Source organism: Triturus cristatus, chromosome 2_1 (genome assembly GCF_964204655.1).
Source record: "Triturus cristatus chromosome 2_1, aTriCri1.1, whole genome shotgun sequence".
NCBI lineage: Eukaryota > Metazoa > Chordata > Amphibia > Caudata > Salamandridae > Triturus > Triturus cristatus.
Window position 1 is genome coordinate 445,549,174 of NC_140581.1, and position 144,179 is coordinate 445,693,352.

Consider the following 144,179-nt stretch of genomic DNA (forward strand, 5'->3'; position numbering starts at 1 on the left):
AGATGGCAACCAGACATAAAAGGGATCCGATGGTCGCCAGACCACGAGGACCGCATTTCTTTGTATGCAGACGACATTTTGTTATACTTGACCTCACCTAGGAAATCCCTCATAGTAGTCTGTGACGTCTTGAATTCTTTTGGTAGAAACTCGGGTCTCGCCATTAATTGGGGAAAGTCGCATCTATATGTTCTCAGTGGAGACACCCCTATCGTCCCGCGGAATTGCTCCATCCAGATCACCCAGCAGGGCTTTCTGTACTTGGGGATATATATTTCCACCGATCCCTCTGTCCGATACGAGAAGAACCTACTCCCTCCGCTGTCACGTTTGAGACGGGACGTTGCGGGTTGGAGGCGGCTGCCGCTCTCCCTCCTAGGCTGCGCCGCATTGTTTAAAATGATGTCTCTTCCCCGATTTCTCTATGCCCTACAGAACACCCTAGAGTTAGTTCCGGCCTGTTATTTTCGTGAGGTGGAGAGCCTCCAGCGCTCGCTGTTATGGGACGGTCGACCGCGTATAGCTATTGCAAAGTTGACCCTTCCATGGTATGACGGGGGGATTGCACTCCCTGACATCAGAAGATATTATTGGGCTACCCAATTGGGAGCGATTAACCACGGTGTTTATGGTCCGGCGTTGAACCCTGGGTTTGCTATGGATCGGTGGTTGTTGCGCGGGGGTAATTATCTTAGGGCGCTGTATTCCAAATCACTGGATGGGTCCCTCACGGGACCAACCAAGACGGCAGTGCATGTGTGGAAGGCGGTTACAAACTCGTTGGGCTGGAAGGACAAACGTACCCAGGCTACTCCGCTTTTCGAATCCGATATATTGGGGAAATTATGGCACACGAAAGGGTTTGAGAAGTGGGACCTAATTGGGATTTCTAGAGTTGGGGATTTGCTGACTAAGGGTAAGGTGAAATCATTTGAGACGCTGCAGACGGAGTACGAATTAGGGGGTACTGAATACTTTCGATATGCCCAGGTGCGTCACGCTCTGCTATCTGTCTGTGCCGAGTGGGAGGTCGTGCCTGAGTCTTCTCCTTTGGAGGATCGGATTCTGGATGGTCATATGCCGGAGAGTACAATCTCCTTGATTTACAAGAAGCTTGTAAATGTTTGGACCGACCTCCTCCTTGATGTGCGAGAACAATGGACTAGGGATGGTCTCGAGCTGGACAATGAGGACTGGCAATATGCCATCTCCTCTCCGAAGGAGGTTGCGATCCCGTCTAGACTGCGGCTGGTGCAGCTTAAGATACTTCACAGGGTTTATGTCACGGGGCCCCGCCTGATTCATATGGGTTTCTCTGATGATGGCTTATGCAAGAGAGGCTGTGGGATGTTGGGCACCTTTCTACACATTATTTGGGAGTGTGGGGAGATCGTAGAGTTCTGGAAACAAATTCATGACGTGATGGAAGAGGTCACGGGTATCGCACTCTTCCCGGAGGCAAGACGATGCCTATTGAATGTCTGGGGTCACAGCGACTATGATGCCGCTCAGACCCAATGGGTGACCCTGGGGAATATGGTGGCGAAGCGAGATATTGCGCAGCTGTGGGGATCCCAGAGACCTCCCACCTTGGTAACATGGATGGAAAATATGGACTGGGGCATGTTCCGGGAGAAAACGGTGTACAGTGCCCGAGGTCGCCCTAAGAAATGGCATAAGATATGGGGGCAATGGAACCATTATAGGGGAGATATTTGTGTGCCCCCGGTTACTGAGATGCTCGATGTGCAACTTTCCCCCTAGCTCTACTTCCAACTTTGGACGTAAAACTGTTCATAACCTGGAGTCCGTACCTCTGCTTTCCCCTCACTTCTTTGGCGTGGTGTACTGCTCCGCTGATGGGAGTGGGACCTCGCCCCAGCCGGGAACTAGCGCATGCTTATTATATGCTCTGCCTTGCTTGTGTTTTTATTTTTTGGTTTACATTAAAACTAAACCTTTGTTACTCCTGATGTATAGCTATGGACCTTCCTACGTATTGTTCTCATCGTGCTGCCGGACCTCCGGGATGTCGGCTGAATAGCTGTGTACCATGTTGACGTAAATAAAGGTTTTATAAAAAAAAAAAAAAAGACAATTTAGTTAATTTAGTTGTTCTTTCACCCCTTCGTAGAGCCCCTGCATCTTCACTCTGCCGATTGCTTGAAGAATTAGCCCCCCCGAAATGTTTTCTTAGCCCCCCCCTCCGAAATTTGGCTCTAGTTGCGCCTCTACCTCAGCTGACGTATCTTGTTTAAGAGTACGAGTTTCTTGGTGCACTCGATCTGTCTGTCTACGGCCTTTCGTGGATGTATGGGTCAATTCACTCAGTTTGTCCTGTTTGGCTTTTGAAATTAAAATGCACAAAAACACTGGAAGATGGCCTTACAGAGCCAGGAAGTGTGGACCACTCTAATGCTTAATAACAAGGCTGCTCTGCTGCTTAAAATTAAAACAAACACGAAGAAATACATGTAATTAATTTCTACGCTTTGGAAAAGTGCCGGGTAAGCTGTGTAGGCGGGGACTGGAGGACGCACTTGGATCTGGCCGCCCCTTGTAAGCAGGAGTGCTGACATGGGTTGCTCTGTGCCGCAGTGATGGTTTCTGGCACCCCAGTATGTCAGGGAACCCCTCTAGCAGGCACTGTACGGGGCTCAAGCGCCTGCTGGGCATCCTACGGTAGCTTCTTGGTTTTTCATGGTTAAATGGAGGGAGAGCCTCAGCAAGTTCTTCTAACTCAAGGCATGCCCAGGAGTAACAAATCAGTGCCAGATTTTCTGTACTGTACTGACCATGTTAAGGATTTCCAGTTATACTTGGTATGTGAAGTTTTCCTACATAGCTATCGTGAAAATCTGGCATGTATTACTATTACATTTTTAGGGGGGGGGGTGGTGTTTTATATAGCGCCAACAAGAGCCGGAGGTATCACAGCGCTTTACATGAGCACCAGTTGCGTTACAACCTCTTCTGACCCTGCATCTTCACTCTGCAGAATGCTGCAAGAATTACCAACCCCAACCCCCCGAAATTTTTATTAGCCCACAACCTCCTCATAATTTGGCTCTAGTTGCGCCTCTGCCCATCTCAAAAGAAATGGTGATATTTTTCTGGTTATAGATGGCGCTAACCCATGCGCGTAAGAATTGAAAGGCACCGCTTTTTTTGTAATTAAAGCAGCATTTGGTGTATTTCAGTGTGAACTGCTTCCACGATGCTTATAAAACGATTGCTTCATCGTAGTGCACACACAATGATTTCATGACATAGCCTCTGCCACTAGTCACTATGAGCTGGTTACTCAGTTGAACTCCATCATCATTGTCTGACAAACAAAAAGCACAAAATCTGAAAAAATCTTGCTATGGCTGTAGCAATAATGTTAAATGAAAAGAAACAGTAAGTTCCCACCACTTCTGAATTATGATGTGAGTTAACGATAATAATGTAAAGCCCGTCTGCAAACATTTGTATGCCTAGTGAATGTGGAGACAAAATCCTTCATCTTCCAAATTCCTTCGGTCTGTTGGCGTCACTCACTTTGCACATTCATTGAAAGTTGAAGATGAATGTTACACCCCATTACTTTCAAACATCACTAGCCACCACTGAGTGACAGAGACGGGATTTTAGTTCACTAAGAAAACTCTACTGAAATCCTGGTATCGTTGGCATAAGCATGAAGCTACTGTCCAGAGAAACATGTGATACGTTCTAGCAGTACCCAAAAACATTAAAGTTAAGAACACATTGCAAGATACTTCCAGAACCAATTTGTTTTAAAAAGTATAAAATGGATTCTTATGCTATGACGCAAATATGTGTTCTTCAATTTCACCAATTGGTTGGCAGCCTGTATAGTGGCTTCATTATTTTCTCAATAGAACGCAACCGGTTTCTAAGTGTTTTTTTTTAATTGATCTAGTTTGCGCAGAACAACATGCCCCACAGAATAAAGACGGCTGAAGATTATATGCTGGAAAACAAAGATTTCATGGTTGAAGAAGTGCGTGGGCAAAAGATGTTAATTTGCAGGTTTTGCAGAGTTTAACAAAGATGGAAGTGATATTGTTTGTATTTGCAGCGATTCAGCTACGTATATGAAAAAGTTATGTGATGACCTGTCAAAAGCAATGCCTGAGCTGAAGTGTTTCCCTGTAAGAGATCCTTGCCACTTGCAAGATGGTATGCTGAAAGCATCTTTACAATCTTCTGATTTAATTAAGAATGCTATTGATTTTGTAGTCCTTTCAGGCGTACTGTTTCGTTATGCATTGGAACTCAAACGCAAATATTTCTCATTTTGTGCTTTGTGTGGCAGCAAAGAAAGAGTCATCCCAACTGTGTCATTTAGTCAGTGGTTCTCAGTCCTAGAGGCCGTGAATGCAATATTATCTATGTGGCTACCGTTTACTGAATTTTTGCTTAGTGATGATGCAAAAGGCAAGCAATGTGAGGATCTTCGGGTGCATTTTGATAGTGATGTCAAAAAAAAGTACACTGTACTGCATTCTTAGATTTTTACAGGAAAACATGACTGCTGTAGTGGACCTAATCAAAAAACTTGAGTCAGAAACCACCCTTGTCTACCAAGTGTTCGGCATAATTGGTGTAGACGTCAAACATCTCCTCGAGAGTAGGCTAGGCGACACTTTTAGTGACTTTGGCACTGCAACATGTTCCCTGTTAGAATGCTTGCCACTTGGTAAGCAAAGAAGTGTTGAGGACCAATTTAGGAAATTTTATGTCACAATGCATGAGAAATGGCTAGCTATGATGCATAGAAATGTCCCTTCACCAACCATGGCGTTTGAAGTCAATGAAGCCTCACTTTGGTACTCTGCAAAAGAGTTAGATCCCTTCCGTAAAGGGGAATTTTCTCCGGACTTTGAAAAGTATAGCTTCATTTTTTACCACTTTAATACCTCTGAGGCCATATGCACCCAGTTCAACGCATATGTTGCAAAACCTAGCCCAGAGAATGTCAACCTTGAGGTGCACCAGTACTGGCATGGAAAGCTACGTCAGTGGCCAGAGTTGGCAAATTGTGTACTGGCTGTTTTGGTGTTGCCAGTCTCAAGTGCCAATGTCGAGAGGGCCTTTTCACAAATAAAGGTGTACATGGGAAGGAAAGAGAGAGCGCGAATGACCAAAGAATCACTGAAGAAATATTGTACGGTGTACTACAATAAATTTGACTTGTAAAAATGTATTTGGCCCTGATATACACTGTAAGTACACTGTCTACATACCGTGCATCAATGAAGAAAGCGAGCAATAATAAAAGCAAAGCGTTCCATAAACACCGGTAAAACACAGTTTCCGTTGTTTTTTATGGCGCGAAAATGAGTAACCACTGAAAAGCACTGTTTTTTTTAGGTATTGAAATCACTTGAAAACACTGACAAAACACCACACGAATTTACCAAAAATAGAAACTGAAAACAGGAAAGCCTAAGAATACAGTTAGAACAAACTGAAGCAATAATCACATGCTTGGATATACACATATGGGGAAGAGAAAATTACACATTACAAAGTCTAATCGTTCAGACAATTATTTACCTGCAGAACACTCATGAAACTTCTTAACACTCCTTCACAGAATGAAGAAAGGCACTAATGTAGTGTCGTCACATATGGTTCCTGAGCGCGGCAGAAAGGGAAAAGGGGAGAAACGAGGAGGACGGGGAGCTGGGGCGGAGTTGACAAATAAAGAGGTTAAGCAAGCCATGCTGCATCCGTCCATTTACTTGGGACACAACAAACTGGCGACCAAGGCTGGTGTTCTGGGATACGCCACCACCTTAACCCCAGCAGCTGCAACACGCCTTACCGCACTCACCGCAGCCTCAAGTCAGCAGCCAGGAGCCACAACCCTACGCTCCTGTACACCACACGCAACCCACGGGACACCACTTACTGCTCTCGCCGGCTGCCACGTCCTGTCCGCACTGACTCCTGCATTGGCTGAGGCGGAGCACCACAAGCGCTGGCCTTCCGATTCGCTTACTGAAGCGCGTGAATGCCCTGCCGCTCTACAGACTGCCTGCTGCTTTGGACTCTCGTCCGCCTGCCTGTCACAACCAAATTACTGCATCCAAGTGAGCCTGCATCCGCCTCTGAGCTCCGGTGTGCCAGACATGACCGCACCACAGCTCCTAGGGTGAGTCCTGCTTCTCACCACTCGTCTGCAGCCTCATACAATTTGTCCTCCCGGGCAGCCATTTTGAAGTCAGGCCACCTGGGCAGGACCCCTATTACTGACCCTGGCAGTCATCTTTGATCCAGGCATCACTGCAGACTGCCTATACATTTCTCCTGGAGACACTTACAGCATACGTTATACCTCCATACCTCCTGACGCCTTTCCCATAGCACCCTACTGACCCCTGGAGGGAGCAAGCCATCTCCATTCTTACGCTACATCTCAGTGGCGCACCGCAGATGTCCCCAGCACTGCCACTTACTGCTGGACCTGCAAACATACCACCATGTCGTTATCCCCAGACACCTCACAAAATGCGCAGCCATGACCAGTGATGCTAGGCCCCAACCACAACTCATCACCCTGCGCAACCTGATTGGCAAAGACATAGGTCAAGTCATTAAAGAACTGCCGACTGCTATGTCTACTTCATATCAAGATGTGAGAGATGCACTAAACAGGAAATTCCTCCATAAACGTAACTTAGACTATGAATGCTACACCTTTAATTTGGCTTCACAATAAAAGGATGAACCAATGGGCGACTTCATCACACGGCTCAAACGCCTAGCCCATTACTGCAAATTTGATAACTTCACCACAGAAGATGCCCTTTGTCTGCAAATCATAGAGGGATGCCAGTCAGAATCACTAATCACTTGATGACTTTGAACAGCTGACACGAATAGATGATCAAGCTGAAGAACATGCCAGGAAGATGGAAGCGGGTAAAATAGAAAAACGTGAACAAACATTCCAACTTCAATCTCAGGTAAATCCACGACGCCAGTCAGATCCCAAAAGGACCTCCAAACTTACGAGCCAGACCTGCAGCTTGAACAGGAGCAGCAGTAGCCGGAAACAACAATTACAATGCTATTGTTGTGGTCAAGATTACCCTCACACTGGCCCCTGCCTTACCATGGGGCAACACTGTCGTCATGTGGGAAAGAAAACCATTTTGAACTAGTCTGCCGAGCATCCCGCAAGAAACTAGCATACACACAAAACAACTCTGGACCTCGTCACCATGCAAGAGCAGTTCGAGATAGGCAAGACCGATCAACCAGCTCACACACCGTTCTTGATGCTCGTCATTAAGGGAGTCCTCAGCCCTCACCCCCATCCCTCAAGACAGTGATGAATACGTGCGCAGGGTAGCAATCCCTGACAAAATAAAGAAATACCCAAGGCTGCACATTCAAATGGGGAACCACCCAGCACAATTCGTCGTAGTCACAGTAGCATCACTCAACTACATATGTGCTACAGAACACAGGAAAATTAACCCAAACCCCAAACTGCAGAAGGCCGCTATGTGCGTCAACACATGGATGTCCAAAAGAACCCCTACAGTGTCTAGAACAATTTTGCACATCCTTAATATATGAGGACAGAACGGTTTACACACAGATTCATGTCATAGAAGGACCCAAAGCAGCTGACTGCCTTCTTAGCCTGCCCACCGCTGAATGCCCAAAACTAGTGGAGATACTATACAAAGTACATGACACACCAGACATCATCAGCAAGTTTCCAAAGCTGTTTCCCGGACTTGGAAAACTAGCGCACTTCAAAGTCAGACTACACATCAACGAACAAGTAACACTCGTGGCTCAACATCACCGGAAAGTGCCATTTCACCTCCAACAAACTGTAGACGAAGAGTTCCAAGACCTACTGGGAGTTGACATCATGGCGAGGTCGACTGGAACAACCCTGTGGGTATCCCCAGTGGTGATAGTACCAAACGGGGGTCAGATAACAAAGTGCGCCTCTGCGTGGACATGAGAGCCCCAAACACCGCCAAAGAACGAGAACGGCATCCGGGACCCACATCAGCGACATGGTCACTCGTCTAAATGGGGCAAAAGTCTTTTCTGAATTGGATTTAAACAAAGGCTACCACCAACCTGAGCTTCACGAGAAATCCCGCTACATCACCACCTTCTCAACTCATCAAGGCCTCTTCAGATACAAACGCCTCAGTTTCAGAATATCATCAGCCACAGATATATTCCAAGAAGCAGTAAGGCGAGTCATTCATTACATTCCTAACTCATTTAACTACAGTGACGACATCCCGGTGTTCGGTGACACCCACAAGGAACATGACAAAGCTCTCAATCGAATGTGCCACACTCTTCTAGACTCCAACCTCACACTCAATCGAGAAAAGTGTGAGTTCCACAAATCCACTCTGAAATTCTACAGCCATATTTTTTCCAGTGAAGGAATGTGACCTGACCCTGAAAAAGTGATGGGGCTAGCTGACACCCCTTGCCCACGAGACGTCAGTGACATACGATCTTTCCTGGGCATGGCCAGTTATTGCGACCGATACATATAGGATTACCTCACCATCAGCTGTTCTTTGCGTTAACTCACAAAACAAGGTCAAGACTTCCAATGGTCAGCAAAATGCGAGCAAGCGTTCAACAAAATCAAGTCAGCCGTGGGTTCTGCCATCAACCCAGCACACTTTAATCCTCGCAAAAAAAAGCAGAGATCACTGTGGATGCTAGCCCAGTAGGACTTAGAGCCATCCTAGCTCAGTACGAAGACGAAGGCGACCAACAACACATCGTAGCGTACGCCAGCCGACACTGAGAAAGCATACTCACAGCTGGAGAAAGAAAGCCTGGCAGCTGTCTCGGTGTGCGAGCACCTCCACATTTTCATCTATGGGAAGCAGTTCAATCTAATCACAGACCATCAAGCTCTCATAATAATATTTGGAAATCCCTGAGTGAAAATGCCACCTTGGATCGAGCGCTGGGGCATTCGCCTTCAACAATACACATACACCATTATCTATAAGCCAGGAAGGCAGAAAATCTAGCTGACTACATGTCAAGACATCCCAGGGCCATAACACAAACTAGACACTCGCTGGCTGAAGAATACATTCACTTTGTCATCGATCAAGCAATACCACCAGCTGTCCCATTGGAAGCGATCACATAAGCCACAGCCAAGGATGCCATGCTTCAAAACGTAATGCATAGCATTCAAACAAAATCCTGGAGACATCTTGATGAAACATCAAATGACAAAAATGTCAACTCAAAAGAACTAGTGTATTTCCAACACATCAAAGATGACCTCACAATCAGCGATTGTTACTACGAGACAGACAGATTGTCATTTCACAACAGTTACGACAAGGGGTTGTTGACTTGGCCCATGAAGGACACAGAAACGTAGTGGCAACCAGAAAAGCGCTACATGAGCGAGTCTGGTTCCCTTCACTCGATCAAATGGTCGAAACCACGCTTCAAGACTGTCCTCAATGTCAACTGGTCGGGTGAAAAGAACCACGTCCCCCACTTCAGATGTCCGACCTCCCAGACAGCGTGTGGCAACAGGTAGCGATTGACTTCTTCGGCCTTTTAAAATCCGGGAAGTACATCATCGTCATAATGGATGAGTACTCAAGAATCCCTACTGCGCAGCAAGTATCGTCAACAAGAGCAACTACCATCATACCAGTTCTGGACGAAACATTTGCCGCGTGGAGAATCCCCATAGTAGTGAAGACGGATAATGGCCCTCCATTCAATGAACATGAATTTGCAGAATTTGCAAGTCACCTCAACTTTAGACACCGGAAGATCACCCCCATGTGGCCACAAGTCAATGGGATGGTAGAGCAGTTTATGGCCACACTTAAGAAAAAAATAGAGCAAGCAGAACTGGCCTGGCGAGATGTTCAACTTGCACTGAACAAGGTGCTACGAGCATATCGGACCACACCCTACAGCACCACCCACAAATTTCCAGCTACTCTGATGCTGGGAAGGACACCACATACCAGAATACCCATCATGGACACCATTGTACATTCAAGCCCTCACTATCATGATCACGCCGCACTAGCGGAACTAGACAAGACCAAGAAAGCAAAAATGAAAGAGCAGTAGTGGCCTGTGGAGGGAGTGTCGTGGGGTGGTGGGGTGGGGCAGGGTGGTGGGTAGTAAACTCCGCCTCACGGCTGACCGGAGTAATGTAAAGAAATAAATTAAACGAATTTCATTGCGCGCGCTGAAACGCATTTGACGTTTCAGCGCGCGCAATGAACTTCGTTTTATTTATTTATTTATTTACATTACTCCGGTCGGCCGTGAGCTGGAGTTTACTACCCCTGCCCTGCCCCACCACCCCCCCGGAACTCCCTCCACGGGCCGCTGCTGTGGAAGAGTATGCCGATGGCCGCTGAAACGTCAGAACCTCCGACATCCAGAAAGGAGACAGGGTGCTAGCCAGACAAGAACAAAAGACAAAACTGACAGTAGAAATCGGGACCGACCACTACAGATGATGAGTCGCAAAGGAACCATGGTCACAGCTTAATCTAAGGACAAAAGAATCGCACAAAATGTATCACATTTCAAGAAATACAGTTAATCAAGTGGAGGGAGAGGGAAGGGGCTGCGATCCATTCAGCTTCCTTGCAGTAATACTTAATATCAATAGGGAATGGATCACTTGACCTGAGTAACCAGGGTTTGCAATGTTTTAATTAAAAACCCTCATTCACGTCTGTAGGTCAAAGGCGGTATATCTTGGTTCTCCGCCAAGTTGAAAACGTGACAGCATCATCATAGGGCTTCTTTTTAATATGCTTACCTCCATCCGGAGGAAAACCACTGGTTATTGCAGTAGTGATCAAAGAGAGGTGAGTTCCAAGTGCTCTAGTGAAGTGGATTAAAAAGTCTTGTATATCCTAGACAGAATTTTTTAATAAGTCCGGAATTTAGATGGATAAAAACAGTGTGGTGTGTGAAAAGACGGATTATTGGTCTAACGCACTATAGGTGTCCAAAAAAGGTCGACATGTTTCAGCCCTTTGCAAACGCCCCGGCCGGTCGGTGGGGGCTTTCTTCATGACCTCAGAAACAGGTTGCTGTGAAACATACACAGCCACCATCACTAAGTGAACAAATTGTAGTTCACTTTGTTATGAAGAAGGTCCTATAGTACCTTCAAGTCCGTAGTAACGGGCTTCAGCAGGATACCGGTGGGCACAATTGAATTGCTTACGTCCTCGGGAGCGACTTGGGCTCGCTCTACCTATGGCGCCCATACACAGCCACCATCACTTTTTCTGAGGTCCTGAAGAAAGCCCCCACCGACCCGCCTGGGCGTTTGCAAAGGGCTGAAACATGGCGAACATTTTTGGACACCTATAGAGTGTTAGACCAATAATCCGTCTTTTCACGCACCACACTGTTTTTATCCATCTCGATTCCGGACTTATTAAAAAATGATGTCTAGGATATACAAGACTTTTTAATCCACTTCACTAGAGCACTTGGAGCTCACCCCTCTTTGATCACTACTGCAATAACCAGTGGTTTTCCTCCGGATGGATGTAAGCATATGAAAAAGAAGCCCTATGATGATGCTGTCACGTTTTTAACTTGGCGGAGAACCAAGATATACCGCCTTTGACCTACATACGTGATTGAGGGCTTTTAATTAACACATTGCAAACCCTGGTTACTCAGGTCAAGTGATCCATTTCCTATTGATATTAAGCATTTCAAGAAATGCAATCCAGCAGCCTGCATACAGATAGAAGAGTCAAAACACAACAGAGATGACTCAGGTCGACAAGCCGAAAACCGTGAAAGACCTGAAGCCTTGGCAAGCCCAAAAGAATCAAGAGAACTGCACCTTCCACTCCGGCCGCAGAGAAAAATTCGGCAACCTACTTGGCTCATTAAAGAACTGTGAACAAGTGAGCATTTAAAGTAGGGGGGAGATGTAGTGTCATCACGTATGGTTCCTGAGTGCGGCGCTAGGGCCATGCAGGGCGAGATGTGGGCGGAAGGAAAGGGGAACGGAAAAGGAAAGAGGAGGGGGCACAAAGGGAAAAGGGGAGAAACGAGGAGGACGGGGAGCTGGGGCAGAGCTGACAAAAAAATTGGTTAAGCAAGCCATACTGCGTCCGTCCTTTTACTTGGGACACAACAGCTGGGTGAGCCAGAGAGGAGTGAGATGGGGGACTGAGGGAGGAGTGTGGTGAATTTGAGGAGCTTAGGGCTCAAAGGACATGCAGACTAGAGTAGAGAGACCATTGAAGGGAGAACTGGGAATAATAAAGGAAAAAGGAAGAAAAAGCACAGAGTCGTTAACCTTAAAGTCGGAGTGCTGATTTTTACTGGTGGCTGATTTCCGTAGTACGGGAGAAGCTGCAGTAGGGAAGGTGGGCAGTGCAGCAGGGACCTAATAATGGTAGCTTTGTTGAGACAGTGAATCAGTTGTTTGCGCTGTTGTGGCAATTATCATTCAGGTGCAAATCAAACCAAAATATGGCACTAGCTGCACAGACCACCTTTCTGATCAAAGTCCATCATAATCTTCAGCCTGGCAACAGGGTTCATGTGAAGGTTCATCACGGAGAGTCGGTGCTGACACCCCATTGGCAAGGTCCCTACCAGATCATGCTCACCATGAAGACCACTGAAGGGCCCAGGGCTGTCTGCCTATACTTTACTTTGGAAAGGTATAGGAGAAATAAATTAAAAAGTGTGAAAAAAGAGAACAGCCAAAAGTAGTGAGATTACTCAAAAGTGTAAATTATTCAAAAACTGTAAATTATCTTTCTGAATTAAGCCCATGGATTGGAAACCTGATCATGGTCCTTTAGAACGATTTGACCCCGATATGGAATTGGAAGGGAAATTATTGTTTGCACAAATAAATAGTACAATAAGGCAGACCTGGTAAGAGTAGTTTATTGTCTTAGCATAACTGTAACCACTGCAGCTATGTTTTCCTGACCGTGCTTAAAGCAAGTGCCATCTATAACATTTCAAGCCTCTGTCAGAGGAGGAGAAAATATTGATTAGCTTGCCAACCGAATAAAGTTTATATTCTTCTAACAACCGAAGGTCGCCTTCTTTCCTTTTCACAATCTCAGACTCTGGCATCTATGTACTCTGTTTAGTTTATGACGTCACGTGATTCCCAGTGAAAACCTGTGTGTGAACTCTTATACATTTGTGACTGGACTTTGCTTACAGAGTTTGCTTATTTTACAGTTGCTGGGGGACCCCCTGGCCAGCCAAATATGTGATTCACAGGTGATATATTTGAATTTTGGTGATAAACCCTTTCAGACTTCCATTGGTGTATGTTTACGACAAGAGCAAAACATTCATGGATGTTTCAGATAGAGACTGTTATCACTTTTTTGAAGGTTTGATACTTTAGAAATTGCTTTTTGTAGCCAGTGCTGAAACTCTTTGTTCGCAGCTAATAGATGTGCATGCCTCTTGGGCCTGCTCTGGCTTGCAAGAAAGATTCCCATTGAGTGGTAAACTAGGAGGCAGGCACCATGGATCTGTACATGGTATCTGCATTTTGGAGACAAAGGGCCTCATGTAGGTAGCCAAATACCGGTCGGTAACGGCCGATTTTCGGTAATTATACCGTTACCGACCGGCATTTTGGCCATTGGTATGTAGGGGGACATATTTTGCTTTCGGAATTTACCGAATCGGTAAAATTACCGATTCGGTAATAATACCGAATCGGTAATGTTACCGAATCGGTAACTTTTCCGAATTGGTAATTTTACCGATTCGGTAAATTCCGAAAGCAAAATCGAGATGTAGGGGGAGTGTGTGTGTGTGTTTATGAGTCGGTATTCACCACCAACTTATAGTTGGTGGTAAATAATGAATGTATGTGTAAATGCATTTTTACGCGCGTAGCAGTGTGCAATGTGGCATACATACATGCCCTTAGGGCATGTATGTGTGCCACATGTGCACACATGGCCGAATCAGGGGTGCAACAGGGTGTCAATGTGACACCCTGCCACCCTTGTATGTGTTCCCCCCATTACCGAATCGGTATTTACCGATTCGGTAATGAGGCATACCTTCCCATCAATGGGAAGGTATGCCTCAGTACCGAATCGGTAAATACCGATTCGGTAATTACCGACTAGTAACGAATCGGTAAAAATTACCGATTCATTACCTACATACGAGTTACCACTTCTTAAATACCGAGTCGGTACGGCTCGGTATTTAAGAAGTGGTAACTGGTACGCTACCTACATGAGGCCCAAAGTGCGATATAGTATAATAAACAGTTGAGAGCGAAAAAGGTGGAAATAATCAGCAAACTTAAAATAATTATCACATGGTGCCAGAAAGGGCAACAGCACTCAGTATCCATTGGGTACCAATGAATTTGGACAGTGTATGTTGAAAGTATATACATTCAATCACTGTTCCCAGCAAATTCTGTTAAGGCAATTATATAAAAGACCTACTGTCAGTTGCAGATTATGGAATTTACATTTCACTGGGATATCTGGGCTGCATTAATGCCATTCCTCCTATTGTACAGAATATAAATATGATTTTAATCATGGGGAAGTGTACCTATTACCAAATTACTCCCACCTCAGGCCCTCAATTTGCTCTGAAATAATTGCAAAGCCACGTGCATAGTTTTTTTGGGCAGTCAACCAGGGAACCACTTTGTAAGGTGGATGTCTCCCCATTGTAACTGGGGTGCTACGGGGTCCTGGGATAGACTGGTGGGCATTCTTTTTGCCTAAATCACTCTCTAGAAATCCTAATTTGTATTATTGTAATTCCACATTTTTACTTGCATTTGGAGGACTGCAAAGTTTACCTTGTGGTTTCAGTAACCAATTGATTTGGCTCACTAACATTTGGATCACATTCTGCCCCTAGATTCTAATGCATAGGTAAGCAGTCAAACCAATTTCTGATAGCCCCTTAATTTTGTTCCCAAAGGGCTGCTACCTGCTAATTTTACTGTCCTGATGAAGACATCTTTCGAATGCAATCCGTGTCAAATAGTCAACAAACCCCTCAGGTTTGCCTTGAAAACACAATAATCATATGAAAGGGTAAGCCTGTGTCTGATGGACAATAATAACATGCTCCAAGTCTCTATGGTCTACAAAAAAACTAGTGGTCACCACACATGCAATTCTACAACATTTGAAAATCAACTTGTTTATTCTCACGCACCCTACATTTTCTGTGATACCATTACACTACAGCGGTCACCCTAGCATTCACTGGCCCCTCTAGCCAAAATACTAGTACACACATTAAAAATTCACTCTTACTGAAGTAATCTACAGCTTATGTACCCCCATTACGTTTCTTACATAGTTCATTGATTAATGTATTAGAGTGCACATTTTTAATTTCTAAATGTATGCTGCATTTAGTGTTGTATGCACATGTACACTGTGTAACTTTTGTTTTAAATATAGCTTGATATTGCAATCATTCATAGATGTATTCACATAATTTAAATTTATAATGTTTTATAGAATTATGTGCAGGTGCAACAAGATTAATGTTAATTCTCACATTTAACATCTTTTGATGGGATTCATGTGCTTTTCAAAATAGCCAGAAAAGTATGTTTAAGTTAGGCGTGGGGACTGACAAGTGTATTGCAGAGGGGATATTGTTTGCTTCCTGGGACACTCAGTTTGAGCAAAGATCACAGTAACCATCCTTTGTGAAGGCGACAGGCGGCCATCTTGGAGCCAGCCTGGCCTTATTTGCTTGCTGGGTATGCTATCATAACAAAGCTTACACAAGCGCAGTGGTGGCTCCTCCGCTAAGGGAGAGGAGCGTCCTCCACTGCTTTTCAGAAGTGTAAATAAAGGAAAAATAAAATGGTAATAACTCAATGAATTATCATTTAATATTTTCCTGGTGCGGCAGCTTTGCTGGATGGGGCTGCTCTGCTCACAGAGCCGGGAGAGTAGTGATGGGCACTCTGTAAGTGCGCATGAATGTTTGGCTGACCGTTCTTGGGCTGGCCAAATTGTTATGCACACTTTGCATGTTCTCCACCCAGGGTGCATTACAGCCTTGGTGGAATACATATCCAGGCATCCAGTCCCCATCTGAGCGCGGAACCACGGTGCTCAGACAAATCGCAATGCTGCATTGCAGCATTGTGATTGGCTTAGGGGAGCCTGGGTGCTTCCTGTTCGGTCCCAACGCGGCGGAGAGACGCAGAGATAAGGTGAGATTCTTTTTTTCTTTTTTGTACACCCCCTTCTCTCTCCGTCCCCGGCCCGCCACCCCTGATCCGTGCCAGCTGCCGTTGCACAAGTGTTCACATGGAACTCATATATGCAGTTTACAGTAAGACAGCAATACAACTTAGTATTTCTGTATTTTCAGAGAGAAATATTGTATCTATATGGCTGTTTGATGAAACCAATATACCTGAACCACAAACAATGTTTTCACAACTTTTTTAGTTATTGTATGTCACTTGGGATAATGCGCACTATACACTGATTCCTTAATTCTGTTTATTTAGTTGCATTTTCCATGCACAATGAATTTGACTTAAATGTTTGAAAATAACTGCACAATACTTATTCTCTCTTGATTTAATCTTGACATTTATTTTGCTGTCTTACTGTAAACTGCATATATGAGTTCCATGTGAGCGCTCGTATAAAGTTTGTTTCAATACCCAAGTTTGCATGGACATATGGGCTGCTCTTGTCTTGTATATATGGGTATGCCATAATGTCCTCAGAACAGATACAGAGAATGGCCTTCTCAATACAGAGCAAACACACTGGTTGTTGTACTAAGTTATGCGGGTGAGAGGCCACCTTAAACACTTGTACAGGCCGTTTTGGTGCAAAATGCAGCTTAGCAAGGAGGTAACAAGGTTGAAGGTGAAGAACAGAGACTGGTTCTGTCTTTCCATGCAAGGAAATCTCAAATACCATACAAATGTTTCAATTCTTCTTAACATTTTGTCAATCAAGTGCATTGCAACTATTTTGCTAATCTTTACAGTTACAGCTATACACTTTATTTGCAATAGGACAATTATTTTGAAATAAAAATACACAGTAGGAACATATATTATTATTAAGTGTGTCTATTTATGGTGAAAAGAGGCTTGGAACGCACTAACAGCAAATACTGCTGCGAGTCTCACAGGACTGACCGTTGCCTATAACTCACAATCCACATTTTATTGCACAGGTGGTTTGTGGGTTACAGTCCAACAAGTTTACTGTCACACATTGGTAAGTTGGCATCGAGCCTGCAATTTCACTAGGGAATTTAGAAAACCTACTCTTTGGCTGTATTTTGTACGAAACCTACAAAACACTGTCCCTACCATCATGACTAACAATATGGCATGAGAAAACGGCCATCTGAAAATGTGTCGGCATGAAAAGGAAGTTTTATTGAGTTTAACTATAGTCAGTTTGTTACTGTAAAATGATAATTGTAAGTGTTTTAATATTGTATGAAGATCTGTATCATGGTATTTTAGTATGTCACGTGCTATATATTGTGCTTTTATGGTTGGACGTCCCAACCGAATAAAGCTTATTTTGAATTGAATTGAGTCAGGGAAAATGCTGAAGATGAAAAATCACAGGAATGCTAGAGTTGCAAACCTGATAAGTTGGCATAAAATCAAATCCTACAAGAAAAAATGTTATTTTAGACAAACTATAAAGATATCTAAAAAATGGACACATTTAAATAAATGGATGCAGACAACAGTGCCTGTAAGGAGGAGTTTGAAAGTATACAGCATGATGGCAAGCAAATGAGTATTACTTTCACGAGGCCGAATCTCCACTAGCGAATGGACCGCAAATTCTCCACATATAGTAAAGCAATACATTCACCAGATGGCAATTCAGAAGAACTAGTGGCGGATCTGCATTTTCAGCAGTATTTTGGCAGAATTACCTAAATTTGATATAAACAAGGCGCATGTCCTGCCTGGTGTATGAAACACATCCACTGATGTCTTGGTTTCCTCAGCCATGTCGAGTACAATGGAGTGACAGCAGCAGAATGGAGAAAGATTGACAATACCCCCCATTGCCCACTCTGGCCCTCTCCCTTCGTGGGATATCACAGAGCAGCCTCCGTGTACATACAGACGTCAAGGATGGTGTCACCTCTGCAGAATCTGTCCATCAGACATGGGAAGAGGACCCTCTGTGCTACATGCATAGTGTGTATCTGCACTTTGTATCTGTGCTTCAGCGAAGGGGCCCTTACAAGATGGTGCAGAGTGCAACCAACTCCCTCTTCCTCATTACACAAGCCTGTTTGCGTTGTATACTGATCAGTCACTTCCGTGGGCATCAGCTCATCTAACTGATGTCACATTAAAGATCTCTCTTAGAAACAAGCTTTGCACAAGTCATTTATCACTTGTTTTGGGTATCCCCTAAGTGACAGTGTGTGGTCAGTCCGTGCTGGATGTGGTAGAGGGTAGGTCAAGGATCCCATGATATGCATGCGGTTAAAGGTACATGGCGCAAGCGGCACAGCACAGCCTGATGCAGTAGACATGACCAAGATGTACATAGACATCTTTTGTAGGGTTTAAGGTGCGGAATAATCAGTCAATGACCAGGTGGTATATTCGTTGTAATGTGGACAATGCAGCAATGTGAGTGTACTATGCATGGGGCAAGATACTGTGTGGCACTGACTGTGCAGTTTGCAGGCCACCGAGCCTGGAAGTATGTTCTTGTTCTCTGCCATGCAAATATTGGGCGCAGCCATGCACACTGACAACTTCTGCACCTTTTGACTGAAGTGTCGGGTGTTATGTGGGACTAATTCATGCCCCATGGTACCTGGCTGGCCGTTCAATGCAACATGAGGGAGCACGGCGCTTTTGTCAGCGACAGTGATGTTCATCCAATGATGATTGAGTTTAACAGCAAAAGAGGAAAAGCAGGTGGGAACTTTCTTATAGATATTGATAACAGTGACTTTTCCCACAAATATAATAAGCCAAGCAGAGGCATCTGGTATTCCTATGCATCACTTCCTAATGTAGTGCAGGTTTTTTACGTGATTATATAATGCACCCTGCTCCCCCACACGTCTTGTAAAGTGCCAGTGTGCACAGAGTTTGCGCATGCATAGAGTGTCCACGTGCGCCCAAAGCGTTCTGAGAATAGTCAATGGAGAGCTCTTCACCCCAGCGCACCCCTGATTACAAATGAACTCGGTACAGAGAGAATTCCGCACCTCCGAGGTGGCGAACAGGGGCAAACGAAAATGTCACCAGGAAAACTCTGAATCATGCCTCTTATGGTCAACATTTATTTAAATACAAAAACAGTATGGGCAGCAGAGTGCAGTTCTTTATGTGCTCATCTTTTTGTTTGCTTAACCACACTATGAGTGAACATTCAGTTTTTCAAAAAAGTCCTCTGGGAAAGAGCCACGTATGCAGCTGCTGGAATAGATATTCCTTAAGCACTGAATGCAGTAAGTAGTTGATTGGCGCCCTCTAGTGGAATTTGCTAGTATCCCTTGGTTACATTCCTATCTATTAAGAAGGCAGTCTTTGGCGATCGTTATTTATTTATTTATGCTTTTTTATATAGTGCGCACTTTACCCAGAGGTGTCAGAGCATTTTAAAATAGAGGGAAGTAAAGGAGTTCAGCGTAACATGGTAGTAGGTGACACTACAGATATCTACTACAGTTACTCGTGGTGAGAGTCACAGATTAAGAAGTTACAAATTCACCCAAGGCTACAAATTAAGAACAGGTAGAGCAAAGCGAGTTGCAGAAATACATATTTCTTATTTACAAATATGAGATGGAGGGTCGTAGTAAGTCTCGCGAGTGTCATCTAACAATCAGGGTCACAACCAGGGATGGGCGGCCGTGTGCCTGGTGGGGAGCTTGGCAAGGAGGATTATTGATAGAAGTGTCTTTGGAAAAGAAGAGTTTTAAGGACTATTTTAAATATCCAGAAACAAGTGGTAGTGCGAAGGTTTGGAGGTAGCGAATTCCAAATTCTAGTCACATTACCTGAGAAGGATTGCACCATAAGTTTTTCCCTTTTATAAATTGGAGGTTTGAGCAGTAAATTTTCAGAATCGCGAAACGCGCTGCTAAAAGGAGGATGGGTTTTAGAGGAGATGGGTGTGTTTTGGGGAGGCCTGCAAGGAGAGAATTGTGGTACTCCAGTCTGGAGAGTACCAAAGATTGAAACAGAGTTTTCAGGTCTCGCTCGGGAATAAAACGCCAAATCCCCCAGAGAAGCAACTGTGTGGCTAGACACTTTTCTGACCGTGGCGGTCCCTGCCTTTGCTGCCCCGCGATGGTCGCGCTAAAGAGCGGGGGGGGGGGGGGCTGGTGATGAATACTGCGTATTGCTGCACCATAGTAAACTCATGTAAGAGCGAGGGAGGCCGCCACCCCCAAAATATGTGCAGCCCTGGGCAGATCACCCCCCCCCTTGCTACGCCACTGCAGAGAAGGCGCAGGCAGCTGGAAGCATGCTTTATTGCCATGGTGTTGATTTGGGATAGGAGGTTGAGTCTCTTGTACAGGATGACAGCTTGGGATTTGGAACGGTTAACAATGGTAGGTTTGTGGTTAAGAATGTTCAGATTATCCATCCATGACTGAACAAGAGTTTGAGGTTGAGATAGGAAGGAATTAGGTTTTAGAGGGATTCAGATTTAGATGATGAAACATCATCCATTCTTGCATGGAGTTGAGGGTGGGGGGTGAAGATTGAAATGTTGTGTGCGAAGGACACCTTTAGGTAGAGTTGGGTGTCATCAGCATAGAGGTGGTTTTCAATTTTAATCATCTGAGATATGCCCACAAGGTATGATTAAAACCATTTGAACACTGTGCCTTCAAACCCCATTCTTTGTTTGAGTGTATTCAGAAGGGTGTTATGGTTTATAATGTTGAAGGCTGCAGAAAGGTCCAGAAGGATCAGGAGACTGAAGTTGCCTGAGTAAAGTACTCACAGGGCATTGTCGATAACTTGCATCAGTAGTTGTAGTGCTGGTGCTCCAGCGTGGAGTGCAAAATGCCTCCCTCTATCACAGACCAAAGATCTCACATACACACATTATCCATACATTCAAGGTGGGGCCCATAACACCAACATTCACTCACCATTAGTCCATGTGGGAGGCGATTATCTTCCAAACGCTGGTATGAGAAGGAAATACCACTTTTACCCTAATGAGTGACAAATCTACACCACCTTCTGTTGCTCATTAGGCCCTATATTCCATCTTTGGTACTCCTCTCATAATCTTGGCGGTGGATCTGCTAGTTGCTGTTTAAATGATTATCTAATTCTCTTTTTCTCTTTGCATTAATACATTTTCATAAATAAACAAACCAACTCATTTCTGTAATGAATCAAATAAATTCTTTATCTAATTAATGCAAATAAATTCGTTGGTTGTTCAAGAAGCTGACCATCATATTTACCTATTCTGGCTAATTATTGTCTTCGAAGTCAAATTCAGTAATCTCATCAATCTATGCCCGTCAAATTTGAAAGTTCAGTTCATCAGGAAATTGGGCATTCGAACAGTCTGTCAAAGATTCAGGGAAACAGCTGTCCTACAGTGTCACCGTCCTCTCCATCAGCATAACATCAGGAAATTGGAAAAACGACCGCCTTAATTACCTCTCTATTCTACCATAATTTATAGTAAAATTGATGTTAAAAAGTATCAAAGTTTGGGTATCCGAGTTCACTGATTGGATAATCAGGGATCATCCTTTTGGGTTCTCACGAAAGTGTCTTTTGGGTTATGACCCTTGTCAGTTCCGGTTCACACAACAGTCTTTGTTCAAAATATTTGGCTGATGTCCCAGGCTGTCCTTGGAAGGTACATGTTCATCTGGGGTCAGGTCCAAGCCACAGTTGCTAGCGGTGACACATGCGCACTTCACCCAGAACCTTGATCAATGGAGCCAGTTTCATCGGATACAGTAGTCAGCCATTTTGTGGCCACTCGAAATGGTCAACTTAAGCAAAGAAACACAAAAACGTAATTAATACATAGAAATGGCTAATTAAATGTTATTCCCTCGCTAATACCCATGTGTGTGTGTATTTATCTAGCAAAAGCAACACTCAGTGCGATTTATACTTACTAAATAAAGCACAAATCACAATTACATCACAAAAGCGACTTATATCATGCACTATTCTACTTATCTATCATTAATATGCGTACAGAATTCAGTTCACGTATTAATTAGGCCATGCAGTTGCAAATCCCACGTGTAATTCATATATTAGTAAGGGTGGTAAGTATTTTCCACATCACTCCAATCCATTAGTTCGATTATAATTAATTAACCTAATTAGTACAACAACATGCAAAATGGGGTGGGTATACAAAAATTTGCATTACCCACTCCTGCACTGGAACCTTGATTGAAGCTGTATTGAAATTCATCAAGAAGGTTGTTGTCCCTGATATGTAGGCAGAGTTGCTCCGCTAAACATCTTTCAGGGATTTTAGCAAAGAAACGGAGATTGGTGATAGGGTGGAAATTGTTCAGGTCATTCACATCAGCGGAGGGTTTCTTTAGGAGTGGGGTCACCTGAACTGGTTTGAGGGCATTGGGTAGGGAGCCTTGGCTGAGAAAGAGGTTAACCAGACTAGTCCAGTAGGGGAGCGTGTAAGTGTAGAAGTCTATTGCAATGGAAATTAAATTGGAGTGGGGGGCATAAAAGGGGGGGGGGGGGGAGAAGGCTCTCGCTACACACCGGGTCAGGACTATTGAGCACATTCCACGTAAACAGCATCCACTGGTTTTTGGACTCCGACGCGCTCACCTTCCTTGAGGTAAGCGGCCGTATTCTGTGTGCCGTATTCTGTGTGCTGCCCCGTTTCCCCCCCCCTTTTACTCCCCCTCCAATTTAATTTCATCCAGTCCCTTATATCCGTAAAAACCTCTCACTTTCAGGTCTGGTTCCCCTTATTTGGCGAGAACCTCCATTGCCTGAATCAACTGTTCCAGTTAACACGGGACCTTACTACACACCTGCCGCCTCAATCATGGTTTGAGGGCATTATCTAAAGTAGGCATCCTTGATGCACACGCGGTTTTGGCCATCACCTTCCAACCCTAGTCCCTCACATCCATGCTACCTCTCCCTTACAGGCTCCGCCCCTCACTCGGCAATCGTCAACTGATGCTGAGGTTCCTGTAACTACAAGAACCTGCTCATCCTTCCCCCAAGGATTAAGTACGGGAAAAAGGTATGAGATTATGTTTACTGCACGATTTTGGCCACCCCCTCCCATCCTTTAGCCACCTCACGTAGCTTCTACTTTAATTTTAGGTATTTGACGTTGGCCATTGATTCCAACAGCCTCATATTGCATTCTACAATCATTATTGAAAATTCCATCCATACCTACTAGGTAAGGCCAACTTAATTAATGCTTGCTCCCTAGTTCAAATCTTAGTCTCTTAAGTGCCGGTCATCTCATACCACCTTCCAGGCTACTATTCTTGTAGCGTTATTTATTCTGGCTTCTTAGCCAAGATCGCTTTGTGCCACTTGTTTTAAGCGTTTTTGTTATGCTGAACAATCCCCAACTCAAAAATGTTTTCTCTCTTCCTTCTCTCTTTCACAAGGTCACAATTTTTTGTTCATTACATGTAAACTGTTTAGGCAATTATTGTTTGTCCGGATGATGATCCCTCTATTCTTGTAAACGGGATCGAAACGTCGACCTTTGTAAACATGTACACTTACTAATTTTGCTCATACTAGTGCCACGTTTGTGCTTACTATCACGCTTGTTTTATTCTTTATAATCATAACAAGCCCTTTTGTTTTGTTTTGTCTAAAATGTTTTTGTTTCTTGTGTCCCAATGTCACAAACTACCTCACCCTTATGTTTCTCGGTACAGGACTGTATGTACCCCATATTGTATAAATTGTGCTTTGTTCATTTAGAATAGATTGGATTAATTCCCTATCCGGCTGGATAGTTGAAATATAGATTGGATTCCATTCTATATTTATTTAACTTGATTTACTAATTACAAGGACAGTTGCCAGTAAAGATTAAAGTCACCTAGAAAGATAAATACATCGTTTTATGAATAATGGTAATTTGCAAAGTCAGTGAATTCCTCAGTGAAGACAGAGCTGTAACCTGGTGGGTGGTAAATTGCATAAAACCTAAAAGGGGAGCTGTGCTGCACATGAAATTCCAGAGAAAGACATTTGAATGTGGACAAAGCGCTAATGGAAAGTTCCCTGAATTGAAGAGAGTTTAAGATAAGTGCAACGCCTCGCCCGACTTTACCCACCCTATCATTCCTGATAATGAAATAGTCAGGGGGAGCAGAAGACCGGGAATAATGAGAGGTCTCAATGAACCAGGTCTCAGTGAGGAAAAGTAGATCAAGCTTGTAGTGAGTGATGGTATCTGAGATTTCCAGCTTGTGTTTTATTGCACATCTGCAGTTATGAAGCATACAATGCAGCTCTGAGGTGATTGTTTTGGTGAAGGGGGTGTCAGGGCTTTTGGTAATGATAGGAGTAATGTTCCTGTAGGTCAGTACCTTGGTTGTGAACAGCTGGCATTTGGTACGGACCAGGAAAATGGTTGGTATAAAGCATTGATTTGTGTTGTCTGGAAAAGAGAAGGTGGGGGAGTTCTAGGTATTGTAGCTAGAAAGTAAATTGCACATTTCTGTTTGGGAGAGATTGTGCGCAGGTCTTTTGGGGCTTGGGAGAAGAGTACTCCTCGGGATTAGGAGTTTGTGGCATTGTGTACTCACCAAGGGGAGTAGGTAGTCGAGTACAGTAGACATTTTAGAGCTTAAGTGGGAGATGGTTGCTTCAAGCTGGGAGATTGTGGAGTTGAGGTAGCCTGGTTTATTTGCAAGGGTGAGTAGAGCTGCGAACGGAATGTTACATTGCTCTGAGAGGAGTTCATCTTGAGAGGTAGAGTGAGGAAGGAGGGGGGGCATGATGATCAGGAGGGTACTGGATTATGCTGTGGAGGGTGCGAAGTCATAAGGTGTTGGTTGGAAATAAGTGTGGGTGCTGCTGTGGTGCAAATAAAATTCTCTGGACATTCATTGAGAGATAAACTTATTGTATATGATTTGAGATGAAGAAGGGTGATAGCTGTGGTAGAATGAAGGCATGTGGGGGAGTGGAGAGATGGGAGTTGAAGAAAGGCAGGTGTTCAGTGTAGTAGGAAGTGAAAGGGGGGGGGGGGGGGGGGGGGAGGGTGGTGACACATGAGCTAATTAGTGCGAGTGTGGGGGGTCCGGAGACAGTTGATGTGGAAACTTGTCCAGGAGGGTAGATGTAGAATGTGGATAGTTCTTGTTGGTTAGAGAAAGGGGAGGGTAAAGGTAGAGGTTGCCATAGGGGAATAACAGGTCATGCAGGTGTACAGGAATGAGGGTGGGGTGTGGGAAAGACTCTGGGTAAGAGGAGAGGAAGCCGGGCAAATAAAGGCAGTTAGGATAAGGAGGAATAACGTATGGTGGAGAGGTCACTGTGAGCTGGGTAGTCTGGCTGTTGGAAATATGGTCTGGTTAACGGGGTGGGTAACCCAGTTGGAGGGGTTCTTCGAAGTCCTGGGATGGTGCGTGGGGGAAAATGAGAATAGGAAGGAGTGCTAAGGGTGAAGTCCCAGCTAGAGACATGGGAAGGAGGGGAGGCTAGGGAAATAAAAGGGAGCAGGTGGGCCAGAAGATAATCTACTCCTCTTGGGGGCTCGCCTTCTGGTGTCCAGGTGGATTGGGAAAGGAGAGTGTGTAGTGAGGGAGGAGTCTATTGGAGACTCAGAAGGGATCGGAGCATCAGGGGTGCTGAGCGGGGATGGAAATAGGTGGTCAAAAAGAAAGGTACGTGTTCATGTTCAGTGCCTTGAATAATGAGTTTACCGTTGTTGTATAGGGAGATAGTGAGTGAACCATTGAAGCAAGCTGAGGGGGAAAGTTTTAGTTGGCAACCGTGAGGAATTTTGGAGGAGGCTGTAACATTGGATGCGCTGTTCAATATCATGGTCCAAGATAAAATGTTGCGGGTGAAGAAAATTAGGTCAGTTTGGAGCCTCCCATTTCGGCAGCAGTGGTATTGGTTGATGAAAACGAAGTCAAGAAATTGTTCAAGGGCGTTATGTTTGAACCTTTTTTCTGAGGCTTTGGAAAGGTTGGGAGGGTAAATGATCTTGTAGTAGTTGGCTCCAGCTTTCACTTGCTTGGAGACGTAAAGTAGAAAGGATGTGCATGGGGTGAGGGTTGGGGGGATGGGGAAAGAGTGGAGTTTCCACCAATCCGTAGGACCTGAGCATTTGCAGGCAAGATAAACTTTGGGTGAGGTGCCTAGACTGATTTCAAGCACCCCACAGGATATGTTGGCCTAGTGACCAGACAGCTCACAGGGTCTCCATCAGCCCCCCTAATCCGAACAGGGAGCAAATGGTTTCTGGCAACCACTGATCAGGACAATCCTGACTCCTCAGGGATTATGGTAACAGATCAGGACCCTTCCACTCAGACAATCGTGCTCTTTAGTTCTCAGAGAAATATACACAGTGAGACTTTTCTCAAATATATTTATTGAATCAACGTTATTCTTGTATAAAATAAATGTGCTGCGATAATCAATAGAAGCAGATGAAAGTGATTACAAGCACCAAAAGAGTAAATAGAAGATATAGTTCCACCATGGTGCTAAGACAGGTATATAAAACAAGGTAGTAATCAGGCTTACTCCTACTAGGCAAACCCTACTCTGAGTGTGTAGGTGTAGAGCCAAGAATCCACCCAAGGGATGATCCAACCACACTACCTGGCGGGAGAGAATGTAGGACCTTGTCACGAACAGGACACCCCTCACATAGATGTGAAACTGCCGCGTGGTGAAGTCTCAGCATACAGGGACACTGTGTCAGCTGAAGTGCCTCCTATGAGATGCTTATTATTTGTGATAGAAAGCATCCTTGCGATGTAGGTTATAGATTAGCAAGGTTATGGATATGTAGATAGCCCTGTCGCCCCATGGATGAAGATAGAACGACATTTGTACATCATGCATAAAGTCCTTTTTGCTTGGTGTTGAAGACATTATGATAAGGTTATTTGAAGCCAGAGGTAAAAACAGAAGTAGTTTCAGAGATACTAATCCAAAATTGCCAAGCACGAGAATATGCGCAAAAGGTCACAGCAGCAATGTTATTGTGCAAGAAGAGGACAATGTACGTAAATGTGTATCTAAGTTAAAGGCCTAACCCGGTCAAGTGCCGGGCTAATCTTCTGACAAGTTGCTGCTTATTCTTTTATCGTGAGGATTGGCGTTTACTTTACATGAGCACCAGTTACCTTACAAAAGGACTGTTAGACCTGGCATCATTGACATGGGCTTCCCCTGTATTTTTGCCTCCTATTGTTTTGCTGTGTGTTGGACTTAGTTTTTGCTGGTCTAGATGCTTTGGGCACGTTGCCACTGCTGTTCTGTACCAAAGTGCAAGTGCTCCCTCTATAAATTGTTGTTATGGATTGGAGATTCCATGATTGGCATATTTGATTTGCTAGTCAGTCTCTAGTACAGTGCAGTGCGTGTGCCCAGGGCCTGTAAATCAAATGCTGCTAGTAGGTCTGCAGCACTGATTGTGCCACCCACAATAAATAAAATAGATGTAAATGTAACTCAGACCTGCCACTTCAGTGTCTAGGCGCAGTTTGGTACTATCATGTCGACCTGGCAAGTGCACCCACTTGCCAGGCCTAAACCTTCCCTTACATGGGTCACCCCAAAGGTAGACCCAAGGTACCCCTGTGGGCAGGGTGCAGTGTATGTGAAAGGTAAGACATGTCCTGATGTGTGTGGCATGTACTGATAGTGAAATACTGCCAATTTCATTCTTCACTATTGAAAGGCTATCTGTCCCATAGAATACAATGGAAGTTCATTTAAAACATCTTATAGATACAACCTCCCATTGGGACAAGATAGGAAGATAACGTTTACTATGCCTGAACTCAGAATATAAAGATGCATCTTTTAGTTAGGATGGTTTTTACATTCTGGGTTTGAAAATACCACTTTTAGTAAGTAGGTATTTTCTTGCTTAGCCATCCTATGTGCCTCTGCTAGGTTTGTGTATTAACTGTCTGGCTTTGGAGTAACGGGCTGGGATGTGCATTCTGTTCAAACAGATACGGGGTGGTCCTGCCTTCCCAGGATGAGCCAGGGCTGGGTTGAATAGACCTGGGCTGCATTCAGAGTAGGGGGGGAAGGGAGGGGGGGGGGGGGAGGGGGAGATTCTTTTTTTCACACCTGAATGGGCCTGGTCTGCCTGTGACACTGCTGTCTCCGCCTCCTGCCAGGCAGTTGCACCAGAGATAGGACAGAACTGGTTTTGGCTTGGCAAAGAGCTTCTCTACGACCAGAGAACAAGGAAATTGGTGCTATAAAAAGTGGGGCATCACCGACGCATCACCTTCCCTGCAACAGTTTTTGTTTGTTTGCGCGACGTATCCAAGGTACTTTGTGTGAAAAGTGTCCCATCTGCAATTTGCTTTGAACAGAACTGCTTCTACCTTTAAAATAAAATAAAAACATTTTGATTACTGTATTGTGGATTTATGTCATCTTGGTCTTGTTTGGTTTAGATAAATATTATTTCTTTTTCTAAACTGGTGTGGTGTCCATTTGTAGCGTTTTCACTGTATTACTGTATGTGTGCACAAATGCTTGACACAGCCTCCGAGATAAGCCTATCTGCTCATGCCAAGCTACCAAGGAGGGGGGGGGGGGGGTGAGAATGGGTTATTTTAGAAGTGTATCCCCCTTACCCTGACTAGGAAGAAGGGTCCCTACTTGGACAACAGTGCAAACCAATGCCAGCTAGAGACCACCATTTCTAACAAGGACACCTTTGTTTGTAGGCACGTTAAGATTGTGGCCCTCATTTATGGAATTTTGGCGCATGGCAGCACAGCAAGGCACCTTGCGGCGCGGTCCTATGCCAAGGTGAAAGGGCATTATTTATGCAATACATTGCATTCCTGTCCTTTCTCCCTGCGCTGGCGCCCTTTCAGCATCCTAGTACCATGCTGCAAGGGTGCCTCTGTTGCATGCAGGATTGTTATTGTGTAGAAAGGGACCTTCCTGCACAAAAACAATCCAGAGGCATTTTCCTCTTTCTATGTGTACAGCAGAATATGGCACACATAGAAAGAGAAAAAAAACAAGGGAAATAAACATTTCTCCTCGTTGCGCCTCACCTTGTTAGGTGTACGGATTTAGCACTTCCCCAGATTTACATGATTTTGTAAATTTGGGGTAGTGTCAAAATCTATGGGTGCTGCATGGAAAAACCCACAGCAACACCCATGGAATGCCTAAAACTGAACATGTGTGCAAGTTGTGGCCATTTTGTTGAAAGATTTGCGGTCTGTAAATGGCAGTTAACTGCCACACCATGTTTAGTGATACATTTGTGACAGTGGGCTCCAAAATGCAACACCCGCTACATATATTACACACTTAGCATTCGCTTTCTGAATGGATGTAGCTCATTTGTGACACTTGATCCATGAGTGAATCTTGGATTTTCAGAATCACTATGAGCATAGTGATGTCCCATTGATGGCAGCCCGCTCCCCTCCTCTGAAAATCTTTCCTCCTCCACTACCGTTTGGCGGTTGTGTATTGCTTAAAGTATTTTGCCAGCTACCTTGAAAGCAATTCTGTCTCCAGAGGGAACCAGTGGAGTGGTCTCAGAACATGTGTAATATGATCGGACTTTCTAGCTTCCACAACTGAGTGTTTGGTAGTCGCAGCCGGCATGACTTGCGGGGGGTGGGAGGTCGTTAAATAAAAAGTTAAATTTCCCGCCCAGTACAGAGTCTTCTCTGCTGCTGTCCTGAACAGGAAGAAGGCAGCCTCCCTCTCCTAAGCCAATGGCAGCATTGTGATTGGTCAGGAAGCCAACCAGCAAGGCACGTATGGGGAGGCCATTTTCTTCATGTAGGCTGCATGCAGCCTACATGGAGAAAAGGCAGAGTGCACATGACTGGTTTGCCGTCAGCGCCCTCAGAAGTCCAGCGATGTGGGAGCATGAGAACAAAACAGACCAATATCTGGAAGGAGCAGTATTTGAGACCACTGTTCAGATGAGGGTGCAATATTAGCAGGACAGTTAATGGTCCTTCTGGGCATGATGGAACATAAGGGATCCTCCATAAGGGTGTCTCAATGAGTTTTTGCTAGCCTGGGCAGAAGACCCAAGTGAGCATGAGGTACCTGGAGCAGATCTATGTAGGACATTGCTCTTTTTGGATGGTTATACCCTCCCAGCCCCCACTTTTTGCTCCAATGCGGATGGTTAGCACTCCGAAACAGCACTTCCCCATGGGTCTGGGCAACAGGCTCCAGTGCAAGCTCCCTAAAACTGTTGTGTAAATTGGCATCCCAAATTGACATAGGCTTTACTCCATTCCACCCCCCTTTATAAGACCATAGCATATGGTACCAGTGGTACCCAAGGCATGGGTCAGCAATAGGCTCCCAAGGACTTGCAGCACTGTTTGTGCCACCTTGAGTGCCCCGAGTAAACTGACAGCAGGCCTGCATTTGCAGACTGCAAGAACAGTGCAAATTGCTCCAACTAGACTCTGCCCTCACCATGTGTGGCAAAGTCAATACACTCTAGTATAGATCAGTCACCCCTACGCAAGGCCTCCAAAAGACCAATAGGCAGGGTGCATTATATTAAAGGTGTGAACATGCAAGCACAAGCTTATGTCGCTATAGTGCCAAATGCCATTAAAGGACACTATGTGATAGATGGTCCACAGGATAACAAGGCTGGCACCCAGGCAAACCAGCAGTAGCCAGCTTCATTAAGGTGCTGCCTAAAGGGGTCATATGTTTGGTATCAAACATGCTTTCCCACCCCTGACAAATTTCATGCCAGGAGCAGTGTGTCATGCACCCAGGTGGCTACCTTAAAGGTTCCCCACCTGGTTGCCTCAGCTTTCCTGTGCTCTGGCTGACAGCCAGGATTCTGATTAGTCAGGCAGTGCAATCACTGCCAGGAGTCAGGAACAAAGGATTGGGCAAGAAGGACACCTCCTCCCTCCCAGGCTGGCTAGTGAAGTTGCACATCAAGGAAGTGAGCTTCGAAGAGTCCACTACCTGATAGACACCCAGGATGTATCCCCACAGAAGTTACAGCCATACCCCCTACCCCCCAGGCACATTTGCACTGACAGTTGGGAAAATTAAATAGTGGAGGCAGATTAACTGCTGGGGGTAGTAGCACCCAGACCCCCAAACGCTCAAAGTCTAGGATTTAAGGGCTATCTCATAAGAATCAGTGTTATGAACAACCTGCATCAAAGAGGACACAATAAGGGAACCATGTCTGTGACAACAGGACTTGCACAAAGCAATAGGGGAATACTGTCCCTGAGGCAACACTCCTGGACTGCCTGATCGAAACTCTCCCTAGGCTCTCAGCTCCCCAGAGGGACCCATGTAAGCCTGACGCACCCTCAGACTACACTGGAATAGTGGCACTAGTACCCTGCAAAATGCAGGTAAAAACACTCTGGATTTGGGCGATTCCCTCAGAGGGCTTAGCAGACAGTGATTCTTCGGATCCAGATTATCTAGTGCATTGTGGGAACTTTAGTCCTACCTTCCACAAAGGCACTGGCAGCTACAACGTTCCCTGGAACCACTGTACAAAGTTACTCTGCTACACTCACCACTACCAAAACATATTGGTCCACAGCAGACCACTGCAGTCAACGCTGCAGCAGGAACTCCAGACAGCAGCAGTGGCTCAGTTGTGGTTTTGCATATTTTCCCCTGCAGCACTATTACAGCAATAAAAGTAGCTTTCCTGCGCTACTGTTTACCACCAGAGAGCCTCCCCCAGCCAGGTCAAATTTAAATGACTTGTGGATTGGTCCAGGGGCCTGCATCACAATTACCATGCAACTCTAACTGCAAGTGATTGTTCCCCATGGACAATGATAAAGCTTCACTGTATTTTACACAAATTAAGTGGTTACTAAAATCTATTACTCCAACTATTTGCAGACTATTCAGTTCGTTTTGGGTCTAAATTAAGATTCAAATCTGCGTTATTTTTCCAAATTTTGCAGATTCCTTTCGAGTTTTAAATTACTTATAGATGTTGGTAATCGGAAATGCTTAACATGTTTAATAAAGCCAGATTGTTCTTTGCCACACTTACCAGGACTGTGCTAAGGATTTTTTAGTATAAATCCAAGAACCATCTTTGGGTTTTGTGAAAGAATTACATTGTGAAGATTGACCAGAGGTGTGGTGCAGCGGCCAGGGCAGCCGACTTCAGAGCACAGGGTTCACAGTTCAATCCCCGGCAGCAGCTCCGCACCATGTGACTCTGGGCAATAGCTCACTTAATTTCCACGACGGCCCCCAGCAACTGGAGTCCCGTAAGGGTGAGTATTTCAGGCTTGACAAATACGGATTTACCAGCATCACCACGATACTCCACCATTCTACAGCAATTACTATCCTGGGTGGTTCAGAGGGGAAAACAGTTGGGAGGGAGACTATGGTCTGAACCACACATGTTCCTACTAAACAAGCTAGCCGCGCTTGCTGTAACCACACAATACAAAGAGAACTATTGATGGACAGAATGCAGAACAATGTCATACATTCACCCCAGTACAGAGATCTGGGCCCAAATCCATCTTTTTTTTTGATCACCATGCCATTCCAGTTTGGCTTGGCAGTTCGGGCTGGACTGTACCCATGAGGCACAGGATCAGACTCATTTGCATATGGCCATGTCTGAACTGGGGTGGTGGAGCGAGCTAAAGAATGGTGGATTAAACCCAGATCAGTTGACTGGTGTGAGTGTTTGATTTGCTCAAACGCTCCGTCCATCATCCCCTTTGGCATCGCTTTGTTCGCCCGAAGTTGGCAGGGTATGCCCAGACGTGGGTCCCTTGCTCACTTTGCCACTGGACTCCAGATAGCCTGGCTGATGAGGGTTAAGAACCCGAACCGGTCCCAGGATGCTTGTTTCCGGTCCAGTGAAGACATGGCTTGGCAGTTCGGGCTGTTCCCATGAGGCACAGGATCAGACTCATTTGCATATGGTCATGTCTGAACTGGGGTGGTGGAGTGAGCTAAAGAATGGTGGATTAAACCCCGATCAGTTGACTGGGGGGGGGGGGTGAGTGTTTGATTTGCTCAAACGCTCAGTCCATCATCCCCTTTGGTAACCACACATATGCAAGGTTAAGGCAGTGCGCGGTCTAGCTGCTGAAAGACGCCACGGTGGGCTAAGCGGGGCTGGGGTAGTTTTTAAGGCTGGTTGGGGGGTTGGGTGGGGGTGGGGGGGGGGAAGTGTTGTCAGCATAGGTTTTAAGGCAGTGGGAGAGGCAGGAGTAGTTGGGTTAGTTTTTGGACAGGAGGTTGGGTAGGTTTAAGAAACCGCGGGGGGGTTGTCGGCGGGGTAGTGTACATAAAGGGGCAGGGTTTTAGGCCATAGGGCAGTAGGAGGGGAAAGGGTAGATGGGGTAGTTTTAAGAGAGGGGGTCTGGGTAGGGTCTAGGGAAGGGGTAGTTTAAAGGACAGCACAGGGGAGGCCACACATGCTCCTTTACTATTCATGCCTATACCAAGAAATTGTGGTAAAGGAATGAATGGCTAAGACCCATTCGTGGTTGGGGCTGCATGGTAGAGAACATGTGGTTTAACCATGCATGCTTCCTTTATACAACCGGTTAAGACCAAAGAAAGAAATAGAAGGGGGGGGGGGGGGCAATTAGTTAAACAGAAGTCCATCTTGGCGTCTCAAGGTTGAATGCTTAGAGGTCATGGTCTTTACATCTAGTGGGCAGAGGAAGTGTGCTTAAACATTGGATGGCTTGGACACCAGGAATACTTTTCCTGGATGTTTCCTTAAGGTGTTCAAGTCATACCTGCAGCAACACTGGTCCAGCATATTTGTCGAGCTATGCACCCATTCTGTAGTACTTTCCTGGAGAATGCATTAGCTAGCCGGTTTGTTTCCTCATGTCTCCCCAGACATCTTTAGCTTCCCTCATCCAAATCCCCTCCAAAGTACTTTAAACTTCTTGGTCACCTTCTGACAAGATTTGCTCTCCTTGACCAAATGTAAGATTAATCAGACCACAGTATGTCATAAGCAGCTTTCTTCCTTCCACAGGAGTGACTTAGGAAAACAAAGGCATGAGGAAATCCTCCCCTCATAGGGAACGAAGAGGGCAAGCACATGTTGAAGACACAAAGTATATTAAAATTCAATACAGAGAATTGAACCTCAAAATAGGGGTACAAACTGAGTGGTTTGAGAACCACTCAGCACAAGTCAAAGTGAATCATTTGTGAAGCAAACAGACTGTACAGTGCATGAGATAGAACACACCCAACTGGCATAAAATGGCTAAATAGTAAATGCTATTTAGCACACTGTCTCCACCTGAAAGTGACAAAATGGTTAAGATACCGAAATCGATGCTTTTAAAGCAACGATGCTGGTCTGTCATGGAATCAGTCTACTTGAAGTCTATGCTAGGAACGGAATGTTAAATGGACTAAGGGCTTCCTATTTTCACCTACTTGGTTTGCAGGTTAGAATTTTCCATTGATGGTTGCTCAGAGCAGTAGCTGGTGAAACCTAGGCCCTCATGTTGTCAGTCATACCACAGACTGCCCGTCAGTTGCAGTCTGAACATCTAGTGCTGTAGTCTGTCCACCTCATTAAGATGCTCAGGAGTTGGAGGCAGCATGTGGAGGGACTGACAATTCTGACAGGCTCAAGGAGCCCTTCCGACTGTCGGAAAGTAATCCCCCTACAATGGGGTGGTGCCTGCTCAGACCATCCGTTGTGATTAGTGCCCCTTTCAGACAGCCTTTCAATAGCAGTGCAACCACCATTGAAAGGCTGTTGGAAACAGACTTTGGGGGCCCCTAGCAGGGCCCCCATTCCTCTGCTGAGGCCTGAGGGGCACCACAGGTGCCCCCCAAACATCCAATCCCCATGTACACAGTGCATGGATGTTTGACCTTTTCAGGCTGTTGCACAAACCGCAGTGGAAAAACAGATGTGCTCCGACCACTAAATGGGCAGCATCCCAATTAGTAGGATGGAATGGCTAACTACTAATCGGTCGGTTTCCATTTCGACATGCCAGTTGGACGCACGTCCAACCGGCATCATAATCTGAGCCTCAGTGGATTAAGCCTTGACTGAGTACTGTCTGAGGAAAACCCAAGTTACAAGTAATCACTGTGGATCATACATCACACCTTGGTAATGATACAGAGAATGGAGTTTGAGGTAGAACGGCAACGAACATTAAAGTGACTATCTTGACCAGGTAAAAACTGAACATCCACAGGTCCATTAAAATCTGATTTTAAATATTCACTCATTCATTCCCCCACCAAGTAAGATTAGAAATATTCACTTTTGGGACCTGGAACGAAAACAAACTGTTCCAAGTATTACACCGCTCACCAAGTGAGGGTGCCAAGTCTTTATTCAAGGAAGCAAGCCGCATCGACCAAGGGCATTCTCAGCAGACGTAAAGGAATCAATATTCTAGGGTATGTGGTGGCAGAGTCCAATGCAACAAAAAAAGGGAAGGAAAGAGCTAGAACTCTTTTAAGGGAGGGGCATGGACGAAATTTAGTACTTTACAACACATCTCCCCTTCAAAAGAGAATAAGAAAATGTATTTAAAACAATACCTCGAGTATATCCTAATGAAATTCTGAAACATAACCACCTCCCGAGGGGAAAGGATCAGAAAGGATTACAGATTACATCCAAAGTGATACAACATCTTAAGACTAATATTGTTTTTCAGCCTCAAAGACAGGCTTGCTCCTGGATTCTTCACTGGTCTTCCCTTCATTTTCATTACCTCCTCCTCCAAATGGGCAATTGCAATTCTGGGTCAAACATGCTCCAAGTTTGTCCATTCTCAAGCCAACTATATTATGGCCAACCCAGAAATCTTCGTAGGGGGAAGTGCACATCACCCACCTATTTTACACTCCCTAAGGCATTGTAGCTGGCTTTAAAAATGCCTTAGTGGACTCAGATTCTCCTCATGGTTTGCTTCCTATAGATTAAGCGTGCTACCAAGTAAGTGCCAATTTGTTACTCAGATGCCTTTTTTGGGAGATTGGAAAGGTGAAACAGACATGTGGGCGTATTTCACACCCCACCATATTCAAACTTACAAGGGATATTGTTAGCAGATGCACCGTCCCATTTATTTTAAGATTCACTGTCTCAACCAATTCATTATCTCTTGGGCAATATAGGGCACTTTTAGGGTGTTGAACTGACAATTCCTGGAGGAATTTCTGCGAGAAAAATGCATTTCACTCCATGATCTGCGGCAAGTAATTCAGGTGTGCCTTCCTCAAGGAAGGCATCCCTTTGGATTTCCACAAGGAAATGTGTCAAAATAGGATTTACAATCTTCAATTACAATTGGAATGTGAACTAAACTGAAATATAAAGGGACCCTCCCTTCAATGCCAAACTATGCAGTCCCTTTATCTAAAGTTTCTCACTAGCTGTGGTGAAAACGGGCAACTAGGCTTAAAGGAATTTGTTGGTGATCTTAATATGAACACTAAATACACCAAAAACACTTCCTTGCTGGTTGACAACCAGTCAAAACCTGCACACCAACAACAATCAAACGCTACCAGGGTTTGTTCCTTCACAACTGGTCCTCGTGGGCTAATCCTACGATATTCTCCGAGTGATGTAGGAAAAGTGAGTATACGAATTTCAACTCGTTAGTTTGCCCTCCTGGACAACTACTTTATTTTGTAGAATGCTTCAAGAGTCTCGCTTAAAACTCTAAATACCTCAGAACAGATACATTTGGGGTGGCCAAGTAAGCAATGTGCCATTCCATTACTGTAGACCATGCTATTTATTCATCTTGTTCAATACCCCCCCCCCCCACCCCCCCCCCACCTGCCCCTGCACGAAAGCTTCCAACACTATTTGTGAGCAATTTTCTTTGCACTACTGCAGGCTATCAGGCAGCTGCTAGTTTGCTTAACACCACGAAGATGTTCCAGGGTGACATTTTACATCCCTAAACCCAGCAACCAGCGATTAATTCTGTGGCATACAAATTGAACCTTTGGTAGTAAATGCAGCATGGAGTAGTGGCTTGAGATCAGTAAGAAAGGTAAATCCCACAGGTAAAACCCAAAATGATTATAGCCCAGCAACCAGACAATGCTTCTCTTTCAACTATAAAACCAGTTCACAGGCCCTTTTAAAGATGGAGTAGCAAAGCAGTAAGGTTTTCCTGGTGGTCAATGGTGTGGGATAAGGTAGCCCCAAGTAATGGCAAGCATATCTAGACTAGCTTTCCTTTTCACATCAAAACACCCAAGGGCAGGAGCTTTGGCAATCTCCTTTATCCTGATAAATGCCTCTACAATCAGTTTGTTATTGGGTAACTTTAAAAAAGTGGACGGTTGTCAAACCCCCTAAAAACCTGAACAGTATTCTGCAGGTCCAATAAAATACCTAAATTCAGCCTTCCACAAAGGAGCAGCTTTACTCAGATGGTCCCAAATCACTTTTTAGAGTCACTCCATCTTTCAACACTACAAGCCCCAGATAGGCAAGACGTCCACTCTAATTTGACACTTCTGTTCTCATAAAGTCAAGCATCTGCCAATCTATGTAAAACAGCACAATTGTTAGGTTCGCTACCATCATTTCCATATATAATCACCTCACCATGAAAGAAGGCTACTACTCAAGTGCCTTTCAGAATGTTGAATCGCTGAAAACCCCGCAGCTGCAGAAGGAAGGTCAAAAGGCATGCAGGAAAATCTAATTGCGTCAAAAGGAGTAAAGGATGTAAGGGATTTAGAGTCAGAATGAAGGTCGACTTGGTGGTAAGCAGCAGACAAATCAATGAAGCTCAAACAAAGCCTCTCCCAAAAAACTGAAGATATTTTCAATATTAGGTAGTGGGTAGCGATCCACACAAATTTGAAGAATTCAGGTTCCATAGGTCAACACAAATGAAAACCAATACCCTACCACAGGCAGCGATTCTCCCTCCAGTACACCGGAGGACTGGTTCCGAACTTTCCCAGCCACCTACAAGCTATATGAACACTAGCCCTCCTGGACATTACCCCTGTACTTTCTCTTGATTTCCCCTCCCCCTTCTGAAACTCAACTGTAGAGGACTGTTCAGCCTCTCACCGCCCGCTCCCATTTTACTTTGATTTTCCACATGATTGATGGGACCCTTCGGATCTGAAGAACCACCCTCATCACTGAACCGGATCTGTGCTAGATCCAAGTTGCAATAGGATAGTTATTTGACACCATTGTATGCATTATGAAGCTCTTGCTTGTAAGGTATGCTGCTGTATTTTTACTTTCATATGAACACACTTTCTTCAAAGTTTATTTTGCAAAACTTCCAGGAAACCAGTGAAATATTCAAAAGGTCTTTCCAGAACTTTGATCCGGTTTCTTATTTTCTGACAGCAGATTTGCAGAGTGGCTCATCCCATCCCTCCACATCTTGGTCAAATGTGATACATTTCCTGTCCCTCTGTGGCTAAATTGTGCAACACAATGCTGTTTCTCGAGTGCATATTGTTCCCCAATACTCAGCATGCAATTCAAGAGGTCTCAACTATTGCTTCCAAGGTAAAGGTGTCTCCACCTAATTAATGAACACATGTGGTCGATTAAATGCCAGCTGCCGTCATGTTAGACTACAGTGGGCAAGGTGTGCAGATACAGTCTCAAAAGAATTAACTGAAAACAAGGTGAAATTAAGGCACCCAACACTGATCACTATTAGATAGCTGCTGTTCTGAGGTATGAAAATTGTGATTAGAAACCGCTGTAGAAGCCTTTAAAAGATCACTCTCCTATAAATAGGCTTGTGCAGATTAGAGGACTCCTTGGACTGTAAATATTAAAGCACAAGAAAAAAAGCATTAAAAGGGGTTAAACTCCATTCTGTGCAGTACAAGAAAACGGAGGCGTTCCGATCATACGAATGCAGTACTCCACAGCACTGAAAATCTGTTTTCCACAACTGAAGATAAATGCAGCACAGGGCAGTGGTCCGAGTGGAAAACACAACCATGTTAAACTGATAAGCATTTGTATGTGCGCACAAATGCGCTTAGGACTCAAGGCGCTAAAAGTTTAGTCCGGCTATAACTCAATACTGCTTCCTGACTGCACAGATGGCACTAAACCTCCCTACAGGGTAAAGTCAGGTCTTTAAGGCCTTCCTGAAGGGAGTATGCATCTTCAGACAAGCAAGATGACGAGGAAGAGTTCCAGAGCCTCGCTGCCCTGACTAAGAAAGCTCTGCCTCCCCATCTTTTTCCGAACACGGGGGACAACAATCCAAGTGTGACGAGCGAAGATTTCTTGTTGGAATGTACCATTAAAACATGGTTTTAATTCCATCAGGGCTTTATGAACGATACGAGGTGTCAAACATAACGCGCCTTTTTCACCAGCAGATAGTGAAGTTAGATTAATCCTTTCGAAACTGACTGACATTTAAGGATATCAAGGGTCAGTCTTGCCACAGCATTCTGCACTATTTGCAGCTTTAAGTCGTCTTGCTGGTCCCAAAGTGTAGTACATTGTAGTCAATTCTAGAGCAAACAAACACTGAGGCTAATGGTTTGCGATTCGGGGTGGGAAATGGATTGTGCGTCAATCAGGTCAAGACAATGGCGCATATCATTAGCATGTCAGGAGAGAGGACAAGAGGGCACAGCAGCCCTTTACCGGTTGTGTTAATCCATGTCAAATATGCTGCTTAAAGGTTGATGCACACAACGAGGCTTTATTTCTGAAGGAGAAACACTAGTCCTTTTGCGTGTTTCCTGGAATTGTGTTTCTCCTCTGAAGAAACTATGAAGAGAACGGTATAGCCTGGGCCTCAAGGTGCTCCAGCTGCCCCTCCAGCTTTTGGAGTATCACAATGCATTCATAGTGAAGGTGCAAAGTCTTTGTCGAGGAAACAAGTACCAGCAACAGCACATTTTCAACTGACAGCAATCAAAGCAACCAAAGTTCTTAAGTGGGAGATTCCACTGCAAGCAAAAAGGGGTGAAGAAAGAACAGATGCAAAATGTCAGCACTATATGGGGAGGGATGGACGACCACAGCAGTACTGTACAAAAGATTGTTTGAGGTGATCTGTACCACTACACATGAACTCGCATCAAGAGAACTTTAACAAGGTAAACATCTTCAGACCGATTTCAGAGGTTTTATTTTTTCATTTGCTAACAAACAGGAAAGTCAATTAGGGAAACATGTGGAACGTGTGAACCTTCGCAGGATAAGTGAGACATTTCACAGTTTCTGTTTCGCGAACAGCTCCTTGAGTTGGTCCTCTGTGGTGGCCTCCTTCTGCTGCATCAGCTCGGCTGCTCCTTTGGTCACTCCCCAGGCATCAGGCCTGGACATTGAAGGACAATATGGTCTGCCAGATGCAGGGGCTATTTTCTCCCAGTAATCCCTTCGTGCCCTGTAAGGAGAAAGAGCGCAAGAGATAATGCAACACCAAATCAAAGTTCCAGGGAAGACTATTCAATTATATGCAAAGCTCCATACCACTGAGACCCTATGCCACCAATGCTAAGAAAAGGGAAGCACGAGTTATTTGTGCCATCAGTGCCAAGTAAAGGAAGTACGAGGTATCTGTGCCTGCAAGACATTTAGGCTAACCTACTGAGGCATAGTAAGGGCGAAAACCAAATCATACTGTACCTTGCTCTAACCCAGGGTTTCGTGTGCATGTCCAGACCACTGCCCCAGCTGCCATGCTTTTCAGATCCTGTTGGCAAAAATCCTCTTTCTGGAGCAAGCTCCTCTGCTATTGCTCGGATGTGGTAAGGTTCAAATCCACAGCAGCCGCCGATGTACCGGATACCAAGATTGTAAGCATCCCTCGCATATTTCTGAATATCCCACCTGGTGACTATTCTTGGCTCCAAAGCTGCAAGAAAATGATACCACAAGTGTCAATGTTTAAGCTACTGAATTATGATCGCAGTGGTTTTAATACGGTTGATCAACAATTTACTGCCAAATCAGAGGATACCCAAGGCAGTGTACAACCAGTATTTTGCAGTTGCCAGGTTCAAGGAAGCGTGCCATTCTCTAGTTTGATGTAGGCATCACTCCCAGCAATTCATCCCAGCAACTAATTCATGTCGAAAATTCTGCATTCAACTTCCACAGCAAGAGCACGAATCCATACTGTTGTCTGCCCATTCCACACGAATAGGGCACTATCCCTCCTATACGGACTAGCACGGAAGGAACACTGTCCGCTTCAGTAAGCATTATACAGCTTTGTAGTGTGTTCAATGCATACAAACACTACATAATCTCTCCCATGCTTTTTAGGTCTGGGTTTTGACAGCAGAGGTGTCAGACTGAATACTTACAATGTACAGTGCCCATTGCGTTTACCCCCTTCAACCACTGGCTTACTTTGGCCAGTCTTTGGTTTGATACGGTCACTCATTGGCTCAGCAAAATGTTCATCTTATTCTACTGGCTATAAGACTGCATCCGTCCACCTTCACTCGAATGCTTGCAGTGAACTGTACATGGGACTATTTTACAATTGTTGCCCCATCCTGATGGATTGGTGTGTTTACATCTCACGGTTAGCACTAAAAACCTACCTTTTCATTGTAGCAGTTGGGAGTCGAGTTTGGACTTCCATGCTCAGAGAGGACAATTGGATTGAGACCCAAGTCAGTGCTCTCAGTGGACTTGCTTTCACAGTCTAATTTAATGGAATGAACTCACTGTAGTGTTTATGCACCAGTCATACAACATCTAAATCGAATAATTTTTTGACTTGGCTCATAACTACATGCAAGCCCCCCCCCCAGCTCTTGCAAGGGTTACCTGCATCTTCACATAACAAATGTAACCCATTAAAGTGGAATAGCTCCTTCCTCTACAGTCTTTTAGGATTCGAATCCGCCAGTCCTAGCCACGTGCACTCGGTCTTGCAGTTTAACTGATCCAGCAGACCCCAATTCAGATATTTTCTGGGTATTCATTACACAAATCCTGGTCATACTGGCAACATGTACCATTTCACCAGCATATCCTCAGAACATAAAATGTATACTGCTGTACCCTTTATGGCAACCTAGTACCTATAAATCACAACCTACTCTTGCTATCATTGCCTACTCTGTCTTAGATGCATCCTGGGGTCCAGCCAAAGTCTGGAGACAAATGTTAGGCAAAATATTCATCCATATCATAGCTACAAAGCAATGCGATTTGCGGCCTATAGTTCTGCTTTCTTTTTGCATAACACCCGGTAGAGCAATAGGTGTAGTTTTAATTAGGAAAAGCTCAACATAATCAGGTAAACAATATGGCATGCAAGCAACCCATTTAGTTTCCACTAAATTGAAGTGTTCCACCTGGCATTTGATTCCAACTTACCAAAAGGAAACTCTGGAAGATCAATGAATCCCTGTTTGCCACAGTCTGGGGTGTGGTAAGCGAGTGGTTGGACCATCAGATGTGCTTTGACGTTTGCTGCTTCCAGGCCCTCCTTCATGAGTTTCATGGTTTTCAGAGAAAACGTTGGGTCAAAATGGCAGTTCACGCCGACAATTTCTGCACCTAAAACCACAAATCCAGACAAGATTTGTAAATCTGAAATCAATGCAACTGGACTGCTTCAAATAGAAAGGTGTTGTGCCCGATTAAGGGGATACACGGAAGTGTAATCTACACCCGTTCATCCAAAACCAACATACAAATCGTTCACTGGGCAAGAGCTAGGTGCAAAAAATGTAAATAAAGAAATAAAAATACACGTCAGTCTCCCCCTCATTTCACCACATTAATTCAAGCAGTTTGCTAGAGTGAGAAAAAGCCGAAATACCAATATCAGATATATATATATATTTTTTTTAAAGGGCATGTGACAAGAGCTGCCTTGATCCCAAGATGTACGGATTATTAGCACACGCTCAATGTGAAAGAACACCCACACTCTAAAGTGATCATCTTCACTTCAATTAAAAGCGGGCATGCTCAGAGCCAGGGCTGGCAAGATCCAGCATAAAGGCAATGGCGAGGCTCACGAGTGCAACTCCAGGCAGACCAAACTCACCGGCCTTGACCAGCCTGACTGCACATTCGCCAGGCGACACCCCGTTCATGTCCCCCTCCGGTCCGATGCACATGGTGGCGGCTACTGGCAGCCCGGACTCCTTCAGCACCTCGACAGCCCAGGCGGCTTCCTCCACGTGTTCAAAGTACTGAGGTAAAAAAGGAACCGCGTGTTAAGCGAACTCCAAGTTTAATGTCGCGGTCTCACTAGTTTGATAATATTTAAAAGTGTTCGTCTACCTCTGCAATTAAGAAATCCACTTTTTTACAAGTGAAGACTCCCAGCTGCTGTCGGAAGATGCCCTTCACCTCCGTCTCGCTCTTGTTGCTGAGGTAAGAGGGGGTCTGGCTGACCCCGCCGGCCACCAAAGCATCGCCCTCCGCGGCCACCTCTCTCGCAATGTCACAGGCCGCTTCGTTCACCTTCCGCCCCTGCAGACAGAACAGAGGTGATCTGGTTACACTTAGTCCTAAGTGGGAGAAAGCCCTTCGCCAAGAGGGTCAAATAGTTGAGAAAAGCAAAGAGGCCGGTTTTATTTCTTCCACATCTTGCACTACTAGGATAGTTATTCTTTCAGTCCATTGGTACAGACAACAGTACATTCATCAATAAATACACCCATTGACTAAATTACGCATCGATTTGCGCAAGGACGTGAACGCTTTAAAACAGATTGCAGCAGGTCAAATTTTCTATAAAGTAACTCATAAGATGGCAATTTGGAGAACACTCAATACAGTGGCCATGTAGGTGTGAGGAAGTGTCCTCAAGGAAGGATTCTACTCCCTCTGTATGCCAAGGGAAAAAAAGACCATGCCACATTACTGTCCAGTGGCCCCATTAGGCAGGCAAAGAACCATTCCAGGTACAATCCTTCAATTCAAACTAACCCGTAAACCACAAGGATTCTGCAATCAATCCTGTACACTTCAAGGGCAGCCACTGTGGTCCAGGCCAACTGCATTGTGGTCTTGGTATGTGGACTTCACCACTGCGTTTAATCATTACTGGGCATGGACTATTCTGCAACACATGCATTTGTTCAAATGTGGTCAGGCAGTATCACTACACTGGTTTGATGCAGGGCTGCCCTTTACTCTCCACTTTAACCTGAATTGGAAGATCTGAGTAGTGTCATCAGTAGCTTCCCCATGAAATGGGCAGACACTACTGCCGGTGACCCAGTTAAATTAAAATGGACCATAGCATGGAGTAAAAGGTCTATGTAATGGATGCCTACAAGGTAGAAAGTCACAGCAGTGCACATCTTCAATCCCAGATGGAAGTCTGCAACACCGCTGCCAAGTACAAGGAGGTGGTCAAATACTTGGAAACTGTTTTGCCATCTGTACCGCCAATTTTACTTTCCCAAATGGTAATTGACTGGACCAAAAGCATGGAAACCATCCATCATCCAGCTTAAGAGGGAAAAGAGCGCTGCTGCCCCCCCCCCTCCCCATAACTCGCGCATCAGAAAAGTACAAAAGACCAATCAAAATGGATAACCTTATTCCTGTAAACTTGCAAATTCCCATCCCCCCCCAAATCCTCGCACATCAGACATTAGACATCGCAGGCAACTGCTCAATTTTAACAAGTCGGGGAATGTGGCAGAGCGACTTTGATACAGTGCTCCAACCACACGCCAACCCTCAACCGTGTCAAAGTCCTGTTCCGAAGGGGTGCATAACACATGCAATCTTAGGCCAAGTATTCTGCATCTTGGAAATCTAGACCAGGAACCAATGACAGACAGACCAGTGGTGGGCCAGCCAATGCAGCACTGTAGCAACAAAATGATAGAAGGAATGCTGACCATTGCCAAACATTCACCCCCAGGAACATATCTGGGTTATATCCCTAGTTTTCCTTTGCCATGCCACCCCAGTTTGGACCTAGACATATGCAAATCAGTTTTGACCCTGATCCATGGGAACAGTCCAGCCCGAACTGCAAGGCCAGGCCCTCCCAGGACCGGAAACAACCATCCTGGGACCGGTTTCGGGGTATCCAACAGCCAGGCTAGCTTGAATCCAGTGGCATAGCGAGTACAGAACCCAACTGCTGCACTGTAGCCTGGAAGCAAATGTAGCCAGACATTAGGTCAAGAACACAGTTGTGGCATGGTAAACCAAGTGGAAGCAAAGCTGCAGCAGCAGACATGCAAATGATCCATCCGTCTGCATGTAGGATCATGACTGGTCTGAAAAAAGTCAGAGGTTTCTGTATTCTGGGAGGCAAAACATGGCACAGCTACTAAAGGAAGCACTGGAAACCGCTGATTGTGCATGGAAGGGCTATTCTGTGATGTGCGCATGAAGGGCACAGAGCAGCTACCCAGAGCCCTGCAGTAATAACACTGAGCGCTTGCTGCTCTAATTCTTTTAAGTGCAGGTACTACTTGACCCAGAATACCCATTTGATGCCGAGAAATGTCAGTAGTTGCCCAGAGCTTTGGGGCACTGCTGAGAAGGGCAGGTACTGAGAACTGTAACTTCCCATTGAACCACAATTTAGAAGCAAACTTGATCAAGTGATGGCAAGACTTCAGGGAGTCAGCCTCCACTGAACTTGCAAAAATACAAGTACACCCAACAGTCACGAGAGGGGTCGTAGCAAATTCAGGAAAACACACGAATCACTTATTCTGTTAATTTGGAACACTTTTTTCTTCTTCCCCCTACAGGAGTTCAGTGCCATGATGCCTGGATGTTGGCAGTCCAAATATTTAGTTTTTTTATGTACAAGTACAGTCAGCACACAAGGAATACATTGAAGATACAAGAAGAGCATGTGGCGTATTAAGGGGCCCAAGGTGATCAACACCGGATCACGGAAAAAAAATATATATCTGGGTATCCACTTAAATGAAACTAGCATGGTGGAGGCGATGCCTGGCTGGAAAAAGTGTAATAGACTTGGACGGGGCCACAATACTTGCTGCCACAGAACAAGGAGGTAACCCACAATTAATCCGAAGGACCTGGCTAATTTATTATACAGACCAACAATGGTCCGATCAGAGAAAGCAACAAGAGGCAAAGGAGAACTGAATACATCAAAAGCTCTCCTACCACTATGCGGATTAAATCTAAGATTGTTCATTGCCATAGTCACAAGGTTAGGGCAGCAGACAAGATTGCAAAAACAGAAGATTAAACTTTTAGAAATGCAACTGTGTATGTGCCTTAGTTAAATCAATTATAAGTCAGTCTCAAACCACATTCTTATTTGTACATTGTACTAAACTCTTAGGTCCACAAATGAATAAAGTGATAAAGGCGAGTACTCTGAGAAGGTGCTTCTGTGGATAAGGAGTTAATACCAAAAAAAAAAAAAAAAAAGCCTTTAGACCTTTCCACAAATTGTACATTGAAGCCTGTCCAGTATACAATTTCTATATAACATTGCATCTAGAAGTGGTCCAGTTACGTTACAACTGCCACTCTGCACAGATATCAAAACGATCTAGATTTAATGAAAGCGCAACGACGTTTCAACCACACTCTGAGGAGGAAGGGGGCCACTGAATGCCTCAAACGCAGGTCTTCATCAGGACCATGAAGGTGAAGGAGACATCAGGACTAGGAAGGTGAAGGAGCGACCTTCCTAGTCCTGATAAAGACCTGTGTTTGAGGCATTCAGTGGCTCCCTTCCCAGGTGTTGTGTCGAAACGGCGACACTTTCAAGTCTGGATCATTTGGACATCTGCAGAATGGTAACTTAACTGGACCACTTCTAGATGAGACCTAGTATACAATTTCTATATAACCTGACAGGCTTACATGTACAATATGATTTGTGAAAGGTCTAAAGGACATCTCTCCTTTTTTCTACTCCTTATCCACACGAGCACAATCACCTTCATCACTTTATCCATTTGTGGAGCTAAGAGTTTGATACAATGTATAAATAAGAATGTTTGTCTTAGAAGTGAGGTGAACAGTCAAATTATAGATTTTTAAATATCGAAGTACATTTATATCGAGTTTTAAATATTGTAGGGACAGAATATAGACATCAAGATTGACAACCAGAATATCGACCTTAAGGTAAGAAATATCGATGTATTCTATATTTTCCGTTAAGTATTGTACTGTATTTTTTTTTAAAATATATGTATTATTTTTTAGAAACTAGTAATGAATTTTAAGTAATTATTCACACCAATAACTAATAATTTATTAATTGGTAATTAAACTACTTGATAATTTTATTTTTTGTATTTTATTATTGGTGTGTTGTGGGTTTATAGGGGAATGGGAAGTAATTTTTGTAATTAATAAAAAATTGGGTATTAATCTTTTGGTTAATTATTTATTGGTATTTATAATTATTTTTTGTTAATTTGGTTATTAATGTTTATTAAATAATATGTATTGGTATTGATATGTTTTAATTATTAACTGGTTATTAATGTTTTATTAAATATTTATTGGTATTGATAAATAATGTATTAATTGCAAATTAAATTGTGGAGTGTGTTTATTGGGGATATTATAGGGTGGGAAGTATTTATTAAAATAATTTTATATTTATAGTTTAATTACAATATTTAATTCATAAGTATGTTATTTTTAACACCTACACTATGCAACGCTTTCCCTACTGTTGCCCTCTCTGGAGTGGGAATAGTAATGTATACCCCTACACCAGTGGTTCCCAAAGTGTGCGCCGCGGCACCCCGGTGCCCCGCGATTAGAAGCCAGGGGCGCCGCGCAGGATGTGGGAGATTGCAGCGCAACACTTGTTGTAAAAGACTCCGATGCAGCACCAAAACTCAGATCCCCAGCAGCATTGGAGAGGCACAGCGGGATGGCAACACTCACACCTTCAGCCCTGTCATGAGCTGTTAAGTCGTGTTTGAAGGTGACTGAGAGGGAGGGGCTGCAGCTTCGGTCGCAGGGGCATCTTTTCAGATGCAAACAACCCTGAATGCGTCGTGTCATGTCTCTGCAATTTAGAGGGGCCTCACACAATAAAATCGTAGAACAGGCCCTGATTAAACCGAGGCAGCACGTGGTTCTCTCCACAGAGTTTAATTCATGTTACTAAATTGTAAGAAAACCTCGGTTCTTCAAACATCAGTCTAAAATGTAATAAAATAAAGACATGGCACAATTGCACCCACACTGATTAACAGTATGGAGGACAATCCGTTAAATCAGTTCTCTTGGAGTATCTCCTTTAAGTACTGTACATCACAGTGGGGGATGGCAAAACTAACATTTTTGACAGAGACCCTGTCTCGTTGTCTTGTCCAGCCTGGAAGAGACAAAGATAATAGAATACTGCATGCCCACCCCTGTGCCCACCCTGGTGGATCCTGTTCCCCCTCATGTGATGGCTCCTGCCCACCCCCCCCCCGTGGTGGCTCCTGTCCCCCTTCCCCCCCAAAACCTGTGATGGCTCCTGTTCCCCCCCCCCCCCCCCCCCCCCTTCATGGTGGATCCTGTCTCCGCCCTGGGTGGTTTCTGTCCCAGTCCTGGAATGGCTCCTGCAGCGTGGGTGAAGTTCTTGATGGGCCTCTTCTCAAAAAGGCTCAGCTCAAAGTTAATATGAAAAGGTGAGCGAGTAAGTGAAGGGATGGGTGGATGGCTGGATGAATTAGTGAAAGGGTGAATGGATGAAAGAAAGATTGAATAGATGGAGAATGAGAGAGGATGGATGGATTGGTGAGTGAGTGGAAGGATGGATGAGAGAAAAGGTAAATAGCTGGATGTATGGGTTGAAGGGTGGATGGATGGGTTGAAGGGTGGATGGATGAGTGAAAGGATGGATGTCTGAAAAGGTGGATGATGAGTGAGTAAGTGGGAGGATGGAGGTGTGAAATTATGGATGGATTGATGAATTGATAAGTGCAAGGGTGAATGGATGGATGAGTGAAAGGGTGGATGTAAGGATGGATGGGTGAGTGAAAGGGAGGGTAGGCGGACAAAAGGATGAATAGATGAGTGAAGGAGTGAAAGGATAAATGGATGAGAAAGGATGGATGAGTGATCGGGTCAATGGATGATTAATGAGTGGATGAGTAGATGGGTGGGTGGATGGAAGGATGGCCAAGTGAAAGGGTCAATGGAGAAAGGGAGGATGGATGGATGACTGAAAGGGTGGATGGGTGGAAGGAGGAGTGACTGGGTGGATGGATGAGTAGAAGGATGGCTGGATGGGTGAAAGGGTAAATGGCTGGATGGATGGGTAGAAGAGTGGATGGATGCGTGTACAGATGGATAGGGTGAAAGGGTGGATGGATGGATAATGGCTGGATGAGTGAAAGGACGGATGAAGGGATGGATAAGTGAAATTATAGATGAAGGATACATGATGGATAGGTTTGCAAATGGTTGAATAGGTTTGGATATGGCTGGGCTTACTTCTATACTACTGCGCGACCTCCTCTGATGTGTCTGTAAAACTTACCTATTGTCTGACACCTGCCTTTTAGAACTGCACCAGCAGGACCCAGCACACTAAACACTGGGTAGAGGGGATCTGGTGAGCCATCTTGGGTTCATCAGAGCCCACCCCATGTAAACTTCTTGTAACGCCACAGAGCTCCTTGAGCCTTTCTCTAGCAATTGAGATGTACTTTATAAGATCTTTGTGATTGCAAATAAAGTTTTATGATGGTGATGGCTACTCTGAATCCTTCATCACGTCTAGGCTTGATTCTTCATGTATACCAGTGGTTCCCAAACTGTGCGCCGCGGCACCCCGGTAAAAAAAATGGTGGGGAGCCTTGGCCAACTGCCAAGTGGGTCAAGGGAGCCATGGGTCAAAAAGTTTGGGAACCACTGCCGTACACTATCCAAAGCTTTCCCTACTGTTGCACTATGTGAAGATTATATATATATAAAATTTTAAAATGTAGTTATTTTTACATAGGTTTTATTTTTAAAAACATATGCATTTACTTAATTTTACATTATTATTAAAAATGTAAATAAAATATTTTCAACATAGATTTTTACAACGATTCGATATTTTGGTACTTACCATTATGTAGATTGGACTTTGATATTTTTGACTTCGATATTGGTGTCGATTTTTGTAGGTCGATTTTCTGTCCGACATTCACAAGTGAGTTAACTAAACTTTCAGAAATACTATTGTGTATGGGTCTTGATCTTCTGTTTTAGAAATCTTGTCTACTGCCCTAACCTTTTAACTGGATTGAATCTACAATATTGTTCTTTTCACAATAGAGGTAGGAGATCTTTTGACATTCAGTTCTCCTATGCCTCGTTTTTCCGATCGGACCACTGTTATCATAAAACTTGCTGCAGTGCGTGCTCTTTGGACAATCACATGATTTTATGGGGCTATTGGGCTTGGGAGCATGGACATAACTAGTCACCCCACGGCTTTATTTTGAATAGTATTAGAACGGTGAGGCATGCCCTCAATCACACTCCTATTCCTTGCAAAAGGATGTTCTGCACACATTCACGCCATTACTCAGATATTGGCGTTGGCCATGTTATTGGGAGCCAGCCCCTGCTTTAAGAAACTTTGCTTAGATGTAGAAGACAGATCCCACCGACAGGCACCAGTCACAACTTCTGCAATGCTAGCACCTTCTATACTCACAGAAATTTTAGACGCTACGTAGTTGCCTCGGTTTTCCAGCTTGTCCTCGCTCGCATAGAAAGTGAATGTCTGCATGACATTGGATCCAGCACGAAGAAACTCTCGATGAAGCTGTCGGACTGAAACAAAGTTTGCAATTATTCAAGTGAGGAGCTACGCTCAGATGAAACAAAACATTAGTATGTGTACCCTCAAAGCAGAGCAGGTTACCAGCAGTTATCAGGCAGTGACAAACTATTCTTCCTCATACCCGAATTCAAACTCCACAGTAAACTGCCTTAGACAAGCCAGTTTCCATAACTGGTAGACCAGCCGTATAACAATTTAGCTTTGAATAAAGTGGAATTGAATATTAAAGCATAGTTTCCAAACCTAAAGAACTAGAAAACACATCTATTTTAAGTTCTGAAATTCGTAGTTTGCATTAGGAGCATACAAACGTGGTGTTGGTAACATTTCTTGGACGGTCACTTATGCTTGATCTGACTTCCGTTCCTACCTTAGCATCTCTAATATCCGTCTCCAATTCCTACAGCTCAGGGATCTGTTACCTGTGGGGGGGGGGGGGGGGGGGTATATCTATCCACAGCTTTTCTTGCTAATCTTAACCGGTGGCTCAATGCCATATTGACTGCTCGAGTTCTGCTCATTTCCAATTTTCTCCTACTCATGGGAGCATTCTCAGAAGATTTGATATCAAACACTTCTTTTTAACCAAGTGCAGGTTGATAATCCAGTGTGATCAGACCACAGACTCTACTCAACAGCCTTCAGAATTGTGTAGAATTTTCTACCCTTGTTCAGTTCTTGACCCATTGACAATTTGTGACCCATGCAAGAGCTCTGAAGTATCCACAAAAGGACAGTCAAGATTATTTTTTTTTTTTTGTCCTCATTTGCCAATACCTCCATCTACCCACGAGAGCCAACCACCAGACGTCTGCCTTAGACTGATTTTGACGGTCTATCCGCCATATCGTATTCCAGGCAGGATTTGTTGAATAAGGCGGGAGACTACCTCATTAGGCAGAAAAACGGAGAAGCACCAGTCAGTAGTAACAAGACCCAGAGCTTACATGTGAGGGGGGCCGCTTCCCAGGATCTTCTGGAGCCTAGTTGACATAATCATCGGACCCGGGGAAAAAAAAAAAAAAAAAAAAAAAAAAAAAACACCCCGGTATCCTAGCTCCAATTTATTAGGAGATCCCAGAAAGACAAATTCTTATTGGAGCATGATCTGGCCAAATCAATCTTGGAAGTTTCATACAATGATGTCAGCCAAGCTGTGTGTGATGGAGCTTTAGCTTCTACCCAAACTTTGCATATTTGTCGTCTTGCGAGAATAATGGAGTAAAAAAGAAAAGACTTTGCCTGTCCATTTATGTTTTCCTCCAGTCCAAAAATTATTAACGGGAGAGTAACTTTCAGTGATATACTTAAAATAGATTCCAGAGTAGCTGTTACTTCTTCCCAAAATAACCTAATAACCGGGCATTCCATAAACATGTGTATATCTGAGGCAGCCGCCAAATTACACTTATTACATTTCTTCCCTGAAAGAAACTTGGACAGCCTTAGAGGTGAAAAATAGGCCCGGTGCAGGGTAAACAGGTGGTTACGTCTTAGCCAGGCTGGTTTCACTATTTTATAAAGAAAAGAAAAGGATCTAATCCATAAATCCTCACACTGAAGGGCAAACTCATTTCCCCATAACTTATCTGGTAAGATGAAATCTCCATCCGCCTCCTCTACCATAGACCAGTACCAGACAGCCACTTCTTTGCCCCCTTCTTGCTTTTCTACAAGTTGTTTTTCAAATTGGCTATATTTCCCCACTTGAAGACCCTTCCTATTCTGTGCACGTACCCAACTGTCCAACTGTAAATATTTAAACCTGGAAAAGGCCATACCCACCTTTTCCCGCAACACCTCCCAATCTTGTACCCTGCCATCCTCCAGTAATTCTCCCCATCTTTGAATCCCAGCGTCCTTTAACGGAATTGCTAACCTGTCCTGCATACAAAGTGGGAGCCCGGGAGAATCCCAGACCGGCGCAAAGTTTGAGTAATAATGTAGCCTGACATTTTTTCTAATCTTTTCCTGTTAACAGAAGTGAAGTCCTTCTTAGATATAAACTTGGGTTCGGCAAATATTAACTTAGTTTGGGATACCATGAAGGCTTTCATTAGGGGCTGCATAACTAATAGAGCTACCTATAGAAGGAAACTTTATCGGCAGAAGATACAAAACATTGAGATGGAGCTAGCTAGAATAGAGCAACAGCTGGGTCCTAACATCGCTTCCTTGGGGGTGGCAGAAAAACAGGCTAATCTGAGATGTCAGCTTGAAACCATATTACAAGAAAGATTAACTAAAAGATGGGAGGCGAGCAAGATTTCCAATTTTGAATTTGGGGAGGCTGCAGGGAAAGTTCTGGCATGGAAGGTTAAGAAAGAACAGGCTAGAAAATATATCAAAGAAATCCAAAAACATGGAGAGACCACTAATAGGACTTCAGATCGGGAAATAGGAACTGCTTTCCAAGAATTTTTTCAAGAAATATACAAGGAAGAGGTCCGGGACGACCCGGAAGCCAGGGAGAGTTGGTTAAATAACATCGATTTACCACTCCTGCAAACATCACAACGGGTTAGCTTAGAAAAGGAGATTTCAGAAGAGGTGGGAGTTGCGATTGGCCATTTAAAAAAGGGGAAAGCGGCAGGTCCGGATGGCCTACCTGGAGAATTATATCGAGTGATGAGCCCCGTAATTACCCCAATATTGACAAGTCTTTTTAATGGGATTCTTTTGCGAGGAGAGAATTCCCCTGAAACATGGAAAGAGGCCACGATTGTTCTCATTCCAAAGCCTGGAAAAAAGCTTTCAGAGTGTGGGTCTTATAGGCCGATTTCCCTCCTAAATAATGATTACAAAATCTTTACATCAATCTTAGCAAAAAGATTGGGGGAGGTAATCGGATCAATAATCCATCAAGATCAAAGGGGCTTTATAAGAGGACGTCAGTTGGCTGACCATACTCGAGACTTAGTGGGGGCAATTGATATTGAAACTACCTTCTCTCTCCCATTGGCCATCCTGACCCTAGATGCCACAAAAGCCTTTGATAGGGTCAACTGGCCCTATCTGGCGGAGGTTATGAGAAGATTCGGGTTGGGGGATCCCTTTTGTCGGGTAGTTGAGATATTGTATAGTGCCCCCACCGCTAGAATATTAGTTAATGGCACTTTAACAGATTCGATAAAAATTACTAGAGGCACTAGACAGGGCTGCCCGTTATCCCCGTTATTATTCAACCTTTATATTGAGCCGTTTGCCTACGCTCTGAGAGAGGAAGTGGACATTCTTCCCTTTGTATTTGGTGAATGGGAGAAGCGGACAGCACTTTACGCGGATGATATCCTGGTGTATACGTCAGACCCGCGGAGAGCTTTCCCAATGGTAATTAAAAAGGCAGGAGAATTTGGGCAAATTTCTGGATATGACATCAACCCCAGTAAAACAGAGATTATGTGTTGGAACGTTCCAAATATACAGTCTACAGTCGTAACATCAATGAGACACTTGGGAATACGTATCACTCAGGATATAGGAAGCTTGGCACAGATCAATTTAGATCGGGTTGCTACAGACTGTAGGAAACTTCTGAGATCATGGACGTTTCTGCCACTCTCGATTTTTGGGAGAATAAATCTAGTTAAAATGTCCATAATACCAAAATTTACTTTCATTTTTAACTCAATTCCCCTGTCCTTCGATCGGAAAAAATTGGAGAAATGCCAGCGAGAAATAAATTCCTTCATCTGGAATTTTAGAACAGCTAGGCTGGCCTGGAAAAAGTTGAGAAGGAGGAGGGAAAAGGGGGGGTTGGCTTTGCCAGACCTGTTATATTATGCATGGGCATTTCAGCTAACCTATTCAAGGATGCTTTTGAAAACCCCCGCAATATCATCTTTGGGGGTTATGTTCAGGGCCATGTTAAGGGGAGTAGACATACTACCGGATGGCTTTCTATTTAAGTTTGGAGACATGAAATACTTCAAGAAAGTTAGACTAAAGATTTTGCAGTCAGCCATATCAGACAGTCAAGATTATACAAAACTCCCAAAATAAAATACACAAATATTCTCCCAGTTAGGATGCTTTGTTAGCCTAGGTCAGGGCTATTAAGACAATCCTTTGAGCAAACTGGATGTGGGGAGGGCTAGGATGCTCTAGTACTCTGCCCAGTTCAACCAAATAATCTTAATTACAAGCACCGACTGCCTCGAGCAGGCTCCTTTAAAGCAGGACTTGCAGTATACTAAGCGGCAAAACTGGAGGTGTTGTGGCTAAACGTCAATGGAGTAGGGCGCAAGCTGCAGCGCTCACAGCCAAACTGCCATCCTGGGACATACCGTCTATATCATGACCAGGGATAAAATTCAAATTGGGGAGGGGGTGGGGAAATGGGAGGAGAGAATTAAATATATATATATTTTTTTTCCAACACTGCTGGCAGCCTCCAGGCTCTTCTCTCCAGATTGTGGGCCAGCAGTCCCTCAGACACCAGTACAGGATCCTCACCCAATCCTGGCAATGTTCTCAATTGCATGAAAGCAGCACCAGGATTGGTCTGAGCAGTTTGGTTTGCCGCTCAGACAGTGCCTGGGAGTCTGCTGTTTCTCCAACCCAGCTGTGCAATACACTTAAGTGCACATGACAGTTTAACAGGCCATCTTAGGCTGGCTAAACTGTCAGTGGTGCAGACACTGATCAGGGCAAGAGCCACGAGGAGAGGGGAGCTACCCGCTCCCACCCAGTCACTCAGAGAAAAATGGCAAAAAAGTATGTAGCCAAGGGGACCTGTAGTCTCCCGATAATGGTGCCTCACTTGTGAGGCTAGGACTAGTGCCAGCAACAGGAAACTGCACAAAACACAACGACACCACATTCTCAGTGAAAACTTACTTTTTTTGCTAAGTGCCTAGCTGTAGATTTTGAACCCTAGCTCTGCCGGCACTTGGGGAAACCTAGCAAACCTAAACATTATTGAAAACTAGACAACCAGGGAAATCCAGGAAGGGGTTGACTTATTTGGCTTCCAGCAGGTTGTTACCCAGAATCCCTTGCAAACCTCAAACTTTGTCAAAAAAAAAACATTTCTCTCATTTCTGTGGTGGCAAGTTCTGGAATCTGCATGGATGCACAAAATTCTTACACCCACCCCGCATTTCCCCCCCCCCCGCCCCCCAAGTCTCCCTAGAAAAAAAGCCACCTCACTCACGTACCTGCGACAGTCAAGGGTCCAAAACATACTGAGGAGACAATTACCCATCACAAAACAACCTGGTTTTGCAAAGAGGGTCACCTGGGTTTTCGGCCCCGGGCTTGGCGGTCAACTTGGGAAACCTACCAAACCCACACATTTCTGTAAACTAGACACCCGGGTGGGGGGGCATGTGTGGATACCCCAATGTTTTTCTACCCAGAATCCCCTGCAAACCTCAAATGTAGCCAGAATAGAAACAAACATTTTCCACATGTGTGGAATCATTGTGCTGGCACAATGTCCTACCACAGTGTTCCCCCTCAGTCTCCAGATTAAAAGGATGCCTCACTTGTGTGGGTGTCCAATACAGAATTGCCTAAAAACGCATTTAAAAAAAAAAAATTGCACATAAAATTCTTGGTGCTATACCCTTAATCCCTAGGTTTTTGGCTCCTCAGTCCCAGGCCCTTGCCCCATCCACCTCTACCTCTACCTCTGTAAATCGCCAAGTCAGAGTTCCAAGAGATTGTTGAGTCACTGGGTCCAAAAACATTCAATTACCCAAGATAAACTAAAGAGCTGGGAGGAGATAGTACACTCCAGGAGGGGAAGCTGCACAAAAGAACAATTGATGGACAGAATGCAGAACAATGTCACATCCATCCCAGTACAGAGAGCGGAGCCTAAATACATTGTTTTTTGCTCCCCATGCCATTCCAGTTTGAATGGAACCATATGCAAATCAGTCTTGAGCCTGTGCCCAATGGGAACAGTCCAGCCTGAACTGCCATGACCGGTCCTCCCTGGACTGGAAACAAGCATCCTAGGACAGTTTTCAGAATGTTTGATTTTCTCTGCATTCCTTCCATCATCTGTGTCTTTTGCAATAAAGAATATGGCATGGGGGAAGGTACATGGTGTAGATGGGCTACCTGTGGAGTCCTTTGCCACATAGGGAAGCAGTGCCTACACAGGGGATCCACTTGAGGCACCAGTGGTTCATCTACTGAAGGTAGCATACAGACTATTTTGTCAATGCTAAACTTAGACTACAAGACTTAGTCTGGTGCCGACTACAGTCCTATTAACCCACATAACCAGGATGACCACGTAGATCAGGCAGTTTAGGTATCGCCTAGCTATTGCGTTTACGCAATCGCTATGCGAGACTCTAGTAAGAGGGGCATTTCAAAGAGCTCCCAAAAGTGGATTGCATGGCGAGCACGCGCACAATCATGTGCATTGTGCCGCCATGCAATCAGTTTGGGGAAGCGCTTCAGCCCACTGGCACGTGTAGCCACAGCATCATACTTCAAAGGGTCCACTCCCCCGCCTGGAATGCGCTCCCCCGCCCCAGCATGCCGAGAGATTGTTTTTTGTGGAGCTGTCTGCAAGTGCTCCTCCTCACAGCTCGGTTTCCTAACTGCAGGATAAAGACTGCCTTGCTTTCTCACACCACTTCATTCCTTCTTTATTTTTTTAAATTAATCAGCTTTTATTTTAGTCACGTTTTTCCATAAATCAAAATTTGCCTCCAGATATGCACCCTCTTTTCTTCTCGGCTTCCCTCATTCCAGGTCCCTACTCTCCTTACGTCTTCACCTCCTTCCGTCATTCCTCACATCCTCCATCACCTCTTCATTACTTATTCCACGCTCCATTCTTCCTTTAATTTTTATTTACTCCACTTCTTTCATCCTGTTTTCTTGCCGATTAATCCTGTTTACTATTTTTTTAAATGTATTTAATGCATTTTTACATAGCGCGGACTTTACCCGAAGGTGTCGCAGCGCTGCACAATAGAACCAGTTACGTTACATGAGAGAAAGGTTACAAAATAGAACTTTATAAAAATAAACAGGAGACTAGGAGAGGTAGAGGGCTTGTGTGACCCTAGAGCACAGTGTCTGATCAGACCGCACTTCTGTATGGACCAGTCTCTCTTTAAAGGTCTGTACCTCAGCCCTGCAGTATTTTCAGCAGAGCGTTTGGCACCATTAAAGAGGGGGCAAAGTCCCCTCCTATAAAGATGCCAGCACTCACTCTGCATCTTCAGACGGAAGGCTATAAACCACGCCCTCAAGATTTGGGGGGGGGGGGGGGAAGGGGGGAGTTGGGGAGGGGAGTGAAGACCCAATCTGCCACACCAACATCTTGTACACAGTTCATTCCCCAAACAGGAATACCTGCAGGGCATGCGCCACCGGCCCATCTTTTCAAGTCTCCTCCTTTCTATGATGACACTGGGCAACAGACCCCGCCTTCTGCACCCCCTGTACACTGCTCTCGATTTCCCACTTCTTGTGCTGTGGCCTACCCGTCATCCCTCCCTGCTTTCAATACCTGGTTCCAGTACTCGCCATCCCTTATTGTGTACCCCATTACTGTGCGCATGCGTGGATTGGAGATAGGTTGACGCCACATAGCAGCCTACAAACCTTGCCTGCCTGAGCCAACCATACCTAGAAACAGTGGACATCGGACACTGCACTCAGGTCATGTGGGGTGATCAGACGGCCATGCGAGAGCAGCACCTGCCATGCATATTTCACCCTCGGCAGAAACATCAGAACTATCAATGTGGCGACTGCAGTGGTACTGGGGTCTCCCAGCAAACATACAGCTGTCTTCAACCAAAAATCCAGGTCAAATTCACAACACACTGAAACAAACAGTCCATGTACAGCAGCAAATTCACAACCTTTGGCAGATGAATGCATGCAAACACCACACACTCTGCTCCCGCTGCTGGGCATTATATTAGATTCAAGACTTTAAAGCATCCTGGTGTAAAATGTGCAGTCTGCACCTCAACTACCACATGTATGCAGCACTTAGAAAGATAACCAGCAGTATGTGCACTGCCCTAAGTCCAATTACAAAGCTAAGCAGCAGTATGTGCACTGCCCTACCTCCAATTACAAGCCAGTAGTTGGCCGCATGTCCCACGCCCTCCTCCCTCAGCACAGGGACAGGACCCCCTGCACCACGCTCTTTGAACCGCTTGGTGTGTTTCCAGCAGTCATCATTTCACCCTGGACAGCCCCCATGGCCAGGCACACAAAGTACTGGTTCCAGCGGGAGGATAAGTCCTGCCTTTCAGCATACCCCATCCAGTGACCCTCACTGACCAATGGAGACCGCAGGTGCTGCTGCACAAAAACAAGCATTTACAATGCAATAGGTATCGCATTTGATAACGTTTGCGCTATTGGCATTTGTAAATGACAACGCCTTTTATTTATGTTTTGTAAAACTGATAAATATAAGGCACTGCCATTTACAATGCCAACAGCTTAAACTCTCGCAAATGCGAGACCTATTGCATTGTGAATGCTTGTTATACTGGAGTGCAATAATGTGCTCAATAGAAGTCTACTTTTAGTGCAAATGGCTAACACGTTTGAGTAAGAGCAGTGGGTCATGGCAATAAATTGAGAATGCATTCGACGGTCTGAGGTAGGAGTTCCTCCATCGCGTGAGGAGAGAACGGATTAGAACTGGATTTGTGCACTAGACTAGGCTTCTTTACTCAAGACCCACGGCGCGAGTAAAGATTGCAAGAGTGATTTCAGAAAAGTATGGGGTGGGGCAAGAGACTAGACCGGGATGCCTGATCTCCATTGCTTTTCACGTTAGCAGGATATGGCAAGAGCAATAGGATTACTGGAGCGCTTTTGGAAAATATCAGGCCTATGCATAAATTGGACTGCTCACCTGTTGCCACTCAATTGAGATATAAGAGTCAAACACCAGACCTGGGAGGACTGCAATAAGAGGCGAGACCTTGAGTTGCTAATTGAAGGTGTGTGGTGTGGCTGGAGGGAGGCAGCAGGGCGGGGCACATGGTCATCGCCACCCTGCATTTGCAAGCCCAAGTTGCAGCACCCAGTGGCAGAGGGAAGACTGGCAGCACCAACCACATTTACATTTTTATTTTGAGGCACAGCTACAATGGTTCACCCAGTGTATACATGCTGAACCTTGGGAGAAGACACATTTGGATCCAGAGACCTGGGAATTGTTCCAAACACACTGGAACCCCCCCTCCCCCCCTCCCCCCCCCCCCCCCCCTTCGAAAGAGGCCCTTGAGAGTTACTTGTCATATGGCATGGTTGGCTGCACTGCCTGCAAAAAGTCTGTACAAGATGCCTGTGCTCCTTAAATTTGATAAAGTCATCTATAATCCGACTCTTGGCATCCGCATGGGAGCGGCTTGTGCTTCGAATGTGGCGAATTTGTACATGGGCGCTTTTGGAAATAAGTTTCTTCAATGAGATTGCCCCATTGTTTGAGAATATTACGCATTATTTCCGGTTTATTGATGACCTCTTTATTTGGAGTGGACCAGAGGAACAACTTCGGTATTCTGTGGATTAATTTGTATCTTAAATGCATTCCTAAAATCAGCAAGGAAAAAATTGGATTTTTAGATATATGGATTGAGACAGTAGATGAACATAGAGGTTTCATTATATACTAAACCCACTGCACTAAACACTTTTACAACACCAAAGTTATCATTCACGTAGCCAAAAGGATAGTATCCCTTTCAGTCAGTTCCTGCATCTTCGCAGGAACTGTACTTATATGATATCTTTTGAAATCAAAGCGGAAAATTTGAAAATCAAACTCTGGAACAGGATACCCGTTCAGAATAATTAAAGAGTCCTATAAAAAGACGAATTACAACTGTGACACTGTTGCAATCCAAATCTAAAGAAACTCGAGAGTTTAGTATGTCACTAGGCATTCTAATTTTAACAACAAATTGAGTCAAGCGATTAACTCCTCCTGGCATATTCTTAACTCCGGTAATCAGACGAAGACTATACCCAAGCCCATTTTTGCCGTTCGCAGAAATAGGAATCGTTGAAATGTATTGGTCAAATCCATGTTACCAGATAAGAATGAAGTGATCCAGCGCTCCATTTTTTGGAACCAACCCTATTTTAGGTACACATAGATGTGGCGGCTGCCATGCCTGTGCCTTTGTTAAAACGACTTCTAGCCTTCAATGGGGTAACAAGACCTTCCTGTTTAAAGAAATGACTAATTGTAAGACTTCTAACCTGATTTATCTTATCCTTTGCCCATGTGGCAAAGGTTATGTAGGGGAACCAGCAGAGAAATGCGGGTCAGATTTAGTGAACATAAATCTGCCATAAGCAATAAACGAATAGGAGCTCGATTAGTGAAACACTGGCTAGAGAACAAACATTCCATTAATGATCTTAAATGGTTGATATTGGAACGAGTACATACACAAAGGATGGCAATTCTGATGCTCTCAGACGCAAAAGGGAAGTTTTCTGGATATATACCCTCCCGACTTGATAGGCCTCAACGAATATCTTCCCAGGGAAAATGCAATTATGTAAAGTCAGGTCTTGCGATCCTTATGGGGATGGTATGCTGTCAGTATCAGTTTTGTTTCCGCCTTTTTCTATTAGTCTTTTGTGATATATGGTCCTCACCATTTGGCTTTTGAGTGATAGTTTTATATTCTATTGATTTCCCTTAAGGTTGAAACCTTTATTTTTAACTATAGTCTTGTGAATCATTCAGGTTTCCCTTTTCTAAGATGGCAGCTATAATTTTTTTTGGCCTCTTTGGTTTTTTAGGCTAGACACTTTGTTGCCCTTGCTTATGTGATTATTTTTGGTGTGATCTTACTAAATATTACATCCATTGTTTTGTCCGGGTGACAGATGAATAATATTAAAATAATTTTATGGGAGATTATTGGGATGCCCTGCGGCTTTATATCTTCCGTACACTTGAGCATGTATACCTTAACCCTATTTGATGGGTTTGAGCACCTTTAGGTACAGATGGCCGCCATTCAAGGTGTATTTGGTCAGCCTATTTATATTCAATAGCCCTTGTGTACTCTACGGACCCGCGGGATTCCAATATGGCGGTGCCCTTGGGTTAAATAAGGATGACTTTCACTGACTAGTCTATTCTTATTCACTCTACGGATCCGTGGAACTCCATTATGGCGGTGCCCTCGGGTCATCGGAGGAGAATTCCCACGGACTAGGTTACTTGTAAAGTTTCAGGTGAACGCATTTTGTTAGGACTATATAATGAGGTTTCCTGTCCAGTATTTGCTATTTCCGGTATCTTTAGAGTAGAAGACGCATGGCGGGACCTTGATTCTAGAGGGATTTCTTCCCCAGACCTAGTAAGCGTTTCTGTATATAGACCGGGTTACTTTGCCGCTCTTAGCTTAAATAACACTACCATTGGCCTTTGTGAAACTCACTAGCCGCATTCTGTGATCTTTTTGGGCGGTCGGAACTATGGGCTACAAGTCATCTTTATGCTTTATACTACACCCGATAACTCCTTTGGTTTTATTTGAAAAACGAGGGTATTTGGTAGTTTGTTTAAATATACTAAGACTAGGGTAGTCATTTTTTTTCCTATTTCCTCTACTTTATTTTCATGTTATTTCCTAGATTTTTCCTATCGCTCTGGGATACAGGAATTACTGCACGACTATAGCACTGCATGCCACAGATGGCACGGACTTGACTGGATCAATTTGCGAGGACTGAAGTTATTTAATATTAAGTAAGTTGCATTTATACTTGGATTTGTTCTTTATGAGATGACCTTAAGGGGTTTAATCTTCCCTGATTATCTATTCTTGTTTTCTGTACACAGTCATCATTGGAGACGGATGTGTCCACTTATACCTTGCTATTTAATTTACGACATTCCTTACCATGGATATATACGAATATCACCTAATTTAGGTTGGTATAATTGTGGTTCTCAGAACATTTTTTTTTTTTTTACAGTCTTTTAGATTGTAACTTGAATATCTACTTTTCTTTCCCAGTTGATGGTTCTTCCTATTTCTATGAGGTAAGAATTCGATCTGGGGGAACATCTGCCGTTTCCTGAGTTCTATATCCACTGATAGAAATATTTCTATTTCGAGCCCAGAATAAATATCTTCTCTGAAGATATGGATAAATACTGAATTGTAGGAAGATAGCTTGAAGGATCGGCGCTCTCTATGATAGTCTGCATCTTCTATAAATAATTCTGGCGTAATAAGTAGAACTTGATTCTCTCATATTTTACTTCTGGGTATACTTGGTTCTTTCTATGTTCATGAGTTCATTCTTTTCACTGGGTGATTTTTTTTATGACTTAAGATTTTTCGGTTTCTATGGGTCATGGTTGCTTTTTTCTATCACTTTATTTGGATGATATCACTGTCTCAGGTTAAGCTCTTATAAAATATTTAGTGTATATAGTAGGATTAATTTAAAGAATCTAATGGTGTTAGAACTGTTCCCACAGATATTCTTGATTAAACCTCAACAATTATTTGAAAAAGTTTTGTCAGATTAAATGAGTGTATTGGCTATTTTGAATACACCATCAGCGCCCTGAGGAAGGATGGTACATGGGATTCCGAAACTCGTGGACGCAATTGTGTTGTATATTGTCTTTGATGTGTATAATTATGTATTGTCAACAATTTTTTTTTTTTTGACAAACTGTATTTTCTTTTTTGTGGAGGTTATGTTATTTATTCTTAGCTGTCGAGTCATGTACCTTGATTAAGTAGACTGCTTGGTCGATGGCCGAGACTCCTCTGTTATAGATGGAGTGGAGTCATATGTATTTGATAAATGATGGCTATTAATTGAAATAGATAAATATTTTTTGATAAGAAAATAATGTTATAAAAACGTGTTATTTCTTGTGTGGGACAGTTTCAATGTGAATATATTTTTGAAGGGGTTTGTTTATCTGATGGTACTCCTCAGACTTTTCTGCAGTGGCAGGGACTAGCGGCACAGGGTGGTGAATTGCAAGGGTTCAGAGTGGGTAACCCGATTTATCCAGTGGGCTTCTCTGAATCTGTGCCAGGAGTTTGGACTCCCGGGAGAACCATTTCTTTTGCACAGGGCAGTGCTAGAGATTAAGCATTGGGGACAGGAATGGCAGAACCCCCTACACTAGAGCAGCCAGCCGTTTGTTCCTCTACAGGAACGCTTAGGGCGGTTAGCGGTCTATCGGGGTCTTAGAGCAGATATCTCCCCACTGGTGGATCTTCAGGGGAAATGGAAGGATGCTTTAGAAATTGAGCCTGGACAAAAATTCCGCAATACACTCCAAAAGGATCTAGAAATATCAGGTTTAAGCTGAATAACTTATTTACACAAAGTCTACCTCACCACAGGCAAAATAAATAGGTTCTACCGGATAGCCGAGGCATAAAGCCCTAGATTTGGTTAACTTGGGGTTAAGATTTATCACATGGTATGAACTGGTCCTTTCCTTTCCGGGTTTTGGGAAGAGGCAATAGATTGTGTTAGTGGAGTTACTCACCGCTCAATTCCTAGCTCCCCGAAGGACTGCTTACTAGGATTGTTCCCGCACCGGACCAAATGTAAAGTCGCCAACAGATTCATGGATCTTGCGAAACCAGTAGTTACAATGCATTGGAAAGCCAACAGGAGCCCCAGAGTGGCTAAACAGAAGAAATGGGTGGGGATTGAGGGTAGTGCACTGCTTCGAGAGGCGAAGAGAAGGCATGGCTCGATTGAACTAGCACACGCTTTGGAGCATCTGGTGGAATGTCTGAAGGACCTAGAGCCAGGCATGGGGGGGGGGGGGGGGAGGCTCCCAGCAACCTGGGGGCATGTTAGAAGGGGGAAGATTATTAGTTCCACACTGGACCCAGGCACCGAAATAGTAAGAGTGAGCACTTCAAGTTTTACAGACTGGACCTTTATGAACGGAAAGTATGAATGTAATTGGACAGCACAGCATTGGTCACTAGAAGAGGGTAGAGGGGGGGTTATTTAACAGAGTGGGGCGGGCCTGACATTTGCAAGAATGTGGGGTGGTTAATGCTAAATCTATTTGCTAATCGATTTTACCGCGCTTTTAACTGGGGTCATATTGTATTGATCTACAGGCCACGTGGTTGAAAATTAATTGTTGGCTCAAAAAAATTCTACGCCACAAAAATTGGTGTACATGAGTCTTCGGAACAGATGCTGGCAACCCTACATGTTGTCTAGTACCCAATGATTGACAACCACGCAATAACATGCAAAAAAGACATTCCATTTAGATCACTGGTTAATCCTATAATTTGTAACAATGTCCTAAATGGTCCAACCGGATCTACACAATAGATGTGCGGACGTACACTGTAGCGACCGATACATTCTGCATAAAACTGAAAGGAATCAGTCCCAAAAGGATCCCAACTAATGGAATGTCTTGTAAACTTACTAGATTCCAAAGATTAATCTCTCATATGTCAACAAGGATCAAAAATGCTGATTCAATTGGTTCTCCATTGTCCGACTTACTCCGTGAATTTGAAACAGGAGGAATTTGAAACAGGAGGAAGTCAAACATAGTTACACTTGGCTGCGAGGAGCCCTTTGGGCCCTGGATGTGAGGCACTTCACTCTACTGGTGGGTTTTAGGTTGCTCTTTTCACTGTGCGGATGAAGACCCCTGCTTAAGGAATGTGTCCTGTTGTCCATTTGGGGCCGAAATGTCGAATTACATACTTCCCTGTACCGAATATACGATCCATGTCAAACTCATAATATAGATTGTTGTGTAGATCGTTGGATGTTAGTATCTCAAGGGTGTTCCGGTCATGCTTTTTATGTATGAATTTGTATATACTGATTGTGTATCGACACTTAAATCTTTGCCGTTTCTTTGGCCCTTTTCACAAACACTTCAACCAAACACGATTTACTATCTGAGCAACCTTATTGTAAATTAAATGCATTATTGTTTAAGTGCAATAAATGACAAATCTTTTTTGCATTTTATGTGGTTGTCAATCATTGGGTACTAGAGAATAAGATATCCCCTTTGGGACCATTGTTGTTTACACTATTATACACCCAGGTCCTTGGGTCACCCCATTGTTTAGTAATGGAACCCTACATGTTGAGCAGATTGTGCCTTCATTATTCTGTTGAAGCCAGTGCTTTCCACAGATCAGATTAAAATATAAAAGCAATCATGTGACGATACTAACCTTTACATCGGGAACCATTACATCACAGTACGTTACTTCGTGAGTGCCTTTACTTTGCAGATGAATATTTCTAGATCCTACATGCAGGTTTTTCAATCTACATTTTTAAAGTAACACTATTTAAAACGTAATTAAATGATTAGGTTAGTCATCCCATCATTTTTTAAACCCCCTGCTACCTGTAAACACTGCCCATTTAAACCCAAATAACCCCTTAAGACAAAAAAAATAAAAAATAAATAAAACATCTTGAATCTCACCCCAACCACCTCTTTGCTAAACCTTAACTATAATTAACTGGGGTTTTTTTCCAAGTCCTAGGTGTAATGAATAATCACATTTTTTTATTTCAATCTACTTTGAAAATTACCTTATATTTATCTACAAAATGTTGTAACTATTTTGAATTAAAATAGGCTAAATTTAGAACACCATCACAAATGCAAGACACTAATCATTTACACACACGTTTATATACAAACACGTAATGTGCATTTAAAAAGCTAAAACTAGGTGACTAAGCTACTAAAATCTAGGATAGTTCAAGAACGCTGGGCCCAAATTTTGCTTAGAAGTTTGTGGCAAGTGCTTGCTCTTTTGCCCACCACAATATAATGCTGCTCCTTTCTCTTGCAAGTTCTCATGTCCTCCATTCGTCACCGTGTCTCAATCTTTATATTCCTCCTTTACCAGTTTTCTTCCTTTCTCCAGTTTGTGGTCAAAGTCTGATGCAACCACCAGCTCAAATTAAGCACTGGCTGGCCGTGTGCTTTCAGTCACTTGGCAGCAGTTGACCTTCAGTAAGTGGCCTGCGCCAGTTCTCCATGTCTGGAAAGCCAATGTCCGCTACTGGGCTAGTTTATGCCCAGCATGACATCACCATGCTCACCTGTGCTATTGCAAGGGATAAGCTATAGGTACCATCACTCAGACCATAAACCAACAAAAAACACTTTACTCACAACTAGGCCACAGCACACTTGAATATTTGCCATGTTTCATTCGGTTTCTCGCGCTGCCCTGGACGGACATTTGACCAGACTTAGGTCGTGACTGGGTCAAAAGGATGATAACTCTAGTCAGCCTGCTATGCTGCAGGCTAGTAAAAACGTAATGTCCCCAGGTTTATAACCAGTGGTGCAAGGACAAAGTCGATCCTTCAGTTTCGTGCTGTGTTCATATAGGGGCCCTTACCGTTGGATACCTTTAATGGTATTAGGGAATGCACTTACGTTTTTGGTGAAGAGGTTGCGAGTGAGAGGAGTTCACACTAATTAGACAACTAGATGTCTAGGGGTTTGGCACATTACCAACCTTTTCTGCTGACCACTGCTAGTTTCAAAAAAGAAAGGTCTTCAAGATGCTTGAATGGTTATGCAGTCTCAGCCATGAGTGATTGGTTGTTGAATCCCACCACAGGACAGAGACTAGCGTCGCCTTTAGGTACAAATTCTGTTCAATGCATCTCAGAACATTGGTGATGAGGCAGGTGCAATGCACAAGGTTTTGAGTAGTCCAGGACCAAACCAGTGTTTGCACGCAGGAGTATCATACAAGTATACCCAAACGCTTGAACACAAGCTAGTAATTAAGTTATGTTCTAGACTTTGCTTCATGCAAGCCACAGACTAATCGTCACAAACGTATTATCTTGCAGGGCGTGGCAAATGACTTATTCCATAAGTCAAAGAAGTAAACCTTATTTCATCCTGGGTATTTTACTGTTTGATAGCATACAATTGTGCTTTCTCCCCAAAACCCTTCTGGTGTTTGAGGTGGGCTACCATGGCAGTTATTTAACAAGGTGGGGTTAGCTCCCACAGACATGCTATGCCAAAAATTCAACTCTAGCTCTGCTGGAATCCCATTTTCTAATCAAACGCACCGCAAGGGTGGTAATATATAGAGTGAATAAAAAATAAGGGGTCCCAAAAAGTGGGGCAACTGTGAGCCAGACAATGTGCAAAGTAGCCCACTTCGTGGCATGGACTAGGAAGAACCAGGAAAAGCATAGAATAACCGGTTAGCGGTGTGGAAAGGGAAAGCAAACACCTAGTTAAGAGCAGCAGGAGGAAAGGGGAGAAAAAGTGCAAAAACTGGATCCTGTGCGGTCAGCCAGCTAGTAAAAGCCTTAAATTAATCAAACACTAAAGGTAAGAAAAAAAAAAGCTGAATAAAGGAGACAATAGTTAATTGACCATGCCTACACTACAGAAAGGCTATCAAAAATTGTCAAAAAAAAAGGGGCCAAAAAGAATTGCTCCCCATTGGCCAGCAACAGCTAAAAAACCCACAGCGCTGCCAGCCTTCACCTGCAGGGTCGAAACGTATCAAATGTCATGCAGCCCGGTTACACCAGAGCTGCATTAAAATGTCTATGCTCATTTTGGAAGAAGTTGTACACAGTCCAGTGATTGCTAGTAAGGGAGCAACGGAAGAACACTCAAAGCAGATGCAGCGCGCGGCACACTAAGGTAAGCTTACTTTAAAAATGACAGCAGCCATTTTAGAAGGGCTTTGCATAAGAATCCCCCTGGATTTGGAGGGAAACCGCTCCGGTAAGATGACCACATGCAAACATTCAGTGCCTATCTTCGATTCCCTCACAGACCAACCTGAGGCAAGGGAGAGCAGTGCTCCAGTTACAGCACAGGATGCCTGCAGAAAAGAGCAGACGTTCTAGACACCATAACTCCTGTCCCCACTGCCAAGAGCTTGCAGCAAAGTTTGCATAACATAATACTTGGTCAGTCACTGAAAACCAAAACTTAATACAGGTGTGGGCTGCTGCAAAACAAGCTAGACAAAGAAGCAATGGTTTAAGGTAGTTGAGCGAATTCCCCCTCCCCCCCCCTTAACATATATATTTTTTTTATGTGGATAGGAGCAGATGCGTGGTAGCTGCACTTAAAACATCCAGGAGTACTAGGAGGTGGTCTGCAAACCCACAGACAAGGATTGGGCTATAGAGCACATTGTGCCTTGCTGTGCTGGATGCACCAGGGCAAAGCCCAGGTCAAGGACAGGCCAGTCGTAGCCTTGAAGAGGCTAGGCCACCCCCCCTTTGGTTTGCGTCCGACACTTTAACACCTGTGAGGAGTCCTCTTATATAGGTTTGTTATTTTCACCTTGTAAAAACGCACATTATGGTCAGAGCAGGATAAAGAGCCTAGTTCTGACCAGCCACAAATTGGCTCTATTCTGGATGCTTTCAACAATGAATCTATTAACGTGGTCTTGAAGGAGATGGGGCTGGTTGAGAGACTGCTCATTGGATTTGAGGAGAAATTTGAGCTGTCATCTCGCAACATAATCCCTTCCATTGTGACCCTATTGGTGCTTCCTCAGCTGTGGGGGCAAATGCCCCTAATCCACAGACTGTTTCTTTTGCTCAGATTCAAGAGAAGGGCATGCCACTCCAGGTCCAAGCACGGTGGTCTGATCTTTCATTGAGTATTAGCAGTGAACCATGCAACAAATTGACCTTAGTGAGGACCAAGAATTCTGCTTGTGGCTCCTCTCGTTAGTGCGGCTATGACTCAAGGACTTAAATTCCCCAATGAATGGGCTCTTCAACCAGATACAATGTTTACTACCACCATAACACCCATTTTGTATAGAATTTGTGCCCTAGAAAAAAGTGATCCTGGATATAGAATGGTGTTAAAATCTAGGCTAGCAATGAATCCATTGCCGCCCTCATCCTTCTGAGATTACATCACACGGTACAGCCTGGAGTAATTAAAAAGGCCACTGCTTTTTCTACTAGAGCTCTAAGAGGACAACTGGTATCCCCTTCGTTCATTGATTCAAACATTCCATACCCATTTGAAAGATCTCAGATAGAAATTTAGAGGAAGCAAGATCGACCCTTTCGGATTCTGAAAGATCAGCAAGTGCCCCAGCTGCAAATGGTTGACTTTCTTATCTTTGAGTACGACATGAACGGCAGATTTAAAAATCTGCCAGCATGCTACCCATGTGACAGCAATAATAGCAAAAAGTACAGAAAATAATTTTATAGATTAAAAAAGCTTGCTATTGGCAGACAAAAACTTAGCATTTTCCATCAAGGAATATGAAGAGATCCTGATGTTGGAGAGTAGGCCCAACGAGAAAGTTAGAGGATTGCATAGTAGTCACTTGCAGAAATCCAGAACTGGCATGTCGATTGATAAAATCTGGCTGTACGCAAGGTCCAAACAATTTGTCTGCTACTCTTTCTATTGTACCATTGGGATTCTTTTAATTCCTTAGTGCCACTAACATCAGGGGGACAGGGCATGGGCCCTCCCTTCTGCTTATGTGGGGGGGATGTACACTCTGGTACTCCTCTTTGAAGTGTAGGTGGTCACAAGTTTGCATGAGACAGTCCATGGCCTACAACTGGTGGGAAAGGTTAGTACAGAAAGAACTTCAGACTGGATGCCGTTTCTGTACCTCAAGTGTGCAAACCCTTATTCTACAGTCCATTACAATTGCTATTCTAATAACTCCTAGGATCCCAACCTGCTTCTGGGTGCTCCACTGCAGCTTCTGGGGTCCATGGTCCAGCTTTCACGTAACCCCTCTTCTCCAATGCAAACACAAAACCGCCATCTCCAATTACGGTTTCGCCAGCATCCAGACGGGCCAGAATACCCTGTGTAAAAAGAGTAACATTGTGAAACTTAAAGCAACCAACACAACAAAATGTTTGCACCAACAATGGCTTAAAATGTACAACCGCAGTACTACACAACCAAGTAGGCATCAATCACTGCATTTGTAAAGCGAGCTACATACCCGTGGGGGTCTCAAGGCGCTGGTGTCATTCCTACAAATAAAAGGCTTTCTGCCAGTGGGATGGAGGCTACAAACATACTGGAGCCAGGTGTAATACTCTGAATGCAAGCAGCTGCAGCGATGGGGCATAAGGGCTCATGACCGAAGGTAAACTAAGACACTCGGTCCACCCTAGACTTGTGCCTTGATCATACAGCGTAGCGCCAGATTCTACTCCAGGCTACCGGGAATAAAGGTCAAGGAACTGCGGCAAATGTGCTTTCAAGACTAAACAGAACACTACTTCTGCATCTAGGAGCCGCTACCATCCCCCCGAGGGGCTACCGACCAGCATCAGCTGTGGGTGAACTGTGAGGAAGGGCACATGAGCCAAAATGGTTGCAGTAACTAGAGACTCAAATAGACTATGGACCGGACGCAATAGGCACATTTACAAGCTTGAAACTGCTTTCACGAGGAAGAGGCTTTTTCTTGAAGGTAAAGCATACCAACAACTGAGATAATGCATAAGGAGAGCAATGTGCATTTACAAGAGGAGTAAGAGGCATTAGGCAGTGCATAATTAGCTTTAAACATCTAGTGATATGAATGCCGGTCTTGGAATTGCTACACTAGAAATAGTTCCACCTGCACTGCCAGGACCCCTCCAGACAGGAGGGCGAGCAACTGAGATCGGTTTCGGTCTTGGAACAAGAGCATGAGGTCCTGGGTGGCAAGAGGAACTTTGCTGGGACAAGTGCTGCCTAGGGAAAGCTTCAGCGTCTATTGTCCACCATATAACGCTGGTTTTGGGAGCTCAGACGGAGTGATATGAAAACTACAGAAAGCAGGAGAAAAGAGTTCTGTAGATTGACACGGGGTGGTTGGAGACACTGGAAAACTAACACTTTTTAGACCGCCAATTATCCAATCATGGAGATTGGATATTAGATGGCTGATGGATAGCCAGTCAGAACAGAAAGACAAGAGCTGGCGAGCATCAGAAGATGAAAGTGGAAACTAAAGTGTTTACTGAATTTGCTTTAATATTAACTATTATGTTCTGTAGTCTTAAATGAAAAATGGTGGTGAAGTGATGAAGTTTAGATACAGCACTAGGCCACAATTACACAAACTGAATATTAGCGTAAAAGATGGCACTCACCAGCACAAATGATTTTTGGGTAATGGAAAGCTTGTGAGCCTGCATTTGCTGGAAACGGATCCCTGACTAGAGGACTGCGAGGTCCAGCAGCCCTCCACCTTCCTCCTGCTGCCTCTTCCTCCAGACTCCGCCCCCTGTGTATCGTATTAACTCAAGTGTGCGTAGTTTCGCAGCGCAGGCGAAGCCCGTGCCAAGGTCGGGCCCGTCAGAGACCGACAGAGGCCGGGACGGGGCACATCTCTTGGCTCTCCAGGTGAGCACTTTGTGAGTGAGGTTATCGTTTGTTCAGTTTTGGACTGACTGCCGAGTCCTAGTGTGTCGGAGGCCTATCAGGCACACATTTATCTGATCACCCCTACAGTATTTCACAAAAGCAGGCAATGGCCACTGCTGGCACGAAGAAGGGCCGGAAGTCTCTCCATGGGCCTGGAGTGGCTGGAACCCTGGACAATTTTATCACGAGGGCTGCGTCAGTCTTACAGAAGGAAATTGAGCTAACTGAGAAAAGACTTTCCCTCGACCAAGTGTTTACTAAACGCTCCTCACTGGGCAATATTGCTCTAGCAAAGTCACCTGTAGTTACAAACTTGCCTACTCCAGCCTTCGACACTAATTCATTGTTTGAGAGAAAACGAGAATGTTGCTGTAATGGCAAATAGCAATGTTTGTAATTTATCTGAACAAGGTGACTTCACTGGTCCCGATTCTCCCACACCTATGAACTCTGTAGGAACAACTAGATCCGGCCTACCCATACGTATTGATGCTATCCATGCCAAATTAACAGAACAGGTCGTGAAACGTAAGCTGGGCAGAACAGTGTTGCCCAATAAAAGATCTAAAATTCAAAAACGGGCAAACACTGGAAAATCTGACCCCGTGGATAACGTAGACCTGACGGTTGGAGGTTCTGAGGGCCTGACGGGACCAGCACCAAATAAAGATTATTGGCTAAGAATGGAACAGCTACTTATTGCGACCTGTCGCCCCATTTGTAATAGACTTGATTCTATGGAAAATAGACTTTCTAATTTAGAATCGTTGGTTGCTGTATTGTCCGGAGGTAAGGGGACATGGGATAGGGGGGGGGGGAAACTAAAGAAAATGTAGCAGAGTCCACTTGCTCTGCTCCTAATCTACTTAATGCATTAACAGATACAACGGAACAACTTACTTTGCAGGGTAAGGGTCTGGCCAACGACATCCAAGCAGTCTCCAATGACCCCATTTCCTCAACCTCTGCAGGGAATTTAAGGAGTGGGGCGAGTCATGCCATTGACAACCCACCGCATGAGTTAAGAGAACCTGACTTTACATAAGCAGTCAGGGTATTTCCTCGATCCCAAACTACCTTGCCTGGATCTTCCACCTGAATCTGTGCCACATGTGGTGGTTCTTGCAGGTGTCCCCACCCTGAATCATGGATTAAGGGAGGCTTTTCCCCGACTTAAAAAACAAATGTATGCACTGGTTAAACTGTAACAAACCCCTCCCGAACCAGTGCAGAAGCGAGATATTATTCGCAAGGAGGATAAACTGGGTAGGTCAAAGAGTCAAGGACGTTCCGGGTGATTGTGTTGTAATCAATTTTAGAGACCCCTAGCACTGTTAGGCACATTTGTACATTCCAGTCTGGTAGCTACACTAGTGCCCATTCAGCTATAAAAGCTCTCCCACTTACCTATTTTTACCCGGGACACCAGAATTTTGGCATTGATATTTCCCGTAGGGGAGGGGTGGATAGTTTGAGAACTGGCAGGGCTGGACCCCTTCTAATGTAAACCAAGTCCACGATCGATTTTGCCCGCCCCCACTTGAAGCTTTCCATCATATCAACAGATATAGTACCCTTGACCAGGTGGATTGACGCCCAAACTATAGTGTCCTGACTGCTCACACTGGGGAAAAGAAAGGGCTATTGGTCACCGATACAGGTTCTTTGGTTTAGAAATTCAACCCTTTCCTTCTGGGGCTTTCAGAAACTTCACACAGCTTGGCTGCGGAAGAGGTTTCATCTCAGAAAAACACTAAGAGTCCCTCTAGTGAGCCATACTCATCTCCAGTGTTGGGGGGGCTGATAGCAATGGAAGGGTCGGCAAGTGGGATTGTGCAGGAAATCCCGGACAGGGCAACTATCTCACCATTTACTATTAGTTCTGCTGTTGACCAGATTCCTGCCACAAGCAAATCAAAGTAGAGTACCAGTCTGCTTTCTTGGAATGTGGCAGGCCTCAAGAGCAAACTGATATGTGAAGACTGGGGCACTTTCATAGATAATTTCGATATCTGTTTAATGCAAGAGACATGGGCTTTAGAAAACTTCCAAAGGGTTGGCTTTGTATCTTTTAACACTAGCAGTAACTAGCGGTAGGGGGAGACCCATCAGGGGGCCTTAGCACCTGGGTGGCTCTTCACCTGGGTGCCTCAGCAAGGCAGCTCCAAACTAATTCAGATGATATTCAATGTATTTTACTTGAGCTGCCTAAAACCATCCACTTGGCTCTCCTGAATGTCTATTCTAGACCCTCTCAGGGTGGCCGGGAATCTAAGGTCATAGAACAGTTAAATAAATTCATCCTGTCCCTGGACCCTGGATATTCCGTGATAGTGGGTGGCGATTTTAATTGCCAATATGAACCACTTAGTGTGTCGGCCTTAGACGATCCAACTGCCGAAAATGAACACCGGAATATTCCTAATCCTATGATCCCTAAGGTCAAAGCCTGGACTCCTTTGGTTCTTCAGATTTTCGCACTCACACTCTATATCCTTGAGGGCATGTAATGGCACATTTGATTCTGTTAGACCAGGACGAGCTACCTTTGATAGAGTTGGACAAACTTCTATCCTAGACTACATTCTTATTGAAACTAGATCGTGGGATAAGGTGCTCAATTTCAGTGTGTCAGAACGGGATAGTGATCATAACGCCCTGGTTATGACACTTACACCAGGTAGTTGGGGTATGAGTAGCTACGACATACCAGTATCTCCCATAGTACAACCTCTTATCCTGCATAACAGACGCAGAGTAAGATGGCCCTGTATTGTTGCCAGCCCAAATAAATTGTCAGAAATTTATAGTCTTGCTTTACCCCATCTCATTGGAATGGCTGAGGCTGGGCCTAACCGTATCCCCATAGAAGGGGGTGACCAGGCCTACAGGCATTCATTTACAGTTAGTAAACAAACTCTCGGAAGTGTTCTGTCCGATTGGGAACACGAGGCCCCATTTGCTCAAAAGGCAATTGTGGTATTCTGCTGAGTGCAGGAAGTCTAAGATCGACCTGCTCATGGCTATTAAGGCCTCGGATAAAGACAGGACTAAAATTGAGGGCACAGTATAAACAAACTTTAGAAAGGGCAAGAAAGGCCTGGGAGGTTGACATGTGGGAGGAGCTAAGACTAACTTTGCAGGCTAAGGACTTTAAGGGTTTCTGGTCCATTGTTAGCAATGGCAGAAAAGAACCAGGAACTACCTCATTCCCTAATATAGCCCCAGCAGTATGGGAAGCTCATTATGGGGGCCTTTATTCAAGCTCAAACGACAACACATTATCTATAGCCACTTCTCCCCTCAGACTTGTATGTCGAGCTGAGGCTGCTATGGCGATAGATGTGGAAATCGCTATACATCTGCCAATACCTAATAAAGCGCCGGGACTGGACAAAATCACTGGCGATCTTTATCGGTTGGAACCAAAGATATCGGCGCCGTATCTGTTATCTATTTAATTCTATTCTGATGGGTGCAGAACTCCCAGAGTCTTGGCTCGGTGCGGAGATCGTGCCGATAATCAAGAAAGGTTGCCCCCTACAACCTTCAAATTATAGGCCCATCAGCCTAATTGATACCACACAGAAGCTGTTTGGATGTATAATATTGGACAGATTACAGACCTGGGAGACAGATAACATCCTAAGTTTCTTGCAAGCGGGCTTTAGAAAGGGAATCTCTACTGTTGACCAGATTTTTCGACTTCAGGTTATACACTGAAAGACCGTGAGTCTAGAGGGTGGCAGCCTCTATCTCATTTTTGTTGACCTGAGGTCGGCATTTGACCTGGTACCGCGAGAAAACCTATGGAGGGTTCTCCGGGCTCTCCATGTCCCTTTATATCTTTTGGATGTTTTGAGTAGACTCCACACGGAAAACTTCGCCCAGGTCAGATGCGGGAAACATTGAGTTGTCTGCCCGCTTCCCTGTTAACCGTGGAGTCCATCAAGGATGCGTGCTAGCACCCACGTTATTCTGTCTATACATCAACGGGCTCATTAAACATCTGGAAGGTATCAGGGACACAGATGAGCCAAGACTTGCTACTGGTACGGTGCCAGCGTTGATGTTCGCTGACGACACCTTGTTGTCGCGAACATCAACTGGTATCCAGCGCATCTTGGATGGCTTTGTGGATTTCTGTGCCGAAAGAGGCCTGGAGATTAAATTTATGATTCTTAAACCCCCCCCCCCCCCCCCCCCCAAGCACACACGGCCAAACCCAGTACTGAATGGTGTCTACCTTGAGCGGGTAACAACGTTCGGATATCTGGGGATCATACTACAAGAAAACTTTGGATGGGGGGACAAATTGCTAAGTCCGTGCTAAAACTTGCCCACACCACTGGGGGAATTTCCCAACTCTTTAGAGGTTCGGTTTCCAAACCAGTGGCACCATCTTCAGGACCCAAGAGCAGCCTCCACTTATGGAGCAGAATTGTGGGGCCATTCTAGAATACATAGCTTGATCGGGACCGAAAATTCCTTTGTGAGGAGTCTGTTGGGTCTGCCCCCTAGCTCCCCATAGGTCCCTATCAGGTTGGATTGTGGGTTGATACCCATGGAAGAGGCGGTAACACTGCGTCCATTGATATACTGGAAGAGACTCTGGTCCAACGCAGAGTTGGGTTCCTATCGGGAGGAATTCAAGGGGGTTTGGCCCCTAATTAAAAGCAAGAATATTCCTTGGTTGAGATTTGTTAGGGATACTTGTACCAAGATTGGCCTACCTGACCTATGGGCCTCTCCGGAGGCTTCATGTTCGGCCTTATCAAAAACAAAATTGGCCGAACAGTTCAGAAATTATCACCTCTTGCGTCTGCATGAGTGTTCGGATATCGGTAGGCTGACTGTCGAGTTCCTTCAAATCAAAGATAATTATAGGAGAGGAATTTTTAGACTTGATTTGCCCCCCGGCTGCTAGGAAGCTTTACTGCCAACTGAGAATGGGCAGTCTTCCGCTCAGGTCTTTCACCTCCAGGTGGGATTTCAACACTACTGCCTGCCCGGCTTGTGGCTATGGACTGGAGGACGAAAAACACGTTTTTTTGGGTCCTATATACCATCTACAAAAAACGTTCGGTCAAGCCTATATGTAACAACCTGGGATTCAGAGAGTGCGAAAAAGCTATGAGAGTTCTGAAGTATGACACCCAACCTCCAATAGTCTTTGCAGTTTCCCGGTTTCTCAATGCTATGTGGATAAAACGTAGGAAATTTTTGTAATTAACTCGAAAGCCTAAATATTTTCCTCTTGTATTGTATGAATGTTTTTATGCAATATCTTACAACTGTGAATTGATTTGGTTATTTTATACTGAATTGTAATATCTTATGTTGCTTTTATGGCCTTTGGGGCCGAAATAAAGTTTAACAATGGCAATGGGGAAAGTCAGTAGACTGCATAGAGTAAGCAGATGGGGCTGGAAAAAAGGGGCTCTGAACCCTTTGGAGCTCAAAGGGCACAACTATAGAAATGCAAATTTCCAAATGTGAAAACAAAGGGGAGATGTTTTTAGAAGTTTTCAATCGTTCTCCAAATCTATGTGGCTGTTCATGAGAAATTCTTCAATAGAAAAGGAAAGGAGGGACCTTTATCCCACTGCACATCATAGCCATATTGTGAGAGACTTCAGGTGGTGCACAGGGTAAAAAAACGTGTTTTAAACTGGAATACTGAGTTCCTAAGATACTCATGTGGTCCCAAATATGCAGAACGTGTATGTGAATGGGGAAACAATGGAGGTGTATGGAGAGCAGAGTTTACGTTACAGGTTGCTGTGCAAATGCAGTTGAAGGAAGCATAAGTGAATTAGATGGCGAGGTGGTAAATAAGCAACGGTAAATATGAAAATAAAATGGAAACGTGCAAGCAGTGACAGAAGCAAAAGCGTCAAAAGAAAGTTGAAACCAAGTTAACAGATGGAGTTCGCACCATCTTGCATTGTGTTCAGCCGCGAAAGTAAATGAACACATGTCGAGCTGAACTGAATTCTGCACAGGAGTGCAAATATTCGAGCATGAGGATAACTGGCCAGAAATAGAGATGTTGGAGTATCAAAGATAAGTTTGTGCTGAACATAGAGACCCATCAATTTTTAGGCACAACACCACAATATTTACCCATCATCCTAAAAAAGCTGGAAAACAAAAATCTGAGGGGAAAAAAGAAATTCAGGAAAAATGCTAAAAACATTCACTAAGGTATTTAGGGGGAAAATGGGAATGTTGGTTTGTATAGCAGATAGGTGTAAAGAATGGTCTTGAGCATGTGTATGGTACAGACTATATCCATGGCTTTGAAGGAAATATGCTTCAAGTTGGAAAAGCAAATAAAAGACCGTTTAATCTATACATCTGGTAAGTCATGATCCGTAGCCTTATTAGCAGCACTATGTGCCCTGGTAAGATAGTCCTAGATCTGTGGTATCCCAACAATACGATTTCCCCCATTTCACAAAAGGAGATGCTGAAATTGAGAACTTGTTGATTTAGCACACAAAATGTCCAACTGTCTCAGCCATTAACAACATCTATAAACCATTTACTCTTTCAAATTTAGGCAGATCCAGATTTCGATCATGAACAGGATCAGTTTACCTAAGGCGGATGCAAAAGGATACTAAAACCAAACTAGTACTGTACTATCAAGATACATCATCAAGTAACATAATTTTTTTTTGTACGGTGTATGAAGGGACTTCTGTAGAATATTCAAAGTGTGAATTTGCATTACAAAGTAACATTTAGCACATTAAAATCTGCATTAAAGCACGGAGATGTGAAAAATGCCTGGTGCAGGCAATAAGAACCTCACCAGCTCCAAAGAGCAAAATGACCATTGATATTTCCTAGATGTTACAGAAGAATCCAAATACTTTCAGAATTTTAAAACAAACTCACGAGAACATTGATAAAACCGGTATGGCAAATTTTGTAGCTCTAACTTTAAAAGCCTAGTTTAATTTCATTTGGGTAGCCAAGACATGTGTCAGATAACTACTATGGAAAAGGCAATATCACCCATCTCTAGCAGAAACAATTATTTAACTGCGTCACAAATCTAGTGGGGTTTGTTGCACTAAATATCAGGCGAGACACTGTTGGTGGTTAGTAGGTACATCTTGATAGAAAAGAAAGGATGGGGCAGCATAGTTTATGTAAGAACGCAGGTAAGACTCAATATACTTTGAAACCAATTGTGAAATCAATCTCTTGCTCAATACCTCAGGAAAAGTGACCCAAAAATCACTGGTCCTGCACAGGTTGAAGGATGACAGGAAAGTTTGTAATCTAGGGTAGATTTTCAAAATGGCTAAAATTAGGAAAGACGGCTGTGGTTTTAATATGGATGAACGTAGTCCTGCATTTGAGTGATAATGGAGCGAATTTACGTCACACAAAAGAGTTTGTAAAAATGAACAAACTCGTCCTGGTATGTACCCAGATTCGGGCTTAAGGAAGTATATACCTGGCAATCAAGTAACGTGTAGGTTTGGAACACATCCTTGAAAGATTACTTTAGGGATGAGGAGTTCGAATTCGGCCGTCAGACAAAGTATGAAGGGACAAGTATCAAGTTGTTGCAGGGCTAACTTGACATAGCAGCCACGATAACAGACCCAGCCTCAGTAATGTTGCTGTAAAGGCACAGTAGCGGGCGCTAGTTGCTACAGCAGCAACTGCATTCTCTAGTCTGAAAAAAAAAAAAAGTATGTTAAATAAAAGATATTTAACGACAGTAGAAGCGAGGGATTTCAGTCATACCTTTGACTGACAGAAGGGAAGATTGTAGAATTAAAGGTTTGATTCCAGGGGAAGGTAGGAATCATTAGAGAAGGATGATGTGAAGTAGGATCACAATAAGCATGTGTATAACGGTGCAGAGACGGATGGTGTATTGAAAGGATGAAGGTGGGGATTGGCAAAGGATAAATAGTTTGAAAAAAGAACCTGAGCCCATGAAAACAAATGCTTGGATACGAGAAGCAGACGGTTAGTTCAGTCGGCAATACAAGAAACAGTACTATGTACAGCAAAAGTGCTAGAACCTCAGGGTCTAAGTTCAAGGTTTCTATGGGTGAATAGGAATGTATTATCTTCAGTTATATTTGGTGTTTTTCAGTACCCAGTTTTGGTGTCGTTTTTGATGAACTGTAATGCCTCTTCAAGGAATGAAATGTGTTTAGCATGTTCTGCTGTTTGTGCAATCTGTTGTCACATTGGCAGTTTGTCTATGGGAAGAGATACAGTTTCCCCAAAGTTAAATAAACCCATTAGTAAATATACTATGGAAGTATTCTTGGAAGCCCTTTATTTACAAACCCTCTCCCCTTGACCTCCAGCAAGAGGCAATATAGAGCTGGAGCACGAAATGGACATAACAGATTGCACATAACAGCAGAGCACTACACCCATTCCCTTCCTTGAGGGGCATTACACAAAACAAGTACAGGCATAGCCAACAGGTCTCACATTTCAAGGCATCACCTGACATTTGCGACTTGCCAATGATTTTTAGGTCTCGGCTCGAAGGCTGCGCTTGCGCAGTCTCGCTCCGAGATTTAATGTTTTGAAGAGGGACTTGAACCTGCCCCTCTTCTCCATTGGCTGGCCTCCTAAATGCTGGCCAGCCATTGGAGAAGAGGTTTGTCTCTCCGAACAGGCCCGTCCTTTTCGGATTTGGGGGCGTATTTTTTGCTACTTCTCATTATCTCCTCCAGCCAATGGCAAGAGGAGACAACAGAAAAACACGCCCCCGAATCCAGAAACGCCGCTGCCTTTCTCCGAGGCATTTCTGCTTCGCCTCGGAGAAAGGCAGTGGTGTGCTTGTTCAGTTCGTGGGTATGTTATGAATGAAAGGCCTTGAATGCTAGTCAGAATTACTCTCGCGTTATCCATGTTGAGACCTCTAATTCTGTACCCCTTGATTGATCTAAAATTGGAGTCCTTCTATTTTTGCCAAAAGTCTTGTTTTTTAAGTTTCCAAAATCTGGTCACCGTATGCCGTGCTCCAAAGGAAGGAACAGAGATTCGCACCGTTCACCACGGGGTGGGGGGCAATGCATAAAGTGTACCCTGGGAGGAAGCAGGTATTATGCAGTATAGAAACGAAAAGGCAGTACACACCGAGTTCCACGAATGACACCGTGAAACGCATACAGGGCTCACTGGCAAGAAATGAGGCAAACAAATATGTAGTTGAAAGGAGATGCTGCTGCGCTTTGAATCTGCGGGTGAACATGTGGCACTTTATTAGAGTGAAATGAGGTACAGAGCTGTGTTCTGAAACAAGATGTGTTGAGAGGGCTAAGCCAGTGGGGCTGTGGGAACGGAGAAAGGAAGGCATCCAATGAGTACACAGCACTCTTTAATAAAGCTGAAACGAGCTGGCTTAGGAAGCAATTGCATCATTTGTAAATTACAGGTGAGAATTTGGCCTCAGGTGCCTGGTGTGTGTGACACGTTTCTACCCATACAAGTGGTCGGGGTCCCAGGGCTGTGGTAACATCTCACACTCTCATGAGCAGCCTCTGATCTCTAACGTGGGTCGCTGCCGAGGGTCAGCGGAGTGTCTGCTGGCCCTGGCCTGAGGAAGCCTGACTTCGCTCAGGCCTGGCAGGGCGCTGCTCCCATCTGCCCTTCGGATGTGGATGCCAGTCCTGCCGCAACATGCCCTTTCGGTCCCTTCCCGGCACAGGCAGATGAATGGAGAATGCCAGCCCAGTGCCCGGCAGGAGGGAGGGCGCACGCTGCGGCAGAGGAATGAGGTGTAGCAACACCAGGACGCGTACTGTGTACCCATCCCCTCCCCCACCCGCCGTTCCCGCCGTTCGCCCCCGTGGCACGCTCCTCCGCGCTGTGCGGCACACGGCGTCCGTGCCAGCTGACTGTAGGGCGAAACATAACTAGAGCGCCCCGCTGCCTTGTCCTCACAAACCATACAGAACCACATAAAAGACACAAAGGGCCCACTCCTTCACGAAGGTGTGCCAAGCAGGGGGCATAGCTGATCAAAAGACGCACAAAGCCCACGCGTCTGCAGGGAAACAGTGTCATGGGACAGGGTTGACACTGCACGAGTATCACACACACCCCGAGTCTCTGCAAGAAACTCAGAGTGCTGTGTTACTGAGGCAGAGAACGACTCCTACATGCCAGCTCTGCAGGGACTGCCAGGGCGCAGGATTACAGCAGGGCTCAATGGCTCCTGCACTTTCAGGTCTTGTAGCAAGGTTCTATGGCTGGCATACTCACATTAGGGCCCGGGGCCCCTCCACCTCAACATGTGGCCCCTGGTCAACATCCGCATTAGGCTGCTGCTCACTCCACTCAGTGAGGGGGGCGGCATCGAGGGCGTTGGGCGGGGAGGTGGTGGTTATCACCACTGGGAGCTCTTAAGACATTTCCATGGCATGTCTGTGACGAGCTTCACACAATGATTGAAAATCCCCCGAGGAGCACACATAGCGAACTTTGCACTAAATTCTAAATTCTTCCCAACTTGTAAATTGTAGAAATTAGCATAAATAGCATAATTTACGTGAAATGTGAAAATACATATAAAAATTCCCTTCAACCTAGGACGCCAGGTCAAAAAAAAAGTGGAATCAAAGCGTGGAACAGTCACTGGGGGCTTCTGAGCGCTGTACATAGCAGATACATACATTTATTTTAGACAAAGACGGTATGCAAACGTCCCACTGCACACGATCCTTGCTTTCAAACACTTTCATGTGCCCACCTGCTATTTTCCAGCGCTTAGAAACGGCAAAATAAGAACGCAAGATATCCTGCCCATATGCTCCGTCACCTCCGTACTGATTCTGTGCAGAAATTAACGACAAGTAAAGGGTCAGGGAGCAGGGCTCAGTCATGGCAGCTAGTTCAGCTGTGAAAGCGCCTCGAGCCTGCAGCCCAATGTGCTGTAACGAATAAGCTAAGATGTGCTGAAGTCCCAAAAGCACTTTAAGCGATCCCTAGATTGTCGACACATATTGAATACCTGGTAATACATACAAATCTTAATTGCGAAAGAACTTTCCATCTGTCATCATTTTTCGAGGCCTTGGAAGAGAAAGCTACTCTCATGGATGGCTTTAGAGCGTATGACTGGTGCCACCGCAGAGGGCGCCGGACTCAGAGGTTGCTGCATTTAGAAATACCTTAAGGGATTAAAAGCACCAGCTGCAGAGTTGCCTGTGTGACCAGCAACATTTTGGTGGTTATAAAATGCAAAGATAACCCTGGTGATTAATGTACCTTCTGGAGAGAGAGGTTTGTTTAGTGTGGTTTTGAATGATCAGAGCAGAGCAGAGGGTTAATGTCCCTGCTGTAAAGCACCTGCACGTCACAGGAATGTAATTTTTGCAGCTTAGTGGGTTAATGGGCTTTGTCACAGAGAGCCTTTTGTTACTACAGTTCATAAGTTACAATCCTAATACAGCATCCTGCGCTATGAGCTGCACCTAAACAGCAAGGCATAGGTTTAGAAACTTCTGTTTTTTCCCAGTCTTTCATTGCTAAAAGGCATTAGTCTGGGAAGAAATAAATTGGGTTAACCTTCAAGGTTTGTCCACCACAATCCATACTGAAGTTCACCTCCACTCTTGCTAGCAGGTCTATTAAGCAGCACAGCCAAGAACAGTGACTATCACTCAGGTCACAGGACCCTTGAGAAGGGCCAGCTCTAGGGCAGTGCAACCAGTGTGACCGGGCGCTGACTTTGGGTGGAGACATAATGTTTACAAGTAAATTAAGGTTTTAAAATCGCTTGCTACCTCCTTCGTGGCCTCCAGCAATTTTCGGCAACAATAAAATGTCATGATGACTGGGGTTTAATGTTCTTCCTACAGAGAAATCGGAGTTTTGTCTAGTGGAAGTTTTGACTTCAGCAAAGGTAGCACATAGGGTTAATGTGCCTGCAGCAAAAAACATGTACCATGCAGATCACAAACTGCACATAATGTAAATAGGTTAGTGGGCTTCTGCGTGTGTGTGTGTAGGTGGCTCTGTGGGTGGCTCTATTTGAGTGGCTTTGTGTGTGGCTGCAAATGCAATAAATCTCGCATTTGAGAGTGGTTAAGCTATTCACATTATAAATAACAATGCCGTTTCTTTAAATGTTTTAAAAACAAAAATAATGTCATGAGCAATGCCAACAGCTCTAACTTTAACAATGCCGAGACCGTTGCATTGTAAATGCTCGTTGCTTATGCTGTCGCTAAGCCACAACAAACGATTACCTGCTGTGGCAAAACATCAGCTAAAATAAAAAAAGTCACTTCAGCTTGATGACTTACACGTTCTCATGCATCACCATGTATTATGCATGTAGCATAATAAACATGGCAGCCATTTTCAATTACATTTAATTTACTGTCTTGGAGCTGTAAATTACGAAAAATGTGAGGTGGCAGCGAGAGAATTGGAGTTGTGGGGTTTAAAAAGGAAACAAAACAAATAAAGCTGGAAAATGTTGGGGGATAAGACAGCAGGCAAATTCTAGGTAGAACAGCAACAGGGAGGGCACGTGGGTGCAGGGATTTGAGGGACACTAGTAGAAACACATGCACTCCATGAAATCCTGCTAGAAAAAGTAGTTTCTCGATGGAAGCAGTGAAATGATACAGGTAATCTAAAGGAGGTTAAATAAGCTATTCTCCAGAGAGGATCAAACACAAGAAAGTGAATGCTGCAAAGCCATAGAACAAGGAAACAAATAAGGGACAATAAATTCGCCTGATGGTAAGTAATGGGCTGACTCAAAGTCCACCGTTTGTGTTGCACTGGTCCAAAATAGGTTTGACAGTTAAAACTAATCTGTAACAATACCCAATTATGATCTCTTCGCCATCAAATGTGGGTTAGCAAAAAGAGGGAGGTTTCCTAATAGCACTGTGCTGCCAAGAAGCCTGTAGTCCATTTAGCACCGTCCTCATGAGAAATAGGAAGATATTACATTCATAATTCAAATTGAATAGCTCTAGTTTCCACATAGTGAGGCGAGGACAGCGTTGCAGATTTGCTCCAGAAACAATAGACTGGGTAAGGTAAAAAAGAACAAATCACTGAAAAAGAGTTCAGTATTGAAGTATGGCTGGCATTTGTAACCTGCTTCAACTCGTTTATGGGCTGCTGTAGAGTGAAGAGCATGGATGTAAAAACAGGTTTGCATCACAGGCATGATTACTGCAAACCGTTATAAACTATCAAGACTGCCAATAGGACACCATCATGACTGTCAGAAGGCCTGTTGAACTGGAGAGCCTGTGCTCTCAGCATAGGTTATGTTGGCTAAATGTCAAGGACCAGTGGACATTCTACAAACTTAAGCCACATCTGCTTGCGTTTTAAATGGAGTAAGCTCATCCTTCGTATTAAAAAAGGTTGTAGATTGTGTGTGCAGATGGGCAGTATTTGTTAAACTGGGGTGGGAGTAAATCACCAGGTACTTCTACCTGAAAGCATGTGGCTCCTATTGAAAAATCATTCACTAGCCATTTGTCCACAGGTTAAGAAGTACTCTGTGCCAGTGTGTGCTTAATATGTGTTTCTGGGTACTCCAGAAAGGGGATTCTTTGCAGCTGGAAAGATTGATATCTCAAATTACATCACTGATGGCATCAACCAGTGAGATTAGTTTTTTTTTTTTATTTAAAGTTTGAGACAAAGATATATACTAGGCTACTGCACAAGTACAATTACCATTATTGTACTAATGAACGATACGGTTTCTAAAATGTCATCTGAGTGGCTATATAGGACTTCCTGTGTGCAGGTGGGTGTTTGTCACTGGGTGTGTGAGTGGCTGTATAGGTCTGTCAGTGAGTATGGGAGTGGCTGGATAGGTAGGAATGGGTTTGCAATTGGTTTTCTGGGTGTGAGTGGTCGTATGAGTGGTTGCAGGGATGGGTCTGTGGTTGATGTCAGTGATGTCACTGACCAGGTCATAAGTGTCTATGCGATGTCATAAGCAGTGCACTGCAGGGGCGCAAGTTATAGCTAGCTCAGGTAAATAACTGCTGAATTTCACTGGCTTTGTGCGTTTAAAGTCTGAGCGGAACTATAACATCTCTAAACTTTCAGGTTTTTTCTTTCAGTTGAATTTCAAAGGTTTAATTTAATTTCCGAACTGTAATCTGTAACCTTTGCGCGTGGCTGTATGGGTGTGTGAGTGGATGGGAGGTGTTTTGTGGGTGAATGAATAGCTGTATGGGTCTGCGAGTGGGTGTACCGGGCCAGGACACAACCTCACCTGTCCTTTTAACCAACAAGAGTACACAGTTTTGCACAAAATGTCTATCCAACTAGAGTACTTTCTACTGGTCCCTTAGTAAGTGTTCGCTCATTGAGTAAATTCTATACTAAAGCTGCATAATGGACCACAAGCTAATGTCTCCATTGACCTGTGTTTTGGCAATGTGATTGGTTGAGCATCTTCAACTAGGAGTCTGTTGTAACATGAATCCTCCTAATGAGGAGACAAGACAAACAGGTAAAACTCCAAACAAGGGTCATTTCATTTCTTAATGATATGAATTAATGCTTCTTTGCTTGGCGAAAACTCTTAATTTAAAGGGAGAATTATGGACTTCTCTTCTCTCACGAGGACAAGACAAGAAAGCATTCATGGGGAAGGGGGCTTCGGTCCCCCTTCGGGGATGGGGGGGGGGGTTGGCCCCAGAGACCCCATCTACCAGGGTCTAATCTCTTGATGGTGGGTGCCCTGGAGCCCACCCAGTGCGGCGTGTTGGTCCACGAGGACAAAACCAATGCCCCTGCAATCCCTTCTGGCTCCCCACCTCTAGCAGGAGATTGCATTGAGCACATAGGAGCAGCAAAGAAATGCTGCCCCAACGCGCGTGGTAGCAGTTTTCGCATCTGTCTGCTCCTAGTGAGCAGTTTTCTTGCTCCCACCCACTGGGAGCTGACTTATGCTCCTATCAATGAAAAGCAAACACCTGTGACATGTGGGTGGGGACCCCAGGGCATAGGGAGCCTGCTGTAGGGGGTGGCGGTCCCCAGGACCATTATTGGCTCCAGAAGGGGGGCTGTGCAGCCCCCTTTTGTTATTTTAGGTCTGCCCTGGGGAGATGGTGGTCCCGGGATGGATGGCCACGTGCCCCTCCCCCTTTAACTTCAATCTGCCTGGCCCTGGGGAGGTGCAAGTCCCTGGTCCGTAAAAGGGCTACTTGGGCACACAGTCCCCTCTGATATTTATACTAATGCCTGCCTCAAAGAGGTGGAGGTCACCATATCGTGGTGGAGGTGGTGCACATGCACCTCCTAATCACCCCACCTAGATATGTAATTCAATATGCTGCCGGCCCTGGCCCACCCAGGGGGTCAAATTCAAACTGAGACTCTTTTTAAAATTTGTGAATCTTTGTCATGCATTAAAAATTTTTTGGGCCCCAATGGGCTTCTTGAGGGACGACACTAACCGGCCTAGTGAGGTCAGAGTGTTCATACCCTTCTTTTTATACCTTTGTTTGGGACTCGGCTGAGTCAGTTCCTGATTCAAGTGTTGGCAGCCAATCAAATCTCTGCACTAGATCAGTTGGATTGCCGGAGGGTCCGGCTCCCTGGATATAAAGCAAATTAAGCTAGCAAACAGAACCCAAGCAAATTGGAGCTGCACTATACAAAGCTTACACTAAGTAATGAGGAATGCATTTCTAGGTCTGCTTTCAGCATGTCCCAATATGCCTTTGCGACCACATAGCTTTGTGTTAGGTTGAAGCCAGAGAAAGTAAGGCCAGAAGGCAGCTTTCTGGACTTTGGTGCAGCCCCCTGGGCTGCTGTGTACTTGATTTAGCACTGACATTCCTAACCAAGTTAAGCTAGCAAGTAGTCATTTACATGTTAACAGAGGTGAAAGGAAAAGCAAAGAATGTGCCCTGTACTACTAATCTTTTTAAACACCTTCATTTTTAAAAGGCAATTTTGTAAACAAAGGATAATGACTCAAAAATTCCCAAAAATGCATTTCATTAACAGGTAGAAGCTGTGAACCAGAGTACAGATTACATCGCCACACCAAAAAGCATTTTTTTTTAAGTGATGGTTCTCAAACATGAGCTGAAAAACGCACACCTCAACTGCCCCGACAATGATGGCATATGCAAGCCATGAGGCAAGTCCGTTATGTGCACCCTCCACGAGGCCTAGGTTATAATTATACGGAGGAACAGCATAATAGTAAATCACATACAAGTATTTCACAGTGCTCTCGTACAACAAGGGGGAAAGCGCTATTAACAGTTGGATTAATCCCAAGTTTCACATTGTGCTATTCAACCACTTGATGGTATCTTTCAATCTTATTTTACAAGAAACCTAATGCTTGGTCTGGCTAGTTTCTGGCACAAGGATCCAAGCCCTTTGAGCTAAGCCAGAGTCAACCATCTGGCTCTAGCTTAAAGCCTTCGGTGGCTCACCCACGTTTCACAATGACAATTTAGGGGGCCTAGGAAAGATTTACTATCAATTTAGTTAAGCAGGAGTACAAACCGTGCAGGACTCCTTGTTTTGAGATTCATAAATATGAATGACATACCGATGTGTTCAGAAAGTGATTACCCAAGAGCACACAAGGTGCCACAAGGGAAGGCAGAGATTAATTAAAAAGCATGCCTTCTGGTTCTTTAGTTTAGCTCATTTAACAACTGGGGGTTTAGTGGTACCTATGGTGATATTTTAATTACTCAGTAACTACTCGATCAGAGACAGGTGACACTTTGAATACAGATTTACCAACCAATATATATTTTGGTAAAGTGGAAACGCCAGGACTAAGTGGCAAGTTCCGTGCCAAGGTCAAAACATTCTCACTCGAATGTCCAGTGACGAAGGTTGCACGTTTGCGTACCTCAGTGAAGTGCAACCTTGCTTGGGGGTCCTTTGTCATGGAATTTTTTTTAACACTTGCTTCTTTAACAGAGCCCAATTCAAAACCCTCGGATTTTTACAGCAGGGAGACTAAAAGCATAAGATTCCATTAATCAAGTTACTGTTTTGTGCACTAGACTCGCCAAAGGTTGCTGCAGCAAACAGAGGGCTTACTTAGCCCATAATGCTGCAGAAGGACAGCAGCTCAGATTCAGCATAACAGTATAGTCACATCTATGACTTCTAGATAGAAGATCTCTCTAAAGGACAGTAAGGGATGAAACCCTCAAAAGAAATCCACGACTTGCTGTAGACACCGTGCACGTGCTTTGCTTACCGGTCTCCCACTGTGCCAAAACTCTGTGGCACTGTAACCACACAGATCATACTTTTTTGGCCTTGGGGAGAAAGCCTGCGAGTAACCATGGATTAGAGCTAAAAACTACAGTCAAACGAACGAAATATAATTTAAGGTAACCTATTCCTATGCACCAACATAATTTAACACCAACTCGATAGTTGTGCCTGGTCCAAGTCGAGCTGGAGGTCGAGTGAGGAGGGTTTGAGAATAAAGGGCTTCCAAGAATACTGCCATAGTGCATTCCACTAGGGTCCATTTACCTTCGGAAGCCGCCATCTGGTCCAACAGAGGAATTGCAAATATGTGCTTACCCCGTGATTAAATCCTTAACAGATTTTGTTCTGTAAAACGAAGGGCTGTGCGCCTTGAAAGTAACCTGGGTTCAACGTCAAAGGATCGATTACATGCAAATACATAACTTCACTAAAGTAAAAACTGAAAGGCTGTCCTCATTGCATGTAGTCCTTTTTCTGCCGACCAATCGAGGAGATGGTATTTGAAATTCAATATTGCAGAAATGGAAGCCGACACTGCGCGACGCAACATTCACGACTTCACTCGTTTGGCAGTTTTCAAAGCGTGTAATAATGCAAAAAGACTTATAACACCAGGGCGAGTAGATACTCGTGGCATGAACCTTACGAAGCGTTAAACCTGGATCCATTAAAAACAATTCATAGAGGCAATACTCGCCAAGTTTTAGGAGCGTTGCCGCTAAAGGTTAAGGGCCCCGTGTCATTTTAAAGTGAGTTTGAGAGTGTCAGGTCGCTCTCCGCTGGAGGGGACAGTGATCGACGGGCCCGTCCTCTGCCAGCTCAACAAGCGTAGGGCTGAACCACCGATTGCCCCACTGAAGAACTGGCACGGTCTCTCCAAATCAGTAGGAACGGGCATATGGATAGGAGTCAACATTATAGTAGGAACACAAAAAGGGAAAATAAATAACACTCAGGAGACAGCATTTGCCCCATTGACTTCTGTTGAAGAAATGCCAGTTTCAGACGGAAGACAACCAAAATAAAGCGGTATGTAAACTTTAAAAAGCGGGTCTATTCGCATGTATGCGTGAAATTCGCGGTATTAGATTAGCCTGCGTTGAGGAGCAAACCGCAGCAAATAGACGTCTGTTTCCTCGTTTACCGCCTCCACCTGCCCCCCAGAGTGCTCAACCTCCGTCCGCAGTATGCGGGAAAGCAGGAATGCGCCCCTATTATGCTAGTGCCACGCTGGGCAGCGAGCAAGCTAAATGCTTTGCGCTGTCCCAGAGGCACACAAAATACGTACGCCATTAGTAAACGAACTTTAGAGAACAAAAACAAATAAAATCATAGTCTACAGAGTAGAACCATAAATGATAAAATACAGAGTTGACATCTGAGCTTTCAGTTACAAGCAAGAAGTAGTACCAAGTGGTTACCGACGATATTTTCTATTACAGAACCGCGTGGACAACCACAATGAAGTTTAATATAACAATTACCAAGGGGGGAAAAATACTAAGGCCAACTGATAAGGTTTTTAACAGGCACGTTTTTTTCTTTAGAACACCACGTCCCGAAGTACGCATCTTAAAAGCGCTCACTGAAGCACTTTATTTACCTGCGAGCATTGATGTATTTTTTTTTACTTCACTCAAACACTACTCGCGCGCTACCAGCTTTACGCACTTTCAAACCACCCTCCCCACCCACCCCGATCTGCGCAAACCGCCCAGATCTGCCGCCCTGCGCCTTTGTAAACGGCTCCGGTGCTCCCGCTAAACAGTCGCGGGAAGGGCAGCCGCTCAGTTCAAGTCCTGGATTCGCTTACTTTCTTCGCTGCCATCCTGCACGCCCGCTGTCAGCCTCGCAAACGCGACGTCCCAGTGTGCAAACAGGAAAGAAAGAGTGCGTCTTTGGTGTGGACCCTCCCTTTATACCGAGCGGGGCGGATCCCGGCGGACTGCGCTCGTGATTGGAAGGAATCCTCCACCCCCAATAAACAGGCAACAGCAACGGAGCCCCTCTCTCATGAGGGTAATACTATATATCATGTGGGCTCCCCGGGGGTGGCTTCCTTCAGGAGGGTCCATTTTTTTCGGGCGAATCGTGTACTGTAGACCATGTCCCTGGGGATGTTTGATTGGTTAATTTAAGTGCAGAGGCGTGGTCTTACCGTTACTACTGTGGTCCTGCAGGTAGAGTAGGGTAGGTTGTCCTTTGTTCTGTCCTTGTAGGTACACAGAACATTGGCTTGGTTTACATTTGGTTGGGTTACGAGATAAGGCTGTAAATTAACCCTTGCTTTACAGCTGGGATTTGTGAAGTGGGGCTAATATGTCAGGCAAGAGAATCTTTGTGAGGGAGGTGTTGAGGGCTTTGTGTGCGGCCCGAAGGGGTGACTTGATATGGCCTGGAATGCTTTATCGGGTGTGGGCTGGCCTTTCACAGCCGTAGGGGGAAGCAACTAGTGGGGTAGTGGCCATGGTTTTGGCCAGCTCACCACCACGTGCGAAAGTGAGGGGAACAGATCCACAGCTCTCTCAGGTTGGGGCAGTCTGAGGAACAACGCACAGTTAAACCTGATAGAATAGACCAGGTGAAGTGAGCAGCAGTGACCTACATACATCAGGCCAAAGAGAGTGTGAGGTTTGGTACAACCATCCTGTCCAGAAGGGGTATCCGGCCTTGTGGAACCCATGTTGGACTACAGCCTCCAGCTGTGACTCCCTGGAGATTTTCAGCTTTCAAAACAGAGACTAAGTACGAATGTGGCAATCTGCACTGTGTCTTCATCCAGCAGCTTTCTGACGACAACGCTTCCTCATCCCTGGATACCGCCTGTAGCCATGTCCTGCTGAACTTACCTTTCAAGACATTTTTTGCTGACTATCTTCTAAGTCCGAAGATAAGCTCCAAACAGGCCCAATCCACTTCTTGTATCCTACCGGCACTCCATGGAAGTCAGACATATTTTCAGACTTTGACCCGGTCTTGCACGACTAGATGTCCATGGTTGATGCTTTGATCTTTTAGGTGCTAGTTTTTACCTAAAACTTAAAAAATGTATAACTGTGGTTCTAGTGATTGGAATTTTGTTGTTTTAATGTCAAATAATTTATCAGAATGTACTCTATTCTTCTAACTTGGTGTTGGTTTTTCGTGTGTTGTGTTTTCACTTTATTATTACTGTTTGTGTGCTGAATAAATACTTCACACATTGCCTCTAAGTTAAGCCTGGCTGCTTTTGTGCCAAGCTACCAGAGGATTAAGCAAAAGTTAATTTAGTGACTTTTGTGGTTCACCCTGGCAGCTATTGGGGTTGTTGCATGAGCAGGGTTAACATCCCACTCAACCAACATCCTAATTTCTCACATGTTCTGAGGTGATGTAGCTCTATTACATTTACATTTCAAATGTCTTTCCATACTGCTCACCTGACAGAGCCTTTGTGTAGTGACACTACTCACAGCAGGGCTAGCTCCAGGCTAGATCACCCACAACAAAGGCACTGAAGTGTGTTCAAGGTGGACAAAGATTTGACCTCACCTAAAGGGTCCCCTTCAACCTGCAGCTCCACACCTACTAACCCATAATATCTACAACAAGCATTGGCATAGCCAATCGGTCTCACCTTTAGGTTCTTATAAGGGTTTAGCTAGAGCTATTGGCTTTTATAATGTGTCTAAGCTATGTTGTAGAGTAGAGTGACTTGTGTGCAGCATGTTGCAACGTTATAATAAAAGAGTGTTATAAGCATTTTTGTTACCTTATCTATAATTAAGATGATATTCACCCCTTCTCTACTCCCTTAATACCATTAGCATTCTAAGCACTACACAAACAACATGACCATGACATAAAGTCAGGACAAAATTTGAGGCCAGCCCAGTGGAAGAAGTCTGCTATGTAAAAACCAAATAACATAGCATGCAGCACCTCGAATAGGTCTATGGGCATTCTATGCGCTATGATATGCTGCTATCACATGGGAGACGTGTCCTATACAGGCAGCAGGTAGCACCACGCAGGAAGCCCAGTGCACAACAGACTCAGCAGCACAGCCAGCATCAGGACGAGCCAGGCTTCCTGCTCCAAGTCTGTGTGCTTTGAGTGAAACACTGTAGCTCCTCCTGATGAAGAGCCAAGTGTCTGCCGAGCACCTCTGCTCCCCCCGAACTAGCTGCAGGCGCTGCGGCCCACTTTTATTTACTCAGAGGGGAAGTTGAGGCATCTGGCGTCGAAGAACAGAGGAAAGTGCCTTTTTCCGAGCATCAGAACTGACCCCCTCAAGGCTGCTGGGTATTTCCAAAGGAGGTTTTCTGCTATCAGAAGATATTTTCTGTGAGGGCACAACAAATGCTCTGTACGTGTTTGAGTTGAGGGGGGTGTGGGCTTGGAAGTGCTCGAGCAGAAGCATACAATTAAAGGGAGGGGCCAGGATGTGGGTGGGGCAGAGATGGTTTATAGAGACGGGACCCTGACTGATAGGACCAGACACAGAGTGAAAGAAGATAAGCACCACAGATATACACACACACAAATCACTCTTGTGCAAATATAAACATAAGCACCACAGATATACACACTCACAAATCATACTTGTGCATATACAAACACCCCAGATATAGACACAGTATTTATCACATTTGTGCACATATAAACAGAAGCACTACAGATATACACACTCTCAAATCACACACGTGAACATAAAATCACAAGCACCATAGATTAGGTTGACAAGATGTCCTGGATTTCCCGGACAGTCCCAGTTTTTGGATGACTGTTCCGGTGTCCTGCCACTTAACTTAATTTTAAATAAATGTTCCGGTTTTTGAGAAAAGTGTCAGCTCATCCTACAAAACAGAGCTGTAACATGTGCTCAGCACCTCTGACGAGTGAATTAACTCACATAGTTTATCTTTTTGATTCAGGCAACACAGGAGGAGGTCAGCTAAATACGCCAAGCAAGAAGAGGCAAAGTGGGGTGGGGGATCTCAGGGGGAAGGTCCTGGCATGACTATTGTTTTGTAAATGTAGCCTTGTAAATGTGTGCCTAGTTATATAACTATATATATATATATAAGCACACATTTACAAGGCTAAATTTACTTCTGGCCTCTTCCTGCTCTGCCTGCAAGAAAAAAGATAAATTACGCTAATTTCAGACTTCACACACACACACACACACACACAATCGGAACAGGCCAGATAGTCCGTGATCATTGGCACCTGATGGCTCAAGTCGCCATCAAAGTGGGGAGAATATTACAACGAGAGCGAAGAGTCTTCCTGAGAGATTTGCTGAAGTTCAACAGACGTATCGTGTTGACATATAAAAATAGAAAGCTTTACAGAAAACACATAGATTGGATGTTAATGACAAGGACACACTACATCGGCCAATCCTTTGCAATAATCGAGCCCTAGATCATCAGTTATATTCATCAGTTGATTTGCTGGGACTATTGTGTATCAAACTTTCAACATGATTATCCACGAGAATACTTTCTCCGGTTGGCAAGGAAATTCCATTAATACCGTGCATTACTTCCTCTGCACAACCATGGCCATCATCAGGAACTCTCGAAGGACAAAATACATTTCTTTGCAGCCTACGTTTTTTTTTTTTTTTTTTAAATTTTTTTTGTCCTCATTTTGCAATACTGGGTTTGGAGATTTCTCAGGGATCTTTTAGCAGTTGTGCTCTTCTCCTTCGCTGCCCCTTTTACAAATTGCAAGTAGGGGAGCTTCCCTTTATCTGTCAAGGTCCCTGCATCTCTTTAACCAGTGTAGGAAAAGTGGGTGGAGCTAGCCTTCCAGGCTACTCTAGAAGTCAATGCTTCTATTGTATTGCCAGTGCTTAATCATTGGACCACTGGTAGGTAACGTTTTAATTAATTTAACATATTTGGTTGTTCCCAAATTTCCCAAAAGTTGTATCTTTTACCGACCTTCCCACCTCTATCTAGTCGGGAAATCCTGTGTGTGTAGTTAATCCATCCCATAAGTGAGGGGGGGGTTGGGTCTTATCCAATTAACACATATTTCCCTTCTAGCAAGCAGTATCAAACTAAAAAGCAAGTTCTCTTGATCTTTCGTTAATTTAACAAGGTTTGCCCCCTCTTCTCTAACCCCAAAAATAACCAAGTGAATACTTACATCGACTGGGAATTTAAATATCCTCTCTAAGGTCTTACCCACTTCTCTCCAGAAATCGTCGATCTGGGGGCACTGCCGGAACATGTGCAAGTCATCTACTTCTTCTTCTCCACATTTCGGGCATTTTTTCCGATCAGAGTTATTAAATTTTGAGAGCCTTTTCGGTGTCCAGTACGCTCTATGGAGAGTAAATAGGTGGTTCCTTCTTAGGGCAGCAGATTTTATAATACCCCAACATTTTCCCATAGATACTTGCCATGAGTTCTCGATGTCTGTTGTTGGCAGTGCATTCCTCCAGATCTTTTCTGGTATCTTGGGATTTTCTTCTCCTGACTCAATGAGGGCCCAATACCAGAGAGAAATTTCTTTCTTTTGAGTTCCGATAGTTAGCATTTTGTACTCCAGATCTTTGTCTCCTTCGTATATTTCCGTCTCTGCCTTTATCCAGCTAGATAGTTGAAAGTATTTAAATTTGGATAGGGAGCCTCCCATAAGATTGTCAAGAAGCGGCCAGGTTATAATCTTGTCCCGCTTTATGAGTTGCCCCCATCTAGTAATCCCGGCTAGGATTAAAGGAGTTGAGAGACTATCTTGGAGACATTCCGGTGTACCCGGAGAGTCCCAAATCGGGGCCCCATCGCTGTAGTAAGGGATTTTAGTTGTTTTTCTTATCTGGGTCCAGAGTTTAGCTGCTGAAAAGAGAACTTTTAGTTTGATTTTTTTGAAGAATTTTGAGTGTCCGAATTTATACAAAAAATTTCCCACTGGTCCTGCTAGAGCTTGGAAATGAGATGGATAAAGTTCATATTCTTTTAGTAGAACTCTTGCATATTTGAACTGAAAGGCTCTACAATACTGAGTCAAGTCTGGGCTCGCTATACCCCCTTGTTCTTTCTTCATTTTTAGCTTTTTCCAAGCAATTCGGGGGCTTTTACCAGCCCAAATAAATGAGTTTAATTCTCCCTGTAGTTTTCTTAATGATGTTTGGTCAAACTCTAGGGGGATCGTACTAAAGATATAAGTAAATTTGGGTAGAATCATCATTTTAATGATGTTTGATCTCCCCATAAAGGTTAGGGGTAGCCCACTCCACATTTTTAGAAGTTTTCTGATTTCATTTAGTAGTTTATATTTTTGATTCAGGCAACACAGGAGGAGGTCAGCTAAATACGCCAAGCAAGAAGAGGCAAAGTGGGGTGGGGGATCTCAGGGGGAAGGTCCTGGCATGACTATTGTTTTGTAAATGTAGCCTTGTAAATGTGTGCCTAGTTATATAACTATATATATATAAGCACACATTTACAAGGCTAAATTTACTTCTGGCCTCTTCTTGCTCTGCCTGCAAGAAAAAAGATAAATTACGCTAATTTCAGACTTCACACACACACACAATCGGAACAGGCCAGATAGTCCGTGATCATTGGCACCTGATGGCTCAAGTCGCCATCAAAGTGGGGAGAATATTACAACGAGAGCGAAGAGTCTTCCTGAGAGATTTGCTGAAGTTCAACAGACGTATCGTGTTGACATATAAAAATAGGAAGCTTTACAGAAAACACATAGATTGGATTTTAATGACAAGGACACACGACATCGGCCAGTCCTTTGCAATAATCGAGCCCTAGATCATCAGTTATATTCATCAGTTGATTTGCTGGGACTATTGTGTATCAATCTTTCAACATGATTATCCACGAGAATACTTTCTCCGGTTGGCAAGGAAATTCCATTAATACCGTGCATTACTTCCTCTGCACAACCATGGCCATCATCAGGAACTCTCGAAGGACAAAATACATTTCTTTGCAGCCTACGTTTTAGAAAGCAAATGAAACCTAGAAAGACTTTTGAGGCATTCTCTGCAGAACAGTAAAGTGTGTTTTTTCTCTAGGAAAAACAAATACATAAGTAATTATCGTGTCACAACAAAACATTACTAAGGCTCTGCATTTCTCTACACTTTAAGTACACAGTTTTAAACAGTTAGTGCAAAGGAAAAATCTCTCTTTAAAACCTCATGTCTTCTATCAATAATTGTTTTCGGCTGTTAATTCTGCATTAATCATTCACATTTGCAGCTATCTAGAAAAGCATTGGAAGTACGAATTTCTTTCCAGCACACATTTGCGCAATTTCATGTTCTCCCCGTTTTTAGTTTTTCACTGTTATTTTTCATACGTCTTGTTACGAGAAGTTTGATCCGAGCAGGTTTTATTTCGCAAAATCCCTGCTCTATCACATCCTTTCGTCCTACTTCTATGTCTGGCCTTTCCCGGTTTGTGCTTCTCAAAATCTGGTCACCCTTCCATAGATTTATATATTTTCAAATCACATACTCACATACATATATAAGCCCCACCGATATATATACACACACACACACAACACACACACTCACCTGTAAACACTGCATTTTCTTTTGTTTCTGCCTTGTCAATATTATGGCAACTGTGTAACTCCTTGACACACAGTATCTGTCACAGAATCACAATTTCAAATCGAATATGTGACACTGCTATGTGTGCTCTTCAGAGAGACATATTGGGTGATCAGTTATTCTGAAACACTGATAGGTATGGTACAAAACTTGAACTGCCCTTAGCCTTATCTAAAGAGCTATCAACTGTGATCTATTTTAAACACCAGGAGTTCAAAGAATGCATTATACAAGAGTAGTATGCAACATGAAAAACAAAATACAGAAACACATAGAGAAAGCTAACACTCTTAGTGACAGCAAGATTAAGTAAAACCTGAACTGTAAACAGGAAACAGCATTATAGTGCTGACATTGATTAACCTTAACGTTTTACATTTTTTTTTCAGAAATCAGTCAGTGTCAATAAAGTTAATGGCATGAATATGGGGCCAGATAAGGACCTGTGTTAATGTCCATTTTTAAAATTATCTCTGGGTCTCAGATCCAGGGCAGACTGGCCTACTTAAAGCCCTGTACACTGGAGAAAACAATAATTTTCACGCATCATTACTGACTAAAGGCCCTCTGGTAATGCCTGCAGAGCATAGCCTGTCAGTAACTTTGACATAAATTAATGCTCTGCTATAAATGCCAACATTTTAGATTTTTTTAGATGAAGAAAGTGGTGGATTTAAAAAAAAATATTGTGAGAATATATTGCCCCCATTGGCTTCCAATGAAGCAGAAGCAATTTCAAGTGGGAGACAGCCAAAATATAGCCATTTTTGGATTTAAAAAAAAAACGATTTTCCTGCCTGAATCGGGTTTATTGGGGTGTACGCGTCTGTTTTCAGTATTAAATGTGATTGTTTCATTGATATTAATTTGTGAAGGGAAGAGAAATTAAGTTGGGTACCATTTAAAAAGTCAGACTTTGCTTTGTTTGGTCAGTTTTCCTGTGCCTCATTGAAAGGTAAAGAGCTGTTTCAGACCAGTCCATCAATCCTAAGTCATTATGCTCCAGCCCGGCACCCACGGGAAAGGCATGCACTAAAGCTATGAGGTCTTAGCATGACATGGTTGCAAGCCACCATATATCAGTATATGATTTTCGGACAAGGCAAATAGCTATTTGTTTTCTTGGCACCCGGAGGGTTGACTGCCCACCCAGCCAAAATATCCTCTTTCCTACTTGCTTTTGAAGGCGGAGACTATCTCAGTGAGCTTCTTGCGCCATCCTAAATCACAAGTGTATTAATTTGTTGCTTGCACGCCTGGCCAGTAGTCTTTAGTCATGTGTATTATTTCTTTGCATTGCGGAGTTTGCTCATTAACACTTCTCATTATAATTTAGAGATGAAAATACAATAATGCAAAGAGAAACAGGTGTAAAAGAGTAATTTGACTGATATGAGACAGTCAGTGCTCTGGGAGGGGCTGGGGACTGGCAAAGCAGTGGGTTGGAGCATTCTTGCACTCCCCATCCTCGCTGATGCAATGTGAATTCTCTAGTATATTTAATGAGGCAACATTAACATATCCCCCACGAGCCCCTTGACTCTCCCAAGAAGAGAGGAGTGGATAATTTCAGCAACATTGAAATGAGCGAGCTAGCGTTTTCTGCAAATTTAGAAGGAGGTGACATCACTTCCTCCAGAGTCATCATGCTGAGAAGGGAGGAGGGGTGTTATTAAATGAGTGGTTGCACCACCAGTCATTTAATTGGAGAGTCAATCCTTGTGATGTTGTTGGGCTGATAGTAGGCTTGATGTCACTTCCTCCTGGAAAGTTTTCAGACCAAAAATCGTTTGGTTTCATTTTCATCAGACACTTGAACATAAATTGGATGTGAAAGTGGGCATAAAAATTAGACTTGAAATAACAAGATACCAGTATATAAAGAAAGCTTGAATCCAACCCTCCTCACAATTCTGCTGAAGGACTCACTCCGGGGCTGAAAGAAAACAAAGGCACGTTTCTTTCGGACAAATAAACAGTGTGTTTCTCACAAAAAAAAAATGTGAATGCCGACTGTGATTAAAAAAACAAATAATGTCAGCGGAGTTTGTTTTCTAGCCAAACCAATCAAAGTAATCAGTGTAAACAAAGTAAGCAATCAGCTAAGCACGAGCCGATGCAAATAAAAACAAGGCAAACGTTTTAACAACCTGAACATGCGGCCGCCACCACTGGAGTAAAGAGAGGAAGGCAGCGGAGTAGTGCTGGTGCTTGGGGGAGAGAGGGTTCTCAGTGCGAGGTCTCAGCCATGAGAAATCAACAGCTGAGTGTGTGCTTGGAGGATGGGTAGGGCTCTGAGTATGAGGAGGCAGGGGGAAGCCACAAACAAACAGGCAGCAATGGAAGCAAAAGTGAAGGCTGCCCTAATATCAATGTGTACAGAACATAAAGTAGTGAAGCCGTGCTGATAGACTTGCAGAGGGAATGGAAAAAAACGGAATAATGCCACAGTAACAGGTCCAGTCACCTGGGAGGGTAAAAAATGCCAAAAAACTGAACTCATTTACCCTATCCACCAAACAAAAGCAGGCATTTAATAAGGGCACTAACAGAAGCCAATAGAAAAGAGGGGAGTTTCATCCACCTCAAATAGTAGATACAGCGTGCCTCGCAGAGAAGTGAATTTGCGCTGCGCTAGGCTAGAGCTAAAAAGGGCAATGCTTCAGGAAGTCTAATCAGCAGTTAATTGCTAACAAAAGTATTAATTGAATCTGTAAAGGGAGCACTTTCTCTATCCCCACACTCGCACCAGTGTTTGCATCTCCTGCCCTCATGCCACTGGAATGCACGTAATACACTTCCACTGTCTAGGAAGCTGTCCTAGCCTTCCATCTGGTGCCTATACAAACTAGATTATAGAAAACAAGGGTACCCCAATATGTGAACCTGGGGTGGTAAGGTGTATAGGGAAACAATGGTTCTGATTTGGCCTAAAGGTCCATTCAGGAGTGACCCTCGGGGGGGGAACTAACAATTGAGAGTGGGCTACCACAGAAGAAAGACACGCTCGGTTTTGTCACCAGGCTTCCATTTAGTGCCCTAGATTCTTCCAAAGAAATAATCGAACCTGAACATATGCCCTTGACTGGCCAGCTGTTCTTCCGTAATCATGCAAATTAACTCTGCTCAAAAGTAACTACGCGCTCACGTTAATAAACCACAGTGTCTCACAGGCGCTTGCCACACACGATGTGCACTAACAGCGTTCATATCCAATTCAGCTTACTCACCTATGTTTATCCTGATGATGAACTCAAATAAATGAGTTTGAAACGCCATCGACCCCCAACAACATGAACTCCTTTTAATTTGTATAACTTTTCTTAAGGAGTTCGCACTACCGTTGTCAATGCGATGTTTTATTTTAATTTCACCTTTACTTTTCACACCACGCTTTTTGTCACTTATTGTGTGAGCACCTGCATACTATTGTTTTTGACTAAATACCTATATATACTTGACCCTACGATCTCCTTGTATATTACTTACAGCTCCCTTCTCTTTACAAACTAGAAGCATTCAAATGCATCCTAATGTGCTGTATAATTAATACTGTGAGTTAAACCTGAGGATGAACAACAGAATATCTTTTTTAATGTGTACATTACGTCCCATGTATTTTTTTGACATATGCGTCCAGCCATTGTTTTTCACTTTCAACCCTTGAGGTGATCATCTGATCTGGCTGGATCGGTGGTCTAGCAGTAAGCTAGCTGCGGAGAGATGTTTACCTAACCCTAGTAACAAACAAAAATTCCTAATATAACACAACCGTAACAAGTAAATAATAATGTTTCTTTCTACTTTACTGTATCCTCAATCTGCAGGCTGCCTCAAAAAACTCTCAACATTCCCTAAATCTGGCGTTAAAAACTGTCCTTTTAATTAAAACCCTTGTTTGTTACCTCCTTTTTTCTACTCCCTTTCAAATGTCCCTCCCCTTCCCTTCCATCCTCTGCACACCACCTCTCTCTGAGCACATCCTACTCTGACATGCATGTTTGCCTATTCGATATTTCCAAGAACTCATTCACAAGATCACAATCTTTCCTCCTTCCTCTGAAAGTCATACCTAAAAAACCTAACACTACCTAATCTCTACTGATCTATTAATCCCACCAACCATGTGCATAAGCTCCCCCCCCATTAATAATCGCAACAAACCACTATTTAGTCCACCATAAAAAAACTTGGAATGACTGCATGGAATGGTTTTCTTTGCGTGCACAAAACATATCCAAATAACTAACAGTAACCAATAATACTGGACAAACCAGTAACCTTGGGTTACGCCTCGTCAGGGGTAGTAAGCAATACATAAATGCAATTACAATTACAGTTACATTGGTAATCAGTGGTGGGGTCTAGCACTTGTGTTTGTGCAGTACCAAACAGTGATTTGTGTAACAAAAATCAGATAAATAATTTGGCACTAGAGTTGACCCCTTTCTAAATTCTTCTTAGTTTTCCACTACTGTTTTCTCTTTTCATCTAAATGTAAGTGCCCTACCTCCCTTTGTTGTACCGTGGAGATGGAGCTGCTCAACATTGACTCCCTAACCAGGGCTGAGCTCCAGAGGCAAGGAAAGGGGGCCAGGTGCAGGCAAGAAGGCCCTAACTTTGGATCTCCAGCTAGCACTCAGAGCCTATGAGGCAGTCAAACCATTGTAGACCACACCAGAGGAGGACAACTCTGAGGAGGAGGGCATCCGTTTGGATGATGAGGAGAAGAAGGACCCAAACATGAGACCTGAGCTGCAGAAGGAGCAGAACTCAACCACAGAGGAGGTCAATGAGGGGGGCAGGAAGCTGTGTGCCCGGGGTCTGTCCCCAAAGGAGCTAGAGCAGTGTTTCCCAAACTGGGGTCCGAGGACCCCCAGGGGTCCGTGGCTCATTCCCAGGGGGTCCCCAGGCAGCAGTTTTAAAAGCACTGCAAAGCTCCTTGTAAAATTTGCAGTTTTTCGAGCAACTATAAACGTGTCAAGAAAATGTCAGTGATTAATTTACCTGCTGGAGAGAGATGACTGTTTTGGCCAGTGGCAGCCTTGACTTATCTTTTTTTTGATAAACAAGTTTTTATTGTTTGAAACGGTACAACAACAGAAACAGTCTGGTATTCCGAAGCAGTACCACACAGCAATACATTAGGAAGCACCCCCCGTTCCCCCCCGCCCCCAGAAGCCCCCCCCCACCCCCCGAACCACCCTACTAAAGTATGTTGCCTAGCCATTTCCCCCAAACTTTCCGGTATTTCTTGGGGCATCCTCGTGCCCGATAGAGAGTCCGCTCCTGCGCCGCGCACCAGTCCACCCCAGCTCCCCACTTAGCCACACTCGGCGGCAACGGCTGCTTCCATGCCGCTGCAATGTCGCGCTTGGCCACCATCAAGGCCGTCATGAGAAACAGCTGTTCTGAACGTGTGCCATCTAAGCCATCTGTGATGCCCAGCAGCGAGTGTCGGGGGTCATGTGGCACCTCCCACCCCAGGACCTCCGTAAGCTCGGTTTCAATGCCTCTACAGAACCCCTCCAGGGCCGGGCAGGACCACACCATGTGCAGGAAGTCCGCCGGCTCGGAACCACAGCGGGGGCAGGCCGCGTCCCCGGAGAGGCCCGCACGGTGAAGGCGAGCCGGTGTGAGGCATGCCGCATGGAGATAGTAAATTTGGATGAGTCGTAGCTTAGCGGAGGCCGTCACCAAGCGGGGGGCCATAAGGGCGTCCCGCCAGTCGGCCTCATCCAGGGGACCCACCCACCCCTCCCAGCGCTCCTTAAGACCCGCAAGGGATGTAGGGGTGCAATTGACGAGGTAACGGTAAATCCTGGAAATGCCCCCCCTCCCCAGGTTGCCCAGCAGGACCTGAGCCTCCGGGGGGCTGTGGTCTGGCAGCCGGATGTCCAGTGGGGTGTAGGTGCGTATGGCGTGGCGCAGCTGGAGGTATCTATAAAATTGAGAGGAGTGAAGGGAAAAACGCGCCTGCAGCTCTGAAAAGGAACACATCCGCCCTCCCCGCCAGATGTCCCCCAGTTGGGAAATGCCGATGAGGTCCCATGATTTGAAGCCTTCCAGCTTCGTGACCTCCCGCAACCACGCCCCGTGCCACAAGGGGGTGACCCGGGTCAACCGTCCCGTCCATCGGGTGAGGCGGAGCGCTGCGCGCCAGGACAGGAATACAGCCTTGGTGATGTCCGGGCAAGAAGCAGGGATGGGGGCGCCGTACAGGCGATCTTGGATGGCGGCGAAGCCCAAGCTGTTAAGTTCCACCCTGTAGGCCGGGTCGGACCAACCCCCTCCAAACCAGTCGTGAATGACCAGGAGGCGGGTGGCCATGTAGTAGAGGTAAAGATCAGACATGCCCAGGCCCCCGTCAAAGGTGGGTATGCGGCACGTCGACAGAGCCAGCCGCCGCCTCCCCTCGCCCCAGAGAAATCTCGTCGCCATCCCGTCTGATTCGCGGAACCACGGTCGCGGAAAGGAGAGGGGGGCGTTTTGCAATACGTACAGAAACCGGGGAAGGATCATCATTTTGTAGAGGGCGATCCTCCCTAGCGGGTTAAGGGGCAGCTGTTGCCATCGCGCCAGGTCGACCTTGGCTCTCTGGACCAGGGGGGCGACATTGAGCGCCCAGCTCAGCTCCGGGAGGAGGGAGACCCAGATGCCCAGGTACTGAAATGATAGGCGGCGCAGAGGGATGGTCTCCTGCCAGTCAAAGCATTCCTTGGAGGGGTGCAACGGAACCAGGATCGACTTCCGCGGGTTGAGGGAGAGACCTGATGCCCGGCCGAAACGGCTCAGAATGGATAGTGCGCGCGGTCCGGAGCGCGCTGGGTCCCCAAGGTACAGTAGGACATCATCCGCATAGAGGGCAATTTTGTCGGGTTCCAAGCCAGGCCAATCCCACCCCCGAAGGAGGGGGTCAGATCTAATCAGGGCGGCCAAAGGTTCCATCGCCAGAGCGAAGAGAAGGGGCGACAGTGGGCAACCCTGCCTCGTCCCCCGGCCGATCCGAAAAGGCCGTGACAACGCACCATTAACCAATACTCTGGCACGGGGACGGGCATAGAGGACCCGCACCATCCCCACGAACCGAGGGCCAAAGCCCATGCGGGACAGACGTCAAAGAGGTAGGCCTACCCCACCGAATCGAAAGCCTTTTCGAAGTCGACGAGGAGTAAAGCGAGGTACGGGGTCAGACGATGGCGGTGAGCCAAGGCCACGTGGAGACGGCGCAGACAGTGGCGCGTACCCCGAGCGGGCATGAAGCCACATTGGTCTGGGTGGACCAAGGTAGACAACAGGGGCCTAAGCCGCTGGGCCAAGACCGCCGCATAGAGCTTCACATCGGTGTTGATGAGCGAAATTGGGCGGTATGCAGCTCTATCGGTGGACGGCGGCGTGGATTTGGGCAAAACCACAATCGTGGCCAGGTCAGACTCCGGGGGGAAGGAACCCCTCTCCAGCGCCTCCGCATAGTGAGCTCTCAGCCGCGGGACCAGGGTGTCCCTATAGGCCGCAAAGAATTCTTGAGGAAAGCCGTCCGGGCCCGGTGTCTTCCCCGCTGACATACGCCCGATTGCCTCCCCGATTTCTTCGACGGAGATGGGGACCTCCAGGCTCTCCATTTCGTCCGGCCGAAGCCGGGCCAGGCAGGCGGTCCCGGGCGCGAGCAGGGCGTCCAGAGAAAGGTCCGGCGCACGCGCTCGGTAGAGCTGAGAATAGAACTGGGCAAATGCCGTTGCCATCGCCACGGAGGAAGACTGGAGCACCCCCGATGAGTCGGTGATCGCCGGAATGATGCGCGACGCCCTGGGGTAAGTGGCCAGGCGGTGCAACAGTGCGCCGTTCTTGTCCCCCCAGCCATACACCCTTGCTACCGAGGACTGCCAAAGAAGCTTGGCCGCCTCGAGGGACCGCTGACAAATCTCCTGACGAAGGAGCCGCAACTGACGGTCCACTGCCGGGTCGTCGTGCTCGGAGAGCGACTGTTCCAGCCGCAGCGCCCGGGCTTCGCAAGCAGTGAGCTGCCGCAGCTGTGTCTGGCGATGCCGCACCACATGTGCCTTGGCCGCCCCCCTGATGGTTGCCTTGCAAGCCTCCCAGAGGGTGCCCGCCGACGAAACGGAGCCCTCATTGGCACCGTAATAATGAGTAAGCTCAGTGCCAACCGCCTCGCGCAATGTCTTGTCCTGGAGGAACCAGGCGCTGAACCTCCACACCGGCCGAGCCGCGGGGGGCCCAGACCCAGGAGGACTGGTGAGTGATCTGAAATGCCCCTGGGGAGGATGCGGGCATCCTGGACGCTTCCGCACTCGGCGGGAGGGACAAAAATCATGTCAATACGGGCGTGAGAGTGGTGAGCGGCTGAAGTGTGGGTGTATTGACGATCGTGAGGATGCCAGAGCCTCCAGGCGTCGCAGAGGCCCTGGGCCTCCGCCCATCCCGCCAGTTGTCTCACCCGCGCGGCGCAGGAGTCCGAAATCGGTCCCGACGAATCCAGCTGTGGGGCCAGGACCGCGTTAAAGTCGCCCCCAAGAACGGTAGCGCCCACGGGGAGAGAGTCCAGCAACGAGGCAACGTGGGATAAGGCCTGCGACAATCCCGAGGAGGGCACATAGAGCGAAAGGAAGCTGACCGGGCGACCCTCCATTGTACCACAAATAGCAATCCCGATTCCCTGGGGCGCACGGGCCACCCTCTGAAGGACGAAGGGGAAGGAACGACGCAGCAGGACCGCCACCCCGCGGGAACCGCGGGAAAACCCCGAGTGCCACACCCGGTCGTACCCGTAATGCGCCAAGAAAGGGCATTTTTCCCCAAGGAGATGGGTCTCCTGAAGGAGGAGGACGTCGGCCCCAACGCGCTGAGCATACTTAAGGACCGCCGTGCGCTTAAGCCTATCCAGCAGGCCGTTCACATTCCAGGACAGGATACGCAGCTGCGCCCTGGGGGCTACGTCAGCCATAGATACAACGGGCGCACTGGGACGCCGCAGGGTCGGAGCCACCCCAGGGGAGCCAGGAGGACATCATGCCGCACCGGCGCGCAGGGACCAGGACCCATGGGGAAAGCAGGGGACAGGCAATGGGGGGCCAGGGGTGCCAGGCCAGGAGCGGGCGACAGCGGACCGTGTGTGTGAGTCAGCGCTGAGCGCAGCAATGACGCCTGCGGGAGGAAACCAAGGGGCCCCAAGACGGGAGCGGGCAGCAGCTGGCCGTGTGTGTGAGCAAGCGCGGAGCCCTGCAGTAACGTTCGCGGGAAGCAGCAATGTGGCGCACCCAGGAAAAACCAGACACAAACGAAGAGGACCACCCTCCCTAGGAGGAACATCCAACAAAACATCCAACAAAACCCACCCCCCAACCCCCAACCCCCCACCCTACACTTCGAGAACTGAAGCATCTGTCGCCCTAACTCCAACAACTATTACAAAAGCCCCAAGCGAAACGCTCGGGTGTCAAGAGCGTGGTGGACCCCTCCAGAAGTACGGATGCAAGAGTTCCGGCCTAAACTACCACCCATGAGCGGAGATCCGCGGAGTCCAGGACCGTGATGGAGGCCTCAGCCGCGGGGCCGGGCCGCCAGAGCTGCTGCCAAGGCAGAAGACCACCCAGAGTCAAATGGTCGGGCTGCGGGAGAGATCAGAAAGGTCCACAGGCGCGATGAGGGGGGTCAGGGACGGGTCCGGCGGGCGCGGCGACCGGCTCCGGAGGCCCCCGGCCGCCCGAGAGGATGTCCCGGATGAGGCCGACGAGTCCCTTGGCCTCCTGCCCGACACGCTCGTGGAGCGAGGTCCAGCTGCCAACCCCCCCCCGGGGCCGCCGGGACTGTGTGCGTCTCCTGCGGCGTGGGCGAGGAGGTCTGGTTGTATCCAGGTCCGAAGGCCTCCGAGCCGGGGACGCCCGCCCAGATTGGCGCAGGGGTCGCTCCTCAGTGAGCCAAGTCCAGGCCGCCCGGGGAGTGTCGAAAAACAGGGTCTTATCCTGAAAGACCACGCGGAGGCGGGCCGGGAATTGAAGTTGGTATCGAAGACCCAAGGAGCGCATCTTATGTTTCACCTCCAGGTATGAGCGGCGTTGTTCCTGAACCTCCCGGGTGTAGTCGGGGAAAACCATGATGGTGTGGTTATTGAAGGACAGGGGAGACTGCGCTCGCGCCTCCTTCAGAATAGCGTCTCTGTCTCTGAAGTTGAGGATCCGCAGGATGAAGGGGCGCGGTGGGGCCCCCACCGGAGGCTTGGCGGCCAACGACCGGTGCGCTCTTTCCACCACAAACCAGGTGGACAGGCTGGCCGCCGGCATCCAGGATTTAAACCACTTCTCTAGAAAGTCGTCGGTGCGGCCAGATTCGACCCCCTCCGGAAAGCCCACCAGGCGGAGGTTGTTGCGGCGGGCCCGGTTCTCGGCATCCTCTGCCCGCCGGTGCAGTTCCTTGGAATGGGTCGTGAGCTCCCGGACCTGATCTTGGAGCTGCCGGATGTCGTCCTCTGCGGTCGAAATGCGGGACTCCGTCTCGGTGATGCGGGCCGTGGCGTTGCGGAGATCTTGTCGAAGGAGCGCCACGTCCACCTTCACCTCCCCGACCATCCCCTCCAAGGACGTGCGGGAGGCGGTGATGGCCTGCAGAATGGCGGCAAGGTCCGTGCCGGGAGTCGGCGCCGCCTCCCCCCAACACCCGGGGGGTCGGAGGTCGTGAAGCGATCAATCTTGGTCTGGTGGGGCGCAGCCGCCGACTTAGCACCCCTCTCCTTGCCCATGACTGCCCTCGGGGCACGTGCGCCGGTGCCCAGGCGCTGTGTAGCTCGCCGTCCCAGTGTCCCAACAGCCAGCTGGTGCGGATTCGAGGGGCGGGAGCGGTGCCCTCCTCCCGCTGCGACGGGCCAAGAGACCACCGGTGGTGCCGCAGCCCCGCGTAAAGGTGACCCAGCGTGGTTTAGTCCCACCGGTATCTCAGGCACCGGGCCCGTGTCCAATTAAGCCCCCACAGCGGCGCTCCCCGCCGCGGTCTGCAACCGAGCCCTCCCCTAGGAGGGGGGAGGAAATATGGGTCCCTTCTCTGCCCGGGCGGCGACGGGGAAGGGGAGCACACGGACCCTCGTGTGGTGATGAGCCCCCGCCGCCCACCGCCGACGCCAGTACCTGTTGTGGGTGCTACACGTTGTCCGCATCAGTTCTCGGCCACCACAGGGAAGGAATCCAAGCCCGGCCCCACGGGGCCGCTCAGTCAGGTGCGCGCCTCCCTCCTCGGATCGGCGTTGTCTCGGGGCCTCAGGAGTCCCGCGGGCACAGCATGCAGCCGCCAAGAGCCGTCCCAAACCTCCGTCAGGGCTCACCCACTCAATAAGCACCGGAGCTGCGGCCCCGGAATCTTCCTCTGTTCTCCCCGCCAAAGTGGGAGTGTGACCTCTCTCTCCCGCGGCCACGCTGTCCGGTATGACAGCCGAGTCCGCCGCAGCGCCGCCGGGAGGGCCTCCGGCCGCGGTTCAGAGCCAGGCCGCCGAGGCTGCACCTTCACAGGGCCAGTCCCACCATCAAGGACCACAGGGCACCAGGCGGCGAGGGAGAAAGCTCGTCGGGCCAGCCGCCACCTCTCCGCCGAATACGCAGTCAGGGCGAGCCCCTCACCGCAGCAGTACGCTCAGGAGCACCCAGCGCCGCAAAGGCCCGCCATTTTGCGAGCGAGCAATCCGCTCCTCAGGCACCGGAACTGCAGCCCCGGAGTCCTTCGCTAATCTCCCTGCCAGAGTCGGAGCGCGGCCTCTTACTCGCCCCCGCGCCGCCCGATATGGCAGCCGATGCCGCCACAGCGCAGCCGGGAGGGCCTCCAGCCGCAAGCCAGAGCCGGGCCGCCGAGGCTCCTCCCCCGCAGGTCCGTCCCCGCCAGCAGCGACCAAGGAACACCAGGCGGCGGTGGAAAGGGTCCGTCGGGCCGGCAGCCGCTGCACCGCAGGACACGCGGTCAGGGTGCACCCCCCACCACAGCAGCACTATCGGATCCAGGGAGGGCACCTCAGGGGCATCCAGTGCCACAGTCACCGCAGGGGCGCCGCCATTTTGCGAGCGAGGCGCGATGCCCCGAACGTCGGCAGCGGGACGGCTCAGCAAAGTCTCGGGAGTCCCAGGGTTGCAGGCAGGGCTGGTCTGTAGCGTGCACAGCAAACTACACCGCTGGATGGCTCGGTTCAGGTACGGATATCGGGCGGATGGCGGAGGGGTCCCGGAGCACTCTTAAAGTGCGTCCACCATCTTGGCTTCAGCCTTGACTTATCTTATGCGACACAGAGGGTTAATATGCCTACTGCAAAGAACGTGTACAATGCATTTTAAAAAACAGCATTTTATGTGCATAGGTCAGTGGGTTACTGATTTTGTCACAGAGATTCTTTTGTCACTGTGCAATTCATAAGGGACTATCGTAATTTAGCGGTGTCCTATAAACTGTCATCAAAGAGCTGCTTGCAAACTGCATGGTAAAAGTTAGCAACATATGTTTATTCCCAGTCTATCATTATCCTGATGCTGCTATGTTCCCACTTCCTGCACATGAAAAATTTTGTAATGCCTTTTTGTCACTTTTATGTGTGCTGCCTAATGCAGCACACATGGAAGTTACAAAACGTCATTTTTATTAAAGATTGTTTATGTGCAGGAAGGGCCACCTTCCTGAACATAAACAATCAAAGGTGTTTTGCTTTTTCCGTTGGAAAAAGCAAAAACGAGGAGAAATAAGGCATTTCTCCTCATTTTGCAAAGTTAAGACCAGGTTTTTCATGGTCTTAATTTTGGTGCTGTCCCCTATTTAAGCTGACCTTGTAAATGGAGGGCAGCGTCAAAATCAATGGTTGTTGGAGTGAAACGCCCGCTGCCCACCTTTTTCACGCTAAGCATTGCACGAAAGGGGGCCTTATTTACAAGGCAGCGTTAAGCCACAATAAGTGGCTTAATGCTGCCTTGTAAATAAGGATAAGCCCCTATTGCCACAGGAACATCGCAAAAAGTGACGTTCCCATGGCAACAGAAACTTGTAAATATGCCCCTAAAATCCTTAGTAATTGGAGTATTTGTTTTGTGTGCACACATGTTTATTTTTTTCAAATCCTACAAATTGCTTGGGGGTCCCCGGCTTCCAGTGGTGACTCAAAGGGGGTCCTCAGGAGTCAAAAGTTTGGGAACCACTGAGCTAGAGGACAGGAAAGTGGACCAGTACTCAGACTACAGCTAGCCAAGGAGAAGATTGAAGTAGAGGAGAGAAAGGCTGAGGCAGAGAGAGCATTTTCCAGAGAAAGTGCTGAGGCAGAGAGAGCCTTGGCCAGAGAAAAGGTGGAAGCAGATTACATAAGGGCTGAGGCGTAGAGTTCCGTACCCAAAGAAAAAACTGAGAGGACTTTGGCTGAAAAGAAACAACTGATGGAGCATGAAAGAGCTGGAGCACAAGGCCAAATAAACGTCATAGTCCAGCATACCTTCAGTGTTCCATGAATAGCTGAGGGGCCACATACCATAAGACCTGGTGCCCAATTATGTGGCGGGAGGTGACATAGACAAATGGTTTTCTGCATATGAGGTAGCCCTTAGAATGCACTGGGTGGCAGAGGAGTGTTGGGGGGCTAGGATATAGAAACACATGTCTACGGTGGAGTGGGATACACTTCTCACACTTGAGATGGGTGACCAGACAGAAACAACCCCATGAAAGCCATACTTGTCTTGAAACTTGGGTTGATCCTTGAAGTACCATCCGAGGTTCAGTGACAGCCACAAACTCCCAAACCAGTCATGGGTGGATTCTTGGACTATTCCAGCAAGTCGCTGAATGGCTAGATGAGGGGCAGCAAAGTTGACACTTATTCTGGGCTGTGCAACTTAATTTTGAGAGAGCACATGCTGTATACCTGTTTTACAGAGCTGCACCAGCACCTAGTAGATAGTAAGCTCACTGACCCCAGGGACGTTGCTAATGAGGCAGACCACTGGGTCTGTACCAGAGTGTCAAAGAAGGTATGAGACTCCCAAAAGGGTGGTCAGGGTTCCCACCTGAAGGAGGATGGGGGAGAACACTAGGAAGGAGTTCTCTCAAGACCCACAAACTAGTTCTCATGGCAAAGGGAACCCAGTCCCAATCTGACCAGAAAAACTGTTTGTAGATAAGGTCACTGGTAAATTTGACCCTAGGAGCTATGAGTGTTACCAGTTTGGGCATGCCAAGCGTGATGTCAAGTGCCCCAAGAGGGCGCAGCTCCCGATGGCGGGCATATCCCTGTGTTGGCCGGTGTAGTGCTTGAGGAGGAAATGGCCCCAGTTATTGTGGGGTAGACAGCTGAGGTTACCCTAGAGTCACTGAGTGAAAGAGAGGTGGTTCCCAAGGCCTACATGCCTTCAAATACTTCCAACTATAAGCAGTCGGTTGCCATCAGTTGGTGGAGGCTCTGATGGACACAAGAGCCAGCATAACTACTATCAGGTGTCATCTGGTATCCTTAGAGCAGGTGATAACTAATACATTCCACCAGGTTGTAGTTGCAGACAACCATGAGAGCCACTACCCAGTGACTCTGGTACCCTTTGAATGGGGGAAGGGGTATCTCAGGTTTCCTTAGAGTAGCTGTGAGCCCTGTCATGTCTTTGGATTGTTTGCTTGGACGTTATCTAGAGCACGCAGTCTGGAAGGAAGTGGCGCTCAGGTACCACCTGGAAATGATGGGGTTATCTGAGTGGGTATGCATGACCACAATGTCCATAGCTATCCAGGAGGGGAGTCAAGGAGGTCTGGAGCCTGGAAGAATTGCACAGGCAGCTGCCAAGAAAGGGAAGGGCAGGGGTGTGGGAAACCAGCCCTGGAAACGTCCACTGTACAGTTGGATGGGGCACCAGAGGAGGCCACCCCAGAGCCTACCGGGGAGTACATTGCTTTCCAGGGAGACCTACTTGAGCTTGCTGGATGGCAAGCTGAGGGTGAGCCCACCAGGGATGAGTTCTTCATGGCACAGAAAGAGTACCCAGCCCTAGAGAGCATGAGGTGGCAAGCTGAAGCTCAGGCAGCTAATGACAACTCTGGAGATCACCTCTTCCATTGGTAGAATGACCTCCTGTATAGTGAGCCTAAGGTGCCTGTGCATCTGGCAACACATGTATTTGTGGTCCCCCAATGCTACAGGGCCTTCCTACTGGGACTGGCTCATGCAATTCCCCTGTCAGGACATCTGGGGCCTTGGACCCTTGGAAGTGGTGCTAAAGGTGCCCAGATAGCAAAAATCCAAAACCTGGGATTTAGAAAACCTTTGACTAGTTCAAGTTCAAGTTCAAAAAGGCTTTATTCGATTGAATAACAATAGTCATAAAAGCAAACAATTAAAAAGTATATACACAATTCATATATTAAGACAAGTGTTACATAAAAATCCAATTAAACAAATCAGTATTTACACTGATGGAAGCCCTTATTTCATTAAAAGAAATCAGTTAAATAGACACACTGTTCCTAAGACACAACACTTTTTTCAGGAAAACTGTTATCCTTAAAACGCTATTCTCATTATCTAGAAATTGTAATGCCAAAAGGGCAGGACGACATTGACGGAGCCCATACTGTTTTAATATGGATATCAAAAACAGACTCCTTACAGAGGAATAGAGTTTACAAAAAAGAGTAACATGAATCGTGGATTGAGGGGAAATATTGTCACAAGGGCTAAGCTGAAGGTCTCGCGACCAGTCATGCATGATGGGAAAAGAGACTAGTACATGGAAGACCCCCAGCCTAAATCGAGTTAATAAGAACCTATCATAAGCACCGTAAACAAAAATTAAATAGGGTTGATTGTGCAGGACTGTGGGCTTTAAAATCTCAGATGACATTCTGAGAGTATCCCACACCAAAAGACCCTCTTTTCTTAGTTCCTTCATGGTTACTGTCATGATGGTAGTAGGATTAGTGATATACTCTAAATGGCCAAGAGCTTTGAAGAAGTTGTAAACGTATCATAGCCATGGTATCCTCATAGCACCTTCCAATTTTAAGATATCTAAAAGGATATCTCTATTCAATTTGGCCTCCTCTTTCATCCACAGCCTGTGCCATAATAGCACAGGCTCCAGTCTAATTAAATCAGAGATGTAGGGAAGACCTAACTCTGCATGGCAGATGCATGCTGAGGTACCACTCGGGACAGCTAAGATGTATTTTAGGAAGGAGTTTTCTACTAACTGAATAGGGGAGAGGTCAACAAACCCCCAAACCCCACTCCCATAAGCTGCAGCAGAAACACCCTTTGCCTTGTATATTTTAATAAGTTAATCGGGTGGTCTTTTCCCCAGTTTCCTGGCAAAGGTGATAATGGCAGATGTAATACGTATAAATGCCAATTTTTTGGCTGCTGCAGCTTGTGCCCAGGTATCATTGTGGGCAAAAAGAATGCCCAAATAGGAGAATTTATTTGTAGCCCCAATCTTTTGTCCTGCAACAAACATGTCTCTTTTTGTTTTAAAACCCCTGCCACAGCGCATAATAAAAGTTTTAGAAGAATTTACCCTTCATCCTAAATCTTTCATAAAAAGGGAAAAGCTATCCAAAACGTGCTGAAGGCCCACTTGTGTGCGGGACAACAGCACGGCGTCATCTGCATACAAAAGGGCTAGAATTGGGCGGCCGACTACTTGAGAAAAGTCTTGGTTATCTTTAAGCAAAGCTTCCTCACGTCCATTTATATACAAATTAAAAAGGAACAGAGCCAGAAAAAACCCTGCCTGACTCCGCTCCTAATTGGAAAAGCAGCTGAACACTCGCCCTTCAGACCATAATGCACGCGTGCCTTAGCATCACTATAAAAACGTTTAAGAAAAAAAATAATACTTACATCCACCTCCAAGGCTTTCAGTAATTTCCACAATTTAGAGTGGACCACACAATCAAAAGCAGATGTGAGATCCACAAATGCTAAAAATAGGTTCCCTTTCTTGGCCCTCGTGTATTTCCCCACCAGGAGGGAAAGATTCAAACCCTGCTCTACAGTCCCCACACCGGCCCGAAAGCCATATTGCAAGTCCGATAGGATAGAGTTCTCATCGGCCCAATCCTGAAGATGTTCCAGTATGACTCTACCCACTACCTTTGTTGTGGTATCCAACATTGGTCTGTAGCACCCCGGTGAAGAACCAGAACCTTTTGGGTCTGGCGGCGCAGGGTACGCCCAAAGTCTTCGGAGTTCTCCTGCTTCGCTACACAGAAACACGGGACACTCTGTCGGCGTTAGAAGATCAGATTTATTTAGCTGCAGCTAGTACAGTTATCCTAGAAGTACACAGAGTAGGTTCTCAGGAGACTGCCACTTCACTCTGTGGCGCACAGGGTTAAATACTATACAAGGTTTAGGCATATTGACCCAGAGCCCTCCCAGAACATACAAGAAAGAGCCAATAGGGAAAGTTAGAAAACAGAGTGGAACCAATGGGAAAGGTTGGAAAACAAAAGTGTCAGATGACTCGAAGAGACCTCTCCTCCAACTATGTTTGTCACCCCACCCTCAAACTAATTTATTAACAGATTCATAACTAACTTGCAGGTGGTGAGATACGTTTGTGTGTGTTGGAGGACAGTTGTGAAACGAGAGAATGCTAGCAGGAGACAGTGAAAGCCAGTTGATAAGATACGGTCAGGAAAGAATAGTGTGAATCAACAGATAGTTGAGACGGGGATTAGAAAAGCCAGACAGGGATTAGTGTACTCGGCTAGTTCCAACACCAGCTTTGCAAATAGAGGTAGAAGGCGTATTTCGACACCAGGCTACAGAAAAAGCAGAATAGACTTTGTTCGCCGTGCTGCCTGAGTGATGGCAACACAAAATGGCGGTGGGCCACAAAATGGCGGGTCGATTCGATCGCGATCAAAAAACGAAGTTCCTCAGACCCTCCTTTTGCCAGAACTCAGGCAAGATAGACTCATGCTAATCTGAGTCCACGTCAATAGCCATGAGGTCATCGAGTTGTTGCTGTAACATCATTCTTATGTTTTCTGTTACTTGTGGTTTGGGTTTTGGGATGCACATAGTAGCACAAAGATCACAGATAGCGGGACCACAGTGCATACAAAGGCAATAGGAGAAAATAATGGTCAAGATTATACCAAGAAATGTCAATGCTTTCCAACCCCATTTAGACAGTAGTCCCCAAAACCATCCGTTAAAGACCAATCTCTTTCGTCCTGATGGATAGACTCAGAGATTATGTGCAACTTGGAGATAGCTTGGTATACTGTCGGAGCGTCATTAGGTATGAAAATACAGCAACTTGACCCGATCAATTTGCATACTCCACCACGATCGGCAAGAACAAAGTCTAAGGCAACTCGATTTTGTAAGGTCATAAGACGATCAGCCTGTACTTCTGCCATGATGTTACTTAAGGCTCCTACAGTGATGTCTATTGTAGTCTCTACGACACGGAGCAGTTGCCTTATATTTCTGCTGTTAGCCATTGGACCCCAGAAGGGAGGAAATCCCTTAAGGAAATCTCCTCCCTCTTGTCCTGCTGTGTCCTTTGAATCAATAATCCCTCTGCCGTATCGGATTCAGTGATGATTTGCGTAAGCAGTGTAAGTAGGGGGAAGAAGAAAGGCTATATAACAAGTACCAGAGAAACCCGTTGGTAACCAAGTATAAGCTCTATTATAGCAGATGAAATAGGTGCCTTGAGAAGGCACTAGAGGAGGCGAGTTCTGAGAAGAATAAACGTACGTGTAGGAGCAGTTATTCCTTTGTGTAGTGTCAGAAGAGCGATCATTTATCTGTAAGCAGAAGTTACCCTGTTGTGGTATAGTCCAAATTGGTGAGGACTTTCCTTTTCCAACTTTACTACTAAGACTAGACATATATTGGGTGACGTTCCAATTAGTGTACGCTTTTCTTCCGTCAATGGAGATTTTACTATTTTCCATGATTTTAGCCATAACTACCATACCCTTGATCAAAGAACTATGACTAAAATCCGGATAATTAATATGTGAACTAACAGATCGTCTGAATTTACTTTGATAAGCATTGGAGAAGATGATGAAGTAAGCCCAAGCAGAACCCTCATAAGAAAAAGGGAGAACTAGATATGGCATTCCTTTCTCTGTGGTATGTGGTATAAGACCACACACCCAACAATCAGTTGTATTAACCACTAATTGGTGCTGATGTAATAGCTGGATAAAGAAATTGTTATAATATTCGGTTCTTCTGACAAGTTCATGTGAAGGAAGAGTATGAAAGAGGTGTGGAGAGATAGTAGAAGAAGGCAAGGAAGAAGAAAGGGAGGCATCTTTTGGCTGCAAAGCATAAATCATCCAACTAATAAACGCCAAAACAATACACAATGATATAATAACACATAAAGTTATGCTGAAACGACTGTACATTATTTTACAGGATGCTTTCTTCATTTCGTCTTTTCTTTCTTTATTACCTAGTGTAGTTTCCATCTTTCTAATGGATGCTCACGGCAATCTTCCTCAAGCACTACCTCACGATGTCCCACCGTCCTATGACACTGAAGATCCTGCAGGCCTATTGCCACTACTCAGGTCGTGAATTAGACTCCTACCGTGACCCTGCAACCGGGACAGAATACTACACAAGGGGGAAGAGTCTTAAATGTTCTTTGGTCTTGGTCCTAAATTATACCGTTCTTTCCCCGGAACATTCTGGTCTTGGAACAATGTTCGTGGTTTAGTCGTATCCAAACGGCGATTTGATGGAATTGCTTCCTGTAAAATGTCGTCGTCCTCTTTCTCAGACAGTGTCCCACTCAGGTGTGCATCGCTTAAGGGTACGAATCGTGGAACTCTTTCACTTTCACAGTCACCAACACCTCTGCGTACCCATTGATCGTATGGCAAAGGCAAAGGCACTTTCTTACAATGCACACCGTGAATCCAATTTTTCTTTCCTTCAACCTTAACTGCTGTCCTTGTAGTCAACAAGACCATTCGAGGCTCCCGCCACCTGGGTTGCAAATTGCTGGACCTCTGAAAATTCTTTATGCATACCCAGTCACCTGGTCGGATGGAGTGACCTGGGTCTGTGGAAGCCTCTGGCAGAGCACTCTGAACTTGTTGATGAAGAACACGCAATTTAGTCGTAAGGTCATGCAGATAATCAATCAACATTGGATATGGCAAGTCTGAGTATTTCTTAGGGTGAGGGACTCCCCATACGTTGGCCGGACGGCCAAAAACCACTTCGTATGGGCTAAGTCCCAAACGAGAGTGTACTGCAGTTCTGGTGGATAGCAGAGCTAACGGCAAAGCATCGGGCCAATTGAGTCCTGTACTTACTTGAATCTTTGCTAATTTTAACTTCAAGGTTCCGTTGTAACATTCTACTAAACCCGCTGACTGTGGATGATTTGCCGCGTGGAACTTTTGCTTGATACCAAGACCTGCACAAACTTTCTGCATGACTTGGCCAACAAATTCGCTCCCATTGTCACTCCAGACAATGCGCGGCAAACCAAACCTGGGGAAGAATTCTTTTAGAAGGATTTTAGCTGTGGATAGGGCTGTGTTATCCTTTAGAGGGTATGCTTCTATCCATCTTGAAAAGGCGCATACTACCACCAGAACATATTTGAGGTTGTTGCATCGCTCCATATGAATGTAATCGATTTGCAACACCTCAAATGGATATGTCGGAGGAGTAAAGTGACCTGCTGGAGTTGGGGTTCCCTTTCCTGGGTTGTACATTAAACAAACAATACAGTGCTTCACTACATTGTCTGCACATTTTGGGATACTTTCATTCTGCCACACTGGAGCCAGAAGTTTACAAATTCCTTTTGCACTTAAGTGGGCTGGACCATGTGCCATAGTAACCACTGGGAGAACATAGGCATCTGGTAACAGCCAACGTTGATGTTCAGATAATTCCACCCAACAACCCATCTCATCTAACATTCCCGTACTTTCTTTCCACTTGCTCATCTCCCTCTGTGAAACCTCTTTCTGAATCACTTTTACACTTTCCACTGTATTCTCATACATTCCTCTCTCTGACCCAATTCGCAGGACCTGCCACATACATTCGACTTGTTGAATCTCTTGCTGTTTTCTTCGCTATTTCGTCTGCAAACGCATTTCCCCGACCTACATCATCTTTTTGTGTGCACTACACTTCACTATCGCTATTTGGGTGGGTAAGGCAAGTGATTCAAGTAGATCAGTCACTAACTGACCATGTTGTATTTTGGTGCCATGTGAAGTGAGGAAACCCCTCTCCTTCCAGAGACGCCCAAAATTGAACGCTACACCAAAAGCGTATTGGCTGTCAGTGTATACGTTCACTCTTTTCCCTTTCGATAATACACAAGCTCTTGTTAATGCTATCAATTCTGCTGCTTTCGCTGAATTGTGTCTAATGCGTGCAGTTTCCACAACCGTATGTAAAGTAGTTACAGCATAGGCTGAAACTGTATCTCCATTAGGCATTTTAAAACAAGAACCGTCTACCCATCTGGATTCTCTAGCGGTGTGTCTCTCAGGTCAATTCTTCCTTTGGTTTCTTCCTCAGTACGGAAGAAACAATCATGCTGATCCTCAACATTTTCCTCATTTGGAAAGGGCAACAGAGTAGCTGGATTTAGGGTATTACATCGTTTGATGTGTATGTGACTAGCCAAAAGTGTCAGCTCGTAACCAGTTAAACAGGCACTCGTAAGATGCTCTGTTTTTGTTCTGTTTAGCAAAGTATCCACTGCATGTGGCACCATGACAATGAGAGTGTTATCCAACACCACTCCAGCAGACTGTCGGATAGAAATTGCTGTTGCTGCTGTTGCTTTGAGACAACTAGGCAATGCTTTAGCTACAGGATCCAACGTAGCCGAAAAATAGGCACATGGCCGCTGTTTGTCTCCAAATTGCTGTGCTAAAACTGACAATGCACAACCTTCTCTCTCATGAACATAGAGCGTAAAAGGCTTAGTGTAATCTGGGGTGCCTAGTACAGGAGCAGAACACAGAGCGGTACGTAGGTCAGTGAAACTCTTTTGGCACTCATCAGTCCATGGAAGGGGTTGAGGCATATCTTTTAAAGTGAGTGCCAACAAAGGTTTGGCAATTAGAGAGAAGTTAGTTATTGTCTACAATAGGAAGTAATACCCAGAAAGGCACGTACTTCCCTTTGTGTGGATGGTACAGACATTCGCGCAATCGCCTGAATTCGTTCTGGTGTCAATCGTCGTCCCTCCTTTGATAGGAGATGACCCAAATAGGTAACCTCTCGACAAACATATTGTAGTTTGGAAGGTGAAACCTTGTGATTCAGTTTAAACAAGTGGCGTAACAATGCAACAGTGACATCTTTGCAGATATCTTCTGAATCAGCGGCGACTAATAAGTCATCCATATATTGGATAAGAGCAGCACCATACGGCAAATGAAAAGTATCAAGATGACATTTTAAAGCTTGACTGTAAATGGAGGGACTTTCACAATAATCTTGGGGTGCGCGCTTAAACCGGAAGCTTCGGCCTCCAAGAGAGAAACCAAACATTTCCCTACTCTCTTCTGCAATGGGAATACTGAAGAAGGCATTCTTTAGATCGATAACAGAAAACCAAGTCGCTGTGGAAGGTATCATTGTCAACAAAGCAGTGATATCTGGAACAACAGGAAATTGTGGGATCACAATTTTGTTTACTTCTTGCAGATCAATTACGAAACAGTACACAGGAGGCTGAGAAGGATCAGTGCGTTTAAGAACAGGAAGAATAGGACTATTACATGTATTACCTCTTGTTTCTTCAACCACACCCTTCTGAATTAAGTCATGAATGATTTCCAAAAGCGCTTTCTCACCTTCAGCAGAAATTCTATATTGTGGGATGCGCGGTAATTCAACATTGGGCTTGAGAGTGACAACATAAGGCGGAATCTCAAGACAACCCACATCGTTCGGACCCGTGGCCCAAAGTGCTGTTGGAAGAGAAAGTAATTCAGGTGGAAACTGATCTTTGGATAAATACATTGGGGAGACCAATTTCTGTCCTAAAGTGAGATGTATGCCAGAAGGAGAACAATATATTGTAGCATGCATTCTTTTCAATAGGTCAAGACCCAACAGATTCTCACTGCAACCATTCGTTAACAGAAGTGGAGCTTCCAAATCATAAGGACCAACTGAAATAGGCAAGGGGCAAGAAACTGGATTGCGAACAGGGGCGCCAGAGAATCCTACGGAAACATTCGTTAAGCCAGACAAAGGTGCCACAGGGAGTTTAGAATGAATGATAGAACTTCTCATTGCTCCAGTATCCAGAAGAAATGGCTCTGAAACACCCATTGTAGTGACGTTAACATAAGGTCCATTTTGATCTACTGGGATTGGCACAACTCCCTTACTTTGTCCATGGCTGTCCTAGTTAGCATGAAGACTTTCATTCTCGCTTTCAACATAATGGTCTTCATTGTAATACTGTGCAGACCTCACTTTCTGCTGATCAAAGTAGTTCATGGAATTGGGAGAAGGTAGGGCACGTTGTTCTTGAGTCAACACACCTCGACCTCTACCTCTGTTTGCTGACTGGAGGCCAGCACGACCTCGTGGAGCAGGTAACGCTCCATTGCGCTGCAATAAAGCCGGACAACTATTCTTAAAATGACCTTCCTCTCTACAATAGGCACATTGATTAGGACCTAACAAAGGTTGCGGATTGTATGGCTCAGGTTTTTGATACAACCTCTGAAACTGCGGGGGCTGCTGAATTTGAGGCTGAGCATAACGTGGCGGATAGGCTTGTTGCAAGAGAACCTTCGTTTTTAATTCTTTCGTCTTTTTCTCTTGCTTTTCTTTTTCTTCCTTATCTCTATTCTCATAATATTGTGCAGTAGCCAATATCTGAGCGGAAGAAGAAACAGACCATGAACTTTCTGAATCTTTTAATTTGTGTGACAGCTCGGGAAGCAAATTGAATACAAATTTGTCCACGAATAATCGCTGTCTACCCTCTGTAGCCAGGTCTTGACTACTGTGGTCGATAAATGTCTCCTCGAAACGAGTAAAGAAGTCAGAGACACTTTCATCTTTCTTTTGTTTGCATGCTGCTAGTTTATCCCAGTTAACTCTCAATGCAGGCATCATAGTCTTCATTAACGCAATGATTCTACCAGGAAGTTCCGAAATCAGAGCGTCAGGCTTTGCGCCACCCACTTGGTCTCTATCTGTATTAGTTATGATATCCCAAGTAGCACCTAGTTCCTAGATCCTCTCTACGAATCTTAGCCCATATTGTCTGTGGGACTACATTTCCCATTAGCATGTCGATATCTGCTAGATTCATAATGCAGGCGTCAACTGTCTGCGATAATTCTTTATAATAACCTGCAGGGTTCTTGCGAGGATCTGGTAGAGTCTGTTTAAGAGCCAAAACTTCAGATCTCTTCAAAGGGACATGTACCCATATACGTTGGAAATGAGCAGGGATAGGTGCATTACCACCTACTCCCGCAACCTCTTCCTTCCATACTGGAGGAACCTCTCTCATAGGATAATTTTTCGACGTCAGTCTAACCGACGAATCGGAATCAAGGAAAATCTGAGAAAACAATAAGGATCTATAAGAGATAAGCATCCTTACAGCTTCCTCAACCTTAGAACCCACAATAAGTCCTTTTTCAAAATCAGTCTGAACATTTAACAGATCTTGTGGGATCTGACTCGAACTCACATCTTCCCATTCTTTGATGAGAGTGTCGCATAGTACATTTAAAACGTATCTTTGCGTAGGCGCATTTCATTGCAAAAAGGTAGGCATAATATCAAGCACACTGTATTGTGGACCCTTCTTGATCCATTTTCGTGCAAGAGAGTCTAACCTTTCTCGTTCCTCAATATCTGGGAACTGACTACGAGATTGTCTTCGAACAAAAGCCGGAGACACATTTAAAGCTTCAAAGAAAGGAGATAGAATACTCGTGACAGAGTCTGTGAGACGCTTACGCACAGACGGTGAATTAGACATAAGAATTGGAGACAGAGTATTAGGGGAACTGACAGGAGAAGAATGGATAACTGCAGGAGGAGCAGAAGGCAAAGGAGATCTAAGATCAGGAGATGAGGGCAAAGAAGTTGAGACTAACGGTAAAACCGGCAAGGGCGGTAATACTGGAGGAGGCAAATGCGGAAGAGCCGGAACAGGCGGAAGTACCACTGGTGGCTGAACAGGCTGTAACGGCTGAGGTACATTGGCACTTTGCGCATAGGGCGGAGGCAACCTTAATAAATGGGACATTAGGGGATCTTCTATATCTTTCTTATTATCAGAAGGAGAAACAGGCAACATCGGATAGCATTTATCTATCGCCATACGATGTTGTCTTTCTGAAATTTCAGTCGCATTATCAATTTCATCGTCTTTGAACTGTTGGGCAGCCTGTATAATTGTCATACCCTGTGCTTTCCTATCTCGTTTTGCTTGTTTCATTTCTTTCTGTTTGGCTTCCTTACGCCAAAGGCGGAAAGAGTCAAACATTGCCGGCCGGGCTTTTCTTTTAAATAAAACTGCTTCCAAATTATCTAGCACATCAGGATCAAAACTACAATTTTCTGGCCATTTGAGAACACCATCTTTCTTCGTGTATCGGGTCCATGTCTTGTTAAAGGCAATGGGGCCGATACCATGTTTTGAATAGAGCTCATATGTGGGAGTTCCAACCGAAGGAATCGGACAAGAGTCCTCAAGTCGGGAATACCTATTACAACCAAGACAACAAATTCTTCCAAACTTAGTCAGACCAGGCATCTCGAGATTTTTCCTGTCTGTTCACAAACTTCAAGGGAGTAAAACTCAGTTTACGCAGCACAAATGCACTTACCCTCGGCTTTATCTATCGAGAAAGATAAATCTAAGTACCCAAAGAAATCAATCAAAGAACCAAACTTGTGGGCGCCACCCACGAAAATACTTAACTAAGGATGTCTTCTTCCACCAACAGAGGCCAGTCTATTGTCTCGCCTTACCATACATCATCAAAGGAAGGGCCAAAGCAGGGCGGCAGTCATGGCAGCGGTCGTCAGTAGCCGTCAGGAAGGAGTAACCGCGCTGCAAAAGATCTTCGGACCACTTTCGACATACAGGGGTCGCTTAGTGTGGCTCTCGAACCCTCCGAAATTTTCTTGCGGGGTTCATCACGACCTTCGAGCAGAACCGGTACCACTGAAGCCGCCCCACGTTGGGCGCCAGTTGAAGAACCAGAACCTTTTGGGTCTGGCGGCGCAGGGTACGCCCAAAGTCTCCGGAGTTCTCCTGCTTCGCTACACAGAGACACAGGACACTCTGTCGGCGTTAGAAGATCAGATATATTTAGCTGCAGCTAGTACAGTTATCCTAGAAGTACACAGAGTAGGTTCTCAGGAGACTGCCACTTCACTCTGTGGCGCACAGGGTTAAATACTATACAAGGTTTAGGCATATTGACCCAGAGCCCTCCCAGAACATACAAGAAAGATCCAATAAGGAAAGTTAGAAAACAGAGTGGAACCAATGGGAAAGGTTGGAAAACAAAAGTGTCAGTTGACTCGAAGAGACCTCTCCTCCAACTATGTTTGTCACCCCACCCTCAAACTAATTTATTAACAGATTCATAACTAACTTGCAGGTGGTGAGATACGTTTGTGTGTGTTGGAGGACAGTTGTGAAACGAGAGAATTCTAGCAGGAGACAGTGAAGGCCAGTTGATAAGATAAGGTCAGGAAAGAATAGTGTGAATCAACAGATAGTTGAGACGGGGATAGAAAAGCCAGACAGGGATTAGTGTACTCGGCTAGTTCCAACACCAGCTTTGCAAATAGAGGCAGAAGGCGTATTTCGACACCAGGCTACAGAAAAAGCAGAATAGACTTTGTTCGCCGTGCTGCCTGAGTGATGGCAACACAAAATGGCGGTGGGCCACAAAATGGCGGGTCGATTCGATTGCGATCAAAAAACGAAGTTCCTCCCTGGGTCTTGCCTATCTCCCTTTTTGAAGATGGGCACAATTGTGGATTCCACACAAGTGGGTAAGAAATCAGTGCTACAGCTAGCATTAAGCACCTGCACCCATAGGGGCCCCCATAGAGGAATAATTGACTTTAGCATATCTATGGGGACCCCATCAGGGCCAGGAGCCTTACCACCCTGACCTCTCTACTTCCTCTAAAGTGAACATTAATTCCTTATAGTGTGGGGAATAGTTTGAACCATGAACCATCTGAGCACAATTTTCCCTCGTAACAGAGGGTTCATCACCGCTATATACCTGAACAAAGTGCTTAATCCACTGTTCCTCAGTTATAGCTATCTCTATTGTTGGGCCGGGCTCCTTAGATAAAAAAGGTGCCCTAATTGCCTTCCAGAAAGTCGAACTATCCTTAGCTACTTTGGCTGAATGCAGTGCCTCCCATGCCTCCTTCCTCATTGTAATTTTCCTATCCCTAATCGCCTGTTTATATACCCCTCTTGCTTTCCTGATATCAGGGATGTTTCTCGGGGTTTTATGCAATTCTTTTTTTAACTGAGAGTAAGCTTGGGTACACCTCGAGTCAAACCATCCATTCTGGGGTCTATTACTCTTTTTTTGCCTAATGAGCGACTCTCTGATTACATTGGTTATTGCTGAGAAAGATGCTAATATAGTAGCAGGGGCGACTTTTTCACCTAGGCATGTCTCTATGTGTGATTTACATTTACCAACAACTAGTTTAATCAGCGCTTCTTGGTCTATCATAGCCCATCTAAGGGAGTATCCATTGGTACTCCCGGTGGCTATGTTCTCTAACAGTCGGTCATTATTATTAGTTCAAAGATTTTACTAGAGGGTAATGTTATAGACAGACAGAGAGGGTAATGGTCACTGAGTGAGTTCTCAGAGACATAAAAAGAGTGGAGGCTTTGTGCGTGGTTACTGGATACCAAAACCTAGTCAATAGTAGAACAGCATCCCCTACCATTATATCTCCAGGGTTAGGGGGCTGGTGATGTACACAATTCATTTGCAAAGCCTAGGTCAAAGCTAATTATAAATTCATTTAGCTGTTCCCCCAGAGCAGTATGACTAAAGTGAGATGAACATACACCTTCTTCACATAGTGCTCCGCACAGATTGTCCCCAGCATTCTCACACAGCGTACAGTTAAAATCCCCCACAACGATCGACGTATGATCTTTCCGTTTACTTGTACCCAATAATTTAAACGATTGGGACATATTTAAAATAACAGTGCCCACTAAACCTGGGGGGATATTATTATAGAAATTAACCAAAGCTATAGAAGATGTTGTGTCTAAATCCAACACCACTAATTGATTATAATCATCACTAGTGAGCTTCGTTATTTTCTTTAGGTTCATGCTACTAGATATATATACGCACAGACCACCCTTTGCTCTACCACTCCGACTATCAACAGCTGGAACATGATAAGTCCTGTACCCATTTAGGTGGATCGCTTCCTTGGTCCATGTCTCCTGAAAGCAAAGAACCTCAAATTGTACAATAAAATCCCACCATAGTTGGATATTTAGTTTTGAGCGCAATCCAGCAATATTACACGAGACAATATGAAATAGAGGGGGGTTTAACACCAGTAGGGTGATTATGACAAAGAGATGCTGCCCGTGGTAAATCCTCATTTAAACATACAGATAAAGGCAAACCATTTGACATGCCCTGGGAGCCAGGCAGAGACTTATTTCTTAAATCCCTAAGCCCTTGTGCCCCATCACTCCTAGGTTCTGTTAAGACCTCCTTTGGACAGCCAGATGGGGAAAGGGCATTAGAAGTGCTCTGAGTATCAACCTGAGTCTCCTTACTTGTATCCCTAATCCCGCATGGCACAGCTCTGTTGTTTCCCACATGATGATTGGCAACAGCATCAATTTTATCCATTAAAATCAAACTTGAATTAACCCCGATGTTGTGTAGGCCAGTTACACAGTTATAATGTGCAGTGGTCCCAAAGAAAAGTCAGTCGATGTCTTCCAAGGAACGCAAAGCATCAAAACGATTGTGTGTGGGATAGGGTATCTAAGCTGCCTGGATCCCAAATAGTTATCTCCTGCGAACTGGGGGAATTGATTCATTGAGGGGTCTGGTGGGCGATAAAAATATCCTAATGGTAATATATTTACATCGTTAGAGTTAACAGGCCCATTGTAGCCCCGCTCTATAATTGTACGCACCAAGAGTGGCGACCCAAAAGTAATTACAACACAATCTCCGTGTAGTGATTTGGCAGAGGTACCAACCCACCCAATCCTTCGTACCATTTTAAAATCCAAAAAAAGGGGATTTTTTAAACCTGTCCTTAAGGTGAGAAAATGGAGTGACATTCCTTAACGATGACCAGTGTTCATAAGCATTATGTAGTAGGGGAGGAACATTTGCCAAAACAACCGTGTACGGAGTAGCTTCCGGGGGTAAGTTGAATTTTTGCGATAATTTATAAGAATTACCTTGATGACCTTGATGATTTATACCATTTGCTACCACACAATTACTTCCACCTTTCATCCCATCAGTCTGTACTCTGCTTTCTATACGAGCTGAGATGTCAGGGATTAATGTAATATCATCATCCTTATGTTGCGTTTGTCCAACAGTGATGGAATTGAGAGATGGACCGGCTCTAGAGCCTTCCACCCTGCTTGGCAAGGAGCAGACGCTTGGATTGGTGGCAACTGTCTGTACAACTGGGCATTTACTACGAACCAGCTCCTCCACTTTAACTAACCTAACATCTACGTTGGTTATTTTTAGGAAGATGGCTTCCAGAAGGGTTGACATCATAGTCTCAAGTCGGCCCCAGAAGTTCCTGTCTTGTGCAATATCAGCAAGCTTGTCTTCCTCATTCAGTTTAACAGGGGTTACTGAAACCACAGTTTTTTCAGGCACGCCAGCTGCAATTTTCCCTATCTTCCCCATAATTCTCAGAGCAGGCTTGCTCTGCTTTTGAGTATTTTTGCCTTTGCCTTTTTTTAGGGGCGGTTCAACAGTGTGTTCTGGCCTACGTTTATGTTTGGCCTTTTGTCCTCTAGTAGTAACTATAGACCTATCAGGACTAAATTCAGACGATAATGGGGAGGTGTTGTTTATAGCTAGATCTATTGCAGCTTGTGCTGGGGTGCTAGTCAAATGAAAGAGATAACTCATTATTAACCATCACGCTAGATTCCACAGGTGCGGGGGACAAAGAAAGTCTGCTTTGAGGAGGTGGAGGCTCTTGAGACAGCCTTCGTTCTGTGAGCTGGATTTCATGGATAAGGACAGATTCTGCCCTCTGCAAAAAAGCATCTAAGGTTCCGACAGCAGTCCGACCTTTACTATTTTTAAGCTTACTCATGGTTGGCCGAGTATAAATTCAGAGTATGTGTTCAAAACGACAATACCAAAACAAACAAACTGATCCAAATATTGCAGCCACCAGATATACTTCTATTCTGGAAGGGGCATTTTCTACATTAGCTCCATCCAGAACATCCAAACACAACAGGAAGACCCCCTCGGCCCCTTGGTTTACTGAACAACTTAGACTACAACGACAACACTGTCGTAACCTAGAGCGCCATTGGCGCAAACATTACAACTCATCAGATAAAATAACATATAAAGCTGCACTTCATATTTATAAGCAGAGAATAGCTACAGAAAAAAATATCTACTATACCACCCAAATAGACCAGGCTAAATGCAGCATGAAGAAATTGTTGGAAGTAGTAAACCATCTTGCTGAACTATCCAATCCACCCACCGAAACATCTCAAACTCTCTGCAACACACTGGCTGACTTCTTCTCTAAAAAGGTCACATCTATATTTAAGGATTTCACCCCAAATTCCAACATCACTGAATCGTTGAACACACAAACAAACTTGAATTCAACAGCCCTAATGGAATTCACTAAGATACATTCACAATACATCCATAAACTAATTCTGTCAATTAAATCTGGTTCCCCATTGGACCCCTGTCACCCCTCTATACTCAACACTATTCCAGACATTATTACTTTACCACTGACATACATCTGTAACATCATGTTCTCAACAGGTTCATATCCAACTATCTGGAAAAACACTATAATTAAACCACTTCTTAAAAAACCATCGCTTGATCCTTCATTACCCTCCAGCTACCGTCCTATCGCATCTTTGCCGTTCCCAGCTAAAATCTTCGAATCTGTCATGAACAAACAACTGTCTGATTACATTCAAAGCAACAACCTTTTAGACGACACTCAGTTCGGTTTCCGACAAGGTCATGGAACAGAAACTGCTTTGATTAAGGCTGCAGATGAAATAAGAACCACGATGGATAACGGAGGACAGGCTGTCTTGATTTTGCTGGACCTATCGGCGGCTTTCGACACGGTCGATCACTCTACTTTGATCGGCCGTGTCGAGGCCATCGGTATTAAACACAAAGCCAGAGATCTTATTACATCTTTCCTGGCTGACCGTAAACAGGCAGTTAAGTTAGGTACATTCACCTCTCCTACTTTCAGCCATCCTTGTGGAGTTCCACAGGGTTCCTCGCTAAGTCCGACCCTTTTCAATATCTATGTTTCGGACTTAGCGAGGGTAATAAAAGCTTATAACATCAACCTAACAACATATGCCGACGATACCCAGTTGGTACTATCCATACATAAAAACGGCTCCAAGATAGCAGCAAACTTCAAAGATGGCATGAGGGCCATCAGCAGTTGGATGGCTTCCAACTGTCTAAAACTTAACTCATCAAAGACGGAAGTCATGCTCTTTGGTAAGATTCAGCCTCTGTGGTCTCCCTTATGGTGGCCGGAGGAACTGGGGACTCCACCTCAACCAGTCAGTAAAGTCAGAAACCTGGGAGTAATATTTGATGATAAACTTCTTTTCCATCATCATGTGAACGCTGTAGTATCATCATCATCTAACATCTTAAGGAAAATAAAGAAACTTCTCCCATATCTTCCTACAACTACAGGAAAAACACTAATTTCAACACTGGTGTTTTCACGCACTGACTACTGCAATGCCCTCTTCCTCAATGCACAAAAAAAGGTCATCTCCAAACTTCAAATGATACAAAATGCCTCAGCTAGAGTTTTATTGGGCATTCCAAAATTTAGCTCTGTCTCTAGACATTTGGACCAACTGCATTGGCTTCCGGTCGTAAGTCGCACGAAATTCAAGGCCCTTTGTATTGTCTACAAGGCAATAAATAATATGGGACCTAAATTTCTTAGGAGTTCACTTAAGTCTTTATCAACCTCCAGAACGCTTCGTTCCAATACTGCTCATCTGCTTCATATACCCAGAACAAGGAAAGTTAACTGGGGAGACAGATGTTTCACCATCGCAGCTGCAAAACTATGGAACTCCCTTCCTTTTAATATAAAATCCAGTCCAACGCTGATCATCTTTAGAAAGCAGCTAAAGACATGGCTGTTTTCTCAACGACATGATTATTCATAAATCACTCTAAAACTGCTTCAGAGATTTACTTTACTGGTATCAGATATAGTTCTCAGCGCCGAGACACCTATGGGTAATTGCAGCGCTCTAAAAATCGCATAAATAAATAAATAAACAAACAATATAGATTTACAATCCCTGGGCCGAAATCTTAGGGGAATTGCCCAGCCCTGCCTCTGTCTCTGATGGGCCCGCCCTTGGTCCGGGCTTTGTCCGTGCGCTGACCCGCGCGCGTCCGGTTAGAGGCAGCGCTTTATGCGCGGTCAGCACGCCTCCCCCTCACTTGCGGCAGCTGTGCACCCGCTGATGCACCCTGGGGGCTGAAGTCCTCGCCTGGGGTGTAAGTGCACTTGGAAATCGGCGTCCGCTCTTGGCCGAGCTAAGGAAGTGCAGAGGGTGCTCCCAAGAAGATCTGCACAGGGCTGAGCAGGTATGTCCGAAAAGAAAAGGTCTCTGGGCCAATTTCCGGATGTTCGGTGTCAGGTTACTCGTGTTGCTCCAGCCCCCCCTTCTGGTGTTATGTATGTCAACACCGACCCTGCGCTGGCATGGAGGATTAACCCTGACTGCACCCGATCCGGGGCCGGGTCCTAGTCCAGTCCTGGATGCTGATCTCCCCCCTTGGCCTCGCCGCACATCCTTGAGCCTCCTCGACTTTACCCACTTACTCACTCCCCCGCTCTCCCCGCTGCCCGTTTTCCACGAGGGCTGCAGGTGCAGGAGCAGGAACTCGGCGGAACAGCGGGTGGGTGGTGGGCTGAGCTCGGCAGGCTGTGCAGGCTACGCTCGGCTCTTGGCTCCAGGGAGAAATCGTGGGAGACCCACGGCTGCAGCTGTGGCGTGCAGCGTACCTACCTCTGAGCAGTGGAGGCAGCAACAGCGATGGCGTACAGGAACTACTCAGGGCGGTAAGACTCAGAAGGGTAGAGCAGTATCTCCAGGGAGCGAAGAGACAAAGATGGACCACCAGGGAACTTCCCGACCAATCCAAGGGGACGATGGGACAAATCAATAGGTTAAAGGAACAATGGTAAGCATAAGGGTGGTGCTTGTAAGACAAGTTCCTATCCAATCCACAAATATGCAGTAGAAACCAAGGAATTCCCTAGACAGGGTGAGTGAGAATTGCTGCCAGTCTATTCAGAGGCATATGTCTGCCAATATTCCCAGCTGAAGCAGTTACAGTCTACACTGTCTCACAGATGCCACCAGGGCAGACAGTGTAACTTCACTTCCAGCATGGAGCGTTATAAAACAAGCCAAAAAAACCTTTGACTAAAAACTGCTCCGAGAACCAAGAAGAGATCGGGACCAACCTGCTCATCTATCCGACCAAAGTGCATCTCGGTCGGCCTGACTTTGTAGCAGCTCCCGCTGCATTCTTCTCTGCAGCAGCATGTCGTGTTCAGTGGTCCCTAGCAGAAGGTGTATCCGACCTCCAGGAGCCCTCATCTGCCACAGCCTCCAGCCTCGTCCCGCTGGAGATTTTCTACTTCCTAAAAAAAGACTAAGGGCCTGATTACGAGTTTGGCGGACAGGGTTACTCTGTCACAAACGTGCAGCTATCCCATCCCTCAAATTACAATTCCATTATATCTTATAGAACTCATAATACGGTGGACAGGATATCAGTCACGTTTGTGATGGAGAATCCCATCTGCCAACTTCGTAATCAGGCCATACGTCCGAAAATGGAAATCTTCACCTGACTTTCGACCGGCAGCACCCGATGACGACGCCTCCTCATTGGACACCGACTGCAGCCTTGCCCCGCTGACCTTTATATTCTGAAGACATTTTTTCTGAAATTTCTCTAATTCCGAAGGTGGGTGCTGACAGGGCCCAATCCACTTCTTTTATCCGACCTATGCTCCATCGTGGTCGGCTATATTGTTTGACTTTGAACCGGTCTCACGCTACTAGATGTCTGCGGTTCTAGCTTTCATCTTTTTTTGAGTGTTACTTTCTATGTTAAACTTTAGGAATTCATAACTCCGGTTCTACTGATTGGATTTTTGTTGTTTTGGTGTGAAAAAAATTATTAAGATTTACTCTATTTTTCTAAGTTGGTCTGAGATGTATCTTTTATTGTGATTTCACGTTATCATTATTTGTGTGGTCATAAATACTTTACAAATTGCCTCAAAGTTAAACCTGACTGCTTTTGGGCCAAGCTACCTGAGTGTTAAGCATAGGTTAATTTATCACCTTTTGTGGTACACCCTGACAGGGATTGTGGCTATTGTGTGAGAAGAGTTTATACCCCACTCAACCACAATCCCAGTTTCTCACATGTTGGCAGTACTGAGACAGTGTGCAAGAGAGGGGGAGTGAAGATGATTTGGAGGGAAGGTAAGTGAAGGGTTAGGTAAGAAGGTGGAGGACAAGTCCAAAGAATGTCCTGAGAAGTGTAAGGTGGACAAGGGCCAGTTTACAGAAGGAAGTGATGGCCAAAGGAATGATGATGAGAGTAAACAAAAGTCAGAAGGACTGAAAAAACAATGTTACATGTTAGTGTATTTATGCCTTTGGTGGCACTCTTTACCACAACAACCAAAGAGAAGATATGGAAAGAGGAATTTATTGCCGGATTTAAGCTACTACAATGGGTGGTGCAGTCAAAGGAAGGGTCTAAGGAAGACGCTTGAGAGTTGGCAAATTGGCCAAGGCTACCTTCTAACATTGAAACTTCGATCTCTGTCCTTTTCAATTATGCGAGTGTATACTGTTAAAAGTTCTCCATGAGTTCAGTGTCTATTTTTAAATATATGAAACTAAGTCCCAAATGGATTTTGGGGCATGACATGGTTTTATTATGGTGAGGAGTTTAGAGCCCGCCTGGGGTGAAACCGAATAAACCTTGGGGAGAGGTAGTTAATGAACTGTGCTACAATGGATGTATCCAACAAGACCACCACTAGCGTTGCCGACAGCAAGTGGTATGGTAGTACAATTAGGGCCGTTTTGGGGCGTCCTATCCTTTGGGGGTGGAGAGGAAGTTTAAGGAAGAGGACAAGGTTTAAATCCTAAAGCATATTGGGGATTTAACAGGGGCTACTGTGCTCCAAACCCCTGCAGATACCGACATGAATGTGCAAAATGTGGGAGGAAATATGCAGTGTTTCAGGGAACAAGCGTGATCTGCATACATTGGCAGGTGATACGTCAGTAAAACTAACCTCTTCTAATGCTTTTTCCTCTAGAAGTGAGATTGAATGCAGGGATGCTCGTTTCCCACCTCCCTTCCTGAACTAATGCCTTCCCTGAACGTGATCTCACTGTCCGACAGCAGGAGCCCGGAGGGTAATGGGGGAATTGGATGAGAGAGAGAAAGGAAATGCTTCTTTTGTGAACCTTGTCTTGCCAACTCCATCAGATGCGCCTTTATTCAACCTCACAGTTGCCCAGAGATTGGTCTTGTGTATTCTGTAAAGTGGATGGAAAGATGTTTAGTAGTTGATCTAGGTGGAACCCCTTTCCTAAGCCCCTTCAAATGTCACCATATTTGTATGTTCCTCATTTCCCCCTTGACGGGTTTTGTAAAAGTTCTCTCAGCTTTAGATTGTTGACCTTACTTAAAACAAGCATTGGCATAGCCAATAGGTCTCGCTTTTGGGACCTTATAATTATTTAGTTATGCAGCACAATATCCTTGGTGGAACAACATCAACTGTTGCATGGGTAAACACTTATAAGGTCCCAAAAGTGAGCCCTATTGGCTATGCCAATGCTTGTTAATTATTGTTGTTCAGCCCTCATCATCCTCGGATGCCAGTGTTCCGTTGACACATCACAGATTTACAGCTGGAAAGATTTGTGCAGCAAGTTGTGTTATGTGGTTATGTTATGCTGTTGCCATTTGTACAGCACACAGTCTGCGGTTAGTATCCTGGCCTGCTTGGTTACGACAGTAAGGGTTGGATTTGACTGGTGATGACGTGTTTCAGATATAGTCTTTGTCTCTGTCTCCCGGTTTGGTGGTAATTCCAAAGTCATTGACCTTTGGGCCCATTATATGGTGTTTGGGAGGACAGGTGGGAGTGCTTTACCTATTGCTAACCCACCTTCTCCGTCGGTTGTGTGGCTGTGTTGTTGCTGGATATATGTCATGTCTGATATATATCAGATGATTGCAAAAGGAAATCAGTCACTGTCTTAGTGTTGAATCCCATCGCTGCCTGGTCACAAGATCACAATTGCATGAATTTATTGACTTTTTAGTTGCAGAATTTTAAAAGTGCCACTGTTGTCATCCATCTACTTCCGGACACATCGTTATGCAGACACTGCATACCAGTACTGATGCTGATGTGTTCCATGGTGACCCTGGTTCTTGCAGCCCACACTCGACCACCTGCCCCCCCCCCCCCCGCCTCCCCATATGAAGCTGATCGCAAGGAGTAGGAGCGCAGAGGTGACAACCTGTGGATGTGGCTTAACTACTTGAGCTGTCAACTTGGACGATGGGGAAGCGGGTTCATCATCCTGTGATTCTGGGCAAATCACTTACTCCGCTCCGTACCAAATAACAAATGAATGTGTCCGTCTATAATGCAACTGATGCTCGTGTAAAGCGCTGATACCGTCTGGCCAAGATCGCGCTGTTTAAAACTTCCCAAAAATAAAGAAGCTATTTTGTAGCAGTCCGAATCTGAGATGGAAATCTCCGAACCGTAGCAGAGGCAAAATTAGAGAGGAGGAGAAATCCCTACAATACTCTAACAGCAGAATGGCTTCATAACATGGCTTCAAGTAGTGTATGCCTACAAGTTAACACTGCATAGATAACGTAGATAGGAAGAGCAGTGTGAACTAAAACAATCAAATAGCCTGGAGGCATGCTCCCGGGACAGTATGCATCTGCAGATAAAACCGCTATTGCGCAACATAAAGAAAAACATACAAAATTCGTGGCAAAATGCCCAAATAAGGCAAAAAGTAATATTTATGACCTAAAGGGTTCTTAGAGCGGCAGCCAATTAGGTTAAAGTTTTTTTGATCACTATTGTTGAAAACATTCCTAGGAGAAGCAATTATCTCTGAAGTGACATTTTTTAACAAGACAGACAGTGAACACGTTACATTCCCCCATCAAGCAAATCAAGACCTATAAGTGGCCTGTCTGAACGAGAAGGGAGAGCGAAAATGTGGCGCCATCTCAAAATACACAAAAACTGTCAGAGGACACAGAACACACCACCTTAGAAGAGACACAACACCTTTGGACTTTGGGCGGGGGTGGGGGGAAGGGTTGGAGGTATGGAGGTGGCAGCATCCACTCGAATGTGTGAAGGGGTACGAGGAGGAAATAAAAAAGGAAGGGAGGGAAAGAAAGAAAGAAAACGAGGATGAGAGATGTTAAGAGTAGTGTGGTAGAATGGAATAGTGAGAGGGAGGAAGAAAGGAAAGAAGGGAAGATGGGGGAAAGTAGTATGGAAGGCTTCATACCTACTGGAGACGTGTGTGGAGGTGCTGGTCATCGCCGGGAGGTTTACTGCTGCTGGCTGCCTTCGTCTGGGTCTCCCTCCCGCCGCCGCGTTTGAGCTTCCGCGGCCGCGGCTTGGAGGGGGACCACAACTCCCAGAGACACCTGCTTCAAGGGCGGAAGTCGACGCCCACTGGCCGCGCCTGGCGGCGCTACTAAAGCCAAGGACACCCTCTGTGGAGCGGGGGCTTCATACCTACTGGAGACGTGCGTGGAGGTGCTGGTCATCGCCGGGAGGTTTACTGCTGCTGGCTGCCTTCGTCTGGGTCTCCCTCCCGCCGCCGCGTTTGAGCTTCCGCGGCAGCGGCTTGGAGGGGGACCACAACTCCCAGAGACACCTGCTTCAAGGGCGGAAGTCGACGCCCACTGGCCGCGCCTGGTGGCGCTACTAAAGCCAAGGACACCCTCGGTGGAGCGGGGGCTTCATACCTACTGGAGACGTGCGTGGAGGTGCTGGTCATCGCCGGGAGGTTTACTGCTGCTGGCTGCCTTCGTCTGGGTCTCCCTCCCGCCGCCGCGTTTGATCTTCCGCGGCCGCGGCTTGGAGGGGGACCACAACTCCCAGAGACACCTGCTTCAAGGGCGGAAGTCGACGCCCACTGGCCGCGCCTGGCGGCGCTACTAAAGCCAAGGACACCCTCTGCGTCGCGGGACCGCGCGCGGGCGGCGCCGGGCTGAGCCCGGGCAGAGGGCGGGCCGTCTGAGGCCGTCCGGGGCAGGAGGAGGCAGGGCTGGGCCACATCTCTGTCATCTGTGGTTCGTGAGTATCTTCTGCACGAGATAGTGCCTGTGGCTGGACTAACGCTTACTACCCTTCGACGACCTTCCTCTGTGTCCAATCCCCTATGTGGACTTTAAAAACTGCTTTGAACTCCTATTGTACCTTTCACTAGTTTGAGTCTGGGCTGACGGTTTCGGAAGTGTGTCGTGTTGTGATCTAGGGATGGGGAAACGGGCACCCGTGGGGCGCCAACGCAATCCTACTCCTGCATTGAGCATGTCCAAACCTACATCCATAGATAGAATGTTGGAGAAAGCTCTGGGTGTAGTGGCCACTGAAATTGAACGCACTGAAAGGCGTCTTTCTATCACCCCTAATCTAGAAGAGTTTATCCAAATCTCTGAGTCTCTAAGCACTTCACGTTCACAGGTGACTGAGCCTCCTAAAGAAAATTCTGTAAATGAGGTTATTCAACCTATTGATTGCCCACGAGAGGAGACATCTCGCTGTCCCGGTCGTAAATGTAAGGAAAAAACAAAACATATTACGAAACCACCTTTAACAAAAAAAACTAAGGGACAGGTCCCTCCCATGGAGAAGGGGAATCAGGGTCAGCCCACTGTGGATGACAATTTAACTGTTAATGCCCAACCGGAGTGGGTTACTGCCCTGATGATGAATCTGCAATTGCAGATAAGACTTATCATTAAAGAAGAATTGTCCCCTGTATTTGCAAGGCTGGATAGCTTAAAATCAGCTTGGAATGTGCGGACACAAAGTAAAGAAATGCCCTCTAGCACTAATAAAGAAATCAATACGTCAAATGCCACGGCACATGGGAGCAATAAGCAATCCGGGCTGATTATAACACCTAAGGCCCCGTCCTCTGTGATCCCACAGGGAACTATTGCCGTTGACAGGATAATCTCTGACGTTATTGTGGTTCCAACTAAATCCACGCCCTTGGCCCGACCGACATTGCCACTAGAGGCTCCATGTAGACGGGGGCCGGTTGAAACTCTCCCAAAACAGAATTTTAATAATTTTGTACCAAATTCACAAGCACAGGGCCCCCCAACTATCAACCTACCACCTGAATCTGCACCCTATATCTTGATCCTAGCAGGAACCCCTGCCTTAAGGGAGGGCATAAGTGAATCCCACGAAGAACTAAAACATAAAACTATTCACTGGCTTGTTAATCACAGTGACTTTAGCTATGAATATACCCATGAGATCTTGACTACAAGAAGGGTAGGTTGGATTGGTAAACACCAAAAAGATATTCAAGGGGACTGTGTGTTAATCAATTTTAGAAATCCATGTATCATTGAGCATATTTTAGCGACAGAGTATGGAAAAAACAGGGGGTCCATAATTTTACTTCCCTGAGGATACTTTTATCCTCCATCTAGGCCTCACTATCAAAATCATTTACCCCAGTGGAAAAGAAGTGGGCACTTTGTTAAGATGGCCCTCCCCATGCCGGTTAATCCATCTTATAACTATCCTATTTTTAATATCCCTACCAGTAATAGGTATAGCTCACTTGAAGGTGTAGACTGACTTGGGGTTTTAGATAATACTATTGAAGTGGGAACTGACACCATTACTTCTGATGTTGAGCTCCAGGTTAAGATTAATGGGATGATGCCTATGACTTTGGAGGAACCAGTCAGATCCAATCAGATTGGTAATAGTAATATAAGTTTTTCCAGTCTGTGTTGTGTTCCTACAGAATCAACAGTTCTTCTGAGTCATCCCGCTTGCAATTCTAGTGTAAGCATTGACCTACCAAATGTGCACCCACATTATAATCTTGTTAATCCACTCCATGAGAGCCCCCCTACGAATGAAATTACTAGGGTTTTATCTTGGAATGTAGCAGGCATGAACAGCAAACTTGATGATCCTGAGTGGGGTACGTTTATTGATAGCCATGAAATCTGTATGTTCCAAGAAACATGGGCAAAAAAAGAGGTTCTCAAATCGGGATATGCTAGCTTTCACATCTTGGCATCCTCGAGTGGAAAAGGTAGACCCTCTGGGGGTCTTATTACTTGGGTATGCTTGCATCTGGGGTGCTCTGTATCCCAAATTGATACAGGCTCCAAAGATATATTATGTGTCAGGCTCCAGTTCCCATCTAGACCCCCAGTTGTCCTAATAGATGTATACTCACGGCCATCGTTAAAGGGTAATGAATCCATCACCCTAGAAGAATTAACTATCTTCCTTGGTACCATTGACACCAACCAGTTTATTATATTAGGTGGAGATTTTAATTGTCAATACGAACCATTGGAAGGTTTACCACTGGATAGTTTGTATGACGAGGACCAGTTTTTAAAAATACCGGAGTCTGGTTGCCCTAAAGTTAAAATTGGGTCCCCCTTGGTGATCCAGATGAGTTGTCTCACCATGAGGCACAGTCTTCGTGCATGCAACGGGAGAGCACCATCTGACACATCTAATAACCATACATGCTATAGTAAGAACAGGGGGTCTATCCTAGACTATATTTTAATCAATTCATATTTTTGGGATATGATGGTGGACTTTAAGATAATTCCCCGCATTGATAGCGACCACTCCGCTCTCACGCTGGAACTAAAAGCATTAAACTCAGGGACTTCGCCTGACCTAAGTAACCCACCTGATCCTAGGCTTGTGGTCTCCTATTGTAGAAGGAGAGTGAAATGGTCTAATTTTATTGGTTCTGAATCAAAAATGGCCACTTTATATGATGCCTTGCTCCCGGTTTTTAAAGATGCATCCAATTTATCCAACATGACCAATGAGAGCCAAAATATCCACCTGGTCCAATCAAATTTCGAAGAACTGGGCAAAATTACTTATGATTTCTTTTTCCCAATAAAAATATGCAAAAAAAACAAACAGCCCACCCATCCTTGGTATGACAGTCTGTGTCGCAAAGCGAAAAAGGAATTGGTATTAGCCATTAAAAATCGTGATCGCCCTATAATCAGGATGGCAAGAGCAAAATATAAATCTGTCATAAACAAATCCAAACAAAATTGGGAAGCTGAAAAATGGGCTACCATGAAAATCGCATTGGGCGATAGAGACATGAGGACTTTTTGGGGTATTGTTAATTCAGGATCAACTGTTCTTCGCAGTGCAGTTGAACCCAACTTGGATGAACAGACTTGGCGGACCCACTTCGAATCTCTGTACGCTAAGGAACCTGAAGTAGCCCAAGTCCCTGGGCTTGATTCACCAATTTCTGCTGTAATGAACAACGATGATTTGGATCCTTTATCTGAAGATGATTCACCTTCAATCATCACTATAAAGGAAATCAATATTGCCTTAGTTAGCATAGCAACAGGAAAAGCCCCAGGGTTGGATAAGATGCCCGGCGACCTTTTTAAAAGCGAACCTGATATCTGGGCTCCCTATTTGAGGATGCTTTTTAACTCAATTATCCAAGGCATGAAGATCCCTAAAAGTTGGCTAGGTGCGGAAATCATTCCGATTTTTAAAAAGGGTTCCCCTCTTCTCCCGACTAACTACAGACCTATAAGTCTGATTGATATTCCTCAAAAAATCTTTGAGAGAGTCCTCCTCCTTAGACTACAGTCATGGATGGAGGAGAGGAATATCTTGTCTATTTTCAGGCTGGTTTTAGAGAAAAACTATCAACCCTGGACCAAGTCCTAAGACTCCAATTATTACACTGGAAGACTGCCTGCCTACAGGGAGGTAGTCTCTTTCTAATATTTGTTGATCTTAGATCAGCATTTGACTTGGTCCCGAGAGAGAAGTTATGGTCTGTTTTAGCCAAGATGGGGGTTCCTGTTTATTTAATTCATCTTTTTAAACGTCTACACGAATGCAATTATGCTCAAATCAGGTATGGAAAGGATGGCAATCTTACTGCCCCCATTCCAATAAACCGTGGAGTTAGACAGGGTTGTGTTCTCGCACCCACCCTGTTTAGTTTTTACATTAATGGCCTAATTGACATTCTTTTAGCAGCAAAAGATTTAGATGCCCCCAAACTAGCTACTCACAAAATTTCGGCCATGATGTTTGCCGATGACACCCTTTTGGTTGCTAAATCGGCCATGGGGATACAAAAGGTTTTGGATATTTTTGAAGAATTTTGTAGGGATCGTGGTCTTGAAATTAATCTTCAAAAAACTAAATTTATGGCATTTAACTGCCCAAAAAGCACACGTCCCAATCCATGCCTACATGGTAAACCTCTCGAAAGGGTGTCTTCTTTTGTGTATCTAGGACTAACAATTACCGAGTCCATGGATTGGGGGGTTCATACCGCTAAATCTACCATAAAACTAGCACAATCTTCAGGAGGGATTATGAAGGTTTTTAACACTTCTAGCAAAAGAAATGTTAGCCCAGCTCTGGAAATTTATAGGGCACAGGCAAGGGGCGGAGCATTGTATGGTGCAGAATTATGGGGCCACTTAAATATGTCAAAATTACTGCAGGTGGACAACCAATTTTTAAGACAATTATTCAGATTACCCCGTAGCACACCTTTGGTCCCGCTACGCCTAGATACAGGTATAACTCCAATAGATGAAGTTGTAGGACTCAAACCCATCATGTACTGGCGTCGTTTGTGGACAACCCCCGAACTTACATCTTACAGGGAGGAGCTTACGGAGGTATTATGGTCATGTGGTTCGCTGAAAATCCCATGGTTCGATCATATAAGACTCCTCCTATCTAGCCTGGGTCTGGGAGATTGCTGGTATCACCCCGAGTCTGCTTGTTTACTGATATCAAAGGGCCAAATGAAGACCTGCTTTAGCGAGCATAGATTAGCACAACTCCATATTTCTTCCGGGGTTGGGAAATGTACCAGTGCTTTTCTAGAAATTAAATCACTTTCCCGTTTTGAACCGGCAATTGATCTTATAACTCCACCTGCAGCCAGGAAGCTTTTTTTACAATTCAGACATGGGGTACTTCCACTGCGTTGTTTTACATCAAAATGGAGTAAACAAAACCCGATCCATTGCCCCATGTGCGATTTTCCTGAGGAAACAGAATTGCATGTTTTTTTCTGCTGTGTTGGATACCAGAAGGCAAGAAGGCGCTGGTTGACACAGATCTGCAGGAATCTCGGCACCAGGTCGTGCCTAGAAGCATACAGGATATTTAAATCCGACACCGGTATCCCAATAGTTTATTCGGTTGCTGGATTTTTATTTTCGACATGGTGCACTAGGAGGGCCCTTCTGAAATCCCAAAATGTAAACTGATTGTGGAAACTTATGTTCGAATTGCATTTTTTATTGATTTTTTATACACTAGTATTAAATATAGGATCCTTCCTATTTTTATTGAAGATTGCCTTTTTTAAGCTTAAATAATATATTTATTGTTCCACGAACTCTCCGACAAAAACTGTATTACTCTTGTCCTAATTCTATGACTCAATGATTCGATGATTTTCTTAATCTGAAATTGTATGTACTACTGTATTGTTTTATTTATTCTTATGTACTTTTTAGGACATCTTGTCCGAAATAAAGTTTTGTACTGACTGGTATGGAAGGAAGAAGAATGGAAAAAAGATAAAAAAGCCCACTAACATGAAACAAGACGCGCGGTCGCGAGACACGCTCTGTGGTGGGCTCTCTCTGTGGTGGGGGAGGAGCGAGCAAGACAGAGAGGCAGAGCGAGGCGCGCGCGCTTTGGAGAGCGTGAGGAAAGCCAGATGGCGCCTCTGCTCGTGCCTGTGTGCATAACTGCACACAGTATGCCACACAAAAAGCTGTGGTAGGCTTTTTAAAGCCCACTAACTAAATGTCTAGCCAGTGCAGCGCATGCGCTGGCTCAGGCGAGACCTAAACATGCACCGTTTTAGCGTCTATTTATACTTTTATTGATTTTAAGCTCTTTTAACCAGGGCAAGGAAACATGACCATACCACATCTCAAGGGTTATCTGAAGTTCTCTTGCTGGTCCACTTTGCCCGCAATTAGTCACCTTGCAAAACCATTGCAGTGATCACCACAAAAACATACTCATAGTTGTACATGCACTATTTAATCAACTATCATATAATACAAGCACATTGTTACATTGACAGCATCAGTTAACAAATATACTTATGTTACATACAGAAATATAATTTATTTTAAAAGTCTCTTTGTTCAAACTAACTACATTAACTTTGTTGTTATGAATATCCAAAATGTTCATTGAAAGGTCCCAGGCTGTTCTGTGAATCTACCTCTTTTTTTTGGATGGGGTGGGTTCTTGCCCTCAAATTTTGCCAAGGAGTTTTCCGGCTTAATGATCTTTTTCTTTGCAGGAGCAGCTCAGTGAAGGAAACTCCAGCAACACCGCCGCCTGGAGAGCGGACTCAGGTGTGGTCACTAAAGCCAAAGTGCATCAATGGAGATCCTTCCAGGGGCATCGCAGATATTGGTGTCCCCCAAAGCTACAGTGTCTTCCTACTGGGACTAGCTCATTAAATACCCCTGTCAGGACATATAAGTCCTTGGATCCTTGGATCTTTGGAAGTGGTGCTAAAGGGGCCCAGATATCAAAAATCACAAACTTCGGATTTAGAAAAGTTCTTACTAAAAACTGCTCTGAGAATCAAGAGGAGATCGAGACCATACTGCTCATCTATCTGCCCAAGGTGCCTCTCGGTCGTTCTAACTTTGCAGCAGCTCCGGCTACGTTCTTCTCCACAGCAGCATGTCCTGTTCAGTGGTCCTTTGCAGAAGGGTTCTCCAACCTTGTGAAGCCCTCATTAGCTACAGCCTCTAGCCTTGTCCCACTGGACATTTTCGGCTTTCAAAAAAAGAGACTAAGGGCCTGATAACGAGTTTGGCGGACAGGGTTACTCCATCACAAACATGACAGATATCCCGTCTGCCAAATTAAAATTCCATTGTACCCTATGGAACTTATAATACGGCTGGACGGGATATCCGTCACATTTGTGACGGAGTATCCCATCCGCCAAACTCGTAATCAGGCTCTAAGACTGGATGTGGAAATCTTCACCACATCTTCGTTCAGCAGCTCTCCAAAGATGACGCCTCCTACTCAGACATCGCCTGCAGACTTGCCTCGTTGAACTTTACCTTCCGAAGAAATTTTTTGCTGACATTTCTTTAAATCTGAAGGGAAGCGCTAAACTGACACAGTCCACTTCTTGTATGCGACCCATGCTCCACTGTGGTCGGCTGTATTTTTCGACTTTGACCCGGTCTCACGCAACCAGATGTCTGCAGTTTGAGCTTTCTTCTTTTAGGCATTAGTTTTTTCCAGTCCTGTACAGC

The 144,179-nt window shown here is 45.2% G+C and overlaps 1 protein-coding gene across 1 annotated transcript; it reads right to left on the bottom strand.

Annotated features, from left to right (window-relative positions):
- Positions 1 to 40,363: 40,363 nt before the first annotated feature.
- LOC146865447 (betaine--homocysteine S-methyltransferase 1) lies at positions 40,364 to 91,524 on the bottom strand. Its single transcript, XM_085632254.1, has 8 exons — positions 91,446 to 91,524; positions 70,686 to 70,818; positions 50,860 to 50,978; positions 43,509 to 43,700; positions 43,270 to 43,417; positions 42,591 to 42,773; positions 40,881 to 41,109; positions 40,364 to 40,638 (listed from the first exon to the last, which is right to left on the bottom strand). Exons 1-8 carry the CDS (start codon positions 91,458 to 91,460, stop codon positions 40,464 to 40,466), a joined length of 1,194 nt encoding a protein of 397 aa, XP_085488380.1. The 5' UTR covers positions 91,461 to 91,524; the 3' UTR covers positions 40,364 to 40,463.
- Positions 91,525 to 144,179: the final 52,655 nt, after the last annotated feature.

Excerpts from the sequence above, each read along its gene's own strand:
- LOC146865447 (XM_085632254.1), bottom strand. Across the intron at positions 43,418-43,508 it reads TGGATTTCTTAATTGCAGAG|TACTTTGAACACGTGGAGGA; the intron begins GTAGACGAACAC and ends TTTTTACCTCAG. Across the intron at positions 41,110-42,590 it reads TCTTCCAGAGTTTCCTTTTG|CTTTGGAGCCAAGAATAGTC; the intron begins GTAAGTTGGAAT and ends ATTTTCTTGCAG.